Source organism: Macaca fascicularis, chromosome 6 (assembly GCF_037993035.2).
Source record: "Macaca fascicularis isolate 582-1 chromosome 6, T2T-MFA8v1.1".
Lineage (NCBI taxonomy): Eukaryota > Metazoa > Chordata > Mammalia > Primates > Cercopithecidae > Macaca > Macaca fascicularis.
This window is the reverse complement of record NC_088380.1, coordinates 151,818,869-151,963,047: the sequence shown is the minus strand read 5'-3', so window position 1 is coordinate 151,963,047 and position 144,179 is coordinate 151,818,869. Positions and strand designations below refer to the sequence as shown.

Genomic DNA, 144,179 nt, shown 5'->3' with positions numbered 1-144,179 from the left:
TTGATGTGTGTGTGTTTGTGTGTGGGTGTGTGTGTGTGTGTGTTGAGAAACACCTGTTCAGATCATTTGCCCATCTTTTAATTGGATTTTTTTTTTTTTTTTTTTTTTTTTGCTGTTGAATTGCTTGAGCACCTTATATAACCTGGATATTAATCCCCTGTTGGATAGTTTGCAAATATTTTCTTCCATTTTTGATATTGTCTTTTCACTCTGTTGATTGTTTTCTTTGCTGCACAGAGCTTTTTAATTGATAAAATTCCATTTGTTTATTCTTGTTTTTGTTCTCTGTGCTTTTGAGGTCTTATTCATAAAATCTGTCCAGATCCATATCCTGAAGCATTTTTCTTGTTTTCTTCCAGTAGTTTCATAGTTTCAGTTCTTATATATAGGTCTTTGATTCATTTTGAGTTGATTTTTGAATAGGGTGAGAGATGGGGGTATAGTTTTATTCTTCTGCATATCAATATCCAGTTTTCTCAGCACCATTTATTGAAGACTGTCCTTTACCCAGTGAGTGTTCTTGGCACCTTCACCAAAAATCAGTTGGCTGTGGATATTTGGATTCATTTCTGGGTTCTCTATTTTGTTCCATTAGTTTATGTGTCTGTTTTTATACCAGTGTCATGCTGTTTTGCTTACCACAAATTTGCAGTACACTTTGAAGGCTGGTAGTGTGATGCCTCCAGCTTTCTTCTTTTTGCTCAGGATTGCTTTGGCCTTTCACTGTCTTTTGTGGTTCCATACAAGTTTTAAGATCTTAAACATCTATTTCTGTGAAGAACGTCATTGGTATTTTAGAAGGGATTGTACTGAATCTATAGATTGCTTGGGTAATATGGTCATTTTCATAATATTAATTCTTTTATAATATTAATTTGCTTACTTACTTTCTGTGTTTCCCACCAGAATATAAGCTTCCTGAAAGTAGATTCTTTATTTCTTTAGTTAAACTTTGTATTTACATACATAATCTAATGCTTGGCATATTATAGGCACTTAATATGAAATGAGTGGATGAATGGGCACTCAGTGATAGGAATGATATAGTTAGACACTCAGGGAACATTCTCTCTCATTGTGTAGCTATATGTCATTAGCTAAATATCTGTGTATTTTTGAGTTTTATTCTCTTAGCTAGTCAAAAAAAGGGAGGGGGCTAATGGTAACCACTTTGCCCTCCTAAACCAGCAGGCTCACGAGTCTTCTAACTGGAAAGAGTGGTTGCAGTGCAAATATCCAGAGAAAATCATTAATTCATGACTCATGACTCAGGAGGCAGGCAATCAGAGCTATAGAAAAATGGCAAAAATGACACTGTGGGGACCAAAAAAAGAGCCCACTTATAACTGTTAGAGGGTAATTAGTATCACACAGAGCAAAACATCTAAATTTGTTGCAGAAATACACTTGGCCATGGGGAATTCTCTTCAAGCATGGGAATGAATGTTCAGAATCCAGTGCTCATGCTAATGTCTACCTTTCGAGTCCAGGGTTCACTGTTCAGGGGCTTTTTACTCAGCATAACTTTTGTGCCTGAAAAAATTAAATTCTTGGGCAGAATAATTACATGTAAATGCTGCTGGGCTATTAGTCTCAAGGGGCCAATTTTCTAGCCATTTGTTGCCATCTGAAATGTCAAATTTATTACACAGAGGGCATGGTAATACACACGACATCCTCTCCTAAATAGGGTATGAAAGGCACTAATCAGCACTGTGGCTGTGAATGTTGAAGTCAGTAAGATGTTGCTTTAGTTAATAAGGTGATCTAAATTAATTACATGGATTATTTTAAGGAAAATAAAACATCTCATAATAGATGTGCTACCTGAATACAGGTTCCTCAGTTCAAAGACTATTTGCTCTTAAGAGGGCTAATAATTTCCCACTCTGTCATATTTTCATAGATTCCCAGGGTCCAGGAAGAAAGACACTGGGCAAAAATAGGGGCTCCAACTTTAATTTCTGGCTCTGCTATTGTCTTACTATGTGAGCCTGCAAAAGTCACTTACCCTCTCTGATCTTCAGTTTTCTTACCTGTAAAGATAATGCTGTGGTTCCATATGAACTTTAAAGCAGTTTTTTCCAATTCTGTGAAAAAAAAAGAGCCCACATTGCCAAGACAATCCTAAGACAAAAGAGCAAAGCTGGAGGCATCACGCTACCTGACTTCAAACTATACTACAAGGCTACAGTAACCAAAACAGCATGGTACTGGTACCAAAACAGAGATATAGACCAATGGAACAGAACAGAGTCCTCAGAAATAATACCACACATCTTTGACAAACCTCAGAAAAACAAGAAATGGGGAAAGGATTCCCTATTTAATCAATGGTGCTGGGAAAATTGACTAGCCATAAGTAGAAAGCTGAAACTGGATCTTTTCCTTACTCCTTACATGAAAATTAATTCAAGATGGATTAGAGACTTAAATGTTAGACCTAATACCATAAAAACCCTAGAAGAAAACCTAGGTAATACCATTCAGGACATAGGCATGGGCAAGGACTTCATGTCTAAAACACCAAAAGCAACGGCAACAAAAGCCAAAATTGACAAATGGGATCTAATTAAACTAAAGAGCTTCTGCACAGAAAAAGAAACTACCATCAGAGTGAACAGGCAACCTACAGAATGGGAGAAAATTTTTGCAATCTACTCATCTGACAAAGGGCTAATATCCAGAACCTACAAAGAACTCAAACAAATTTATGAGAGAAAAACAAACAACTCCATCAAAAAGTAGGCAAAGGGTATGAACAGACATTTCTCAAAAGAAGACATGCATACAGCCAACAGACACATGAAAAAATGCTCATCATCACTGGCCATCAGAGAAATGCAAATCAAAACCACAATGAGATACCATCTCACACCAGTTAGAATGGCGATCATTAAAAAGTCAGGAAACAACAGGTGCTGGAGAGGATGTGGAGAAATAGGAACACTTTTACACTGTTGGTGGGATTGTAAACTAGTTCAACCATTGTGGAAGACACTGTGACGATTCCTCAAGGATCTGGAACTAGAAATACCATTTGACCCAGCCATCCCATTACTGGGTATATACCCAAAGGATTATAAATCATGCTGCTATAAAGACACATGCACACGTATGTTTATTGCGGCACTATTCACAATAGCAAAGACTTGGAATCAACCCAAATGTCCATCAGTGACAGACTGGATTAAGAAAATGTGGCACATATACACCATGGAATACTATGCAGCCATAAAAATGGATGAGTTTGTGTCCTTTGTAGGGACATGGATGCAGCTGGAAACCATCATTCTCAGCAAACTATCGCAAGAACAGAAAACCAAACACGGCATGTTCTCACTCATGGGTGGGAACTGAACAATGAGATCACTTGGACTTGGGAAGGGGAACATCACACACCGGGGCCTATCATGGGGAGGGGGGAGGGGGGAGGGGGGAGGGATTGCATTGGGAGTTATACCTGATGTAAATGACGAGTTGATGGGTGCTGACGAGTTGATGGGTGCAGCACACCAACATGGCACAGGTATGCATATGTAACAAATTTGCCCATTATGCACATGTACCCTAGAACCTAAAGTATAATAATAATAATAATAAATAAATAAAAATTAAAAAAATAAGTAAAATAAAATCAAAATGAATCATAGGGCCGGTGCGGTGGCTCATGCCTGTAATCTCAACACTTTCAGAGGCTGAGGCAGGTGCATCACCTGAGGTCAGGAGTTTAAGACCAGCCTGGCCAACATGGCAAAATCCTGTCTCTACTAAAAATACAAAAAATTAGCCGTGCATGGTGGCATGTGCCTGTAATCCCAGTTACTTGGGAGGCTGAAGCAGAAGAATCACTTAAACCCAGGAGGCGGAGGTTGCAGTGAGCCAAGATAGTGCCATTGCACTCCAGCCTGGGCAACAGAGCAAGACTCCATCTCAAGAAAAAAAAAAATGAATCATAGAACTAAATGTGAAAGGCAAAACAATAAAGATAAAATAAACAACAACAACAAAAAAGATAAGGCCGTGTTGTGCTGATGGCATTTTAGAGAGTTCAAAGGAGGGAATTTGTTTTCAAGCACTTTGGAATCCTGAAAATGCTATACAGAGGTGGAACTGTGCTCTACATTGTAGGCATTTTTTAACTTTGCATGCCCAATGTCATTTCTACTGCTTTTATTCTTAGCAGAGGACCCTAGGCTTCACTTTTAGAATGCTTCCTCCTTTATTTAAGTCAATACAGCTCAGTTGTCTTTTTCTAAAATTCCAGAAGTAGTCATATGACCCAGAGTTGGCCAATTGAGCCTTGTATCACGTTGGCCTCATTGATTGTTTCAGAGATAGGTATATGACTTGGGCCAAGACAATGAGACATATTTCTTGTATATATGGAGGAAGGTGATGGAAAAGGGAAGTATTTTGCCTTTGGGAATGTAACCTGTCAGGGAATAAAACATGATGCAGAGCAAAGAGATAGGGTGATGCTGAATTGTAATGACATCTTTTGAGCCCCTGGATCAAGCTTGCTAGCTGGATGCTTTATTAAATGCCTGATCTGTACCAGGCACAATTAAAGGCGTTCAGAATTTATCTTTGTGTGAGAGAAATAAGTCTTGCTCTCATACAACTCACATTTCAGTTGCATGAACCAACACATTTCCAGTTTCAGTCTTCATCGTTTGTTTGTGTTCTCTCTTGATCCTGAAAGTTCAGGATTGTATAAAATGGCCAAAAAATATCTATTTTGCTGAAATATTGTAAAGAGAATGTATATGAAGTCTTTGGGATATAGTAGGTGCTAAATAAATGCTATTAAAATAGACATCAATTATTATTCCTGGCCACCTTTTCTTTGTTGGAGAATCTCCTATCTTTTGAGTCAGAGTTCATTTTAAAGCCTGGCAATGCCATCTCCTGTGAAGCAAAGTTATAGACATTTAGCTAATAATTCACTAATTGGATGCAGCAGACTTTTGTCTGAATCATATTATACAATGAAGAACCAACCATGCAGACTTCTTTCTGGGGAGGTTGGTTCTAGTGGTGGCAGCTGCATGTGATTCTTAGAGTCAGCAGAGGCAGCGGTTCCAGCAGTAACATCTGAAGCACTGCTTCAGAATGCTAACAGGACAAACTGCAGAGGCAGTGTGTGGCGGTGGAGGCTGTGTGCCTTCACCATACATCCCTGAGAAGAAGGGATTCTTGGATGTGTAGCTTCTGAAATAGTTCTCTGGACTTCCTAGGGATTATGGAAATCAGCCCATATCCATTAAGTTCATTATTTCTGCTTTAATTAGCCAGAGTTTATATTTTTGCTTACAATTAAGACCTGACTTATGATAATTGTGATAATATAATTTCAATAATGACAATGGTGATGATAAGAACTCTATTGTAGGAAGGAAAACAATCACTCAGTTTGTAATGTGGAAAATAGATAAGAGATCAGTGAGATGGGAAACAGATAAGTGTGAGACTAATCATATTACAAATGATGTATGGTGACAAGAGGTGGCATGGCTGGTAGTTAGTCTCTAACTGTGTAGATGAACAGAAAGGAATAGATTCAAGAGAGACATTGTAGGTAAGGTAACCTTGAGTTTCTTCAGCTTTTGGACCATTCATAGTACAGAAACTTTGAGAGATGTTGGCCTTAGGTGCTAATGTTCTTTGTTCAACCAGAAATATTGGGGCTGCAGAGAGTACAGCTCAGCTTCACATCATTTAAACTGAGTCAAAGAACAACTAGGGGTCACGTTCAGATTGGGTTCCCTCATCTGGGTAGAAAGACTCATGCTTTTCCATTTTTGTCTTTGCAAGGAGGTGAGATTTCTCCTGGACTCCCATATGCTGATGACATCCGATATTTTGCAAATGGTAAATATGCAAGAAAGGTGCTCATTAATAGATAATGAACGCTGCTCATCACGATTTTCTGTGGAGCTTTCTCACTGTCCCAAGTGCTGTAAGGCCAGCCTAATGAGCCTCTTGTGACCACAGGAGGAACACAGTTCAGAGGGGGTAAGCGCTTTCTATTGAGATGTATAATTTTCCCCTTAAATTCATTAAAAGTTTCTGAAACAAATAAATAAAACATAATTGATACAGATTCAGCCTCCTTTTCTTCCATAGATCATTAAGAAGTTGTAATTGCTTCCCAGCACCCAGGAAGCTCTCATCTCTAAGAATAGAGCATTACTTGTGACTCCCTGGCAATTGTTATTATTCTGAGGAATTAATTTACTCTAATTAGTTTTAAGCCCATTAACAGAAATAGAAAGCTGAGCAAGGGAAGGGAGGTCTGAAAACAACATTTTCCTCAGCCCATTGTAAGAACTTTCCATGTGTTTAATAATTTGGCCAGTGGAATTCAAACCTTGTTAAAAACCAAAAAAAAAAAAAAAAACACACATATAAATTAAGATATAACTAGTATGACTCCTAAAAGGCACATTGGCTCTTATTCTGTTTTCTGAAAGTAAGAAATAAACTATAATTTTTCTGTCCCGCTGGAAATCTTCAAATTGAGTCCCAAGGATGCCAAATCAGAGAAATGATTGATAGTGAGGTTCACAAGGGGTTGGTTTCGCTCAGGCAAAATCGATTTCTGTTTGGGATGATTCAGGACGTTTGGGGAAGGCTGTATTCTCTCAGGAAGTAGCCTCCCCATCCTGAGTCACTGTGGCTGGAATCTGGTCATGACAGAAAAAAAAAGTGACTTATTTGAGTTATTTTCTCCAGTTCTTCTTTAAACAGTTCATCCACGCAGGAGGGAGAATGCGTTTTCCTAAGTCTCATGGAAGGGCTTGCATAGCTTAGAGCTCAGCCTCGGAGTGGACTAGCACACAGCTGTTTTGGAGACTGGAGGATAGCCTGCTGGGATAGAGATATCCCTGGAAGATACAGAGCTGGTAAGGCTATCAAGGTAAATTGGGCACAAGTGGTGGAGTCCATGGCGTTCAGAAAGGTTTTCAGGCAACAGGGAGACCTTGGAGTTTTTTGTTTTGTTTGTTTTGTTTTGGAACAGAGAAGTAACAGAATCAGATCTGTGCTCCTTGATAAAATGTAAAGAATGAATTTGAAGAGCAGAGACTAAAGGATAGAAGGCAGCTTAGGAGATCCAGGTAAGGAGTACAGAAGGCCAGAAAGCAGGGCAGTAGAAGTGGAAAGGAGGAGACAGAGTTTGAAAATGTGTTGGAGTGGAATGTGTAAGATTTAGTGAGGGGTAGGATGGAGCTAGAGAGACCCAGAGGCTTTAGGTCTGGGTACTTAGAACAGTGAGGCCAGCAGTAAAGATAGGGAGGGAACAAAAACATAGAACATTCCCAGAGTCTGAGACAATGGATTTGGTTTTAGACAAAATAGATTTTAAAGACGATAGGCTTTGGGGGAGAATAATCTGAATTTCCTGTAAAGCAGACACTGACTGGTCAGACTCATGAACTTTTGAACCAGGCAGAAGTATATGAAATTTATAATAAATAAATGAAGCGGACTGGAATTGAGGGCCACTAGATTTAGAGAACATGACCCATGTAAAGGCGACTTAGCTCCACTGAGTTGCTGATGGGCAAGAATGGGGGCCAGTACTGTCAAATCATCCAATTCCTAAAGAGAGGCCAGAAATCAGAAATGTGACCTAAAGTCTCCTGATTCTTAAATGTTGGCAACCAATTCTTTCTTTGTTGAACCTTGAAGTAAGCCAATCCCAGGCAATTGTGCAGAGCATCCCACCTGATCCCATACATTTGAGATTGGATGAACTAACCTGAAATATTACAGAGCAGCGGTGCAGAAGTGGGGATACAACTAAAGGAGGATCACCAAGGAAGTGTTTTTGAGCAACTGCAACATTGCTGACCCCATGCTAGGTGCTGTGGGAGATATAAACTATGGGTGCTGCTCCCAAGAAGCTGACAGCAACGCTGTATCAGAGAAAAAAGAAGCACATTATGTGATTATGGGTGGGAAGACTCAAGAAAGGGAGAAACCAGCATCAAACAGACAAGTGAAGAGAGGCGATATAAAAGCTCTGGATCTCAAATAGCTTTAAACAGGAGGCAGAAGGTGCACAAAGAGCTAGAGATTTTCCTCCAAATTCAATTTCCAAGTCAATAGCTGCAATTCAACAGGTTTTGTGATTTCTGCAGAAAGATAGGCATGAGGCTTCTGAGAGCAGGTGGAAATGAGTGAATTATAGGTGGAACCTGCTTTCATACTAATGATCACTAACAGAAAAGTTTGTGCTATTTATTTTATTATATTTTTTAAACAGTTTTCTCTGTTCCAATTGCTAGGCCCTTGGCATCTAACTTAAGAATTATCAATAAATAATAAAAGTCTTGATAGTTTATGTTAGGAGATGACACACCTCTGTAAAATAGTGAGATAATCCCCGAAGCTGGAGCACTTTATTCAAGGTTGGTTTATTTAGGATTGCCCATGGAGTATGAAAAGAGGTTAAGAGAACACGGAAATTCTCAGGATAGAGGAGAGTACTACAAAAGAGAAGATTTGTCGTGTTCTTTATAACCAGGCTTTGGGGATGCAGCAGAAAGTCAAATAGAGTTTGCGTAATAATATACTCTGTATTTGCTTCTTGAATTCTTGTCTTCCTTCTTTCTTTTCTATTTTTTCCCCAAACCTCTGATGTTAACAATGAGGACTGATTTATTTGTTGGGAGATAAAGAAAATAGTGTCTTTGTCCTGAGTTGGTATCAATCATTGTATTTAAATGAGCTTTTTTCTGATAGGCAGAATCAATTTGTGAACCACATTTGATCCCCTCAGTTCAATTACTGCAGAAGCTGCTTCCTGGCTCAGGTGAGGAAAAAATAAGAATATATTTTTGCATTTTCTCTTCTGCAAGGGAGGACATGAGAGTATAACAACCACTCAGAAAACAACAGCATGACATTTGTCTGACTGTTCTGCTTTGGGGATGGATGGCTCTTGGGGAAAGAAGCATTTTCAGAGCAAGAGGCACTGTTTTTCATAAATAGGTAAAGATCTACATCTCCTGCCTTTTTGACCAGTTTCAATTATGTTTGGGTGAAAATGCCAGACCGTATTTCTCTAATAGTAGCATGAGTTCTCACACCTGATGCAGTTTTGAGATTACTGGGTTCTTATCTCTAAAATCAGTGGGAGGGGGAAGGAATGAACCAAGGAGAGAAGGGCCTCCGTGCAAAACTCCAGAGGGCATCAGGCCTCCCAGATTTTTCTGGGACTGTCAGCTACACGAGGAGTCATGTGGTAAGTTGAACCCAAGGTTCTCATATGTGTCCTTTGAGCTAAAGTAAGATCCCTCCCACGAAATAGTGTCTTCTATTATAGTGGGGACGATTTTAGTTGTGCACAGACAGAGGCTACTTCAGAAAGGAGTTAGAGATCTCATTTTAGAGAAGGTTAATATAGTAAAGACATTTAATTGCTTTCTGGCTGACTTTGAAAACTCAGATTTCCAGCATTCTTTGGGAATTAGGTAAATTCTTTCTTTTCAATATCCTGTTTTGAAGGATTCTGTTTTCTCCTTCAGTGATTGGAGCATTTGGAGCAATAACAGGATTATTCCTTTGGGTTAGCATTAACAGCTAATGTCACACAAATCAAAACTGTGCTTATATGCATGCCTTGAGTTACAAACAACAGGTGACAACCATCGCTCACCAGAGATGGTAAAGTTTTCTTTCTTTTTCTTTTCCCTACACCTCCTCAGCAAGGCTGCTCTCTCTACACAGCCACTGAGATGTCCAAGTCAGAGACAGTTTATCAGTGACTGGTGTCTGGTCTAAAATGATTCACAGTTGAATTTATCAATCACATGGGGAATTTATTATGTGTAAGATATTGGTTTCTGTGGTTGGTGTGCAAAGATGAGTGAAGCACATTACTTGCTGTCAAGAAGCTAATAGTAAAAGAGAAGAATAGGCATGGAAACAAATTCCATATGATGTGTTAGGTGGTAAGGCTTAAGATAACGGGAGACCTTGATTCAGCCTGAATATCTAAGGAAGGCATGCTGCAGAACATGACATCAGACCTGAGTCTTGAAGTAACAGCAGGAAGTTAGTAGAGAAAAGTTAGGATGAAGGAGGGAATGCCAATGCGGACAGGAACACCTACAGTTAGTCTCACTGAGTGCTTTCTGTGAGCCAGCCTCTATGCCTTGCACACATTCAGGATTCTCACAGAAGACATAAACACAGCCAGCAAACATATGAAAAAATGCTCAGCATCACTAATTATTGGATAAATGCAAATCAAAACCACAATGAGATACAATCTCACACCAGCCAGAATGACTATTATTAAAAGATCAAAAAACCAACCAACAAACAAAAATACTGGCGAGGTAGAGGGGGAAAGGGAATTCTTACACACTGCTGGTGGGAATGTAAATTAATCCAGTCATCATGGAAAGCTGCTTAGCAATTTCTAAAGAACTTAGAACTACTGTTCTACCCTGCAATCCCATTTGGGGGACATATATCCAAAGGAATGTAAATTGTTCTACCATAAAGACATATGCATGCGTATGTTCATCACAGCACCATTCACAATAGTAAAGACATGGAATCAACCTAAAAGCCCATCAACAGTAGACTGCATAAAGAAAATGTGATACATATATACCATTGAATATTACACAGCCATAAATAACAATGAGATCATGTCTTCTGCAGCAACCTGAATGGAGCTGTAGGACATTATCCTAAACACAAGAACTGAAAACAAAATGCCAGATGTCACTTATAACTGGGAGCTAAAAATTGAGTGCACATGGACACAAAGAAGGAAAAAACAGACAATAGGGCTTACTTGAAGGTGGAGGTTGGGAGGAGGGTGAGGGTTGAAAAACTACCTATTAGGTTCTATACTTATTACATGAGTGACAAAATAATCTGTACACTAAACCCCTATGACACAGAATTTACCCATATAACAAACCTGCACATGTACTCTTGAATCTAAAATAAAAACAAAAAAATTTTAAATTCTGTTAGGTATCTTTCTGTCTATTCTATAGGTGAAAAAAAATGAAGGCTTAGAGAAGCTAATTAACTTGTGCAGATTAATATTGCTACTGTGTGGTAGACATAAGATTTAAACCAAGACCTGATTTCAAAACTCAGCTGCTTACCTATCATAGTACATGGCCACAAGACATAAATTTATGTGATTATTTCCACCAACTGGGAAAAATATTATAAAGTCCCTTTATATGAAACTTGTATGCCCCTATTTGGCAAAGAATGGGGAAGAGCACACAGAAAACAAAGTAGAAGTCCTAGAAAGTCATTGGCCATTGAAAATGAATAAGAAGTTATGCAACAAAAGGCGGAAATGATAAAGTAGGCTAATGAGAATAGGACAATTGATTTCATACAATGCTTAAAGCATGTACAAATACCAGCTGTGGAAAGTGTTGTTTCTTCAGAGTCAACTGGACCTCACTCTCGCCATCACTCCCTTGGGCCCAGCTACACTTGTTCCTTCTTTCTGTTCCTCAAAACACCAACTTGCTCTGGCTTGCGGGCCTTTGCACTCACTCCTCCCACTGTTTGGAATGTTCTCCACCTAGATCATCTCTTTTTCATTCCCTCATGAGTCAGCTCAAGTGTCACCTCCTCAAAGAGGCCCTCCCTGACCTCCTGACCAAATGAGTTCGACCACTCTTCGTCAAGTTACTCTATTTTTTCTATCACATTTATCACTCTCTGAAATGTCATCTTTATTTATAAGTTTATTTGTGTACTGCCTGCCTTCCTCTATGAGGGCATACACTCTTGCACGGTGAAAGTTTTATCTTGCCCACTGCTGTGTTCTCAGCTGCTCCAGTAGTGCTTAGCCCACATATTGGAAGAACAAGGATATTTGATTAAAATAACTTTGAAAGGAGAATGGACATTTGTTTTAATCTTCATTGAACAGAAAATAGAATGGGACTCTTTGTAGTAAAGTAATATGTCAAAAAGGAATAAGTGGAAGAGTCAGGGACTGAACCTGAGTTTTATTTCCCCGCTGCATGCCCCTCTCATCTAGCCCAGAAGAATGTTTGCTGGTTTCTTGCTTTTCTTTCACCAGGCCCCCATAGTCTGTGTACTCATAGGTTCAGTATCATTGGTGTCCGATTGATTTGATAGTAAAGGATGGGTTGTTGACTTCGTCTGTTAAATATAGGATGCGCAGGGATGGGAGGGCAATCAGGACTAGGATAATTGCGGGTAAGATGGTTCAGATAGTTTCTATTTCTTGAGCGTTTGTAATGTTAGTATTGGTTAGTTTTGTTGTAAGTGTTGAGGATAGGGCATATAAGACTAGGAAGCTGATTAAAAATATAGCTATAAAAGCATGATCATGAAAAGTAATTAATTCCTCTATAACAGGGGATGTGGCATCTTGTAAGGCTAGTTGAGTTGGATGAGCCATCTAAGATACATAGGACTTGACCTATAATTTAGCTTTGACAAGGCTACGAAATAGTTTTTCTAATATCTTGTTGAAAAAGTTATAGGGGCTATAACTTCTGACTTTCACATATAAAGATGGATTTCCTTAAGGTTAGAAACTTTCTGTAGTGACTAGGGTTGTATATTCTTCTATTCACTACCCAGTGCCCCTCACTTCTGTGTCTTCCTGGGATTCCCTAAGATAGAGATGCCAGGTTGACCAGGTGGCAGTGGGATGGGGCGAACTGTGCACAAGAAGCCAGTGTCATGGCCGTGACTCTTTCATTGCTTGCTATATGGCCTTGGGCCTATCTCCTGTTTTCTCTAGACCTTGTTAGTGAAAAGAATGAACTCAATAATCTGTGAACTAGTGATTCCTCGATGGCTGTTTCAATATGAGCCTAGCAATGCTGAGACTGAGCATGGTATGTCTGTGTCTCTGTATATGTGTATGTGTCAGGGGTTGTTATTAGGAGGACATCAGAAACTAATGATACAGTTATCTAGTTTATTAAAGCTTGAACATAAAGTACTCAGGTCACCTACAGTTTACTTCATTTGTCCCAAGTACTCTGCTCAAAGAACACATACAGAATGAAAGATGGAATGAACGAGGATGTTTGCTCAAGCCTTCCTGCTTAATGACATAGTAGCAGTGTGTGCTCTTAGACACAATTCACTGAAACTAATTTTAAGTAAACTAAGGAAGAGGAATGTTTGGATGGTTTTCATGGGCCTACAGAATTCAAAGGAGCATAGAGAATTGCATGAGGATGAGGGAAACTAAAAGAGGAGAGGAGGACTTGGAAAGAGGCAGCATGGCAATGGTTCTGTCATGGGAAAAACCTCAAGACCTTCTCTACACCATGTCCATTTTGTAACAAAAACATGCAACCTATGCCTCCCCTCCATATTAATACATGTAGGGCTCAACATGCTGAGGGTGTCTGCAGTGGTCAGAGGCTAGTGAGGAAAACAAAACCGTGGCAGTTATTTTAATGGAGAGACTTCAACATAGGGAAATGGTTGCACAGAAGTTGGAAATTGTAATCGTAAAAACGAACCTCAAGGCAACATAGACTTAGTACCGGCAGGAAGAAGCTACCATGCCTAGGGCTGGGAAACAGAGAAGTTGCTGATATCAGAATCCAAAAGCTTGGCAGAGATGCATGAAGGAGCTGAATCCTAAACCTTTGAGGGGAGGATGCTGGCCAACCTTTGCTGGTGTCTCGGGAGTTGGAAGAGGATTCTGCCAAGGCTGGGGCTCAGACCTCTGAGGGACTGAGGCAGGGATGATTCTAGGACTATGGAAAGAAGCTAGTAAAGGACCAGTTGTCGTTGGAAAGAACTGCCGCTGCTCTGGTAAACAGCAGCAGCTGCTGATGCTGAAGGGAGAGGAGCAAGTCACTTCTCTCCTCCTGCCTTCCAGTTTCCCTATTGACAGAATGAATCGGGAAGCCACCTGGCCCTGAGAAATACAATCTCCAAGGTCCCAGCTCCAGCAAGACAAAGGTGGGTAGTGAAGGTGAATTTTGAGCTGAGAGACAGTAGCTTAATCACCTGTAGCGTACCTCACCCTCACATACTCCCAGGCAGAGGTTGGGTCATGTGCTCACCCTCTGGCTGTACTGGGCAGGGATAGGGAGGATCTGATCTTTTCCTTTTGTCATTAAAAATGATCAGCTGGAATTGGTTTTCCAATACTATGCATCCTGGAGGAGAAATGAATTCTCAGTGTGGAAATACAGGTGACATTAGACAGAGGGAATGGATGTTGGGGAGGCAAAATGCCAAATATCTGCTGTGGCATCTTAGTAAGTAATGTTTTGGTGGAGTGCTGAATGTTGGTATCATTTTCCCTTCTGTATAAAGATATGGAGTTGACCCTTCTTGTCCATTTATTATAGCATTAAAGCTAGATATTTATGTCAGGCTACCAATTGCAGATGCCCTGTTTAGATGGGGATTATAAATCCCCTACTTTGAACTTTAATTGGGGACAAATAAAGAGAAAAAGTTTGAGGTTATTTTCCTCCATGGTTTGGAGATTTATGTAGGGCACTTAGAACCTGTTTATCTCAGTAGGCAGAAAGAGGTTTCTTAAATGGATTTTCATGCTTATGGCTTCAAAACACAAAGCCCTATGCAGCTTGGTGTTTGTTTTGCAAATCCTTTTCACACCAAAATTATTGTTTTGTGGAAGGAGGGAGGAAAACAGCTTACAGTAGTGCCCCCCTCCCTCTGCCATCTTCCCCAATTTCTCTATGTTATGCCTAAAGAGAGATACACACAAACGTGTAATAGATCAGCTTTTGGAGGAATTCAGTGCATGGTAATTAGTTCATGGCAGCTTTGAATTTCTTGAAATTAGGAACATTGATTCTTTACTGAAATGTAAGTTACTTGGAGATACTTTATTCCTTTTATTCTAGGTTTTTTGTTTGTTTTAAAAAACAACTTGAGCTTATTTGCTAAGTAAAGTTTTTCATTTATGCTTTATGCTGCTTAACTCAGAAGACTTAATCGGGAAGTTCCTTAAAATTAAAAGCTCTCATACATTTCTTCAAGGGTGGTTACAAAAAATTATTGACTGGCTAAACTACAACAGCCAAAAGGAAAGTCAATTGTCAATCTTGCATCAAAGTTTATTGCTTGAAAAATACTGAAAAATAAAAAGTTAAGATTCGTAATAGCCTACCTTGAAAGTTATATGTATGTCATATAAGAAGTGAAATTCTTTTATCCTCAGAAGTAATCTTTTTACTACTACAAGCTTTATATATATATATATGTATGCATTTATTAAAAATAGAACCATGATGTATGTATTAGTTTAAAATGTGTATTTTTCAGATAATAATATGTCAAATATTTTCTAGGTAATTACATGTGATTACTCTCTATTTTACACAGCATGATTTCTCATAATTTATCTCTTCCCCGTTGATGGATATTTAGATTGTATTCTTACTTTTCTTGCTACCAAAAACAATGCCATTGTGAACATCCTTGTGTATCTATCTTTGCATATATGTGCTATTGTTTCTCTAAGATAGATATGACATCATCGTCCTTTTGCAAAAAGATCCCGTTCAGAATCATGTGTTACATTTAGTTGTCTTGTCTCCTTAGTCCCTTTCAGTCTGAAACAGTTCTTCAGATTTTAATTTCATGACCTGGATACACTGGAAACTACAGTTATTTTGTAGAATGTTTCTTAATTTGTCTTTGTCTGAATTTTCCTCATGATTAGATTGAAGTTGTACATTTTTGGGAGAAATATTACAGAGCCGATGCTGTGTCTTTCTTGCTGCATCCTATCAGGTGGTGCATGATTTGTCTCTTTATTGATGATGATGTTCACTTTGATCACATGATTAAGGTGTTGTCAGCCAGACTTCTTCATTGTGCAGTTACGCTCTTTCCCTTTGAAATTCGTAAGTATTTGATGGGGAAAATCTTTGAAACTATGTTAATATACAGTTTATAATCAAACTTTCAGTTTATCCATTTATTTATTTAAATCAATATGGACTCAGAGTTTCCTAATTTATTCAAAATGTTATAATCCATTACTATATCTTTTAATTTTGATATTCAAATTGTCTATGCTGAAACACGTTTCTGGAATATTACTACTTAAAAATTGCTCACAATTATTTCATTTGGAAAGAAAGACTAGTGATTGGGAGTGGATAAAAAAGAAATTTTACCTTTTAAATACCTTTCTATTATCTTTGATTTTTAAAAAATTCTATTTCCCACCATATTTTGTTTTAAGAAAATGTCTGAAGAGGTTGCCTGGGCCATAACATTAGGGCTGTGATGCTCAACTCTGACAAAAGGTTATAATTTGTAAAAACAAACAAACAAACAAACAAACAAAAAAAACAACCACAACATTGCCAAGGCCTCATTCCCAGAGTTTGATGTAATTTGTTCTCAGGTGGTGCTTGGGTATCTATTCTTATTTTATTTTATTTTATTTTATTTTATTTTATTTTATTTTATTATTGAAACGGAGTCTCGCTCTGTCGCCCAAGCTGGAGTGCAGTGGCCGGATCTCAGCTCACTGCAAGCTCCGCCTCCTGGGTTTACACCATTCTCCTGCCTCAGCCTCTCGAGTAGCTGGGACTACAGGCGCCCGCCACTTCGCCCGGCTAGTTTTTTGTATTTTTTAGTAGAGACGGGGTTTCACCGTGTTAGCCAGGATGGTCTCGATCTCCTGACCTTGTGATTCACCCATCTCGGCCTCCCAAAGTGCTGGGATTACAGGCTTGAGCCACCGCGCCCGGCCAGGGTATCTATATTTTTAAAAATTCCTCCAGTGAGCACTCTGGGTTGAGAATTACTAGATTAGGTATGAACAAGATCAGCTATATAATTCGCCGGGTTCAGGACAAAGTGAAAATGAGAGGCTTCTTGTTGAAACTCATTAAGAATTTCAAAATGGTGATATCAAATTATTAAACTAAGTGAGGAGTTTTAAGCATGGGGGCCCTGTGAGACTGCACAGGATGCATGTTCATGAAAGGAGTCCCGGGCGAGGATATACCACATTCGGTATAAGAAAGAAAACTATGCAAATCAAAGGCATACAGGCATAAAGAAATAGTACCATGAGAAATGATGGCATAGACGCGGACAAGTATCCATGTGCTCCCCCTGATTTTCCAGTTCTCTTGCAGTTAGATGAGGACACATGACCAGGCCTAGACAATGGGCAGTGAGCAGAAGAGACGAAGAGCAGGTATGAGTTCTTCATGAGTTGTCTGAGGTCTAGATCTGAGACAGTGTTTCCAAGAAGGTGCTGCTTGCATCAGGGTGGTAGCCTGAGAGAATATGTGAAGCAGAACTCCCTGGCAATTCTCATCAGTCCTGTACCATGAGCAAGAAATAAATCTTTTTTTATACAAAGTCACAAAAATTTGTTATAGCAGCATAGTTTTAACCTATTCTGACAAATACCAAAAGATACAGATTAAATGCTATAGGGTGTCAGAGGAAAAACAACTGACTTATTGCTGTAAGTATCAGACAATACTTCATGGAGGATGGTATATTTGAAATGGAATGGGTAGAATTTGCACATGTAGGATTGGGAAGACAAAAGTCAGATTAATTAGCTGTTACTACATCGAAAACCACTCCGCATGTTAGTGACTGCAAACAACCACCATCTACTGTTTCTCATGAGACTAAGGACCCACTAGGTGGTGCTGCTCTTCTGGGCTGCGTTCAGGTAATACAGACTGGCCTTTCTCATGCATCTGTGTTCAGCTGCTGGGCTGGCTGAGGGCTGGCTGGTTTAGGTTGGCCTCACTCACATGTCTGGAGGTTGGCTGGCTGTCATCCTCCAGCAGGCTAACATATGTGGTGGTGGCAGGACCCTAAGAGACAGAATGGAAGCCTGCCAGGCCTTTTTAGGCTTAGGCCCAAAACGAGCACATTGTCACTTGTACTACATTCTATTGGTCAAAGCAAGTCATAACACCAGTCTAGAATCAAAGGGTGGGGAAAGAGTCTCCACTTCTTGATATCATATTTTTGGTACTTGGGAGGTATTCGGCATTTGTGAAATAAATACATAAGGAACTAGGTTGCCTGAATAATAGCTTTATGGATCTCAGTCCTTGGACTTCCACATTTCCCTGTGTACGTGGCCTACCTATGTAATCTCATCCTGTATTCCCAATTGTATGTATCTCTTCCCTGAAATCTCAATCTCCTTCCATAAAACCAACTGCCTACTCCATATCTCACTAACTCTGTAATAGTCAACTTTTGCTTAACATGTGCAAATCTATACTCTTCATATTCCTCTCCCCCAGATGATTTCCTCCCATAATTTCAATTTCAGTTCATGGTAGCTACATTGTTCTAGTTGCTCAGACCATAAACCTCGAAGTCATCTTGGTCTCGTCTCTTTCTTTCTCTCACACCCCATGTCCAATCCATTAGCCAATCTTGTTAACCCTACCTTCCTTACATGTCCAGGGTACAATTACTTTCACCCTCTCTACCACTGTCATCAGGTTCAAACCATCCTAATCTGTTTGCCTTCATTATTGCAATAGCCTTCTGTCCCACCTCTATCCTTGCTTCTGCTCTGACCTCTGCACTCAATGTTTTCACACAGTCTCCAAAGTGCCCTTTTAAATATCAAAGTCCTTTAATGTCACCCCCTGCTTAAGGGCTCCCATGAGTTTCCCATCTCATGGAAAGCAGAAGTCCATTTACAAAGGCTTCCAAGGCCCCACATGAACTGTTTTCCTATTCCCACTTTGCACTTCTTCCCTACTCCTCTTTTGACTTTGTTCACTCAGCCCCAGCCACATTGGCCTCCTTACTGCCCCTAGAACACAGTAACATGCACCTGCCTGGGGACTTCACTTTTGTTCTCTCCTCTGCCTGGAATGCTCTTCCTCCTGATTGCTGCATGTTCTTCCTTGCCTATTTCTTTCAAATTTCTACCCCAGTGACTTCTTCATACCAATAAGGACTTTCTAGACCTCTGTATTTCAATAGCCACCAACAAACTTCCTCTGCATCTTACTCTGTTTTTCTTTTCTCTGCCTTTTACCTATTCTATATTTACCTGTTGTTTGTTTGTTGTCTGATTCTTTGTACTAGAACATTAATTTCAGGCAGGCAGGAACATTTTTTTTTTCTATTTGCATATCTCCAGAGCCTAGAAAAGCTTAGAAATGTTTTATAAATGAATGAATAAATAGAAGTAGAGATTCTTACAATGGGTAAGAGACTAGGTGAGGTAATCTGGAAGATCATTCCAACTCAAATAGCCTGTGACACCAATAGAAGTAGAAATTGAATTGTTTGGCCGGGCACAGTGACTCAGGCCTGCAATCCCAGCACTTCGTGAGGCTGAGACGGGTGGATCACCTGAGGTCAAGAGTTTGAGACCAGCCTGACTGACACGGTGAAACCCCGTCTCTACTAAAAATATGAAAATTAGCTGGGTGTGGTGGAAGACACCTGTAACCCCAGCTACTTGGGAAGCTGAGGCAGGAAAATCACTTGAATGTGGGAGGCAGAGGTTGCAGTGATCCAGGATCGCACCATTGCATTCCAGCCTGGGTGACATGAGCGAAACTCCGTCTCAAAAAAAAAAAAAAAAAAAAAAAAAAAAAAAAAAAAAAAGCTGTTTTTGTACAAGATTTATTTGAGATCCACTGGCATCTATTATCACTATTGCCCTTCCAATCTCTTCTCTCCATTAGTGCCTAAATCTCCTGGTTTTCTGTCCCTCTTCTCATAATTAATACCTTCTAATCTAAACTTAATGATGACATCCCTGAACTTTCTGCCCAAATTCTCTTTGCACTATCTCGTGGCACCATTCACTATTTTGTTATACCATTTATCACAACAAAATTGTGTAATACATTTATTGGTGTGATTCTTTTCGTAGATTATAAACTCTGTGAGGGCAGGGACTATGGTTCGTTCTTTTTGTCAGTATATCAACAGCATCCTGCACAAGTACCTGGTTCATAGCAGGGACTAAATACCTCCCGGTGCCTGACTATGAGATTGAATAAGTGAATCTCTCTCACCCAGATGGTACTGTGCTCTGATCACAGATTCTGTGCCCTCCACTAGTTCATTCTAAGGGGGTATATTTAAAAATAGATGCCATCTTTCAAATCCAATTTTAGATTCTTGTCTGAATAAAAAAATATGAAGGCTGGGATACAGAGTTGAGGGGAGAGGAGGGTCTTAAATCTGATGAATAAGCGCACTGCGTCACAGGGGCCTTTTGGTGACACGCTACATTTGAGGGTTAAAATTCAGAGCCAGACCTCTGAAATGCTCTTAGTGTTCTTCTCTGGGGACTGTTTTTGAGGTTGTCTAAAACCAAGACTTAGGGATTTTCTTGCAAAAACAATATTGCACAGCAGCTCCAATCTTGGCAAATTCTGCCTGGGAGGCAGTGTCATCTGTTAACACTCCGGGAGCAATTAAATGTGTTTAACAAAAACAAAATGATATTTGTAAAGTAGCTTGAAAGAGTCTATGGGGTACATCAAAATTGATTCTAAAGTAGGTCAGATCCATTCTGTACCTTGTCCAATTATGATGTGTAGGCAAGTGAATTCAGTTACTCGGAGACTTGACTCAGTTAAAAACAAAAAAAAAGCCCAGAGGTGGGTAAACTGCTTGTCTTTGAAAGCCTCCATGCGTAGGATCCTACAAGACCATCTCAACCAGGATACTAGAATCCTGGGTAGGAAGGAAGTGCCAAATTTATTCTCTTCCCTCTCATTCTTCTCTTTCTGCATATTCTTTCTATTCAAGGTGGTACAGTGGACTTGTAGCTCTGGAATCAACAGGTCTGAGTTCACATCTCAGCTTATCTCAGCTTATTAGCTGTATGATCTTGGGTGTGCAACTTTATCTCTGTGAGCTGTTGTTTTCTCACCTGTAAAATAGCAATCCCAACAATAGGAAAAGCCACACAAGATTATGTAGAATTAAATAAAGCATGAATGCAAATGGCTTAGGAGTCTGCGTGACATATAGACAATGTACTGTAAATGTTGACTATTGTTATTATTTAGAATATTCCCTTTATATTATACTTGGTAAAGAAATGAATAACCCAGATCCTTCCTCATAGTTGGACATTTACGGGGAATTTTCCCCAAGAGTTAGATGTAGATTCTGTAGCTTTTTAGACATTTGATTCATGTCAGAGTCTTTGCCATTTAAGATGTAGCTGAAAGTCAGTTTTACTCCAGGAATTATTCTCCACATTCCCCACCCATCATTCCTTGTGTTTTCCTCACCAAGATGAAAATTTAATGTCTGAAGGAAATGTCAGTTATTTCTGTATTGATCTTGAGGGGACAACTTATTTCTGTTTTAGAGAATATAGATATTTGGGCTGGACATCACTGAGAAACATGAGGAAAGCAGCAAAAACCCTGCAGGCAAACCACAGGATCACTTTAAAGATGGATTTTATTTCTCTCCTCTCATCTGCCAGCTCTTATCTGGCAGAAGGGTCCTGACTGAGGCCCCTTCTTTTCCCAGTGGGATATTTGAGGAAAACAATCACCATGTTTAATTCAGAGAGGGAAGGGAGGAGGAGTAAGTGAGACTTGAACTGAGTTCAAAGTAAAATAATAATGATGATGAGGGGGCTCTCAGGCAGGTGCCTTGTGTTTCTACCTCTGATCTCTAAGGGAAGGCTTTGTGGGAGTGGGAAGGCATAGTTGCTTTTTTAAACTTTTGCTGAATTAATTTTTTTCTTCAACTTTTAAGTTCAGCCATATATGTGCAGGATGTGCAGGTTTGTTACATAGGTAAATGTGTGCCATTGTGGTTTGCTGCACAGATCTTCCCATCACCTAGGTATTAAGCCCAGTATCTATTAGCTACTCTTCCTGATGCTCTCCCTCCCCACAACACCCCGCAACAGGCCCCAGTGTGTATTGTTTCCCACCATGTGTCCATATGTTTTCATCATTCAGCTCCCACTTATAAGTAAGAATATGAGGTGGTTGGTTTTCTGTTCCCGAATTAGTTTGCTGAGGATAATGGCTTCCAGCTCCATCCACATCCCTACAAAGGATGTAATCTTGTTCTTTTATATGGCTGCATAGTATTCTATGGTGTATGTTTACCCCACTTTATGTATTCAGTCTATCATTAATGGACATTTAGGTCGATGCTATGTTTTTGCTATTGTGAATAATACTGCAATGAATGTATTCATGCATGTATCTTTATAATAGAATGATTTATATTCCTTTGGGTATATACCTAGTCATGGGATTGTTGGGTCAAATGATATTCCTGTCTCTAGCTCTTTGAGGAATCACCATACTGTCTTCTATAATAGTTGAATAAATTTACACTTCCACCAACAGTGTAAAAGGATTCATTTTTCTCCACAACCTCACCGGCATCTGTTATTTTTTGACTTTTTAGTAACAGCCATTTTGACTGGCATGAGATGGTATCTCTTTGTGGTTTTGATTTGCATTTCTCCAATGATCAGTGATGCTGAGCATTTTTTCATGTTTATTGGCCATATGTATATCTTCTTTTGAGAAGTGTCTTTCCATGTCTTTTTGCCTACTTTTTCATGGTTTTTTTTTTTTTTTCTTGTACATTTATTTAAGTTCCTTGTAGACTCTGGATATTAGACCTTTGTCAAATGGATAGATGGCAAAAGTTTTCTCTCATTCTGCAGGTTGTTCTTCAGGCTGATGATAGTTTCTTTTGCTGTGCAGAAGGTCTTTAGTTTAATTAGGTGCCATTTGCCAATTTTGGCTTCTGTTGCAATTGCTTTTGGCATTTTTATCATGAAATCTTTGCCCTTGCCTATGTTCTGAATGGTATTGCCTAGATTTTCTTCTAGGGTTTTTATAGTTTTGGGTTTTACATTTAACTCTTTAATCCATCTGGAGTTAATTTTTGTATATGGTGTAAGGAAGGGGTTCAGTTTCAATTTTCTGCATATGGCTAACCAGTTCTCCCAGCACCATTTATTGAATAGGGAATTCTTTCCCCGTTGGTTGTTTTCGTCAGGTTGTGGAAGATAAGATGGTTGTAGTTGTGCAGTATTATTTCTGAGTATTATTTTCCATTGGTCTATGCATCTATTCTTATACCACTACCATGCTGTTTTGGTTACTGTAGCCCTGTAGTATAGTTTGAAATTGGGTAACATGATGCCTCCAGTTTTATTTTTGCTTAGGATTATCTCGGCTCTCTGGGCTCTTTTTTGGTTCCATATGAATTTTAAAATAGTTTTTTCTCTAATTCTATGAAGAAATGGTAGTTCAATGAAAATAGTATTGAATCTACAAATTACTTTGTACAGTGTGGCCATTTTCATGATAATTGATTCTTCCTAACAATGAACATGGTTGGTTTTTCCATTTATTTATGTCCTTTCTTATTTCTTTGGAAAGTGGTTTATAGTTCTCCTTGAAGAGGTCCTTCACTTTCCTTGTTAGCTATATCCCTAGGTATTTTTTTTCTGTAGCAATTGTGAATGAGAGTTCATTCATGATCTGGCTCTTTCCTGTTGTTGGTGTATAAAAATGCTAGTAATTCCTGTACATTGACTTTATGTCCTGAGACTTTGCTGAAGTTGCTTTTATCAGCTTAAGAAAATTTTGAGCTGAGATGATGGGGTTTTCTAAATATAGAATGATGTCATTTGCAAAGATAATTTGACTCCCTCACCTCCTATTTGAATACCCTTTATTTCTTTCTCTTGCCTGATTTCACTGTACAGAACTTCCAAAACTATGTTTAATAGAAATGGTGAGAAAAGACATCCTCGCCTTACACTGTTTTTCAAGAGGAATGCCTCTAGCTTTTGCCCATTCATTATGATAATTGCTGTGGGCTTATCATATATGGCTCTTATTATTTTGAGGTATGTCCCTTCAATACCCAGTTTATTGAGAGTTTTTAACATGAAGGGATGTTGAATTTTGTAAAAGGCCTTTTCTGCATCTATTGATATAATCATGTGGTTTAGTCTTTAGTTCTGTTTATATGGTTAATCACATTTATTGATTTGCATATGTTGAACCAACCTTGTATCCTGGGAATGAAGCCAACTTGATCATGGTGGATAAGCTTTTTGATGTGCTGCTGGTTTGGTTTGCCAATATTTTATTGAGAAGTTTTGCATTGATGTTCATCAAGGATATTGGTCTGACATTTTTTTTTTCTTGTATGTCTGCCAGGTTTTGGTATCAGGATGATGCTGGCCTCACAGAATGAGTTACAGAGGAGTTCCTTCTTTTCAATTGTTTGGAATCATTTCAATAGAAATGGCACCAGCTCTTCTTTGTACCTTTGATAGAATTCAGTTGTGAATCAATCTGGTCTTGGGCTTTTTTTTCGGTTACTAGGCTATTTATTACTGCCTCCATTTCAGAACTCATTATCAATCTGTTTGAGGATTCAATTTCTTTCTGGTTCAGGCTTGGGAGGGTGTATGTGTCTAGGAATTTATCCACTTCTTCTAGATTTTCTAGTTTATGTGCTTAGTGGCATTTATAATATCCTCTGATGGTTGTATTTCTGTGGAGTCAGTGGTGATATCTCCCTTATCATTTCTGATTGTCTTTATTTAACTCTTCTCTTCTTTGTCCAGCTTACAGTCTATTTTATTAATTTTTTCAAAAAATTTTTTTGAAACTAATTTTTTCCAATCTCCCATTTGGAATGGATATATTTACCCAATACCTGTACCTCCATTGTATCTAGGATGTAACGAACTTGCTTTTGCTTTTATGGGCTCATAGGCAGAAGTGACTTTCTTTGACTCAGATGAGACTTTGGGCTTGGAATTTTGGGTTAAAGCTGGATTCATTGATTTTTCTGAATGATTTTTCATATCTTTTTCAGTTCAGCTCTTATGTTGGTTGTTTCTTGCCTTCTACGAGCTTTGGGGTTTGTTTGCTTTTCTAGTTCTTTTAGTTGTGATGTTAGGTTGCTAACTTGAGATCTTTCTAGCTTTTTGCTGTGGGCATTTAATGCTATAAATTTTCTTCTTAACGCTGCTTTAGCTGTGTCCCAGAGATTCAGGTACATTGTCTCTTTGTTCTCATTAGTTTCAAAGAACTTCCTGATTCCTGCCTTAATTTCATTATTTACCCAAGAGTCATTCAAGAACAGGTTGTTGAATTTCCATGTAGTTGTGCATTATGAGTGAATTTTTCAATCTTGAGTTCTAATTTGATTGTGCTCTGATCTGAGAGACTGTTATGATTTCAGTTCTTTTGCATTTGCTGAGGAGTGTTTTACTTCCAATTATGTGATCAGTTTTAGAGGAAGTGCTGTGTGGTGATAAGAATAATTATTCTGTTATTTTGGGGTGGAGAGTTCTATAGATATCTACCAGATCCATTTGATCTAGAGCTGAGTTCAGGTCTCAGGACCATTGCTTTTTTTCACTGCAGCCTAGAGTTATTGCTGATGGTGATTTTCCAAAACTATTTTGTGAGACATATAAATGGTAAAGAGAATCCTCCCATGTGGATCCTCCCGATGTGGACATATTCAAATGAAATCGTTCTGCCTAGGCCATTGAGACATTTGTGCTGCATATTATTTCGAGACTCAGGTATTGAGTACTGGGATGCCCAAGTAAATACTTACATGGTGGTTAAAATTGCACTCATTTGAGGGAATTCAGTTTAAAATAGAAGAATGCTACTCTGATTCACAGTTCTGCCTTTTCAGAGTTTTGGGTGCATAATGTATTTATTTTTTTCATTCATTAGTTCAACAAATATTTATTGAGGGCCCACTATATGTCTACCACTCTTCTAGTTACTTAAACATATTGGAAATAAGAATCTACCAGTTGCTTGACCAACTGGGGAGGAAGGGATATGATATATTGCTGATGTTTCAAGAGCATTCCTATATCCTGAAAAGGGTCAGATAACAGTAGGAGCAAAGACAAATTAGAAATGAGAGGCTTAATTCTACCTGTAAAAATAAGAAATGTTTTCTTCTACCTTTTCTCAGAGCAATTACTTTTTAGAAATTGATAATTTTATTCACAATAGCTAAGACATAGAACCAATGTAAGTGTTCATCAACAGATGTATAAAGAAGATGTGTTATATAGACACAATAAAATATGATTCAGTCTTAAAAAAATAAAATCCTGTTATTTGCAGCAACATGAAGGGAACTGGAGGTCATTAGGTTATATAAAACAGAAGTAAAACAGAAAGACAAACACTGCATGATCAATTTACATATGGAATCTAAAAAAGTTGAACTCATAGAAGCAGAGAATAGAAAGAATAGTGATTACCAGGGTCTGAGGGAAGGGGGGAAGGTGGTAGGGTATGAGTAAATGTGTTTCGCTATCTATTGACATAATAAATAATTGTGTGTGTGTGTGTGTGTGTGTGTGTGTGTGTGTATTTTCTTCATCCACTTGTTGGTTGGTGGGGATTTAGGCTGGTTCCATATTTTTGCAATTACAAGTTGCGCTGCTATAAACATTCATATGAAAGTATGTTTCTCATATAATGACTTCTTTTCCTTTGGGTAGATACTCAGAAGTGGTATTCTGGATCAAATGGTAGATCTACTTTTAGGTCTTCAAGGAATCTCCATACTGTTTTCCATACTGGTTGTACTAGGTTACATTCCCACCAGTAGTGTAAAAGTGTTCCCTTTTCACCACATTCATGCCAACATCTATTATATTTTATCTTTTAATCATGCCCATTCTTGCAAGAGTAAGGTGGTATCACATTTTGGTTTTGATTTGCATTTTCCTGATCATTAGCGATGCTGAGCATTTTTCATATTTTTTTTGTTGTTTGTACATCTTCTTTTGAGAATTGTCTATTTACGTTCTTTGCCCAGTTTTTGATGAGATTATTATTATTATTATTATTTGCTGATTTGTTTGAGTTCTTTGCAGTTTCTGGATATTAGTCTTTTGCTGGATGCACAGTGATATGGTTTGGCTATGTCCCCACCTAAAATCTCATCATGAATTGTAATAATCCCAACGTGTCAAGGGGGACCAGGTCAAGATAATTGAATCATGGAGGCACATTCCCCCACACTATTCTCATGATAGTGAGTGAGTTCTCATGAGATCTGATGGTTTTATAAGGGGATAAGGGTCTTTCCCCTTTGCTCAGCATTCATTCTCTCTCCTGCCACCCTGTGAAGAGGTGCCTTCTGCCATGATTATAAGTTTCCTGAGGCCTCCCCGGCCATACAGAACTGTGTGTCAATTAAACGTCTTTCCTTTATAAATAACTGGGTTTCAGATATTTCTTCATAGCAGTGTGAGGACAAACTAATACAGTAAATTGGTACCAGGAGTGGAGAGCTGCTATAAAGATACCTGAACATGTGTAAATAGTTTTAGAACTGGGTAACAGGCAGAGGTTGGAACAGGTTGGAGGGCTTAGAAGAAGACAGGAAAATGTGAGAAAGTTTGATACTTTCTAGAGACTTGAAGGAATTAGAAGGTAGGAAGATGTGGGAAAGTTTGGAATTTCTGAGAGACTTGTTAAATGACTGACCAAAATGCTATGGTGATGTGAACAATAAAGTCCAGGCTGAGGTGGTCAGATGGTGATGAAGGACTTGTTGGGAACTGGAATAAAGGCCACTCTTGCTATGCAAAGAGACTGGTGGCATTTTGTCCCTGCCGTAGAGATCTGTGGATCTGTGGAACTTTGAACTTGAGAGAAATGATTTAGGGTATCTGATGAAAGAAATTCCTAAGCAGCAAACTGTTTAAGAGGTGATACAGCATAAAAATTTGAAAAAATTGTGGCCTGGTGATGCAGAAGAAAAGAAAAACCCATTTTTGGGGGAGAAATTCAAGACAGCTGCAGAAAGTTGCATAATGAGGAACCAAATGTTAATCACCAAGACAATGGGTAAAATGTCTCCAGGGCATGTCACAGACCTTCACAGCAGACCCTCCTATCATAAGCCTAGCCTAGGATAGAAAAATGGTTTTCTGGGCTGGGCCCAGGGACCCCCTGCTGTGTGCAGCCTCAGGACTTGGTACCCTGCATCCCAGCTGCTCCAGCTATGTCTAAAAGGGGCCACAGTACAGCTCAGGACATTGCTTCAGAGGGTGCAAACCCCATACTTGGCAACTTCCATGTGGTGTTGAGCCTGCAGGTGTGCAGAAGACAAGAATTGAGGTTTGGAACCTCCACCTAGATTTCAGAGGATTATGGGAATGTCTGGATGTCCAGGGCAAAGTTTGATACAGGGATGGAGCTCTCGTGGAGAACCTCTTCTAGGGCACTACAGAAGGGAAATGTGGGATTGGAGCCCCCCACAGAGTCCCCACTGGAGCACTGCCTAGTAGAGCGTCAGAAGAAGGCCAGCATCCTCTAGACCCCAGAATGGTAGCTTGCACTCTGTGCCTGGAAAAGCTGCAGACACTCAATGTCAGCCCATGAAAGCAGCTGGTAGGGGGTTGTACTCACAGAACCACAGAGGCAGAGTTGTCCAAGGCTGTGGGAGCCTAGCTGTTGCATCAGTGTTCCTTGGATATAAAACATAGAGTCAAAGAAAATTATTATGGAACTTTAAGGTTTAATGACAGATATAGTTTGACTGTGTCCCCACCCAAATCTCATCTTGAATTCCCACATGTTGTGGGAGGGACCCAGTGGGAGGTAATTGAATCATGGGGGCATGTCTTTCCTGTGCTGTTCTCATGATAGTGAATATGTCTTATGAGATCTGATGGCTTTATGAGGCAGTTTCCTTGCAGAAGCTCTCTCTTTGCCTGCTGCCATCCATGCAAGATGTGACTTGCTCCTCCTTGCCTTCTGTCATGATTGTCAGGCTTCCCCAGCCACATGGAACTGTAAGTTTAATAAACCCTTTTTTTTTGTATAAATTACCCAATCTCGGGTATGTCTTTGTCACCAGCATGAAAACAGACTAATACAATGACTGACCTGTTGGAGTTCACACTTGCATGGAGCCTGTAGGCCCTTTATTTTGACCAATTTCTTGCATTTTGAATGGTTGTATTTACCCAATGCCTGTACTGCCATTGTATCTAGGATGTAACTAACTTGCTTTTGCTTTTATGGGCTCATAGATGGAAGGGAGTTGCTTTGACTCAGATAAGACTTTGGACTTGGGCTTTTGGGTTAAAGCTGAAATGAGTTAAGACTTTGAGAGATGGTTGAAAAGGTATGATTGAGTTTTGAAATGTAAGGGTATGCGATTTGGGAGTGCAGTGGCAGAAAGATATGGTTTGGCTGTGTCCCCACCCAAAATCTCAACTTGAATTGTGATAATTCCCATGTTTCAAGGTCAGGACCAGGTAGAGACAATTGAATCATGGGGGCAGTTTCCCCCATGCTGTTCTTGTGATAGTGAGTGAGTTCTCATGAGATCTGATGATTTTATAAAGGGCTTCCTCCTTCACTCAGAACTCATTCTTTCTCCTACCACTCTGTGAAGAAGAACTTTCTGCCATGATTGTAAGTTTCCTGAGGTCTCCCAAACCATGCAGAACTGTAAGTCCATTAAACATTTTTAAAAATAAATTATCCAGTCTCCAGTATTTCTCCATAACAGCATGATAATGGGCTAATACACATAGTTTGCAAAGATTTTCTTTCTCCCACTCTCTGGGTTGTCTTTAACACTGCTGGTTATTTCTTTTGCTGTGCAGAAGCTTTTTAGTTTAAGTCCCATTGATTTATTTTTGTTTTTGTTGCATTTGCTTTTGAATTATTGGTCATAAACTATTTGCATAAGCCAATATCTAGAAGAGATTTTCTCATGTTATTTTCTAGAATTTTTATGGTTTCAAGTCTTAAAGTCTTTGATCCATCTTGAGTTGATTTATGTATAAGGTGAGAGACGAGAATCCAGTTTCATTCTTCTACATGTGGCTTACCAAGTATCCCAGCACCATTTTTTGAATAGGGTATCTTTTTGCCACTTTATGTGTTTGCTTTGTCAGAGATCAGTTGGCTGTAAGTATTTGGCTTTATTTTTGGGTTCTGTATTCTATTCCATTGGTCTATGTGCCTATTTTTATACCAGTACCATGCTGTTTTGGTCACTATAGCCTTGTGGTATAGTTTGAAATCCAGTGATGTGATGCCTCCAGATTTGTTCTTTTTGCTTAGTCTTGCTTTGGCTATGCAGGCACTTTTTTGGTTCCATGTGATAGTTTCCTGTTGGATGAGTCTTTTAATCATTATATAATGTCTCTCTTTGTTGTTTTTTTTTTTTTTTTTTCTTTTCTTTTTTTTTTTTAGTAGTAGAGATAGGATTTCACCATGTTAGCTAGGATGGTCTTGATCTCCTGACTGTGTGATCCACCCACCTTGGCCTTCCAAAGTGCTGGGGTTACAGGCATGAGCTACCATGCCTGCCCTCTCTTTGTCTTTTTTAATTGTTATTGCTTTAAAGTCTCTGTAGTCTGATATAAGAATAGCTACTCTTGCTTGTGTTTTGTTTCCATTTTCATGGAATCTTTTTCCATCCCTTTACCTTAAGTTTATGTGAGGCCTATGTATTAGGTGAGTCTCTTGATGACAGCACTTACTTGGTTGGTGGAATTTTATCCATTCTGCAATTCTGTATCTTTTAAGTGGAGCAGTTAGGCCATTTACATTCAACATTAGTATTGATATGTGAGGTACTATTCTATTCATCATGCTAGTTGTTGCCTGAATACCTTGTTTTTTCCATTGTGTTATTGTTTTATAGGCCTTGTAAAATTTATGCTTTAAGGAGGTTCTATTTTGGTGAATTTTAAGGTTTGTTTCAAAATTTAGAACTCCTTTTTGCATTTCTTGTAGTGTTGACTTGGTAGTGGCATATTGTCTCAACATTTGTTTGTCTGAAAAAGAACTTATGTTTCCTTAATTTATGAAGCTTAGTTTTGCTGGATACAAAACTCCTGGCTGACAATTATTTTCTTTAAGGAGGCTAAGGATAGGACCCCAGTCCTTTCTGGCTTGTAGGGTTTCTGTTGAGAAATCTGCTGTTAATCTGATAGGTTTTCCTGTATAGGTTACTTGATGATTTATTCTCACAGTTCTTAAGATTATTTACTTTGTCTTGACTTTAGATAACCTGATGACTGTGTGCCTAGGTGAGGATCTTCATTTAATGAATTTTTGAGGTGTTCTTTGAGCTTCTTGTATTTGGATGTCTAACTCTCTAGCAAGACCAGGAAAGTTTTCCTCAATTTTTCCCTCAAGTATGTTTTCCAAAGTTCTAGATTTCTCTTCTTTCCCACAAAGGCCAATTATTCTTACATTTGGTCAGTAAACATAATCCCAAATTCTTGAGGCTTTGTTCATTTTTACAAATTCTTTTTTCTTTGTCTTTTTCTCACTGGGTTAATTTGAAAGCCTTGTCTTTAAGCTCTGAAGCTCTTTCTTCCACTTGGTCTATTCTATCTCATGTATTTTGCATTTCTCTAAGTTGTTCTTTAGTTCCAGAAGTTGTGATTGTCTTTTCTTTAATGTATCTATTTATCTGGAGACTTTTTCATTAATACCCTGTATATATATATATATTTCTTTAAATTGTTTTTCATCTTTCTCTGCTACCTCCTTGAGTAGCTTAATAGCCTTCTGAGTTATTTATCTGGCTATTCAGAGATTCTTCTTAGTTTGTACCCATTGCTAGAGAGCTAGTGTGATCTTTTAAGGGTGTTATGAAACCTTGTTTTGTCATATTACCAGAAATACTTTCCTGGTTCCTTCTCATTTGTGTAGACTGTTTCAGTGGAAAGATCTAAACCTCAAGGGCTACTGTTCAGATTTTTTTCTACCATGGGGTAATTCCTCAATGTGGTGTTCTCCTTCTTCCCCTAGAGATAGGGCTTCCTGAGAGCCAGACTGCAGTAATTGTTGTTGCCCTTCTGGGTCTAGCCACCCAATAGGGCTACTGGGCTCTTGGTTGGTGCTGGGGAATGTCTACAGAGTCCTGTGATGTGATTCATCTTCAGGTCTTCCAGCCATGGATACTAACACCTGTACTGGTATAGGTGGCAAAGGATTGAAGTGTACTCTGTGGGAGTCCTCGGCTGTAGTTTTGTTTAGTGGATTGGTTTTCTTGAATGTTGGTTATGGTAGCAGTGAAGTTGTCGTGTTGAGAGACTCAGGACCTCTGGTTATCCAGGTTATTGCTGGTGGTGGAATTAGTTGTTGTTTTCTCCTTTGTTGGAGCAGAGTTGTCCTGTTATGAGTTGCTGTAATGGCTTGAGTTCATTGGTCTACATCTAAGAGGTGGCTCTTTCAAGAGAGCAGCCGCTATAGGAGTTAAAGGGGGATTTAGGTTTGCCCTGTGTTGGTCAAGAAAAGTACTGGGGTTTTTCAGGCAATGGGTGGGAACATAGAGCTTCTAAGAGTTTATGTTTTTTGTATTCAGCTACCAGGGCAGGTAGAGAAAAACCACCAGTTAAGGGCAGGGTTAGGCATCTGAACTCAGATTCTCCTTAGGTGAGGCTTGCTGTGGCCACTGTGGGAAACAGAGGGTGGTTCTCATGTCAATGGAGTTATGTTCCTAGGGGGATTATGGCTGCCTCTGCCCCATCATATAAGTTGCCACAGAAGTGGGGATAAGCCAGAAGTGGCAGGCCTTATCCAGAGCCAGCAAGGCCAGTCTCCAGTCTCACTCCCACTGTGCCCCACAAATAGCACCAAGTTTATATCCAGGCAGCTGATGCACAGGGTTGAGTTCTTGCTCCAGGCTACAAGCCTTCCTGCTAAGAAAGCAAGAAGGGCTCTTCAGAGCTCACCCTTCCACACCTATCTGCACTGTCAGCTATAGCTTCTGTGCTCGTATCTGTACTTCCCATTTGCTCCACAATCCTGGCTTCAACTCAGGAAAATTTGTGCTCAGTCAAAATTATTACCAAGTTTAGATAGAAGCTTCCTTCAACCTGTGACCCCACCCTAATTCTGCTGGCTGCCTTCCTCAAGGAACCCCATGAGATAAGGCCAGGAATGGCTTCCCTGGGTTTGAGCTGGGGACTGGGAGTACCCACAGGGCTCTTCTCACTGCTTTTTCTACTTTTATATTTCACTCAGCTCCCTAAACCCATTTCAGCTCTTGGTATGGCTACATCTTTCTCCTGTGGTCTCGATTTTTAGGTTCTCCAGTGGGAATGTGTGTTCAGAGGCAGACTTTACCCACTCTCACACTTTACAAACTCACAGTTGTTCAGCTGTCTCATGGAGTTTGCAGCAGCAAACCACTTCTTTCAAAGGATCTGTGAATTCTTTTGGTTTTCCTGGTATGTTCCTGCAGTGGTTCTTGGAGTAAAAGTTCACAATGTGGGTCTCCACACGCTGTTCTGTCTGTCCAAGTGGGAGCCCCACATTAGTCCTGTCTCCAATCTGCCATTTTCCTCACAATGTATACATATTTTTCAACGTTGTTGTACACAAAAATATATGCAATTTTCATTAATTAACAAAACAAAACAAAAACTTGTAATTGTTAATTCTCTATCTGCCCTTTGAGATGTAAATCTTTCTAAAAGCCTCTTGATAGTTTTACAACCCAGTAATGTCTTTCTCAGAGACATGGGAACCATCCTTTTGAAATGTAAACATTATGTAAACATTAAGGAGGTAAAAACCTTATTTCCCAGTTTCTGTAGAAGGGTAAAAGACTAACTTCAAGGTACTCTGACAAATTGCAAAACTACCACCTGTTATACAAATATGAGAAGTTTATCTTTCCTTTATATGATGACAATTGATACAGTTTGGATCTGTGTCCCTGCCTGAATCTCATGTTGAATTTTAATCCACAGTGTTGGAGGTAGGGCCTGCTGGGAGGTGATCAGATAATAGGGTTAGATTGCTCATAAATGGTTTAACAGCAGCCCTATCGTGTTGTTCTTGTGATCCCGAGGGAGTTCTTGTAAGATCTAGTTGTTTAAAAGTGTGTGGTACCAGCTGGGTGCAGTGGCTCACACCTGTAATCCCAGAACTTTGGGAGGCTGAGGTGGGTGGATCACAAAATTAGGAGATCGAGACCATCCCGGCTAACATGGTGAAACCCTGTCTCTACTAAAAATACAAAAAATTAGCCGGGCGTGGTGGCAAGTGCCTGTAGTCCCAGCTACTCAGGAGGGTGAGGCAGGAGAATGGCATGAACCTGGGAGGCAGAGCTTGCAGTGAGCTGAGATCGCACCACTGCACTCCAGCCTCAGCAACAGAGCAAGACTCATCTCAAAAAAAAAAAAAAAAAAAAGGAAAAAGAAAAAAGGTATGTGGTACCTTCATTCTTGCTATCTCTTGCTTGTGCTTTCACCATGTGACATGCCTGCTCCTACTTCACTTTCTGCCATGATTGTAAGCTTCCTGAGACCTCCCCAGAAGCTAAGCAGATGTTGTCACCATGCTTCCTACAATTTGCAGCCACATGAAGGGAACTGGAGGTCATTATATTAGGTGAAACAGAAAGACAAATACTGCATGACCTCACTTATATGTGGACTCTAAAAAAGTTGAAGTAATAAATCCTGCAGAACCATGAGCCACTGAACCTCTTTTCTTTATAAATTACATAGTCTCAAGTATTTATAGTAATGTAAGAACAGCCTAACACAGCAATTAACTAACGTAGGTGGGGACTCAGATTACCAGGTGAGTGTAGGATAAACTGTGTGACAAAACAGTGCTGTTAAGTCCTTCTACTTATATGTAATAGGCTTTATCTACTTGGCTACATTTTCTCTTTTCTGACATTGTGGAAAAATTTTCTTTTTGGGGAATATTTTGTTTTTAATTATATTTTCCAACAATAGCAAAGATACCCCCCTTATTGGGAGTTCCCCAATCAGGATATTATCACACATTTTTGGAGTTTGGGATAGCGTGGCACTTGAAGTTTTTTTATTTTATATTTTTAAGATGTGGAACCCTTTTGTTTAAATGAAATCCTATTTGGAGCCCCAGTGTATAAAACCATGAAAATATGAGCTGAACATGTGCAGCGGGGCCTCCAGCCAGTTACCTGCCCACATCCTGCCTTCACTCCGTGTCCCCTACAGAGCCAATTCAGAGAAACCTGGGAGGTTAACATAACAGTGTCTAATCTCACCATGCAGACATCTGTCTTCCTTTTTTGCCTTGAGCCTCTTCTACGTTTCCATCCTGCTTCACTTTCATTCGGTTAAACTGGACCATAGACGGTCAAAACCACAATTTGTGTGACTCTTGCCAGATTATAGACGCCTTCCACCCAACATCAGTTAGTCTTCACCCCAGCCTTGTGAAATAGGTCTTCATTATTCTTTCCATTTCACAGATGAGGAGAGGTTTAAAGATGCTGAAAGATATGCAAGTGACATGCGTGGATCTTTCTTCCTGCACTCTCCACACTGTAACATAATTGTTGGTCTGTTTTGTCAGTCTCTCCCACTGCTCTGTGTGCTCCTTGAGAGCAGGGACATATTTCCTTCACCTTGGTGTTCACTCTGCCTAACATAGTGCTGGACACATACTAAATATTCGTAAAATGAATAAATGCAAATAATGTCCTACAGCAGGGGAAGAAGCAAAGCTGTTACGGGAATCCCTGTCTATTTGATCCCACAGTCTCTATTCCTTGTGTTGTCCTTCTGAAGGACAGCTCTGCAGCTGGTGCGTGAGCTAATGGAGGTGCACAGAGTGTGCGGAGAAAAAATAAGCCATCTTTCTTGCATAAGCTAAAGCTTCCAATATATCATACATTTTCACTGTTCTGTGTTTGCTCTATTACTCAGAGTGAACAAATACACCATTCGGTAGTGGTGAAGGATGGTACAGAGAATGTTACGCTTAATTTATCCTGCCAGCCTTCAGAGATCATAGAAGTCACAGGTGCTGTTGTTGATATTTAATCCGCTTCAAATCAGGGTGGCTGCCATCTACAAATGAGATGGTTTGGTACACACATTTCTCTTGGAGTTAGTGCTTTGGCAGTTTAAAAGACCAACCTTGTTCCCAGAAAAGATGCACTGTCCTAATAAAAAGGATCTAGATCGATTTGGCTTTCCTAGGAGCTAACATTGGCTGTTATGAACATACAGTCTCTTGAGGAGTTTCTCTTCAGGGTGAGACAGTGCTATATTGCATATAGATTTTGAGTCTGATAGACCTGGTTTTGCAGCTGGGATCCCCCAATTCTCATTTGAATGACACTGGAGATGTCCCCAATCCTGTTGACTTCAGTTTCCCAATCTGCAAATCAGGGATAATAACACTCATGACATAGGATTTGTGAGAGGATTAAATAAAATGGCACATGTTAAATGTTAGTATAGCTCCTGGTACACAGCAAACCCAATATAAAGCTTTCTTACTTTTACCCCGTAGGTCTGAGTGAAGGTGTTTTGAGCCTGGGAAGGGGAATTGAGTTCTGTTCTTCATGGGAGGAGGAACAGGCTTAGAAGGGATGGGGCCAGCATGCGGAGACCTGCAGACCAGGCCCCATTCTTCATATTGGCTGCTGTGCAAGGGGGAAGCAGGCACTCAAGCATTTGCCCCCATCTTCTGTTACAATTTTTTTTTTCTAAAATTTGTAGTTTAAGAAAGAAATGGGGTCTCACTATGTTGCCCAGGCTGGCCTTGAACTCCTGGGCTCAAGCCATCTTCCCACCTCAGTGTCCCAAAGAGCTGGGATTATAGATGTGAGCCACCACAGCCGGCACTGGTCCCTTTTAAAACTGCTTTCAAAGCTATGGACTTTTCCTTATAATCAGAAAAAGGAGATTGGACACTCTGGATCCATCTTAGAAGAGTTTGGTTCCCCAGTGACTCCTCACAGTGTTTGGACCTTTTGAGGTTTCTTCTAATTTGCAGTCCCCTAGGAAAGCTCTACCTTTTAAGGGAAGAAGTTTATATTAAAAGGAGCATGTGTGGGTCTAGTGGCTCAAGGAAGTGGGTCCAAATCCTAGCTCTACCACCTAATTCCAAGGCAAGCACTGAGGAGTTGGCCTCTGGACTCTAACTTCCCTTTGGCAAAACCCCTTCCTCAGTTTGTAGTATCTGGATGGCTCAGCATGGTCATTTTGAATCCTTTGCTGCTCATTCATATGTCCTTGAAAAGACTTACCTGAAAGAAACCGGGATCAAACATATGGCAACTATTCAGTCTGTTGTGCCTGCTCCTCCTCACATTGTGATCCTCACTATCAGGCATCTGACTTTCAGTGTCAATTCACACATGGCAGACACTATGCTAAATGCTTTAAATGCATTATTGCATATAATCCTATCTATAGGCTCCTCAAGTATACACTAATATATCTATTGTGAAGATAAGAAAACTTGAAGAGTTTGAAGAGGTTCAGAGAGGTTAAACATTTTTTCAAGGTCACACACCCAGTGAGAATTGGAAAAGGGATTCAAAACAAGCAGACCTGCTCTACAGCACAGATTTTGGTACAGTGAGCATTTTAGTTTTCCTTTACAATTTTTCATGGATCTGATTCAAACCAAATCTATAATGTCTCCCTGGCATAAATTCAGATTTTGCCCTAAATCCAAGGGCACATGTTTCATATATAAACAGTCCTAAAGTTTCAGAGGTATCTGGTTACCTTTGTAGTATGAGTGCTTAAGTATCTCTGCTTAAGATAAAATGTGCTAAGTCCTGATGAATCTACCAGGAGACCAAGGAGCATACAGCTTACCCTAGCTTTTTCCCACTCAAGAAAAGCCAGTTTTGCTTAGGACACTTGAGAAAACGTCTGTGCATCTTTGGGAAAACCACTTTACCTCTCTGAGACTTTGTCCAATTCTTCCAACAATGTGAATGGTCATATCTGTCCCATCCATGTGTTAAAATAAAACCTGTGAAAATGACTTGTAAACTCTTCTGTTTTTCACAAATTTTATGGATAAAAGGTGATGAATAAGGCACCTCATATGGAAGAAGCAGATAACTAAACAAATAATATGAATAATCAAGTATGGTTGTGGCTGTAACTTAGAAGCAACATGGTTGGGTGGGTGATGTTAAGAAAGATTTTCTGAGTAAGATCATACAACTGGTAGTAGTTACCCAGGCAAATAACATTCAAAATAGCGAGAGGGAAAGAGCTTCAGTTTCCTCCTCTGTCCATGAGAATAATAGCACTGTCTCACATTATTAAATTTATGAGAATGCCATGCATCGACTAGATGTTTGAGAGACAGTGGCAAAAATCAAACACAATACATAACATACATAACAAAAACACAAATTGCTACTTTAGATAAATGTTCACATCAAGTCCATAGTCTAACTGTTCATTTGACCAAAATGTCTCATCTGCAATGGTGGGATGGGCTGAGCAGGAGGCGGAGGATATATATGAGTAAAGAAGGCAAAGAGGGAGTCCTCACACAAGCTAACATTCTCCTGGGATGGTGGCTGCTGGGGGAAAGAGGTGAGCTTGTTATACTAAAGAGAAAATCTTCATCATGGAGCTGTTATAAGGATCTAATGCATTTCAAAGTCCATATCACAGCCTTGGCACATGGTAGGAGTTCACTAATTGAAATTATTATTTGAAAACCTGATTAATAGATGATTCTATGAAAATACTGCAGAGGCAGCTCTTCATTTATCTTAGGGAAAATTCCATACTCTCCCTCTTAACTTGATTAATTTTATTTTATTGTGGTAAGAACACTTGACATGAGATCTACCCTCTTTATTCATATTTTACCAAAGCTAATGGGCTACGAGTCTAAATGAAAAAACAAAAAGAAACCCTGGATTCTAGAACTTGCAAAATCTCAGTTCAAAAATTCACATTATTTACATCCTTGAAATTTCAACTGTGTTATTTAAGTTTCTAGTTCTTGGCTCCATCCCTTTAGGCACGTGACAGCAGCAGTAGGGCCTCTGTCTGGGCATGGATAACTGAGAAGTGATCCTTGAATATCTGTATTTTCTGGCTCTTTTCAGAGTCTAAGTGGTGGGAAGGAGACTGTCTAGTGGTAACTACACCCACCAGACAGTGGTGAGGTCCTGAGAGGCATCCTTTACTGCTGCCTTTCCTATTATTGAGAAAAATGGCACTGGCTTTAGACATGGCCTCGTTAGGTTCCTCATAGTCCTAATGTTTTATTTGATTATCTCAGGAAGGAATGCTTTGAAATTTTGTCCCAGGTCATGGTTGATGGTAGGATAGTGAGTTTCAGAGTCTCAACATGTTTCCTTCCTTTGGGAGAGAAAGGCTTGGAAAATATACCTCTTCTCTATGTGTCAGATGCTCCAAAGAAACAAAACCAGACACCCTCCTTCCCACAGAGTGGGGGATAAAACCAAATGTGTGTGCTGAGGAGAAAAATGAAAAATGCCCGTTATTTTCTGCAGGCTGGAAAATGATGTATGTTCCTGGGGGTAACCTGCTACCTCGGAATTAGTCATTCGACATCGTGTTCTCTCTGCTGCTTGAAGTGCCTCATTTTAAAAATGTTAGATTTTTTTCCCCTCTCACTTAACTGTAGGAACATTAAATGCACAACTTTATCAAAATGACACAAGATATATGTTTCTGCCAACAGCAACAGGAGAGGATTAACAATTCAAATGGGAATGAGGAAAAGTTTCTCTGAGACGATGGGAAGAAGAAAAGTTTGATTGGGGATCCTGAACTTTCCTCAGCCTGAAGCACACTGTTACACACTTGGCGTCTCTGAGGTCTGGATGGGAGAAACATTTTAAGAGGAAGAGGGTTTATTTTATATTATTTTGGTCTGTCTCTCTGAGATCAGGACTAGTTGTACACATTTGTAGAGTGTACAACTATGTATGGATATCTCAAAAAATAATCATCACTTGCATAATGACTGATGCCTGAATTTGGTCAGGGCTAACACTTCTAGTCGTTATGCAATAAAGGGCCAGAAAGCCAGTATTAAATAAAATTGGAGAAAGGAAGGACAGTGTGAGGGTGTGGAGCTAATATGGGTTGGCTGTGTCCCCACCCAAATCTCATTTTGAATTCCCACGTGTTATCAGGGGTACCCAGTGGGAGGTAATTGAATAATGGGGGCAGGTCTTTCCTGTGCTGTTCTTGTGATAGTGAAAAAGTCTCATGAAATACATTGGTTCTACAAGGGGGAATTTCCCTGCACAATCTCTCTCTCTTTGCCTGCCGCCATCCACGTAAGATGTGACTTACTCCTCCTTGCCTTCTGTCATGATTGTGAGACCTCACCAGCCATGTGCAACTGTAAGTCCAATAAACCTCTTTCTTTTGTAAATGACCCAGTCTTGGGTATGTCTTTCTCAGCAGCATGAAAATGGACTAATGCAGGAGCCCTGGGAGATGAGGGGATGAGAGGGAAATGATCTCTGTGGGATTAGTTATTGCAAATAAGAAATAGAATTCTATATCTATATAGAGGATAAATGGTCCATTGTGCCATTTTGCTGATAAAATGAGGTATTTATGTTAGATTCAGTTGGAATTTTTGAGAAAGTTAAGATTCTGGATGGAGTAACAGAATTTCCTTGTTCTTAAGAAGAAGAGCATATCATTTTGCATGAGCTCTGGTATCATTTTAGCAGGATATAGAAATGAACCCTTGAACTTCTCAGAATCTTTTTCTGATATGTGAATTATATATATTAATTTATTTTCTATGACTCTTTTCTGTGTACCACCTTCTTAACCAGGAGTGGCTTTGAGGCTGGATTTTCCAACCTTCATGTAATCAACCCCATCTCATTTTCTATCACTACAGAGCATGAGATTGTAGCCAAGCCACTGACATTGAGGAAACTCATAGTGAGGGCTCCACAGACTATCCTCTAGATAACGAGTAAGAAGAAAACTCCTCCCAGAGGAAGAGTACAGAAATGATAAACTTGACCCAGTAAGAATATATGGGAGATTTGAGAGGAGGAGTAATTCTGGGTACAGTCTGGTGTTGGCCACTTGGGTTAGCCCTCCACTTCTCCAATTTCAGGACATGTGAATCTCTCACTTGCTAAATGGATCCCAGGCACATCTCTGAAATATATCAAGTTTTTTCTTCACTCAAAGCTTCCATAATTACTGCTTCTTTTCCCTGGAACATTTTTCTATATGATCCTCTCAAGGCTAATTCTTGAAGTTTAGGGTGGAACTCAAATGTCCCCTCTTGAGGAAAGACTTCTTTCCTTTACCATCTAAAAAGCCATGCTCCTCTCACTCATTCTTCTCCCTATCACATTCACATGTTTTGTTTTCTTCTTGGTTTCATCATTCTTTGAAATGACCTTGTTTATTATTTTATTTGCTTACTATTTGTCTCTCCCACTTGGATGCAAGCTCCACGTAAACAGGAACATTGTTTGTTGCTATGTCCCTACCACCTAGAAAAGGGCCAGGTGCGGAGTAGAAACAGAGCAAGTATATGTTGAATTAATAAATAAACTAAGAGTCCTGTGGATCACAACTCCAAAATGGCCCCTGTCTTATCCTCTCATGCTTACCCTGAAGGCAGAGACTGAGGGAAAACTGGTATACAGAGGGTTTAGGGATGTGAGCATAGAAGGCAGGCATGAGAAACAGGAGTGAAAACAGGGGAGGTAGGGGAGGCCTTTAAAAAGGTATGTTACTGATTTGGCTACTGCTACAAACAACTGGTAATTGACTCTGAAAGATTTTCTGAGGAGCTGGATAAAATGGAACTCAGAAATGTTCATCCAAAAGAGGCAAGGGGAAATAATGATACTTGGGCAATTGTGATCCATTATTTGGCCAACAGTTGCCCCAGGGGACATGAACTCTTCTGTATTTTGCATGGCATGTGAGTGAGTGCCCAGTGGTTCCCTGCGGGATCCCAGGGAGTAGAAGGTGGGCAGTACACACTGAGGTGAAGCACTGCCAGGTGACACTGTTTGAAGCTGGTTGAGGCTTGCCTGATTCTGGTCCCTGCCATGGCTGGAGAAAAGATGAGGCCATGGGGATTTAAGTAATGCACAAGAGGTATGCAAAGTTCATTTCAAACTCTATTGACTCATTAAATTATTTCAACAGCCATCACCTCAAACCATTGCATTCTTGCACACCTGAAGGGATCAGGCATGATGTGTCCTTCAGTTTCATTCCCTAATATACTCCCGCCACAACTCCATTTGGTGGTTCTCAGACAGCTTTGAGACTTTGGCTCCCACAGGACATGGAAACTCAGTTTTCTCTTCTCTGACCATTTTAACCAATGGCAGGCACAATTCATAACTTTGGACCTACTATTTCTTGGCATCTGGTACCAGAATCCAGGCTCATTATTTCCTAAAGGCTTTCACAAAAGTGCAGGTGGGTGTCTTCTTGTCTCTCTCTTTTCCTATCTTCTCTTCCAGGGTCCCTGCAGAGCTTTGCATATGACCAGTTAGCTCTCAGAGCAGAATGATGCATTTTGCAGAGGAGTTTGCAGGAGAATTGTCAAAACAGGTGTTTATTTTACAATCTGGAAGAAAATTGCAAGAGGCAATAGATTTTGACCCTGCAGTTTGTTGAGTAAAGTTTTGTTTTTAATTTCCCCCTACCTAGACACATGATAAATGAGATAACTTATTTCTTCTGGTCCCTCAGTGGACAATATGATAACCATTCCTTGACAGCAAGCAACATGCTATTTCTTTTGGCATGTGTTTTGTCAAAATATGTTTCCCTGGGAGATTCTCCCGAGTCTCAGATTTTTATTTTCAGAGTACTTTTTCTGATATCCCTAATTCTACCTGAAATGTCTGAAGTCATCTGGGGGACTTCAGAACATGTAGAGGGAAATGGATGCTTTATAGATCTTAGAATTCTTGTGGACCTGAGATCCAATAACATCCCCTGTTCTCCACTCAATAACTCCCTTATAGTCTCACATTCAGGATAGTATCTGACTCATTTGTCTAGAGGATGCTCTGGGCTTAGTGATAAGTATTAAGGATAGCAGTGGACTATCATTGCAGTTGCTCCCCAGTGCCCTCAGTATAATATCTAGATATTTTTCTGTGTATAAGTTATTTCATTTCTAACCTTTATTTACTTATGTAGCCTTAATTTTTCTTATTACTCACTTTGTACTCTGACCTTTAGCTGGACCATGTGGATTTTTTCAAATTCCCCATGTTCCCTCTTCTGAGCATTTTCTTCTGCTTCTCTTCACCCAAGTAATTAGTCTTCATCCTCCACCTGTGTTATTGAGTCTCCAATCTGAGTTCTCCTATTGTGTCTTGCTTCCATAGCTTTTATTCCTTTTTGGTTTCAAGACAGAATCTCAGGGAACTTTACCTTAAGAGGGATATTTTAGTTATTTTCTCGGAAATTAGGGTAAAGTATAAAAGAAGTCCCTAGCTTTTTATTATATAAGGTTTAAGTAATGGAAGTCTCATATTTAGTCTAGTTCAAGGCTTGGCAAACTTTTATTGCAAAGTACCAGAGAGTAAATATTTTAGGCTTTATAGGACCAATGCCATCTCTGTCACATTATCTTTTTTTTTTTTTTTTTTTTTTTTTTTTTACAATCTGTGAGTAATGTAAATATCATTCTTACATTTTGGGCTTTGGGACACCTTTGGTTTACAGGCAAACTAAGCCTAAAAGCTAAGAGTTAGTCCCCTTACTGTTAGGACTCTAGTTACTAGTACTGTAGATAATAAAACATCAAAATATCGCCAAGGCTCCCATAAGACTATGAAGAACAAATAGCTCTGATGAACAAGGAACCTGCATTTTCAGGCTCAATTATCTTCACATCTAATAATGTCCCAGTAGCTTATTACAGGATGTTGGTTGTTATTACAATGCTGAGGAAAATTGGATGAAAGTGTGCTTAATTATATATAAACCTTTGTAAACGATTGTTCCTTTGAACTAGTATTAAGCAGTCTCATGAGATCTACCTGTAATGCTGGTGGACATCACGTGGTTGATATACTTAACCAAGTTTCTATTTTCCAGAATCATTTCTGCTTTTGTTTCTTATTCTGGCTCCCAAGAAGGCACAACAATTCAGGCAAGTGAAGAAAAGGTAGTACTTTGAAGCCCAGAAGGTAGTAAGGGAGACCATTCTTATTGTATGACTGTGGCAAAGATTGATAAGCTAGTCATTGAATGTTAGCACCAGAAGGTAACTTAGTGACTATCTGGTTGGAGGAAATGAAGCTCAAATTTTAAAATGAGTGGCTGGCTGAGCTGGAACTGGGGTCCAGCTCCATGACTCCCAACTGTGGGTTCTTTACACCTCAGTGCATTGCCTCTCTTGACTGTCTTAAGTATTTTAGACACTATGATTAAATCTGGTGGTTTTTAATGTATGTCTGCAAATGTTTTAGCCTGGTTCACCAACAAACACAATGTACAGAATTTCACTTTTTCCTCATGCAGTCTCCCCAAGACAGACTTAACCCTGTCACATTGAATTAAATTTGGCCTAAAATTGTCTCCATACATATTTTAAGTTTAAACATTTCTCTCTACACAGTGAACTGTAACCTAACTTGACGTGTAAATAGATTGTAATATACTTTGTATAAGTAGTTGAGTCTCAGCCAATCACAGCAGCTGAGTTTCAATTACAGGCAGCCAACTGTTCAAACCAGGTTCAAATAAGGCAAACGCCAGCTGTCAGCAATCCAGCTGTTTCTGCAATTCACTTCCATTTTCTGTACTTTGCTTTCCCTTTTCTGTCCATAAATGTTACCGGACCATGTGTCAGCCCTGCAGCCTCTCTGAACCTATTCTTGTTCTGGAGGCTGCCCAATGCTTGACTCATTCTTTGCTCAATTAAACTCTGCTAAATTTAATTTGCCTAAAGTTTTTTCTTTTAACAACCTAAAGCCAGACTACTCAGTTCTCACTCAGAGGTGCTCCACTGACACTTGTCCTGACAGAGTGGACCCCACCAAGTTACATTTCCCCTGAGGAGTGTGACAATTAGGCTTTAGTTCTGAAATCAAAGGATTTACAGATGGCTACTCATGGTGTTGGCCTTTACTCTATGTGCCTGCTCCATCTTATTCTGACTTAATGGATAATGTCATTCTCTATTATGCATTCATTAAGGGAAGGCCAGCATCTGATTGTGTGATGGATTATACCAGATTCACACAACTCTACACATTAATCTGGCATATTAGTAGAAATCAAATAACTGAAGCTCCTCTTGGTGAGAAGTTTGGTGCTTCTCCAGATAAAATAGCAAGGTGCAATGGGGAGAAGGGGATGGATCAGGAGATTAAAGCCCTCAAGTGGACAAATGAGCTTTGATACCGAAACAAAGTGTTTGAGGACAAAATAGAGTCAGACTATGTCACTAGACAATGTGGGTTCATGCCATTGGCTGTATTAGAATGAAGGACAAGATGGAAAGGAGAATATTTAAATAGTTTACTTGGAAAAATGTTCTTGTTCATTTTTTCTGGATACTGTTATTTGATTGGCTAGAGAGCATGTAGACCGACTGACCTTCCTTTCTTCCTTCCTTCCTTCCTTCCTTCCTTCCTTCCTGCCTTCCTGCCTTCCTGCCTTCCTGCCTTCCTGCCTTCCTTCTCTCTCCTTCTTCCTCTCTCTTTCTTTCTCTTTCATGATATGATGTCTATTTTTGGTATGTCCTATTAAAGCTAGTTTCAATTACAGAACAAATTGTGACTGTTTTCAGAGTGCATTGTGTCCTCTGCAATTCTGTTTTATTATTTATTTAAATGTCCTTTTTACTAGATAGTCTTTCTGTGTCCAGGTGATATGGTTTGTCTGTATCCTCACCTAAATCTCATCTTGATTTGTAGTTCCCATAATCCTCACATTTCCTGAGAGAGACCGGGTGGGAGGTAATTGAATCATGGAGGTGGTTACTCATCCTGTTCTCTTCATAGTGAGTTCTCCCAAGATCTGATGGTTTTATAAGTGGCTTCTCTCCTTCACTCAGCACTTCTCTCTTCTGCTGCCTCATGAAGAAAGACACGTTTGCTTCCCCTTCTGCCATGATTGTAAGTTTCCTGAGGCTTCCCCAACCATGCTGAACTGTGAATCAATTAAACCTTTTTTCTTTATAAATTACCCAGTCTCAGGTCTATTTCTATTGGCAGCATGAAAATGGACTAATACAGTAAATTGGTACCATAGAGAGTGGGGTGCTGCTATAAAGATACCTGAAAACATGGAAGCAACTTTGGAGCTGGGTAACAGGCAGAGGTTGGAACAGAAAATATGGGAAATTTTGGAACCTCTAGAGACTTGTTGAACGGCTGTGCCAAAGTGCTGATAGTAATACGGACAATGAAGTCCAGGCTACGGTGGTCTCAGATGGAGATTAGGAACTTCTTGGGAACTGGAGCAAAGATGAGATTGCTATGTTTTAGCAAAGAGACTGGGGGCATTTTGCCCCTGCCCTAGAGATCTGTGGAACTTTGAATTTGAGAGAGATGATTTAGGGTATCTGGTGGAAAAAAATTGTAAGTGGCAGTGTTCAAGAGGAAGCAGAGGGTAAAGGTTTGAAAAATTTGCAGCCTGATGATGCAATAGGAAAAAAAAATTTCTAGGGAGAAATGTAAGTCTGCTACAGAAATTTGTATAAGTAATGAGGAGTTGAATGTTAATCACCAAGACAATGGGGAAAATGTCTCCAGGGCATGTCAGAGACCTTCACAGCAGCCCCTTCCATCATAGAACTGGAAGCCTAGGTGGAAAAAGTGGTTTCCAGGGCCAGGCCAAGGGATCCCTCTGCTCTATGCAGCCTTGGGATATGGCCAGGCCACAGGCCCCTCTGCTCTATGCAGCCCTGAGTCCCAGCTGCTTGAGCTCTAGCAGTGGCTAAAAGGAGCCAACATACAGCTCAGGCCATCGCTTCAGAGGGTGTAAACCCCAAGTTGGAGACTTCCATGTTATATTCAGCTTGTGGGCGCACAGAAGTCAATAATTGAGGTTTGGGAACCTCCATTCAGATTTCAGAGAATGTATGGAAATGCCTGGATGTCCAAGCAAAAGTCTGCTGCAGACGTAGAGTCATGATGGAGAAGCTCTGTTAGGGCAGTGCAGAAAGGAAATGTGGTGTTGAAATACCCACACAGAGTCCTCACTGGGCACTGCTCACTAGACCTTTGAGAAGAGGGCCACCATCCTCCAGACCACAGAATGGTAGATTCACTTACAGCTTGCGTTGTGCACCTAGAAAAGGCAAAGACACTCAACGTCAGCCCATGAAAGTAGGCAGGAAGGGGGAGGTACCCTGCAAAGCCACAGGGGTGGCACTTCCCAAGGCCATGGGAGCCCATTTCTTGCATCAGTGTGATGTGGATGTGAGATATGGAGTCAATGGAGATTATTTTGGGACTTTAAGGTTTAAGGCTGCCCTAATGGATTTTGGACTTGCATGGGGCCAGTAGCCCTCTTGTTTTGGCTAATTTCTGTCATTTGGAATGGATGAATTTACGCAATGTCTGTAGTCCCATTGTATCTGGAAGTAACTAACTTGCTTTTGATTTTATAGGCTCATAGATGGAAGGGAATTGCCTGGTCTCAGATGAGACTTGGACGTGGACTTCTGGGTTAATGCTGGAATGAACTAAGACTTTGGGAGACTATTAGAAAGGGATGACTGTGTTTTGAAATGTGAAGACATGAAATTTGAGAGGGGCCAGAGGCAGAATGATATGATTTGTCTCTGTCCCCACCCAAATCTCATCCTGAATTGTAGTTCCTATAACCCTCACCTGTGGGGGGAGGATCTCTGTAAGAGGTAATTGAATCATGGGGGCAGTTACCTTTATGCTGTTCTCAAATTCTCACAAGACCTAATTGTTTTATAAGGGGCTTCCCTGCTTCACTTGGCACTTCTCTCTTCTGCCACCTTGTGAAGAGAGGTATGTTTGCTTCCTCATCCACCATGATTGTGAGTTTTCTGAAGCCTCTGTTTTCTAGGCCGCTGAACTGTGAGTCAATTAAACCTCTTTCCTTTATAAATTACCTAGTCTTGGGTATGTCTTTATTAGAAGAGTGAGAATGGACTAGTACACTAGGCCTATGTAAATTTTGTTCTTTGGGTCTGAAACTTCTGTTAATCTTGCAGAGTTCTTCCAATCCTTCATGCTTCAACTGAGATACTATATCCTTGAAGAGCCTTTTCTGATCTTCTAGAACAGGATTACGTGTTCTTCCTAGGTACTCCCACTGTTCTTACCTCCATCAGAATTCTGTTTACTGTATTGCAGATACTTTTTTTATGCAGCTATCTCCATAGTCAAACTGTGAAGGCAGATTTGTTTCAAGATTTCATGGTTATAGCCTGGCATTTACATAGTAGGTGTTCAATAAATGTTTGTTGAATATTTGAATAAACTATGTAACTTCTTCCCACAAAATTACTAGCATTGTTTACTTGGGTAATTTTAAGAAAGTATCTTTCACTTTGGTCTGATATAAGTTTTTGTCTTTCTCAGTAGAGTAAGTGTGAATCCCTGTGGCAGAAATGAAGGCATTGTTCGTATACCACCTCAGCCTCTCCTCTGGACTACTGAGAATTTAAATTTCAGAGACAAAGTGAGCAACCTAACTTTCATTTCCAATAACTGTATCCTCTTTTCTTTCTTCCAAATTTGTATGCTGTGCTGCCAAGAGAGATTTTTAGAACAACTCCCACGAGTTTTAATTTCAATTCATTTGGACTGTGTGAGATGTATACTGTATTTTATGTTAAATAGAGTTGTTACCACTTATTTGAGCTCCTTGGAAGAAAGATGTTCCCTAAATGCAAAGCAGCCAGAATAGCAAAATTTACATTTTAATGCATTACTTTATCCCTTTAGTAAAAACTCTCTGGAGAACTATGCAACCTCAGATATTAACTGGTATTGACATTTGGGCTTTTGTGGGTACTGCAGAGGAAAGGTGGTTACTGCCACTGCATCAGGTGATGAGTTGCCTCGTTACCAATTCTAGACATGTGAAGGCAGTTAAATTACAGCATTCACAAGCCCCTCTAAGATCATCTGTTTGTATTTCTCTTCCATCTACTATCTTGTGTAACAACCATAATCTCAATCAATCAATGAGTCATTTTTGAGTGCATATCTGCACAGATCTTTGCTACAAGCAGTAGGGGAGGCAGGCAGAATATGTAGCATGATTCTTAGCCATAGGAAAGTTATAATTTAGTTTGGGAGATAAGGAATGAAATAATCAGCAAGTAGTACAAGGCAGAATGTAATTCAGGATATTCATTTGGTAAATATTTATCAAGCATCTATTATGTGCTGGCCATAATATTAGGAGCTAGCACTACAGTGGTGAATAAGATACATCACGCTTATAGTACATCATGCTTATAGTAAAAAAAAAAAAAAGAAAAACATTAAATAAGTACATGTAGATGTTATAAAGATAATTTAAAGTAGTAAGTCCTAAAAGGAAAATAAAACAGGGAAATAGTATATTGATGAAAAAATCTTGATGGAGAATGATGGGAGAAATGTTACTTTAAATTGGGTGGTCCAGATAGTCTTGCCAAAGTGGTGATATTTGAGCTTTGCCCTGATTCAAGAAGGAGCCAGCCACATGGAGATGTGGAAGGACAGATTTAACACAGAGAGAAAATTAAGGACCAATCCCTGAGATGGAAATGAGCCATGTTCATTTGAAAAACAGAAAAATGCCAATGTGCTTAAAACAGAATGAAGAAAAAGAAATGATGTTTGAGTGTAGCAGGGAGCCAGTTGTATATGGTGCACACTTCAAGGCCTATTGGAGTTTAGAGAAATAAGTTTTAATGAGAACTGGAGGAATCATCAAAGACATGAATGTGGTGAAGACTAAACTAGGGTTTGTAAAGTGGGCCCAATTGATGGGAGTGGGAAAAAGAAAAGCATTAATGAACAAAAGAATATCATTATCAAATGCCTAGATACTTGTTAGTTGTGTTAGATACAGGGTTTCCATGTTTTCACTTGCTACCTAACCCAGACCAAGATGCAATTAACTATTGTAGCTTTTCAGGTACAAGTTATGCATACATTCATTTAAAAAAATACTTAAAATGCCAATTAATTTTGATTTTTATGTTTAAATAGGTAATACTAGCATACAAAATTCGAGGTAGAAAAGAAACACAGTGAGAGATCTTATTTTTACCCCATTATTCAAAAACTCAATTCCCTAATTTACTGGTAATTACTGCTAAGTGATAGGTCCTTGTAATGTTTCTACCATCCTCATCATTTATCTCTTAAATGTTCTTTTCTGATTTTTATTAACTGTTTGGAATTCTGTTTTATCTGCATATTAATGATACGCCTCTTTAAATATTTTTCAACAGAGTACTTTGCCACTTTAAGCTTGTAATTTTAGTGTCTTTGTTTGTTTGTTTTTGAGACAGGGTCTTTCTCTCTTGCCTAGGCTGGAGTGCACTGGTGCAATCTGGGCTTATTACAGCCTCCTAGACTCAAGCAATCCTCCCACCTCAGCCTCCAGAATAGCTGCAACTACAGGTGTGCTCCACTGTGCCCAGTTAATTTTTGTATTTTTGAACAGACAGGGTTTCCTTATGTTGCTCAGGCAGGTCTGAAATTCCTGGGCTGAAACAGTCCTCACACCTTGGCTTTCCAAAGTGCTGGAATTACAGATGTGAGCCACCATGCTCAGCCTAGATTGTCTTTCAAGCAATGTCCAGGTGATTAGGAGCCATGTATGGTCAAAAGAGTACAATCATAAGTAAAACAACTTCAGTTTTTAAGTGCATAGACATTTCACTAGTTAATTGATAGTAAGTATAAATTCCTTATAAAGAAACAGCATGTGAATAAGTTCAAACATCCCTGTGTCAGGTGTCAAAGATATAAGTTCTAGACGAGGCTCTTTTCTTCACGAATGTAATGACATTGCCCACATTACCCTCACTTCTTCTGGCATTACTTTTCACATATGTTAAATGGAAGAGGTCATCCCTTCCATTGCTAAGATCCTCACTTTAGCTGAAACCAAAGTTTTGCTCCTTGAATACTCTACTATGCATATGTAATTTCACTAGCCCAACATAGCCATGCATCTGCATTCCCATTTAAAAAAAAAGGCTTTTTGACATATCTAACAGCAACATTTAGGTTATATTTGTTCAGGTTTGATGGTATCACAAATTTAGCCATTTAGTAAGTATACTTGGTCATGCACATTACCTGAGTGTTATTTGCAAAGTGAATGCTATGTAAATATCTATTGATTTATTGACTATTATTAATTTTAGTAAAATGAACTTTTTTAGAAAAGCATACATAATAAAACTATGTCACTGATATTTAGAAACAGAAGAGGGCTTATCACTTAGGATAAAGTGGCTTGTTGAGTTCAGTAAGGAAAATAACCAGCCATTCAGTTTTATTTTGGCTGCTCCCAGGAGAATTAATATTATAAAGTGATGTAGAACAAGTAATTCCTTGAAATGCAACATTGTGATTCCAGAGATGAAGCTCCTCTATTAAAATGACCATATCAAGTGCTCATTTATCATTTCAACAAGTATTAAGAATTTATTGTATGAGATATTTGTGTAAGAGAGATATTATTGAACTATAGTTTTTGTCCTGTAGTAGGATATGTAAACTATACAAATAATGCCAATAAAAGACAGAAAATAATAAGGGCCATGTATTAGTCTGTTTTCACCCTTCTATAAAGACATACCTGAGAGTGGTTAATTTATAAAGTAAAGAAGTTTAATTGACTCACAGTACTGCATGGCTGGGGACGCCTCAGGAAACTTACAGTCATGATGGAAGGAGAAGGGACATGTCTTACATAATGGCAGACAAGAGAAAGTGGGCAAGAGTAGGGAAAACTGCCTATGAAACCATCAGATCTCATGAGACCTCATTCACTATCATGAGAACAGCATGGGAGAAACTGCCCCTGATATGATTTGGCTGTGTCTTCACTGAAATCTCATCTTGTACTGTAGTTCTCATAATCCCCGTGTGTCATGGGAGGGACCTGGTGGAAGGTAATTGAATCATGGGGGTGGTTGCCTCTACCTCCATCCTGGTATCATGAGAGTGAGTAAGTTCTCATGAGATCTGATAGTTTTATAAGGGTTATTTTCCCTCTTCACTCTGCACTTCTCCTTACCTCCACCATCTGAAGAAGAATGTGTTTGCTTCCCCTTCTGCCATGATTGTAAGTTTCCTGAGGCCTCCCCAGCCATGCTGAACTGTTGGTCAATTAAACCTCTTTCCTTTATAAATTACCTTGTCTTGGGTATGTCTTTATAGCAGCCTAGGTATGGACTAATACAGCCCCCCATGATCCAGTCACATCCCATCTTGTCCCTCCCTTGACACATAGGGATTATGGGGATTACAATTCAAGATGAGATCTGGGTAGGGACATAGAGCCAACCCTATGAGGGCACAAAACAGAGGTGTTCAGTGAAAGAAAATATGTTTTCAGTTTGTTAAGGTACTGGAAAGGCTTTATGAAGAATTCATAAAGGTGTCATTTGAGTTGGACCTTGAAGGATGCAATGTCATTTATGATCTAAATATAAATAGTTCCACTTCTTAAGAACATCTCAATTGGATGAATTTCCATGAATGGAAATATAAAATGCAATAGTTCTCTGGTGCTATCTGTACTTATAGGCCAAAAGTTCTTGATAAAAGAGGAAACAGTCCTACATTATTTACTACCATGTGTTACAGTAGTGAAAAATGTATGAGTTGCAAAAATTTGATGGTTAGGATTTCTCACTACTGAAGTTAAATTGGTTTCCAAACTAGATCCTATCAGACAGAGTGGTCACTTTGTGTTTTTCCTCCATGCAGTGTTGCCCAGGCAACTATCACTTCTGATGGAAGACACCCTCTGAGCAGCACTTCCAAAAGCATTTTCTGCAGAATATTTGTACTTCAAGATGCTATGGAAGAACAAAAAATTTTGTAGACAAATAACTCAGGGCAATGATAAAGACTAGATTTTTTTCACGGACACTTAACCATGCTTATTTGTCTTTTTAAGGTACTGAAAAGTCCTTCAGCAAAGGAACATGCTTCACTTTGGAAGATCTGGCATTTTCAATTCCAATTTTTATAAAAGATACATTTAAAAATTTTAAATACTTTTATGGAAGTACATTTTACATGAAGTATAACACACAAACTATAAGTGTATAATTTAGTAAGTTTTGATAAATATATACACTTGTGTAATCACCACCCAAATCAAGATGTAACACATTCCTATCAACCCTCTAAAATTCACTCTTACACTGTACCTACCAGTAATCAGAAACTACTCTTCTGGTTTCTATTACTGATATAGTTTGTGTATTTGTCCCCATCTCGTGTTGAAATGTCATTACCAGTATTGGAGGTGGGGCCTGGTGGGAGGTGAATGGATCATGAAGATGGATTTCTCATGAATGGTTTAGCACCATACCATTGGTGCTTTCCTCGTGACAGAGTGACTTCTTGTGAGAGCCTGCTGTTTAAAAGTGTATGGCACCTCCCTCTCTTTCTCTGCCTCCTACTTTTGCCATATGACACGCAAAATCCTACTTCACCTTCCGCAGTGATTGTAAACTTCTAGGGGCATGCCCAAAAGCTAATGCTGGAGCTATGCTTTCTGTACAGCCTGCAAAACTGAGAGCCAATTAAACCTCTTTTCTTACAAATTACCCAGTCTTATGTACTTCGTTATAGTAATGCAAGAACAGCCTAATACGATTACCACAGATTATTTTGCCTGTTCTTATATTTTATGTAAATGGAATCATACAGTATGAAAACTTTCATTTCTGTTTTCTTTTATTTAATATATGTTTTAAATATTCATTTATATTGTTGCATGTATTTATATATCATTCATTTATGTTCCTAGAAAAACCTTCCATTATATGATTATATTAGAGTTTGTATCCATTCTCCTGTTGATGAACACTTGCATTGTTTTCAGTTTTGGATATTATGAATAAAGTCATTTTGAATACTATTGTGAAACTATTTTTGTGGATTTAGGCTGTCATTAATCTTTGATAAATGCCTATGTGAAATAGGTTGGTAAGTGTTGACCAATTTTACATTCTCTCTTTAGCAAAGTATGAAATGCCTATGTGAAATGCCTATGTGAAATAGGTTGGTAAGTGTATGACCAATTTTACATTCTCTCTTTAGCAAAGTATGAAATGCCCAGTTCTTCCACACTCTCATTCACATTTGGTATTGTCATTCTCGTGAAGCTTGAGTTTAAAATGGTGCATCATTTGGTTTTCACTTTCACTTACTCAAAAGTTAATGATCTTGAGTATGTTCTTGTGGGCATACTGGCCATTTGTATAGGTATATACATATTCAAATATATATATGTATATACATACACAAATATGTATATGTGTATACTGGCTTTCTTTTATGAAATGTGTTCAGAGTTTTAAATTGAATTGTTCTTTTATTAATGATTTGTAAAAGTTTATTATATATCCTATACTCATATATATACACACACACATACATATATGTACATACGCACATATATACACACATACATAGTTAAATATACGCACTCAAATGTGTGTGTGTGTGTGTGTGCGCGTGCCAGTCTTTGGTCCTCTTTTGGTCTTCTCTTTAAGAAATGTTTGCTTACCCTAAGATCAAAAGGATTTTTCTAATTTTTCTCCACATTTTCTTCTAGAAGCTTTTTACACTTAACTTTTATGTGTAGGTCTACAGTCCACCTAAAATTAATTTTTGTGTGTGGTATGACTTAAAAATTGAGGTTCATTTTTTTTTCTATGCTGACATTTTGTTATTTCACATCATTTGTTAAAAAGATTTTTTCCCTATTGAAGTGCATTGGCTTCTTTAATGAAAATCATCTGACTATAGTTTTTGTATGTGTCCATTTCTGCATTCTCTATTTTATTACATTTATCTATTTGATTATTAGTTTACTAGTTTTACACTAGATCTTAGAAAAGGTAATGTGAGTATTTCAGCTTTTTCATGTATACACACACACACATAATACACATCCATATATGTGTGTGTGTATGTATATATGGACGTGTGTGTGTGTGTGTATAAATGAAAGAGCTGTATATCCATACATATATGTGTGTGTATATATACATATATGAATGCATATATAGTCATTTGAGTGTATATGTATTTGAGTATAGGATATATACACACACATATATATGGACGTGTGCGTGTATTTCTGTGCTAGGTTTTGGGTTTTTCCCCCACATGTTTTAGAATCAGTGTACATTTTTTATTTTTAAAAAAATTTATTGGGAAGTTGATTGAGATTGCATTGAGTATACAGATCAATCTGGAGGAAATGATATCTTAACAATGTTGAGTCTTTCAATCCATAAATATAGTATACCTCTTCATTTGTTTAGGTGTTTTATAATTCTCTCAGTAGTGTTTCAGAGGTTTTAATATAGATCGTTGTTATATATTTTGGTAAAGTTTACACTAAGTATTTCATTTTTCATATTATTTTATTTTTAAAATTTCAATTTTTTATTTTAGATTCTGGGGGTACATGTCCAGGATTGTTACATGGGTATATTGAGTGATGCTGAGGTTTGAAGGAGAAATAAAATATTTTCCAGACAAGTAAAAGCTAAGGGAATGTGTTACTACTAGACCAGCCTTATAAGAGTTCCTTAAGAGACAGGAGTTTTCATAGTATGGGTCTGCTGGTAATGAATTCTCTGGTTTTGTGTACTAGAAAATATCTTTGTCTTATCTTTCATTTTCAAAAGACATTGTTGCTAGAAAATATGCTGGATGGATATTTAATATTCACACTTTTACCTAAAAGACCATTTTATTGCCTTCTGGACTATTGTTTTTGACAAAAAGTTATCTGCTATTTTTATTATTATCTTGTATATAATGTATTATTCTCTGGCTTCTGTCAAGATTTTCTTATTATCTTTTTCAGAAATTTTACTATAAAATGTTTATCATTTGCTGGGATTTTTGAACCTCAAAATTAATATTTTTCCAACAAATTTGGAAACATTTGATCTATTAATTGATTAACTATTTTTGTTCTATTATCACTTTTATTTTTTTGGAACTTCAATTATATGTATGCTAGACTCCTTGACATTATTCACACAGGTTACTGAAGATGTGTTAATCTTTTTTCAGTCTTTTACTATCTGTTCTGTAGCTTGTATACTTTATATTGCTCTGTCTTCAAGTTAATTTAACCTTTCTGTGCTGTGTCTCATTTGTTGATAATTCCTCCAGTGATGTTTAAATTTCTGGTACAGTTTTTAAGTTTTAGAATTTCTAGTTTTTAAGGGTCTCAATTTCTCTTCTGAGATTTCCCATTCATCCTTTTGTTTTAATTATGACTACCCCCCACTTTAAAGTTATTCAACATATTTAAAGTCATTTTCCTGCTAAATTAAAAAACAAAACAAAACTAAGTAATCTCAGGGTCTATTTCAGTAGATTTTTTTTCCTCTTGATTATGCATTCCAGTTTTCTGGGTTTCAAAAGCTGTGTCTTAAAATTTTAATGAACACAGTAGATTATTCTTTGCAGAGATAATATATTCTGTTATGCTCCTCTGTAGAATGATTTTTGTTATGGCAGGTTGATTATCTTGAACTTGTGGTATTCTTATCTTACTCTTATAAGAATGTCTTGTTTTGTTCGTAGAAGAATCTCTCAGTTCTGGATCATAGCATTTACTTCTGAGGTATGGCCATTTTTGAGTTTCAATGGAAGACTCTGAAGCTTCAAATACCAAGGCTCTTTACGTTGTTGGGACTCAATTTGTTCTCCTCTATGGTGAGTAGCAGCTAAAATACCCTCTAAATTTTTCAAGTTTTTGGTTGTTGATTTCCACTGAACTTCATTTAATGTCATCCACACATACACAATGCAGATATCAACTGAGGATTAAAGTTTGTTTTAGGTTGGTGAAAAAGTAATTGTGGTTTTTGCCATTGAAAATAATAACAAAAAAACACATTTACTTTTGCACCAACCCAATATGTAGATTTTTGGGGCTCCCCACTCTGTGCCATTCTCTTTTTCAGGATTTCCATCCTCATTTTCAAGACTCTCTGACAGTTCTGAACTTTTTTATCTCACAATTTAATTCAGAAAGACTGCATTTTTTTGCTTGAGTTTCAGATGTTTTGATGGAAAGTGACCTGCATGGGATAGATGCATAAACATGGACCTGACTCTGGTTTCAGTCTTTTAAGGGTTGAATTTATTTAACTTTGCCTGTATTTAATCACTCTTAGGGCCTTTAAATTATTGTTTTTTTAGGGACAACTTGTTCAGAATTTGTAGTTTTTGGTTGAAAATGTGAATTCTATGCAAAATACACGGCTATGATGAACCAGAATTTCCAGTGGATCATTCTTTAAAAAATTAATAACTATTTTATTATGTTCCATGGAACTAATAATAGTTTTGTTGTTCTAGAACATGCATAAAAACTGTGTCCCATAGTTTTTAGGTCACTGATTGGATTTATTTTATTTATATAACACTTATCAAGACCCTTTGTTATGAATGACAATATTTTAGGCATTTGTGGGGGCAAAGAAAAAGAAAGGCTCATGAAAGCCTTCAAGGATCTCATATTCATCCATTCATTCATCCTTTCTTTCATTTAACTGAAACGTATTTAATGCCATTATAGTGAGAGAATCCAAAAATAGCTCTACTGTAAAACTGGAAGAAGTCTAAAGAGCAAATCCATAATTACTAAAATAAAAACGATATTCTGTAAAAAAATGAAAAAATATGTAACATGTAATAAAACATACTAGCTATGAGTGTGTAAAATCGGAAGTACTGATTTAGAGTGGAAACTACAGAAGACTTTGTTGAGAAGTTGTATTTGAGCTGAAACTTTAAGTTAATCAGGCCATATGGTGGCATTAAGAAAATAACTTTTGGAGGAGGACAATATGGCCAATTAGAGCAGCCAGGTGAAATGGCTCCCATCAAGGGACCGTGAGAGCTGGCGTGCTCCTAACGGATCTTCAGAGGGAAGGCACCAAGAGTGGAAAAATGGAAGACACAAAAGCTGGGCTGAAGGGGGAGAAAGGTGGGAACCCTACATGGGGCTACCAAGTACTGGGACTTATTTCTGGCCCCGAGTGGCTCTGGCAGAATAGTTGAATTGAACTGGCAAGGAGCAATCCGCTGTTGCCATGGGCTTCTGGAACCCTGGTAGGAGGAGACCCCTCAACCACCATGGACACTTAAATTAGCAGGGAGAGCAGCCTAGAGAAATAGTAGGGGCAGCAAGGCAGCTGATGTGGAGTGCAGAGGGTTTGGTGCAGAAGCATCTGTAGCAGACCATGGCCAGAAATGGCCACTCCCCTAGCATTGACTTGCTCCCATAGGCTTTAGCCCTAGAGGAACTGTTAGACCTTAACTCTGTAGTATAGTCTTGCCCATCACACATGACTGGTCTGATCTGACCACCTGTTGGTCTGCTGGTCTCTCCTGGGGCCCTAGTCTGGACATGATTGCTTGAAGGGCAGTCTTGAGTGCTCTCGGGCCCTACACCATAGCTTCTGCATTCATACAACATGCCTGACTTGCAGAGCTCCTGTGGGTTGGCTCCTGTGGCCATGTACCAGCCTTCATGCTCCCTCCTTATGCCACAGCTTCCCTTTAGCCCACAGCAACTCCCCAGATTGCTTTGCTGTCTGTATATCTGTGTGGTATGTATGTATGCCTGCACTCCATCCCTGCTCCCTGCTCCAAATTGCATTGCAGGTGAAGCCTTGGTGAGCACAGAGCCAGCAATCTCTGCCACCACCAGCACCATACCCTTGTGTTAACATAACACAGAGAACAGTGGATCATCCCTCACCCTGAGTGAGCACTCTTGCTTGCTGGGAACAGAGAAGCCATCTAGAACTGTGCCCACAAGCACCCTACCTCCAAGCCAACACTACCTCCAAGCCAACACTACCTCCAGTACAACTATGCACATAGTCACCAGAAGGAGTCCCTCACATCCTACTCCAGCTGCATTGCCTCTGCCATTGTGGTGAACACTGACAGGGAGTCAGGCAGCCCAGCACCTGCTAGGACTCTGCCACAGCTGCTACTATGAGACTAGATCCACTGTCACTGCACTATGAAACACTTTGGCTGACACCACCCATTGGAGTACAGTGACCAGCAGTCTGGGAGCACCTTCTTGGCCCCTTCCCCAGTGAAGTGGATTCCTATCATTAAAAAACTAGAAAACAAAGTTTGGACCCAGTACAAATCTTCCAGAATTAAAGCATGCAGTCCAGGATTTGGGGGCTGTGCATTGGCCCCCTAAAATCTTCCAGAAATAAATCCAGTTGGCTGAATCAACCTTATACCACAATCAAACCCTCAAATTCATCTAATAGAAAAAAAAAGAAAAAAATCCAAAGGTAGACACTCTCAAAGATTGAAGGTAGATAAGCCACAAAGATGAAAAAGAATCAGCAAAGGAACCCTGACAACTTAAAAAGCCAGAACGTCTTCTTTTCTTCAAATAAGCACATCACCTCTCTAGCAAGGCTTCTGAACCAGGCTGAGATGGCTGAAATGACAGAAATATAACTCAAAATATGAATAGAAATGAAGATCATTGAACTACGGGAGTACCTTGGAACCCAATCCAAGGAAGCTAAAAAGTATAATAAAACAATGCAGAAACTGACAAAATAGCCAGTACAGAAAATAATGTAACTGACCCAATAGAGCCAAAAAACACTACAAGAATTTCATAATGCAATTACAAGTATTAGTAGCAGAACAGACCAAGCAAAGAAAAGAATGTCAGAGTTTGAATACTGGCTTTCTGAAATAAGAGTCAGACAAGAATAGAGAAAAAAGAATGACAAGAAATGAACAAAACCTCTGAGAAATGTGAGATTATGTAAAGATACCAAATCTATGATTCATTGGTGTCTCTGAAAGAGATAGGGAGAATGAAACCAACTTGGAAAACATATTTCAGGTTATCATCCATGAGAAATTCCCCAACCTAGATAGAGAGTCCAACATTCAAATTCAGGAAATTCAGAGAACTCTGTAAGATACTTCCAAAAAGATCCTCCCCAAGGCACACAATCGGCAAATTTTCTAAGGCTGAAATGAAAGAAAAAAATGTTAAAGGCAGCTAGAGAGAAAGGTCAGGTCATTTGCAAAGGGAAGCTCATCAGACTAACAGCAGACCACTCAGCTGAAACTGTGGAAGCCAGAAGAGATTGGGAGCCTATAGCCAACATTCTTAAAAGAAATTCCAATCCAGATTTTATATCTGGTCAAACTAAGATTCATAAATAAAGGAGAAATAACATCCTTTTCAGACAAGCAAATGCTGAGGGAATTTGTTATCACCAGAACTGCCTTACAAGAATTCTTGAAGAAAGACCAGTGATACTATAAAGCAACCACATAAACAAGTCTGCAAAATAACCAGCCAACATCATGATGATAGGATCAAATCCACACGTATTAATACTAGTCTTGAATGTAAATGGGCTAAATTTCCCAATTAAAAGACACAGAGTGGCAAGCAGAATAAAGAACCAAGACCCATTGGTATGCTGCTTTCAACAGACCCATTGCTTGATGGGTGAAATGACACACATAGGCTCAAAATAAAGGGATGGAGAAAAACTTACCAAGCAAACAGAAAACAGAAAAAAGCAGGGGTTGCAATCCTAGTTTCTGATAAATCAGGCTTTAAGTGAACAAAGATTTAAAAAAGACAAAGAAGGACATTGCATAACAGTAAAGTGTATAACACAACAAGAAGATTTAACTATCATAAATATATATGCAACCAACACAGGAGCACCCAGATTCATAAAGCAAGTCTTAGAGACCTTCAAAAAGACTTAGACTCGCACACAGTAGTAGTGGGAGACTTTAATTCCCCACTGACAGTAGTAAACAGATCACAAAGATATTCAGGACCTGAACTCAGCACTGGATCAGATGGACCTGGTAAACGTCTACAGAACTCTTCACCAAAAGCCAACAGAACATACATTCTTCTTATCTGAACAGACTCTAAAATTGATCACATAATTGGAAGTAAAACATTTCAGAGCCAATGCAAAAGAATTGAAATCATAACAATCAATCTGTCAGACCACGTGCAATCAAGTTAGAAATCAAGAATAATAAATTTACTTAAAACTATGCAATTACATGGAAATTGAATAACCTTCTCTCGAATGACTTTTAGGTAAATAATGAAATTAAAGCAGAAATCAAGAAGTTCTTTCAAACTAATGAAAACAAAGGTACATCATACCAGAATCTCTGGGACACATCTAAGGCAGAGTGTTAAGAGGGAAATTTGTAGCACTAAATGCCCACGTCAAAAGTTAGAAAGATCTCATGTTAACAACCTAATATCACAATTAAAAGAACTAGAGAACCAAGAGCAAACACAACCAAAACCAGCAGAAACAAGAAATAACCAAAATCAGAAATGAACTAAAAGAGATTAAGGGAGAAAAAAAAATTAAAAAAATCCACAAACCCAGATGCCTGTCTTTCAAAACAATTATAAATAGATAGACTGCTAGCTAGACTAATAAAGAAGAAAAGAGAAGATTCAAATAAACACAATCAGAAACAAGGGAGATATTACCATTGATCCTACAGAAATATAAACAACCTCATCAGAGAATATTAACATCTATGCACACAAAATAAAAAATCTGGAAGAAATGGATAAATTCCTGGACACTTACAACAAAAATTTGATCCAGTGCTGAGTTCAGGTCCTGAATATCTTTGTGATCTGCCTACTACTGTCAGTGCGGAATTAAAGTCTCCCACTAGTATTGTGTGCGAGTCTAAGTCTTTTTGAAGGTCTCTAAGAACTTGCTTTATGAATCTGGGTGCTCCTGTGTTGGTTGCATATATATTTACGATAGTTAAATCTTCTTGTTGTTCAGTCTTAAGATTGAACTAGGAAGAATTGAATCCCTAAACAGACCAATAACTAGCTCTGAAATTGAGTCAGTACTAGCCTATCAACTAAAAAAAGCCCAGGAACAGATGGATTCACAGCTGAATTCAACCAGATGTACAAAGAAGAGCTGGTACAATTCTTGCTGAAACTATTCCAAAAAAATTGAGGAGGAGAGACTCCTCCCCATCTCATTCTATGAGGTCAGTATGATTCTGGTATCAAAACTTGGGAAAGACACAACAAAAAAAGAGAAAACTTTAGGCCAATATTCTTGACGAACTTTGATGCAAAAATCCTCAATGAAGTACTGGCAAACTAAATCCAACAACACATCAAAGAGCTTATCCATCATGATCAAGTAGGCTTTATCCCTGGAATCCAAGGATAGTTCAACGTACACAAATCAATAAATGTGATTCATCACATAAACAGAACTAAGGACAAAAAACACATGATTATCACAATACATGCAGGAAAGCCTTTTGATAAATTTTAACACTACTGCATGTTAAAAACTCTTAATAACTAGGTATTAAAGGCAAATACCTCAAAACAATAAGAGCCATCAGTGACAAACCCACAGCCCATATCATACTGAGTGGCAAAAGCTGGAAGCATTTCACTGAAAACTGGAACAAGAAAAGAATGCCCTCTTTCACCACTTCTATTCAACATAGCAGCCAGCACTGGGACTCACAACTGCCTAACACACTTAGCTCCCTGGGTTGGGGAAGACGGGCATGCATCTCTATAGCTGCAGGCTGTGCTTTTCCCCTGCTGGAGCCAGGGTGCTGGATGGCTTGGTCCCAAGACGTGTCACCAACAGCCCACCAAACCAGCTGTGGCAGATTGCAGCCAGAGTGCATCTTCAGGCCTGACCATAACTCATCCTCACTGCACAGGCCTTCCCAGCAGGAACTCCAGTAACTCTAGCTAGACACTCAGGGACAGAACCCAGATCTCCCTGGGCATGAGCCCCTAGGGAGACGGCTGGCCCTAGTCTCTGCAGATCAGCAGACTTAGTCTTTCCTCCTTCTAGTTCTGAGGAATCTGGGAAGCCCAGATGAGTGGGTTTCTCCCCAGCAAAGCACACCCTCTCCACCAAGGGACAGTCAAAGTGCTTCGTTAAATGGGTCCTATTCCCCTGGACACCCAACTGTGCGAGACCCTCCAACAAGGATTGTCAGACACCCTATACAGGAATGATCCTACTGGCATCAGATTGGTGCCCCTTGAGGTCAGAGATCCCAGAAGAAGGAGCAGGCACTCATCTTTGCTATTATCCAGCCTCCTTGAGTGACATCTCCAGGTGCAGATGCAAACCAGATGAAGAGGTCCTGAAGTGAACCCCCAGCAAACCACAACAGTCCTACAGAAGTGGGACCTGACTATTGAAAGAAAAACAAACAAGCAGAAAGTGACAACAATAATAAAATAAAAGCCCCCACAAAAACTCCATTCAAGGGTCAGCAGACTCAAAGATTGAAACTAGACAAACTCACAAAGATGAGAAAGAACAAAAATATGCTGAAAACCCAAAAGGCCAGAGTGCCTCTTCTCCTCCAAATGATCACAGTGTCTCTCCAGCAAGGGGCAGAACTGGATGGAGGATGAAATGAATGAATTGAATGAAGTAGGCTTCAGAAGATGAGTAATAAAAAATAACGCTGAGCTAAAGTAGCATGTTATAACCCAGTGCAAAGAAGCTAAGAACCTTAGTAATAGGATAGAGGAGATGCTAACTAGAATAACCAGTTTAGAAAGGAACATAAATGACCCGATGGAGCCGAGAAACACAGAAGAAGAACTTCATGAAGCATATATAAGTATCAAAAGCCAAATTGGCTAAGTGGAAGAAAGGATATCAGAGTTTGAAGGCCACCTTGCTGAAATAACGCATGCAGACAAGATTAGAGAAAAAAGAATGAAAAGGAACAAACAAAGTCTCCAAGAAATATGAGACTTCATAAAAAGACCAAACCTGTGATTGATTGGAGTACCTGAAGGAGATGGAGAGAATGGAAACAAATGGAAAATACACTTCAGGATATTACCAAGGAGAACTTCCCCAACCTAGCAAGACAAGCCAACCTGAAAATTCAAGAAATACAGAGAAAACCACTAAGATACTCTATAAGAAGATCAACTCAAGACCCATAATTATCAAATTCTCTAATGTCAAAATGAAGGAAAAACTGTTAAGGATAGCCAGAGAGAAAGGCCAGGTGACCTCCAAAGGGAAGCCCATCAGACTAACAGCAGACCTCTCAGCAGAAACTCTACAAGCCAGAAGAGATTGGAAACCAATATTCAACATTCTTAAAAAAGAATTTTCAACCCAGAATTTCATATCCAGCCAAACTGAGCTTCATAAGTGATGGAAAAATAAAATCCTTCCCAGACAAGCAAGTGCTGTGGGATTTTGTTACCACCAGGCCTGCCTTGCAAGAGCTCCTGGAAGAAGCACTAAATATGGAAAGGAAAAACCAGCACCAGCCATTGCAAAACCACACCAAAATCAATGACACGATGAAGAAACTGCATCAACTAGTGTGAAAAATAACCAGATGGCATCATGATGACAGGATCAAATTCACACATAATGATACTAACTTTATTAATATAAGGTTATTATATTTATATATGTTATAATACATAAATATATATTAATATAATAATAATATATAATCTTATGTAAATGAACTAAATGCCCCAATTAAAAGGTACAGACTGGCAAATTAAGAGTCAAGACCCATTGGTATGCTGTATTCAGGAGACTCATCCCACATGCAAAGCCATACCTAGGCTCAAAATAAAGGGATGGAGGAGAATTTACCAAGCAAATGAAAAGCAAAAGAAAGCAGGTGTTGCAATCCTACTGTCTGACAAAACAGACTCTAAACCAACAAAGATCAAGAAAGACAAAGAAGGGCATTACATAATGGTAAAGGGAACAATTCACCAAGAAGAGCTAATTATTCTAAATATATATGCACGCAATACAGGAGCACCCAGATACATAAAATAATGTCTTAGAGACCTACAAAGAGACTTAGACTCCCACACAAAAATAGTGGGAGATTTTAACACCCCACTGCAATATTAGACAGAAAATGAACAAGGATATTCTCAATGTGACATGGCACTTGTTCTAAAATTGACCACATAATTGGAAGTAAAACACTCCTCAGCAAATGCAAAAGAACTGAAACTATAACAAACAGTCTCTTAGACTACAGTGCAATAAAATTAGAACCCAGGATTAAGAAACTCACTCAAAACCAATTACATGGAAATTGAAAAACTTGCTCCTGAATGACTCCTGGGTAAATTATGAAATTAAGGCAGAAATCGGTAAGTTCTTTGATACCAATGAGAACAAAGAGACAACATTCCAGAATATCTGGGACACAGCTAAAACAGTGTTAAGAGGGAAATTTATAGCACTAAATGCCCAAATGAGAAACTAGAAAGATCTCTAATTGGCACACTAACATCACAATTAAAAGAGCTAGAGAGGCAAGAACAAACTAATCCAAAAGCTAGCAGAAGACAAGAAATAACTAAGAGCAGAATTGAAGGAGACAGAGACAAAAAAAGGTCTTCAAAAATCAATGAATCCAGGAGCTGTTTAAAAAAAAAAAAATAACAAAATAGACCACTAGCTAGACTAATAAAGAAGAAAAGAGAGAAGAATAAAATAGACACAATAAAAAATGATAACAGGGCTATCACCACTGACCCCACAAATATACAAACTACCACCAGAGAGGCTATAACCATCTCTATGCAAAGATAGATTCACAGCTGAATTCTATCAGAGGTACAAGGAGGAGCTGATACCATTCCTTCTGAAACTATTCCAAACAGTTGAAAAGAAGGGACTCCTCCCTAACTCATTTTATGAAGCCAGCATCATCCTGATACCAAAACCAGGAAGAGACACAACAAAAAAAGAAAAGTTTAGCCCAATATTCCTGATGAACACTGGTATGAAAATCCTCAATAAAATACTGGCAACCAAATCCAGCAGCACATCAAAAATGTAATCCACCATGATAAGTCAGCTTCATTCCTGGGATGCAAGACTGGTTCAACATACAGTAGTCAATAAACGTAATCCATCACGTAAATAGAACCAAGACACAAATCACATGATTATCTCAATAGATGCAGAAAAGACCTTTCATAAAATTCAATATCCCTTCATGTTAAAAACTCTCAATAAACTAGGTATTGATGGAAGATATTTTAAAATAATAAGAGCTATTTATGACAAACACACAGCCAATATCATATTGAATGGACAAAAACTGGAAGCATTGCCTTTGAAAACCAGCCCAAGACAAGGCCGCCCTCTCTCACCACTCCTATTCAACACAGTGTTAGAAGTTCTGACCAGAGCAATCGGGCAAGAAAAAGAAATAAAGGGTATTTGGATAGTCAGAGAGGATGTCAAATTGTCTCTGTTTGCAGATGACATGATTGTATATTTAGAAAACCCTATCTCAGTTCTAAAATTCCTTAAACTGATAAGCAACTTCAGCAAAGTCTAACGATTCAAAATCAATGTGCAAAAATCACAAGCATTCCTTTATACCAACAATAGACAAGCAGATAGCCAAATCATGAATAAACTCCCATTCACAATTGCTACAAAGAGAATAAAATACTTAGGAATACATCTAACAAGGATCTGAAGGACCTCTTGAAGGAGAACTACAAACCACTGCTCAAGGAGATAAGAGAGGAAACAAATGAGAAAACATTCCATCCTCATGGATAGGAAGAATCAATATTATGTAAATGGTCATATTTCCCAAACTAATTTATAGATTCAATGCTATTCCCATTAAACTACCATTGACATTCTTCACAGAATTAGGAAAAACTACTTTAAATTTCATATGGAATCAAAGAAGACCCCGTATAGCCAAGACAATTCTAAGAAAAAAGAACAAAGCTGGAGGCATCACGCTACCTGACTTCAAACTGTACTGCAAGGATGCAGTAACCAAAACGGCATGGTACAGACATATAGACCAATGAAACAGAACAGAGACCTCAGAAATATTACCACACTTCTACAACCATCTGATCTTTGACAAAGCTGACAAAAACAAGCAATGGGGAAGGATCTCCTATTCAATAAATGGTGCTGGGAAAACGGGCTAGCCATATGCAGAAAACTAAAACTAGACCCCTTCCTTACACCCTATGCAAAAATTAACTCAAGATGGATAAAGACTTAATGTAAAACCCCAAACTAGAAAAACTCTAGAAGGAAACCTTGGCAATACCATTCAGGACATAGGCATGGGCAAAGACTTCATGGCTAAAACTCCAATAGCAATTGCAACAAAAGTCAAAATTGACAAATGGGATCTAAATAAACTAAAGAGTTTCTGTTTAGCAAAAGAAACCAGCATCAGAGTGAACAGACAGCCACAGAATGGGAGAAAAGTTTTGCAATTTATCTATCTGACAAAGGTCTTATATTCAGAATTTACAAGAAAAAAATTACAAGAAAACAAATTCACACACACACAAAAACCCCATTAAAATGTGGGCAAAGGATATGAACAGACATTTCTCAAAAGAAGACATGCGGCCAACAAACATGTGAAGAAAAGCTCAACATCACTGGTTATTAGAGGAATGCAAATCAAAACCATGATAAGATACTATCTCATGCCAGACAGAATGGCAATTATTAAAAAGCCAAGAAATGATAGATACTGGTGAAGCTGTGGAGAGATAGGAACACTTTTATCACTTTTACACTGTTGGTGGGAATGTAAATTAGTTCAACCGTTGTGGAAGACAGTATGGCGATTCCTCAAGGATCTAGAATCAGAAATATTGTTTGACCCAGCAATCTCATTACTGGGTATATATCCAAAGTAATATACATCATTATACTATAAAGACACATTCACACATATGTTTAGTGCAGCGCTATTTACAATAGCAAAGTCATGGGACCAACTGAAATGCTCAACAATGATAAACTGGATAAAGAAAATGTGGTACATATACACCATGGAATACTACACAGCCATGAAAAGGAATGAGATCATGCCCTTTGCGGGAATATGGATGAAGCTGGAAGCCATCATTCTCAGCAAACTAACACAAACAGGAAACCAAACACCACATGGTCTCACTCGTAAGTGGGATTTAAGCAATGAGAACACTTGGACACAGTGAGGGAAACAACACGCACCAGGGCCTGTTGGGTGTTGGGGGGCCAGGGAAGGGAACTTAGAAGATGGATCAATAGGTGCAGCAAACTACTGTGTCACATGTATGCCTATGTAACAAACCTGCACATTCTACATATGTATTCCAGAACTTAAAATAAATTTTTTTTTAAAGAACAAAATCATGTTCATTACAGGAACATGGATGGAGCTAAATGCCGTTAACTTTAGCAAATTAACACAGGAACAGAAACCCCAAATACTGTATGTTCTCACTTATAAGTGGGAGCTCAATGATGAGAATACATGGACACATAGAGGGGAACAACACACACTGGGGCCTATTGGAGGGTTGAGGGTGAGAAGAGGGAGATGATCAGGAAAAATAACTAATGGGTACTAGGCTTAATACTTGGGTGATGAGATGATCTATACAACAACCCCTCCATGACACCAGCTTCCCTATAAAACAAACCTGCACATGTACCCCTGAACTTAAAATAAAAATTAAATAATTTTAAAAAAGAAAGACTGCATTAAAACCTTACCATTGAAAGAATAAGCTTAGCCAGAAAAGAAAGCCTATTATTGAGAAATAAAAATCTGTTATGGGTGACCGCATATTTTCAATGGGAATAAAAGATAAATAAAAATTGGAAGAAAATGAAATCCAAAAAGAAAATAACTTTTATATGAGAGGGAACCGTATGTGTAAAGGCCATGAGAGATCAGGAGTAAATGATCTTTCAGACATACGAAGTATATATTAGGGGGAGGAGAAAGTTAAGGATGATGTTCAGGGTTTGGCATTTCCAAGGCATTAGGTGCGGTGCCATTTACAATGACGTGGGGTATGGGCTTAAATGCATCAGTTTGGTTTGGACATGGTGACTTTGAGATGTCTTGAAGATGCCAAACTGAAAACATTAACTGAAGTTAGGTGTACCATTTTGGAGCTAAAAACTGGCATTTTGCCATTCTCCCTCCCTATTTTTCAACCAACTGAAAAGTTGGTGACTTTAGAGCTCTAACACTATTTTGAGCATCCATCATTTAAAACATTCAATCATTTAATATTTGTTAATAGTACCATGTACATTCTAGGCATTGGACTAGTTGTTGAAAACATAGATTTGGATAAGACAGACAAAGTTATTATCCTCAAGAAAGTCACGTTCCAGTTGGGGAAGACAGGCAATAAATATATAAACAAATAAAACAAATAACCAAGTAATAAAATTTCAGACAACGTCGACAGCTTTGAATGACAGTTAGAATGTGGAGCAACAGGAACTCTTGTTAATTTATGGTAGTGGCTTCTTACAAAACCAAACATAATTATATCATATGATTAAGCAATGTGGCTCCTTATTATTTTACCCAAAGAAGCTGAAAACTTATTTCACGTGAAAACTTACAAGAGAATGTTTATAGTAGCTTCATTCATAAAGCAATCAAGATGTATGTTGCAGGTGAGTGGACAGATAAAATGTGGTTCATCCAGACAATGAAATATTATTCAGTGCTAAAAAGAAATGAGCTACCAAGCCATGAAAAGATATGGAGAAGACATAAATGTATATTACTAAGTCAAAGAAGTCAATCTGAAAAAGCTACATACTGTATTATTCCAATTACTTGACATTACAGAAAAGGCAAAACTGTGAAGACAGTAAAAAGATCAGTGGTTGCCGGGGATTAGCAGAAAGGGAGGATGCATTGGCTGAACACAGAGGATTTTTAGTGCAGTAAAACTACTCTGTATGATACTATAATGGTGGATACATGTCATTATGAATTTGTGCAAACCCATAGAATGTACAACCCCAAGAATGAATCCTAGTGTCAACTGTAGACTCTGGGTAATTATGATGTATCAATGTAGGTTCATCAATGATAACAAATGAATAGCTGTTGTGGGGAATGTTGAAAATAGAAGAAACTGTACATTTGTGCAGACAGGGAGTATATTAGAAATCTGGGTACCTTCTGCTCAGTTTTACTGTGAACTGAAAACTGCTCTAAAAAATAAAGTCTATTTAAAAATTCAGACTATTAGTGCTTTGGGGAAAACTAAACTAGAAAAATAGTATTTTGGGTTGAAAGGATGTGAAACTTTATAGAGTGGTCAAAGAAGGCTTTTCTGGAGAGTCAGCATTTCATCAGAAACCTAAAAGATGAGAGAAAGGAATAACATGACCATTTTTGGGGAAAAGTCCAGACAGGAAACATCTGGAGGAAAGCCTTGAGGTAAGAAGCAGCTAATTATCCTGTGTGACTGGATTTTACCAGATGAGGGAAAGAATGCTAGAAACCTGATTACGTATGGCCTTCTGGATAAAATATCCTAATCAGACCAGCGTACCTATTGATGGCTTTTAGAAGCCTTTTAACTCCTTATTCCTACTCCAATATGATAAATCAGAAAAACATTTCAGAAGAGCAAACAATGGCAGGAGTATCACTTTCTAAGTATTTCCTTGAGACGGTAGAAAATTTAGAAAATGGAGCATCTATGGGTATCTTTCATCCTGCGTCATCCACTTGTTTTTGTTTGAGGAAACAGAAGACAGGATTGGTGGCGTAAAGCATGGTGTGATGCTGTGTGAAGCACAGAGATATGCTTTGGTTTGTGAGAACACAGACAATTTCAACAGGAATAGTCAAAGTATTTCAACAGTAAAAGCTATGTGGAAAAAAAAAAGATGAGAAAATAAATTGTAATATAACGTTATCTGTCCTGTTACTTTAACTTGATGTGATTTAAAAGGGCAGTCTTACTACCAGGAGCTGTCTAATCTTCTAAACAATGCTTGGTGACAATTGAAATACCCTGTATCCTTCTGGACTGTCATTTAGCTTATTTGGGGGGATTTGACAAATCACATGTTTGCAAAATAAGCGATACTCCAAATTCCTGTTATTTTCTCTTTTCATTCAAATGTTTCCAAGTGTCAGAATCTTCCATGGGAAATAATCGGCCCTTTTTGGAAGGTATAAATGTGCATGCAAATCAGAGTCGCAGAGACATGAACATGGAGCTATTAGTGTCATGCTGGAACTGCTCAGGTTATTTATGCTCAGATTACTCCTTGAAAACAAGAATAAACTGAGAGAATTTGTGGATGGAGAACATCACCAAAACCTTGTCTAATAATTGTGAAACATATGTCCTCTATGGCTTTCATTTAAATCCTTTTCTCCTCATTCTGTCCCCAACATATCCACTTAAGTTAATTTAAGTAAAGTCTGCACAGGCAGATTGAGGTAGGGAGGTGAACTAAATCATACAGATATCTATTTTAGAAATAGAAAATTGCTATTTAGAAAAAAGACCCATTTTTGCCAGGATGTCTAGAAAGCCTTTTTTATACCACTTATATTTATCAGAGAACCACTTACTCACTTTCTACTTTGTCAGTCTTATTTTTTGTATCTTATTTATTCTAGAGACTAGGGATGCCTCACGAAATCAGTTCTGCCCTGTGGATTTTTAGGGACCCCAGAAAATTAACCCTAGAAAGATTCAGAAAGATCATCTTGTCCTACAATCTTGTTAAGACCCAAACACTGAAACATTTGATCGAGGCCACTCCATCAGTTAGTGGGTGAGGGAGGCATATTATTTATAGACTATGATCTGTTTCTCTGCCAGACCAGAATAACTCCATGGAATGTTTCTATCCGGTCCAATTGGTTCAGTTATTTCAATACATTATTGCTGCTGTACACTGAGCCCAAGCACAGTGAATGCTCTTTGTGGCAGGTACATAGGCCAAAATTAGGTTAAATTTTTCCCTTCAGGACTTTCTTTTTAAATACCCACACATGAACAAATGGACAGTTGGCTCCATGTGTAAGTCACAATCTTTTAAATAGATTAAATTAAATTTATAAAATTTTATTTTTCATTGACAAGCAGCATTCATATTTACCATATATTTATGAGGTACAATGTGATGTTTTGATATATGTTTGCATCGTAGGATGACGAAATCGAGCTAAGAAGTCTATTACCTCAAATACTTATCTTCTTTGTGGTGAAAACGTTTAAAATCCAATCCTTCAGTCATTTTAAAATACATAATGCATTATTATTTATTATGGTTACCACTGTGCAATAGGCCATTAAAGCCTATTTTTCATTTCTAACTGAAATTTTGTACCCTTGGATCAACATCTCCATGTCCCCATTCACTTGCATCCCCCAGTTTCTGGTAGCTACCATTCTCCTCTCTACTTCTATGAGTTCCTATAAGACATCATTATATAGAGAAGTCTCAATTCAGTTTTCTCTAGAAAGAGAACAAGAGTCAGTCAATAAAAATCCTTTCTGACTACTTTGTGTAGTCCAGCACTTTTACATTAAATTTCCTATAGTTATTTACCACTGGCAGGTCTTAGATTAATATTCCCTTTTGGGAAATTTCAGAAATTCTTTTCAATAGGACTCTGAGTTTGAGTGGGCTGCAGCAAGAGGGTCAGGATATGCAGTGAATCAAAGAGAGGGTAGTGCTTTTTACCACTCAGCAATCAGTATGTATAAGATACTATGTAATTTGGTGAAATCCAAGTGTTGATTGCATATACCATAAAATTTCATTTTTAGGTAAATACCTGAAATGCTTAAATTTACTCTCCAGGAGCTACTCCTCTCCCCTTATCTAATGTCTTTCTGTTGTAGTAACCTGTTCATTTAATCCACTGCATCCCACTTCATTTATTTGATATCTAACAAACATTTGTTAAGTACTACTGTGTATTTGACAGTAGTTTTAAAAGTTTTAAAAGCTGAGGATCTAGGAGTATATAAAACAATTTTTTTTCACCTTAGGGAGCTTACACTCTAATGGAGGAACAGGACAATAAAGCAGGAAAATATGATAAATGATTTAAAGGTAAATTAATTGAACAAATATGTAACTTATTTAGTATGTATCCTGGCATGGAGGAGGTTAGAGTGTGGCAAATTTTCTATTTTCTAGAAATTAGAATCAAATAGTTGTAACGCATCCCCCAGATGCCAAAAATGTAATCAAATTGTCACCAGAATCCAGAAACTTAAAGGCACTGTGGACAGAGAAAGCATTTCAATTTAGATATCGACAGAATACTTCTCTCTGCATTTGTTTTAAGCCAAATAGCTTTTCTTCCAATTTTGTTTACCTTTGGTATTTGTATCAAGCTCTTATTTTCTTCTGATAACCCATTAATTTAAAAGTAGCTCTTATGAAGCAATAGTGACTTTTCCATTATTGAGTATCTGTTTCAAAGTCATTTAATCTTCCAAGCAGAATTTGTTGTGTGAAGTTTTATGCATCCAAGAATAATTTATTTGCAAATATAGCAATAGCATACAATCAGCCAAACAAGATTTTTTTTTCTCCAAATAATATTCTACTGAAAATTTAAATGTTTCTAGTCTATGTTTCATTAGAATTTGAATAGGTATGTGCAGCTACTCCAAATGTCCACTGATAGTGAAATATTATTTGGGAAACAGAACCCTGTAAACATAACTCCTTTCAGAGTACCAACACATTCAAATTTCTACTCAAGGCAAATATGATTTGGAAGGCAACATTGTTTGAATGAAATAATATAATTCAGATGATGATTATAGTCATGAACTAAAGAACTAATTAATTTGGCAAATATATTGTAGGTGTAAAGATACATGTACAATTTCTTACCATGGTTATTAAGAATTTTATCTTTGCTTTAATGGTATCGTTATAAAAGGTTGTAATAAACATTAAACATTTAAGGAATATTTTTAAATGATCTATGAGGGGATATTCCCTCTCACAACACTTGCACAATTAGCCTAAATGAGACTTATGGGCTTTCTTATTAATGAGTTAGAGGACTTAAGAGTTTGACTATTTTTAATGGCTGCTCTCTCAGTACCTGTCACAGGGTTGTCTTTGTCTTTGATTTTACTTACTTTAGAATATAGAGAGGCTATCACAATAATCCCAGAGCAAGACAAAAACTGCAAGCAACGGTTTCCCTAATTTGGATGCCAATACGTTTATTTGGGGCCCTTAAGAGTTGTTTAGTATTTAACATTTTGATGTGTACACATCTTATGTGTATTGACAATGATAACCAGCTATCAATATTAGCTAGGTAACATATTCACTATTCTTTCTCATGAGGGTGATATGTTTGTGTTGAGCTAGCCACATCATTTTCTCTGTTTTTTTTTTTTTTTCTTATAGCCATGATATGTGGCTAGAATCAAGAATGCAGGCCTTGTTTATTTGAAAAACTAGTTAATCTGTATGGTGGAGAAGAAAAAAGAAACAGATTCACATCTTTCGAAATTGCAAGCATAAGGTCTAAAGATTTAAATTAAGAGAGGAAGAAGTTGAGGTAGGGTGACCCATGGTGTGGTGCCAAAACAGATACGAATAAATTTAACTTATTTATCTACCATATATATGAGTGTTGATTTCCAGCCATCAAGCACCGTCTGTATGTCTTAGAAATATCTATTCCTTTCATGGCAGCCAAAACACCATGTGAATATGAGCACTTCTCAAAATTTTTTGGCCAGAATTTACTACTGGTATGTCATTGGCATAAGCATGGCTATGTCTATTCTCATGATCTTCCTGATGTTGTATTTGTAAGCCTAAAACTCATCATATAACTATTTTTTCTCCCTTGGTCCAAGGTCCCTGACCTATAGATATAAGATTTGTTTTATTTTCATCAGATCAGTGAAATGTTATTCATTCATCCAGCCATTTAGAAAATATTTATTTAGTGCACACTATATACCAGGTTCTGGGCCATGATCTAGCAACACAAAAATGAGTGAAATTAGAAACTTGCTTTAAGGAATTCAGGAGAAACAAATAAGGAAGTGAATCGTGACAGCAGCGTGATAAGGCTGTGAGAGTGGTATGAACATGGGTCGATGGAAACATGTTGCAGAAAGTGCTTGACCTTGTCTAAAGATATGAGTGAATATGAAGCCTTCCCAATTATGCGAGATGAAACCTGAAGATGAGGTATGAGGACCCTGAAGATAATCAGATTCCTTAGTTTCTTTATCCTCCAACCCATATTTTTCTTTTGAAAGGCTTCAAATACCAACATTTAAACACACTCTCTTGACTAGGAGGTAATTCCCAGCTTGGCTTTCCTTCCTTTCTTTATTTAGCATGTATTAGGTCCCCAAGATATGCACAGCACTAAACAAGGCACTGAAGATGGTAATGAATGAGATAGACGTGGACCTTATGCTTGTAAAATGTGCATTCTAGTAATGCTGCCATAAACGTATCATCGTCCAAATACTTGTTGAATCATGATTGTGTTGAGAGCTGTGCAGAAGAGCTATAAGGTGTTTGAGTCCATGTCACAGGGAACCTGGCATAATTGAGGGCTAAATAATTTTCTGGGGTGGCTAAGCTTTCAGCTGAAATCTGGGACATGGTTTCAGACTTTCCAGAGAAAAACTGGGGAAATTGCCTCCCAGGTAGGAGGACAGCTTGAGTGAAGGCTCTGGAAATGAAAAGAAGGCCAGTGAGTGTAAACCAGACCTCACAGAAGGCTAGGTGTGGTTCAGAAACTCAGAACAATGCCAGGTCATGAGGAGACTTGCTGGATGCTTTAAATGCTGGACAAAGAAAAGACACCGAAGATGTTCATGGTGAGGTAGGAGTTGGGAGACTCCAACAGGCATTTAAAAAATAGCCCTCTGCAGAGCTGTGGTGTCCAGATTTGGTCAAAGAACAACTCGTTTGTGGCTCTTTACATACCAGTCTGTCTCTTAAGAAATGCTGAATATAAGATTAAATGGATACATTCTCAACAGGGACCAGAGGTGTATTGGTGACATCTGGCTCCTGCCAGTTGTTTGAAGGGACTCAGCAGTCAGCAGAAGATACCATAGAGGCAGGCATCTTTTGGGGAGCATCATGAAAATTGTGTTATTTGGTCATTGGTTTTACTCTGCCACTCGGTCTTCAGCCTTGCTATTATCTGCCTTCATTTAGAAAGCACTTAGCAGGGTTAAACAATATGTGATTTTGAGCTAAGGTGTTAAGGGCTGAATATAATTTATAATGCCTCTTTAAAATGCAGAAAACACTTGCATTTTTAAACACCAGCTTTTAGTTTACAGTCTTTGCACAGCCTTGAGTTTTATGGCAAATAGCGAGTCCTATGACAGGAATGTAAGAAAGACAACTCAAAAGAGAAAAAATTTTCCAGATGTTTTTCATAAAAGAGCACCATTTAACATTTGGGCAGTGTTTTTTAAGGATCACAACATATTTTTACATAGGCTTTAATCCTTTTAACAACCTAGTAGGTGGTTAAGTGAGAGGACTGAGGTAGAATCATCTGCTTGATTCCGTCTACAGCACACAGTAGGATACTGTATCTTGATGGAATTTAGGCTGCCATAAGTATTATATATGCAGTAAGGATATCATATTTATTTACTTATATGCCAACTTTTAAAACAAAAAGACACATGGAACAAAATTAGTATAATAGTATCATAAAGAGAAATTATGAACTAGAAAGAGAAGTAGAGATCTGCTAATTCAAAGGATTGGGATTATTATAACTCCATATCAAATGGAGTTATTGGCTTCCTGGAATCCAAGTCAAAAAGGAAATCTAATGAATCCCTTGGTTTTGTAGTCAAGAAGAATAGGTGGTGGTAAGGAGTATCAACATTTTTTTATATTGTTGGCACTAAATTTTGAAAAGTCTTTTTTCACACATTTTATAGAATGGATACTGAATAGTGAAATGCACAATAGGCTCAGGGGCTGTTATTTTCCAAAGAAAACCTACCTGAATTGCAGGCCTCTCTGTTCTGATTTCCAGGTCGGGACACTGTAAGGGTTTGTTCCTATGTCATCATGCTGGACCTTCGTCTTTCCTTCCTTGCATCTCTGTGGGAGATCTCAGCTGCAGTTCTCTATTGGCTACATTCCTGCCTCCTGACTGCTCATGCTTACTTTTACCTTTTCTGTCTTCTCTGTTGTCTGTTTCACGCTGCTCAGTGCCTTAGAAATGTCAGGACTGCCTTCTTCCTGCCACTCTTTGGGCGCTGCCCACGTGATGGTGCCGACCTACCCTTGAATCCAAAGTACTCTTGGCAGTGAGTCTCCCCATTTGGAGTCACATTGCCCTCTTTCTTTCCATCCTGGCCAATATTGCATGTTCTTCTGGCCTACTTTTGGAGGAGGAGGACCCACAGGAGTGTGACTGGTTCCCTAGTGATACAGTCTCTTTAGCTTTACTGATACTTATGGCACTGGCCCAAGCCTTGGGCTTCATATACCTCAGCAGGTCTGACACATTTCTCGAATGTAGCCATTGTCTCAGGAATTCTATTTTCTTTAGCTTGTGCCTCACAGTCAATCCAATATGTCTGTACAAAATTGAACCTCACTGTGAACATGCTTAAAGTTTATTCCCATGAGGCTCTTTTGAACTAATGAGAAGAGGGGGTGCAGCTTGATAGTAGAATGTTTATAACTTAACATGCAAGCATACTTGAGACTCAGCTCTGAGCCAGCTGGGATCTCATTGCAAAAGGATGAAGAGGTGGATTTCAAATACTATTTCATGTAACAGCCTCTGATAATAGTCTTTAAAGAGCAATTCAATGAAGGGTGTTCTATGAGGCTAATGTGGTACCAGTACATAGCCTTCCAGCCTTTTAACTTGCTCCAAGGAATGGCTTTCGAGAGTAGAGGAGCAAATGGATAGTTCTGTAACCATGCTTACTTATCTGAGACTGGAAAAATCGATTCTGCATCTTACTTCTACCATGTGGTCATAATTGACGTTGTGACAAATATGGAAGAAGAAAGGAAACTTTCTGTTTTCTAGTTGAAATTCCTAATGGTCATTTTCTTGAGAAATTCTAAGCAGTCTTCTTAAACAGCCAATCTCATTTCCTGCAGCCCTACTCCTGATTGAGAACAGGGAGAGATTAATGTGGGATGGCCATGGTTCAGTCTTAGTGGGCAGCTGTGATAGATTGAATGCCACCAGCTGCATTGCACTAGGTATTCTGGCAAATCCTGTTTCTGAAAATATACTGTCCAGAGTATTGATTATGCTAACCTTTAGTTGTAAATTCATGTCTGGAGTGAATACTTGCAATAAAGCCCATTTGTCAAGCACAGGCTTAATCAAAGATTATAATTGGCATTAATGAGTCCTCAGTAAAAGAACAGGTTTGGAGTACCAGTTAAAGATTGGTCCATGTCAGTGCATCCATCAGTAATCACCATCTGGAATGGAAGCTGACAGCTGTGCAGGGAATTAGGGGAGTTGCTGCTGGGATACTTTCCTTTTTGATGGGCAGGTGCCCAGAGTCCTCATTATAAATTATGTTTGGATTGAGTGGATGACCTTTTTGGCAAAGCTAGCACTATCATCCTTTAATGTTTTCTTGTGAGAAATCCATTCTGAAGAAAATTTTAAAAGCTTACAAAGAAGAAGCAGAGGGTCAGTTTAAACTCAATTCCAGAACCTTGAATTTGCCAATCAGGATTTTGCAGATATTTTGCATGCACATTTGGAAAGCAAAATCAAGACTTCTTTCTACTTCTTTATCCAAGGATTAATGTCAAAAACATTGAAGGGACCATTTTCCCTTTCATTGGATTTTATCTTTTGGGTATCATCTGTGTCTTAATTCCATTACATTAAAGAGATGACCTTTTTCTTCTTTGACTTTCATCTTTTCTCCCTTTGGTCACACTTTTATCCATGAGACTAGAGTTAAAGTGGGCCAGCAACTGTTTTCATCTTGGAAAAGACTCTATCCTGTCTTTCTCTGTTGCTCTGGCCCAGCAGTCCCATTTCTGTGTGAACTCAGTGGAGAGTGTAACCTCCTGATATACTGGAAAACATCTGGATGGAAGGGTGGGTGACCCCAGCCACCCCGACTACTGGCAGCAAGGTAGGGCAATGGCTACAGAGCTTCCAGCCTAGAGATCCTACTTCTGCCTGAATATGCTGAGGGGCACAGCTTTCTGTCGTACCAGAAACAGCCAGATGGCAAGGCAAACAACTCCACCCAGCCCCTACCTCTCATAGGCAGAAGGGCCACACTTGCTAGAAATTCCAGCCCAGTGATCCTGCCTCTGCCTGAATCCTGTGGGCAGGCACAACCCTGTGTTCCCCTGAGAAGCACTGAGACAGCAGATAAGGGCTGTCTGCCTTATCTGCAGCAAGGATATGGCCTGTCTGCCAACTACAGCCCTTGCCTGAGGGAGTCCCATGGACCAGAACACCCAACAAAAGAAATGCAGACATGGAGACAGTAATCAGAGAGAGCTTGTCCAAGACCCAGCAGCAGACTAGAATTAAAACTAGTCGACTAAACCCACCTTATGCCACAACCGAACTACCAGCAGCACCAAAGAATATTAATGCAAAAAAAAAAAATTCAAAGGACAGAAACTTCACAGATTGAAGGAATGTCAGCACACACAGATGAGAAAGAACTAGCAAGGGAACTCTGGCAACTCAAAAAGGCAGAGTGTCTTCTTACCTCCAAACAACCACAGTAGGTCCTCAGCAATGGTTCTTAGCCAGGATAAAATGGCTGAAATGTCAGAAATATAATTCAGAATATGGATAGGAACAAAGATCACTGACATTTAGGAGGAAGTCAAAACCTAATCCAAGGAATCTAAGAAATATGGTGAAACAATGTAGAAGATAAAAGATGAAATGGCTGTTTTAATAAAGAATGAAACTGAATAGACAGAGCTGGGAAACTCAACTCGCTTCAAGAATTTCATAGTACCATTGCAAGTGTTAATAGCAGAATTGACCAAGCTGAGGAAATATCTCAGAATTTGAAGACCAGTTCTCCAAAATAACTCAGGTAGACAAAAATAACAAAAAAATATACAGAAGAATGAAAAAAACCTCTGAAAAATATGGGATTATGTAAAGAAACCAAATCTATGACTCATTGGCATTCCTGAAAAAGAGGGAGAAAAATCAAGCAAATTGGAAAACATATTTCAAGATATCATCCACAAAAATTTCTTTATCCTCAAGGAGAGGACAACTCTCAAATCCAGGAAATGCAGAGAACCTCTGTGAGATACTATATAAGAAACCATCCCCAAAACACATCATTATTAGATTCTTCAAGGTCAAAATGGAAAAAAAATTGTTAAAGGTAGCTAGAGAGAAGGGGCAGGTCACCTACAAAGGGGACCCAATCAGGTAAACAGAAGGCCTCTCAGCAGAAACTCTGTAAGCCAGAAGATATTGGGGGTCTATATCCAACATTCTTAAAGAAAGGAAATTTCAACCAAGAATTTTACTTATAGCCAAACTAAACTTCATAAGTGAATGAGAAATAAGATTTTTTTCAGACAAGTGGTTGCTAAGGAAATTCACTACCACAGGACCTGCCTCACAAAAGGTCCTTAAGGGAGGGATAAATATGGAAAGAAAAGACCTTTACCAGCCACCACAAAAACATACTTAAGTATATAGACCATTGACAATCTAAAACAACCACATAATCAAGTATGCACAATAATCAGTTCACAACCAGATGACAGGGTCAAACCCAACATATCAATATTAGCCTTGAATGTAAATAAATGACCCAATTAAAAGGCACAGAGTGGCAAAGAAGCAAGACACAACTGTATGCTGTCTACAGCATACGCATCTCATGTGCAGTGATACCCATAGGCTCAAAGTAAGGGGATGGAGAAAAATCTACCAAGCAAACAGAAAAAAGAAAAAGCAATGGTGGCCATTCTCATTTCAGACAAAACAGACTTTAAATCAACAGTGATCAAAAAAAGACAAATAAAGTTATTACATAATAAAAAGATGTTCAATTAAACAAGAAGACTGAACCATCCTAAACAGATATACACCCAACACAGGAGCACCTAGATTCATAAAGCAAATTCTTAAAGACCTATAAAGAGACTTAAATAACCACATAATAATAGTGGGATATTATTTTATTAATAATTACTTATTTATATTAAAAATAAGTACTTATTAATAAAGCTCTGGACTCTAAGGAGACCGCACATCATTGCTCATTTTGTCACATGTCAGCCTTAAGTACAGTGTTACTCTATACTGTGGAATGCTTTATAAACCCAACCTGAAATACTTGAGTATGTTCATAAAATGTTTTCTTAAATTCAAATGTGTTAAATCACATAACTATTTCTGTTTGAATGAGGCCAGTGTTAGGTCAATATAAGGTAATGATAGGACTACTTGGTGGTGCTGTTTGTTGAGGAATATTCTGTTAACTTTGGAGAGTTTTAGTAAGACATTGAAATAATTCAATACTATAGTACTCTTATTGCATGGAAATTACTCTTTTCAAGTTAAAGATTGTATCAGCTCTTTTCATGAGTGGAGTAGACATGGCCTTAATAATTATTAATTATTTATTAATAATAATTGCTACATTTATATGCCTAATATGTAGCCTTGTGCTACATAAAGTACATACATGCTCATGTAACTTTTAAAACAATTCTGTAAGGGCAGATGTTACTATCCAGATTTCGCAGATGAGATTCTAAGAGGTTAGCTGTTTATTTTCAGTAACACTGTTAGTAAATGGTAGAAATTGAATTTGAACCAATGATTGCCAGACTCCAAAGCTCATGCTTTTTTTTGCTCTGCCTTTATGCTGAACTCAATTTTCTCAGTGTCTTAGCAGTCATCTCCTTGGTAAGATGTCTTGGTAGGTCCTTTGAACATAGGTAAACATAGGTATGGGTATATGCATGGTTTGTTGCCTTCGTCTTCACACAGTAAACTGTAAATTTCTAAGATCCTTTTTATATTCTAAACTGATATTTTAAAAACATAGTTAATAAGAGATATCATCAGCAGGGTCATATTATTATGAGAGGAAATAAAATATAGCTCTTTTCTTCAATCTCTACACACATATACACACAAATATATGGAGAGAAAAAATTCTTAAAAATACTTTTGAATACATTATTTAACCTTTAATATTTACATTAACTAAATTACATATGAGCTTACTGTAATATGTTAGAAGATTGGCTCAAAATTCATCCCATTTATGTTGCAGTTAATTCTATGGTATTTTTACCCATTGTATTTTTAAGTTTCCACTTGCTTATATAAGAAAGTATTTGTTTAGAAAAACAATTTATAGACTTTTTAAAAGAAAAATACCATTAAATGTTATTGTCATAATTTACAACACAATACTGCAGCTAAGTAGTTCATCTTAAAATATTACCAATTATTATAAATCAAGAATATTAAACACTGTTTTTAATGAAAAGACTCATTACATACTAGTTAGCGGTTCTAGCCACGGAACCAGTTTTCATTTCATCATCAATTTTGTTTGGTCTTTAATAGCATCAGTTGAGATATACTTCATGTTTAAGATTAAATAAAAAGAGAGCTTATTCCATCATTTGAGCAGCTCAAATGAACAATGTAGACATTGTGTGATAATTTAATTTGCCCAGTTGATTAGGTCCCACTAATCTCTCCCTGCCCAAAGTGGCATAATGAAAAAGTTCAAGATGATTCATTATTTCATTAAAAATTATATAGATTCACCTATCTACTCCTCTTTCTGACATACCTTGGGACAAGTTTATTCAGGAAACCTACCATTATTGTTATATTAGCTCATATATGTGGTGGATTTTGTTATTGTTGTTGGGATTTTAAAAGTTAAATATGGAAGTAATTCTGCACAGGAGGTGAGAAAGGAAGCAAATGGGTATTTCTCTTGAGGTTGGAAATTAGTGGTGGTTATCTGCCATAATAAATTATACAGATGGGCTGTGGAAATATTTGTTAATGAAAGGAATCAGTGAATTAGCAAAAACAATTATATGAAAGTAGGGAGGTTGTTTTCAACCAGGAATCCTCTTCTTTTCCCATCTTCTATGGATCCTGAGTATTGTTACCTCATAGCCCCTCTGTCAAGAATGGAAAATAAAAAAATTGTACACCACCAAAATAAAATGTAAACATAGAATGGGGCAACCTTTCTAAATTTTACAAAATATGATTCATATTATGAAAAACACAGTGGACTAGGAATCTGAATCTTGGTTAAGAGGCCTGTTTCTGCTGTATCCTGGCTGTGCCTTCTCAAGGAAAGTCATCGAATAATGTGGGACCTCTGTTATTTCTAAAGGTAAGATGGTAATTACAGCCTCTTAGCAACCGTGTTTGCTAAGATCAAGTGAGTGTTTGGAAAACAGTCTGAAACCACAAAGTACCATCTAAATGAGATGGGTTATGGTGCTGAAGCCAGATTACTTGGCTGCTTTTCCAGGGACTCTAACTTCTGAGTGTTCTTCCTTCCTAACTCTTGGTCAAGAGAAGTACAGATGTTAAATTTTACTGTAACCACTGGAGATGGTAAGAACAAATTAGCAAAGTTAGTGAAAAATCTAGAAAGTTGGAGAAAGACGTCATAAAATCTTTTATGATCATAATTGAGGTGCTTTTCCCCCTTGATATGGTTTGCCTGTGTCCCCACTCAAATATCATCTTGTATTGTAGTTCCCATAATCCCCATGTGTTGTAGGAGGGACACAGTGGGAGTTAACTGAATCATGAGGGCAGTTACCTCCATGCTGTTCTTGTGGTAATGAGTGAGTTCTCATGAGATCTGATAGTTTTATAAGGTGCTTTTCCCCTTTTGCTTGATATTTCTCTTTCCTAACATCATGTGAAGAAGGATATGTTTGCTTCCCCTTCCACTATGATTGTAAGTTCCCTGAGGCCTCCTCAGTCATGCAGTACTGTGAGTCAATTAAACCTGTTTCCTTTACAAATTACCCAGTCTCGGGTGCTCTTTTCTTTTTCTTTTCTTTTTTTTTTTCTTTTCTTGAGATGGATTCTAGCTGTCACCCAAGCTGGAGTACTGTGGCACAATCTCAGCTCACTACAACCTCTGACTTTTGGGTTCAAGTGATTCTCCTGCCTCAGCCTCCTAAGTATTTGGGACTACAGGTGCGCATCACCACATCGAGCTGATTTGTTTTGTATTTTTAGTAGAAAAAGGATTTTGCCATGTTGGCCAGGCTGTTCTCAAACTCCTGGCCTCAAGTAATCCACTCACCTTGGCCTCCCAAAATGCTGGGATTATAAGCATAAGCCACCATGCCCATCCTCAGGTATTTCTTCATAGCAGCATGAGAATGGACTAATACAGTAAATTGATACCACAGAGAGTGGGGTGCTACTATAAAGATACCTGAAAATGTGGAAGTGACTTTGGAGCTGGGTAGCAGGCAGAGGTTAGAATAGTTTGGAGGGCTCAGAATAAGATAGGAAAATGTGGGAAAGTTTGGAACTTCCTAAAGTCTTGTTGAATAACTTTGACCAAAATGTTGATAGTGATATGAACAATAAAGTCCAAGCTGAGGTAGTCTCAGATGGAGATGAGAAACTTTCTGGTAACTGGAATAAAGGTGACTCTTGTTATGCTTTAGCAATGAGACTGGCAGAATTTTGTCCCTTCACTAGAGATCTGTGGAACTAGGAACTTGAGAGAGATGATTTAGAGTTTCTGGCCGAAGAATTTCTAAGCAGCAAAACATTCAAGAGGAAGCAGAGCATAAAAGTTTGGAAAAGTTGCAGCCTGAAGATAGGATAGAAAAGAAAAACCTATTTTCTGGAAAGAAATTCAAGCCTGCTGCAGACATTTGCATAAGTAAAGAGAGGCCATATATTAATCAACAAGGCAGTGGGAAAATATCTCCAGGCCATGTCAGAAACCTTCACAGCAGCCCCTCCCATCACAGGCCTAAAGGCCTAGGAGGGAGAAATGGTTTCCTGTACTGGGCTCAGGGGCTGCCTGCTCTATGCAGCCTTGGGACATGGTGTCCTGTGTCCCAGCTGCTTCAACTTCAGTGATGGCTAAAAGGGGCCAATGCACAGTTCAGGCTGTTGCTTTAGAAAGTGCAAGCCCCAAGCCTTTGTGACTTACATGTTGTGTTGGGCATGAGAGTATACAGAAGTCAAGAACTGAGGTTTGGTAACATCTGCCTAGATTTCAGAGGATGCATGGAAATGCCTGGATGTCCAGGCATCAGTTTCCTGCAGGGGTGGGGCCCTCATGGAGAACCTCTGCTAGGGCAGTGCAGAAGGGAAAGGTGGAGTTGGAGCCTCCACATATCATCCGCACTGTGGCATTGCCTAGTGGAGGTGTGAGAAGAAGGTCACCACCCTCCAGACCCCAGAATGGTAAATCCACTGATGGCTTACACCATGCACCTGGAAAAGCCACAGACATTCAATTTCAGCCCATGAAAGCACCTGGGAGGGGGATTGTACCCTGCAAAGCCACAGGGGTGGAGCTGCCCAAGGCCATGAGAGCCCACCTCTTGCACCAGCATGACCTCGATGTGAGACATGGAGTCAAAGGAGATCATTTTGGACCTTTAAGATTTAATGACTGCCCTAATGGATTTTGGACTTGCATGGGGCATGTAACCCCTTTGTTTTGGCCAATTTCCCCTATTTGGAATGGGTACACTAACCCAATGCCTCTACCCATATTTTATCTAGGAAGTAGCTAACTTGCTTTCAATTTTACAGGCTCAAAGGTACAAGGGACCTGTTTTGCCTCAGATGAGACCTGGGACTTGGACTTTTGGGTTAATGCTAGAATGAGCTAGACTTTGGAGGACTGTTGAAAAGGCATGATTGTAGTTTGAAATGTGAGGACATGAGATTTGGGAGGGGAAAAGGGTAGAATAATATGGTTTGGCTGTATCCCCACCCAAATCTCATCTTGAATTATAGTTCCCATATTTGCCGCATATTGTGGGAGGGACCTAGTGGGAAGTAATTGAATCATGGGGGTTGTTCCCTCCAAGCTGTTCTTGTGATAATGAGTGAGTTCTCACGAGATCTGATGGCTTTATAAGGGGCTTCTCCTTCTTTGCCTGGCAATTCTCCTGCCTGTCACCATGTGAAGAAGGATGTGTTTGCTTCCCCTTCTGCCATGATTGTAAGTTTCTTGAGGCCTCCTCAACCATGTGGAACTGTGAGTCAAGTAAACCTCTTTCCTTTATAAATTACCCAGTCTTGGGTATTTCTTCCTAGCAGTAACAAACTAATACACCCCTCCCAGAGAATCTGAGTGAATGAAACTTTTGGCTCTGAAATCAGACAGGCCAGCGTTTGAATCCTAGCTCTGCCGCTTACTGGCTTTGTGAGCTTGGGAAATTCACTTTATCTTTTGGCTTCAATTTCCTCTTTTGTAAATTGTGGTATATTCCACCTACTCTCTGTGTTGTTAGAGTTAAATTACCTAAATATCCCAAATATTTACCCCATTGACTGGTTTGTATCAAGTGCTCAATAATTTTCTGCTACTATCATTACACAGAATATGTCCTTATCATGATCAATAAGTATATTCTAGGACCAAATCTCACAAGCCAGGATGCTCCCTTTCAGGAAATTCTCAACCTAGACCTGGAAGCCTGCAGGCTTCTCCTAGTCTGAGCTGCTGCCACATATTCAAATTTTTGCCTGCCTTCCTGGAGCACAGGAATCTCACATATAGGAGTCCAGCCCCAGAATCATCTCAACTCTGTGCTAGTGGTCCCCTCAACTCTGATTCATTGTGAGTATGGCAGTTTGCCATAAATTGTGTGTGCTGTATATATATGTGTGTGGACATGTATATTTATGTAAGAGAAATCATATATGAAAAATTAGGGTGAATCATGAGTGGAGGCTCCTCAAAAGAAGAAGAAATGAGTGAATACACTTATTTTCCATTCTCTGTGGCTGGGCTTCATAGTACCCTCAATCAACTTTCAACCTGTCTTTTTGATCTCACCACAGGCTAGCTATCTTCCTGTTCACTATCACACTGACACTACCTCCTAGTTTTCCCTAAATTTTGTGTGATTTTGAAACTTGGAGCCCTATGCCTTTCTTGCCTCTTACCTGCCTAATGAATTCCCACTCATCCTTTAAGACCCAGGCCAAATACCACTCTTTGGTGAAATCTTTTCTCATTTCATCTAGACTGATAGTCTATGCCTCATTTATGTTTTCTGGCATTGAATAAATAACAAAATAAAATTAAGTGTTAAAGACTATCATGATTGAGAAACTACCACATGCTAAGGAGTCTTCAGGCTTTATCTTATCTGATGCACTTATAAACATGTCCATTTTACAGATGACAAAAGTAAAATTCAGAAGATTTAAATAATTTGTCCAAGGTTACAAAAATAGTAAGCAGAGTTTAATGTATGTCTAAAGCTTGTGCTTTTACCTACCAGGGCACTATTTATTTTATGGCATGGTTAACCCTCCAATAAGCTGAAATTCCTCATTTTTATTCCTCTTGTGAGCTCTCTTTGGCACATCATAGGAGCTTAATAATTGTTTACTGAATAAATATTGATGTAAATCCTAAATAACTATTTATCAAGTGAATGAAGGCTAAGCAGTAGTTTTTAAATTTAGATGATTTGATATGCAGTATTCCTTATTACTGTGGTACATTAATGGCCCTGTGATTTCACGTTAGATTATTCTTTCTTCATGTGTTTACTTATCAGAAAGAACATATTCAGAAATTGTTATAGGTCCCATGGATTTTAGTCTTCAATGTATGCTATTATATAATGCATAATATAAAGTTAACTATAGAGAATTCTTTTTCATTTCTCTACTTCTTTAATTGAAGGTGGTTGTATATGTGGAATGGGAAGATAATATGTTTTTGTCCTTTGAGATTTGTTGTATGAGTGTCTCTTCATGGTTTCAAGAAGCAATTATCCTGCTAGGCACAGGATTTGTAAAAAAAAAAAAAATGAAGTCATATAATTATGAGTGATTTCTGCCTCTGTGTACCTCCACTAGGAGGTATACTTGGGATTTGATTGTCGAATTTGGACTTTAAAGTTTACTTCAAATGGGAACCAATCATAATCCCAAAAGACACAATTCTCGCAGCCATAATGGCAAATACTGAAATCTCAAAAGAACAAAGTCCCAAAAATATAATTCTGAAAAAAACTATTAAAAATTCTTTAGAAGACATTTACTTACATTTCTAAAAGGGAGTTTATTTGAGAAACATATAAAAACAGAACTGAACACTTCATAGGGTATTTGCACATAAAATAGGCAATAATAGCTTATGTACTTTTGCAAGCACTCAAGTATGCTAACAACAGTTGCATGGGTATAAGAATTATGAGCAGATAAACCAAATTCACAAAGAAATAGGTCAAAAAAGGACATGTATAAATACATATATCACTATGTTTGGTAATTGTGTGTACCCAGATTTACAACTGCAGTCATCTGAAATTCTATGACAAAAACCCTAAACCTTTTGAGATCTATCAAAAATTGCAGTGGATCAACACTGCATATATAGTCACCCAAAAAGCCAAGATCTCAAGAAATTTTATCTTTTATAAATGCAGATGTACAATGACATCTCTCCATTTGTTGAAAAATTTCAATATTTTAACATATACATACAAGGCTTACACACAAAATCAACATTATGATAATGCCTTTTCAGGGAGTCAAATTTTCTAGAAATGCATGAACAAATTATAACTCTCTAAATGTCTCTACACAATTATACCATTATTGGAAAGGATGCAAAGATAAACTATGTAGAATAGTGAATTGTAAAAAAAAAAAGTCTGAAATTTATAAGAGAAAAACATCCAATACCCTCTTGCCTTAACATATTTGTACAATTAAGAATTTATTGCATTAATTTAAGTGAGAGACAATGGTAGTTAGGTATAGAATGGATCTGTTGTTGATGACTGTAATGCTACTGGGGGTGGGAGAAATTGAAGGATTTGATCATTATATTTAAGAGGTAAATGGACAGGTTTGGTTATAGCATAGAAAAAGGGACTATAAGGTTGGCTCCAATATTCCTTGCTTGCTACTTGGATTGGTCATGATTCTATTCTCTCAGACTGGGAACAAAGGAAGAGTCCAGAGTTAGAGGCGAATATTGTGGTTTTATTCTTAGACTCACTGATTATGTTTTGATGGGCTTCTGCATAAGGGAAATAGTAGGGCAATGGCAAAATGTGATGGGAAGATTTCAGTCACATTCAGTAATCTGTTTATCATTATTGACAATGTTTTTATTTCTCTTGTTTGTTGCCACTTAACTTTTCTGATGTCTTTAACTGATCATGGATTCCTTGCTGACATAGAGGACCTCAGGATAAATTGCCTGTTTACTGCCTCTTAATGTTCTAAGACCTTGCTCTTTAGAAGATGTTACTGCCTGCCTGTTCAGGTTCTTTTTTTTTTTTTTTTTTTCTGCTAAAAATACACAGTGACTCTGACCTAAAACATGGGAAGCATTTGAATCAAAATAGTAAAACGTCTTTCCCTCAATAGTTCTGCTAGGAGTAAACTTTGTCTTTTTAAAAAATAGACTTTCAGTTTTAGAAATTTTAGATTTTCAAAAATACTGAAGAGAGTGCAGAGAGTTTCAATGTATCCCAACAAATAGTTACCCCTATTATTGACATCTTATATTATCTACCACTACAGTATCATATAGAATATTTTCTAGAATCCTTTCAAACAGAGGTGGTATTATCTACTCAAAGGGGGTAAAAACTGCTAGTAAGAGGCAGGAAAGAATGAACCCTCAACCAACTCACTGCTCTGAAACTCCAAAACTCAAAAACTGTAACACAAATAGCTAAAAATGGAAAAAAGAAAACTCCATGGATAATAAAATAGCCACCACAAACCCTTATTAAAACTCCAGAATCTTTGTGAGATACAGTGAAATTTGAATAAAATCCAAAGAGGAAGCCCAAGTTGATAGTATCTGCCCTATTTTTGAGAAAACAGCAATTTTCAAGAATAGTCTCTGAAAGGGCCATATAAATGCTGCACTCGAGATGACTACTAATGTGAGTGAACTGGAAAGACGTGTTCCCCTTGAGGCTCATTACCTCACTACAAAGCTTTCAAAGAGGTGGGAATAAAAGATCATATGGCAGTACCATTTTTATTTTTTCCAACTCAGCTTTCTAAATTGAAGTGGCAGCTTGAAGGCCAGGCTTGGCTATAGACACAGATCTAGCTTCGCCACCACTGGGCGATATTAGCTGAGCAGAAATAAACAAGCACTGACCTTCTGAGCAGAAGTTTCTTATATGTAGAACTTTGTGGTCTTACCCCATGTCTACCCAGGGAGATCTGTTGTTTAAAAAGGAAAAGAAGGAAAACTTCTCTTTTCCCCACAGGACTGGCTATTTCCCCTTCTGGTACATACATAGAAGCTTTAACACTCTAAAATCAGATGAAGGGGGAACACTGATCATATCCACTTCAAAGAATGTAGACATATTACTTTATCCAGATCAAGCAGTGTTTAAGACCATAGTCTAGGATGCTCACAATTAATTTGTTTGCTTTTAATTTCATCTCTGTTAGGCCTAAAATGGATGTTCTTCCTTTCTGGCATGTAAAGATAAGCAGAGTTCACACATAGGAAGTGCAAGTCCAGAGGAATTATCAATGCTTTGAGGCTAAAATCAGCTTCTTTCTCCCTTGACAAACTAAAACATATCACCTGTCCAGAATTGAGAGTATAGTGTTCTCTTGAAAAGGACCAGATGGTTTTGTCAATAATTTACTCTGACAGTGTAGAAATAGCTGGGCTCTAGGAAGAGATCCAGGTTTCTGATGCTCATTTTGCAATTATAGCCCTTCTAAATCTTATTCTTAGCTGCTATTAGTTTTAAAGCCCCTAAAATGGAACAGGCCTGTTAGGCTATCTTTAGTCAATAATTCCTTTCCCATTCTAAAACAATTTAGTGCATTATCTTGGGCCAAGAATAGGAGAAGGGATAGTATTTTCCTTAAATGATGTTGCTAATGCAATGGGCAATGTTAGTGAACCTGCTCCTCAAACTGTCTCTTGAGAAGAAGCTATCAGTGCTGTCAATCTTACACATCTTAGCAACCAAATAGATATGAGATTAAGATCACCAAATGCTGACTGTTTGCAATTCAAATGTGAGCTTTACTTTCTCTGAGTCTTTTGTGGAATCCTGAGTTTTTATATTTAGAGGAATTATTAATATTAACACTGTAAAATTAACTAATAGAATGTTAGTGCTGGGGGTACTTTAAGAATACCTAACTCAATCCCTTTGCTTCACAGATGAATAAACAGAATTTCAGAGGCTGAGTAATTTGCCCTAGGTCACAGAATGGTGAGAAGCAGAAAGGAGACTAGAGTGAGAACTTTTAGAGAAACGATCTTTAACTTTCTCTGTTTTGTTACTGTTTACACAAGCCTAGGACGAGCAGACTCTTAGCTATTCTGCAATTTGCCGTAATGCTCATTTGTGGCTGGGACTCAGTTTATGTATCTGAAAGTTCGGATAAAAATGCCTGCCCCCACAGTGTATTTGTGATGCAAGTGAGAAGTGTGTAAAATGGCTAAATGTGTACATGTTTGTGTATGTGTGGGGTGGGGTTGGGGCGGTGCAGGGTGGTGGTGGTTGCAATTTTGCAGCTGCATCAATCTTGAAGTTTCACAAGTCAAATACTCTAATAGCCCAGCATTCAGCAATTATTTTCAGATTATGTTAATGTGTTTTTTTCCTTCAAAGCACTTCACTTGTAGATATTGCAATCTGTTTACATGTGATGCTGAAATGAAAAGGTTATTATTAGCTTGGAAGTAAGCAATGCCAACTATAGAGTGTTTTCTTTTACTTGGATATTATAAGTTAAGATGATGAGAAAGACTTGCTGTGGGAGCACAGAATTTTCCGTCTTTCTGCCATCCTGAGTTTATTCTCAGCTTGTTCATTCTTCTTGCAGGATTTCTAGAGAGGGAGGAACATTTTGAGTTTGTGGGCTTCAAGAGTTTGATTCCAATTATAGGTCAGTTTGGAGTCTCTTGTGTCAAGGCATCAGGTGCCTCAATAAATGAGTCTGTGGTCATGAATCAGTAGACTAGCAAACAGAAAGACAAGAGCATGTCTTTATCTACTTCCTTGAGCTTGAAGAGAGGGGCTGTCCTATTCCCCTTTATATCTCCAGGGCTTAGTGAGAATGGAATAAGTACATTTTGAAATACAAAGACTGATATTTCTTTGCTTATACCTGAAAGTGGAATTAATTCCAGATGGATAAGCAAAAATTTAAATGTCAAAACAAAACAAAAGTGCTGGAGTAAAATATTGGTGAGTATTTGTTTAAATTTGAAGTAACATCATAGGCAGAAACCACATGTAAAATTTCGATAGTTTTCATCAGTTAAAAATAAACACTTTTTGTATAAAAAGTCCAATGTGAAGTTTAAAAGGAGACTCTAACTTGAGAATGAGATTTGGAATTGCACAGCACAGGTAAATCCTCATTATCAAGAATTCTTAAAAATCAGTAAAAGGTAATGATTATTCATCCCCATAGAAAAAGAATGAAATAAGGACAAACAGGCAATTCACTAAGGAGGAAGTATAAGTGCTTAATAAATATGAAAACATGTTAAATATTATCAGTAAGAAAACTTGCATATTGGAGAACAACGATGAAGTACTATTTGTAACTATTTAACTGGCATAGATTTTGAGAACATGGTAATACTCAGCTTGGCAGGAGCATCACTCTCATGCACTACAAGTAGGACTCTGTATGGGTAAGAACATTTTACATTATGTATACAGTCTCATAAAATTCCTCCTGGTATTGATTTATAGCTTTATTCCATTGTGTTCTGAGAAAATACTTGATGTAATATTGGTTTTTAAAAATTTGTTGAGACTTGTTTTGTGGCCTATAACACGTGGTCTATCTTGGAGAACGTTCAATGTGCCAATAAAAAGAGTATATACTCTGCAGTCATTGGATAGAATGTTCTGTATATGTCTTGTAAGTTCATTTGGTCTGAATTACAGTTTAATTCCAACATTTCGTTATTAATTTTTTGTCTAGATGATCTGTCTAACGTTGAAAGTAGGCTGTTAAAATCCCCCACTATGATTGTATTGCAGTCTATCTAGTGCTTTAAATATATTAATATTTGTTTTATAAATCTGGGTATTCTAGTGTTGGATGCATATATATTAAAAATTGTTTTATTCTTTTTCTGGATTGATCCCTTTATCATTATAGTACTTTCTTTGTCTTTTTCTACTGTTTTTGACTTAAAGTTGGTTTTATCTGATACAAATATAGCTACTCTTGCTCACTTTTGGTATTCATTTGCATGGAGTATCTTTTTCTGTTTCTTTACTTTCAGTCTATATGTATCTTTACTGATAAAATAAGTTTCTTGTAAGCAGCATATAGCTAAATCTTGTTTTTAAAAAATTTATCCAACCACGTTTTATATATATTCAGTGGCTAATTTAATCTATTTACATTCAAGATTATTATTGACATATGAGACTGTGTTTTGTTACATTTTTAATTGTTTACTGGTTGTTTCATATATTCTTTGTTTCTCTCCTTTCTCTTGTTTATAACTGGTTTGGTGGATTTCTGTAGTGTTATCATTTGAATCAATTCTCTTCTTCCTTTGTGTGATTGCTTCACCAGAGTGTTACATTTTCATGTGTTTTCATGATAGTAAATGTCATCCTTTTGCTTCTAGGCTTAGGTCTCTTTTGAACATTTCTTGTCGGGAAGATCTAGTGGTAATGAATTTCCTCAAGATGTGTCTATCTTGAAAGATTATTTCTTCTGCATTTATGAAGGATAATTTTGCTGAATGTAGTATTCTTGGCTGGTAGTTTATTCTTTCAGCACTTTGAATATATTATCTCATTCTCTTCAGGCTTATTCTGCTGAGAAATCTCCTATTAATCAGAATGGAATTTCCTTTGTAGGTGACTAGACACTTTTCTCTTGCTGTTTTTAGGATTCACTCTTTATCTTTGACCTTAGAGAGTCTGACTACAATGTGCTGTAGAGAAGATCTTTTGGCATTTTATCTGCGTGGGGATTGCTGAGCCTCCTGTATGGAAAAGTCTAAATCTCTTGCTAGACTTGGGAAATTTTTATCAAATAATTTGTTAAATAAATGTTCTAATCTTTTCATTTTCTCTTTGACCACAGCAATACTGACAATGCAAATATTTGGTTGCATTATGTTGTCCCAAATGTCACAAATGCTTTGCTCATTCTTTTTTTTTTTCTAAAAATTTGTCTAAATTGTGTTTTTCAAAAAAGCTGTCTTCAAGTTCTTTCTTAGCTTGATTTTATGTATTGTTGAAGCCTTTACATTTATTTTGCACTTCCCTCAATGTTATCCAGTGTCAATTTCTACCTGGTTGTTTTAAAAAATCTCTCTCTCTCTCTTTTTTGAGATGGAGTCTCATTCTGTTGCCCAGGTTGGAGTGCAGTGGCTCAATCTTAGCTCACTGCAATCTAGGTTCAGGCAATTCTCATCCCTCAGCCTCCTGAGTAGCTGATATTACAGAAAAAAAATCCATCTCTTTAGTAAATTTCTCATTCATGTATTGAATTGTTTTTCTGACTTTTTTGTATTTTTTTTCAGAATGCTCTTGTATCTCACCAAGCTTCTTTAAAATTAATATTTTGAAGTATTAATCTGAGATTTCAAAAATTTCTTTTTGATTGAGATATATTGCTAGAGAATTATTGTATTTCTCTGGGGATGTAATTTTTTTTGCCTTTTCTTGTTTTCTGTGTCCTTATACTGATATTTGCACATCTGGTATAACAGTCACTTCTTCCAATTTTTTGGATTTCTTTTCATAGTGGAGTACTTTTCCCTGAAGATGTATATATATTGTTGGTTAGGTAGGGTGCTTTTGTTTTGATTTTAGCTGCCTGCAGTAGTGTGATCTCTGTATGATTTCTTTAGCTGTCAGCAGCCTCAGTGTTATCTGTGATTTCCTTTGTGATTTAGGATGCTGTTATTAGGGGAGGCTGTGATGAAGTTTTGCTGGGGACTAGGATGCTGGTAGGCCAGTCTTTGAGCCCTAGTGGTGGCAGTGTTAGACACAGCATGCCTGTTCTTGGGCCCCAGCTTACACTGGCACCGGTGTGAGTAGATATAGGAAGGATATATATATATATTTAGGCAGGGTCTCATTCTGTCACCCAGGCTGGAGTGCAATGATGAAAGCTCACTGCGTCATCTGCATCCCAGGCTCAAGTGATCCTCCTACCTCTGCCTCCTGGGTAGCTGGAATACAGGCACATGCCACCACACCCAGCTAATTTTTGTACGTTTTGTAGAGATGGGGTTTCACCATGTTGTTTAGACTGATCTTGAACTCCTGGGCTCAAGTGATCTGCCCACCACAGCCTCCCAAAGTGCTGGGATTACAGGCATGAGCCACTACGCCCAGCCTGAAAGCCTGATTCCTAGGCCTTCAGGTGGCTTGCATGGGTGCTGGTCATGGCAGTGGTGGGCTGGGCATGTGGACATGTCCTTGAGCCACTGGGCAGCTGGTGTGATGTGGGTGATGGCAGTGGGAGTCTTGGCACAACCTACTGGAACCCATGCAGTCCATGCTATGTTGGTGATGACTATGACAGGTTGGGCAGGCCAGTGCTTATGGGTTTTAGCTGTGGTGGGAGTGGCAGGTTGAGTCAGCCAGACCTCAGACCACAACAGGAGGGATCAGGTGCCAATGGTGGTAGACTTAGCTGGGTAATTTTAGGTTCATGGGTTGGATGCTTGAGTATTTGGGGGATGGGACTAGGCTGATAAACTTGTCCTCAGGCCCCTTAGTAGCGCATTCACGTGCTGGCTGTTGTAGGAAGAGGTGGAGTGGTCCCAAGGTCACTGGTGGAATGCTCAGGTGTGAGCTCCTCTCAGCTAGATCAACATAGGCAGGTAGTTGTGGGGAGTGAAGTTTGCTCACACTGTGGTCTCAGAGCAGTACACAGCAGCAGCAGTAAGATTTGTCCTTGCATATGTGGGAGTGTCTAGCCTCATTTCTTCCTTTATGACCCTGTGGCAACAGCAACAGTTTTAGCCATGCCTCGGGGCAGCATACAGATCTTTGGAGGCTAGGCTCTCAGAATGGTGCCAGTTGAGGGCTTGCCTTTGGGTAGGGTAAAACCCCTCTCAGCTGGAGCAGCATGAGCAGACAGTTGTGGGAAGTGCAGTTTTCTGGTGCTTTGGTCCCATAGAGCCTACACTGGCAGCAGTGGGATTTTTTTTCTTAGAGTGCTTGGGAATGCCCAGCTTCTTATCTTCCTTCTTGGCCCTACAGGAACAATGTCATTCCAGGCCCAGGGCAGAAGACACATGTTTGCAGACTAGGCTTTTGGGATGCCACTAAGATGCAGCTGCTCTGGGCTCAGATACCTGTGGGGCTGTGTGTTAGTTCCGTATCTGGAGCAATGTCTCTGTGCAACCTCTAGGCAGCTTCATATGTTAGTCTTGAGGCTTGTGTGGGTCAAGGGGTTCTCTCATAGCTAAGATTATAAAAAACCATGGTGGGAATGTGAAGCCCTAGAGATTCCTCTCTTACCCTTTTCTCATGTCTGGAAGCCTCTCCAAGCTCCCAGCCAATCCTGGCTGAGCAAGCTGTCTCACTTCTCTTTCCTTACTTGCTTTCAGTGCTGTCACTTCTCTGTTGAATCCCACTGTTCTCTCTTAGAAAATTTCCTTGCAGTGTGAATATCTACTTACTACTTTGATTTGGCTATGTGTCAGAGGCATGTACTGGCTGCATCTAGTCAGCCATCTTGCCTCCAGTCTGCTGGTCAATTCTTAAGTTCTGTAGTTCACTTTAAATTGCCTCTTCTACTCCATACACATTTTAGGGGATAATGAGCAGCTATAATCCAACCTGTTTAAAACCTTATAAAAATTGGACTATTTTAATAATATGAACCACTCACTTGAAATATGTAGGTAATTATGACTAAAATTAGTATCTACTTCAATTCCATGCAGTAAGGCTTGATTTAGTTGATTATTTACATCAACACCTTGATTCACATATACTGCCATTAAAAGATGAACACAATGGCATAGAGAATAGTATGTAGGCATTGGAGCCAGACAAGTGTGAGTTAAAATCCCATAACCATGGATTAATTGCTGTGTGATGTTGGGCTAGTGTTTCAACTATTTTGAGAATAATTCTTACTATGATTGAAAATCAAATAGCATGTGGTAGGAATTGTAACTGTCACAGAATAAAGACTCAAAAAGTGGTAGCAACTGTTTACTCAATATATACAGGGTGAGATCTTTAAAAAAATATATCTACCTATGACAGGTGATGCCATATTAAATATCAAAGTGTCTCAGGCAAATTTACTTCAAGCTTATGTCAAATGTTATTAACTTCCTAATAGGTAAAACAGTAATTTGTCAGAAATGGGTCACAGGAGTATAAAAACCAATAGATCATATGTCTAATGAACTTGCATGCATCTATGTGCATGTGATTGTGTGTGCATGCAGAAGTGTGATTTATTTTCTTTTAAAAATGTTTCATTTCACAAGGTCAATAAAAATATAATATCTCTACAAGTACCTACAAGGAAGTATGTTGCAAGATGGTCCAAGTGCACACACTGCAAGTCAGAGATGCAAACATTACATCCAGGAAGCAAATAAGAGTGTATCTGTGCCTGAAACAAGGATACTAAGGTCATCCACAACAGTGGTGTCTAATGGGGTACGCTAATATGAAAGAGTGAAGTAGCATCAACAGAGAGTAAAACAGACTGACTGCAGCATGTTCTTCATATTTGTCACTATTTTTTAATATGTTACTTCAGATTTCAATGTAAAATTTTGAATAAAAGGAATAATTATATACATGTTTTATTTATTTTTGAAACAGATGTTCTCCCTTTTTGAAGAATAAATTACATTTTATTTTCCTCCAGTCTTATTGAGATATAATTGACAAATAAAATTAAATAAATCTAAAGTGTATAATATTTTGATTTGTGTATACTATATGAGGACAGGATTTTAGAAGCTTCCATGTTGGTGAACAAGAACACATCCATGTGTTGGGAGGGTGGCACATCTTAACTTCATAGGGACAGAAGCTCGTGTGCTTGATACCCTTCCAGACCTTGCCATTATACACACACACACATACACACACACTCCATGCATCTATTCCCTCTGGCTGTTCATCTGTATCCTTTGAAGTAGCCTTTATAATAAGCTAGTGAATGTGTTTACCTGACTTCTATGAGCCACTCTAGCAAATCAAATGGACCTAAGGAGCAAGTCTTGGGAACCACAATTTATAGCTGGTAGGTCAGAAGCACAAGTTATAACCTGAAACTTGTGAGTGGAATCTGAAGTAGGGGAAGTCTAGTGGGATTGAGTCCTTAACCTGTAGGATCTGACACTATCTTCAGGTAGATAGTGTCAGAATTGAATTTAATTATTACAGGACACCCAGCTGGTGTTTGCTGAAAAATTGGTTGGTTTGTGTGTGTGGAGGTGTCTTCTTTTTTTCTTGGTTAGTCTAGCTAGAGGTTTGACAATATTGCCTACCTTTTCAAAAACCATCTCAGTTTTGTTGATCTTTTCTATTGTGTTTTGTCTTAATGTCATTTATTTCTGCTCTAATCTTTACTATTTTCTTCATTCTGCTTCTTTTTAGCTTAGTTTGTTATTCTTTTTTAGTTTCTTAAGGTGTTATGCTAGGTTATTTGAGCTCTTTCTTCCTTACATAGGCATTGGTTGGTTTAAACTTGCATCTTAGAACTGCTTTTGCTATATCCCATAGGTTTTGGTAGTTGGGTCTCCATTTATGTTTGTCTCAAGGTATTTTTAAATTTTTCCCTTTTTGTTTCTTCTATGACTCAAATAGTCATTCAAGAATGTGTTGTTGAATTTTCACATTTTTGAATTTTTCTGTTTCAAGGAAATAAGTTTTCAGTAACTGATAAACACAATACTTTTTTAGTAACTGACATTAAAGGAATGGATATCTATGAAGTGCCTGACAAAGACTTTCAAAATAATTATTTTAAATAAACAATCAGCTGAAAGAGAGCACAACTAGACAACTCAATAATACCAGGAAAAACAATACATAAAAAATTAGAAGTTAAAGAGATATAAATGATTAAAAAGAACTAAACAGAAGAAACTGAATAATGCAATGAGTGACATAAAAATGCAAGAGAAAGCTTCAACATCAGACTCAAGCAGAGGAAAGAAAAAAATCTGTTAACTCAAAAATAAGTCATTTGAAATTATTCAGTGAGAGGAGAAAAAAGAAAAGAATGAAGGAAAGTGAAGAAAATTCATGGAATTTATAGGGCACCATCATGTGGATCGATACACAATTAGAAACTCATGGTATAAGAAAGAAAGATAAAGGAGATAAAAGCTTATTTAAAAAATAATAGACAAAATCTTCACAAATATTGGGAAGGATAGAATGTCCAGGTTTACATAGCTCAAAAGTCCCCAACCCACGAACATAACACCAAGATACATTATAACCAAAATTTCAAAAGACAAAGAGAATTTTGAAAGCAGGAAGAGTAAAGCAACTTATGACACATGAGGACATTTTTATGACATTATCAGCATATTTCTTAGTAGAAACTGCACTCCAATAAAGAGTGAACTGATATAACCAAGGTGGTGAAAAAAAACCTGACAAACAAGAATACTATGCTTGACAAACTGTTCTTCAGAAATGGAGGAAAGATAAAGATTTCCTCAAAAAGAAATGCTGAGGAAGTTTGACATCACTAGACCTTCCTTACAAAAAATGCTGAGGAAGTTCTTCAAGTTGTAATAAAAGATGCTAATTATTGTAAAAACCTATGAGAGTTAAGTTCACTGCTAGAAATATATAGTCATACTCAGAATAATCATCAGGATATTGTAATTGTGTAATGATATTCCAAGGATGGTGTGTAAACCACTTTATAGTATACAAGTTAAAAGACAAATGTATTTTTAAAAGATTATAGCAACAATAATATATTGATACACAGTATAAATAGATGTAAATTGTGACATTAATAACAAAATGTTTGGGAGGGGGAGAATTAAAAGTGTAGAGTGTTTTATGTGATGAAAAAGAAGCTTATTTTCTACTTAAAACAGATATATATATATATATATATATATATACACGTTTTATGTAAGCCTCACGGTAACCAAAAAATAATTTTTTAGTAGCTGGTAAGATGGTCAAATAGGAACAGCTCCTGTCTGCAGCTCCCAGCAAGATCAACACGGAAGTAGGTGATTTCTGCATTTCCAACTGAGGTGCCCAGCTCTTCTCATTGGTACTGGTTAGATAGTGGATGCAGCCCATAGAGGGTGAGCCGAAGCAGGGTAGGGTGTTGGTTCACCCAGGAAGCACAAGAGGTTGGGGAACTCCCTCCCCTAGCCAAGGGAAGTCATGAAGGACTGTGCTATGAGGAAGGGTGCATTCCAGCCCAGATACTACACTTTTCCCATGGTGCTTGCAACCCATAGACCAGGAGATTCCCTTGGATGCCTACACCACCAGGGCCCTGGGTTTCAAGTACAAAACTGGGCAGCCGTTTGGGCAGACACTGAGCTAGCTGCAGGAGTTTTTTGGTTTTTTTTTTAATACTCCAGGGGCACCTGGAACATCAGCGAGACAGAACTGATCACTCTCCTAAAAAGGGGACTGAAGCCAGGGAGCCAAGTCGTCTAGCTCAGCGGATCCCAACACCATGGAGATCAGCAAGCTAAGATCTACTGACTTGAAATTCTCGCTGCTAGCAAAAAAGTCTGAAGTAGACCTGGGATGCTCGAGCTTGGTGGGAAAAGTGTTGTCCACCATTACTGAGGCTTGAGTAGGCCGTTTTCCCCTCTCAGTGTAAACAAAGCCACTGGGAAGTTTGAACTGGGAGGAGCCCACTGCAGGATGGCAAAGCTGTTGTAGCCAGATGGCCTCTCTAGATTCCTCCTCTCTTGGCAGGGAATCTCTGAAAGAAAGGCAACAGCCGCAGTCAGGGGCTTACAGATAAAACTCCCATCTCTCAGGGACAGAGCACCTGGGGGAGGGGGTAGCTGTGGGCACAGCTTCAGCAGACTTAAACATTCCTGCCTGCTGGCTCTGAAGAGAGCAGTGGATCTCCCAGCATAGCACTCATGCTCTGCTAAGGGACAGACTGCCTCCTCAAGTAGGTCCCTGACCTCCATGCCTCCTGACTGGGAGACACCTCCCAGCAGGAGTTGACAGATACCTCATACAGGAGAGCTCCAGCTGGCATCTGGCAGGTGCCCCTCTGGGATGAAGTTTCGAGAGGAAGGAACAGGCAGCAATCTTTGCTGTTCTACAGCCTCTCCTGGTGATACCCAGGCAAACAGTGTCTGAAGTGGACCTCCAGCAAACTCCAGCAGACCTGCAGCAGATGGGGCTTGACTGTTAGAAGGAAAACTAACAAACAGAAAGGAATAGCATCAAATCAACAAAAAGGATATCCATACAAAAACCTCATCTGAAGATCACCAACATCAAAGACCAAAGGTAGATAAATCCATGAAGATGAGGATAAACCAGTGCAAAAAGGCTGAAAATGCCAAAACCAGATTGACTCTTCTCCTTCAAAGGATTACAACTCCTTGCCAGCAAGGGAACAAAACTGGATGGAGAATGAGTTTGATGAATTGGCAGAAGTAGGCTTCAGAATGTGGGTAATAACAAACATCTCTGAGCTAAAAAAGCATGTTCTAACCCAATGCAAGGAAGCTAAGAGCCTTGCAAAAAGGTTAGAAGAATTGCTAACTAGAATAACCAGTTTAGAGAAGAACATAAATGACCTGATGTAGCTGAGTAACATAGCACAAGAAGTTCGTGAAGCATACACAAGTATAAATAGCTGAATCAATCAAGCAGAAGAAAAGATATCAGAGATTGAAGATCAACTTAATGAAATAAAGTGTGAAGACAAGATTAGAGAAAAAAGAATGAAAAGGAATGAACAAAACCTCCTGGAAATATGGGACTATGGGAAAAGACCAAACTAACGTTTGATTGGTGTACCTGAAAGTGACGGGAAGAATGGAAACAATTTGGAAAATGCTCTTCAGCATATTATCCAGGAGAACTTTCCCAACCTAGCCAGACAGACCAACATTCAAATTCAGGAAATACACAGAACACCACAAAGATATTCCTTGAGAAGAGCAACCCCAAGACACATAATCATCAGATTCACTAAGTTTGAAATGAAGGAAAAAATGTTAAGGCAAGCCAGAGAGAAAGGCAAGGTTACCCACAAAGAGAAGCCAATCAGAATAGCAGCAGATCTTCCTGCAGAAACCCTGTAAGCCAGAATAGAGTGGGGGCCAATTTCAACATTCTCAAAGAAAAGAATTTTCAACCAAGAATTTCATATCTAGCCAAACTAAGCTTCATAAGTGAAACAGAAGTAAAATCCTTTACAGACAAGCAAATGCTGAGAGATTTTGTCACCACCAGACCTACCCTAAAAGAGCTCCTGAAGGAAGCACTAAATATGGAAAAGAAAAACCAGTTTCAGCCATTGCAAAAACATACTAAATTGTAAAGACCATTGACACTATGAAGAAACTGCATAAACTAAGGGGCAAAATAACCAGCTAGCATCATAACGACAGGATCAAATTCACACATAACAATATTAACCTTAAATGTAAACAGGTTAAGTGCCCCAATTAAAAGACACAAACTGGCAAATTGGATTAAGAGTCAAGACCCATCAGTGTGCTGTATTCAGGAGACCCATCTCACATGCAAAGACACACAAAGGCTCAAAATAAAGGGATGGAGGAAGACTTACCAAGCAAATGAAAAACAAAAAACAGGAGGGTGTTCCAATCCTAGTCTCTGATAAAACAGACTTTAAACCAACAAACATAAAAAAAGACAAAGAAGGGCATTACATAATCGTAAAGGGATCAATGCAACAAGAAGAGCTAACTATACTATATATATATGCCCCCAATACAGGAGCACCTAGATTCATGAAGCAAGTCCTTAGAGACTTAAAAAGAGACTTAGACTCCCACACAATAATAGTGGGAGACTTTAACATCCCACTGTAAATAGCAGACAGATCAATGAGACAGAAAATTTACAAGCATATTCAGGACTTGAACTCAGCTCTGGACCAAGTGGACCTAATAGACATCTACAGAACTCTGCACCCCAAATCAACAGAATATACATTTTTCTCAGCACCACATCACACTTATTGTAAAATTGACCATGTAATTGGAAGTAAAACACTCCTCTGCAAATGCAAAATAACAGAAGTCATAACAAACAGTCTCTTAGACCACAGTGCAATCAAATTAGAACTCAGGATTAAGAAAGTCGTTCAAAAGATACTTAGACACTAAGCAACCTGGTCCTGAATGACTACTGGGTAAATAACAAAATTAAGGCAGAAATAAATAAGCTCTTTGAAACCCATAAGAACAAAATAACAACGTACCAGAATCTCTGGGACAAAGCTAAAGCAGTGTTTAGAGGGAAATTTATAGCACTAAATGCCCACAGGAGAAAGTGGGAAAGATCTAAAATCGACATCATAACATCACAATTAAAAGAACTAGAGAAGCAAGAGCAAACAAATTCATAAGCTAGCAGAAGACAAGAAATAACTAAGATCAGAGCAGAACTGAAGGAGATAGAGACATGAAAAACTTTTCAAAAAAAATCAATGAATCCAGGAGCTGTTTTTTTGAAAAGATTAACAAAATAGATAGACAACTAGCCAGCCTAATAAAGAAGAAAAGAGAGAAGAATCAAATTGACAAAAAATGAAAAGGGAAAGGACCGCTGATTTCACAGAAATACAAACTACCATCAGAAAATATTTTAAACATCTCTACGCAAATAAACTAGAAAATCTTGAAGAAATGGATAAATTCCTGGAGGCATACACTCTCCCAAGACTAAACCAGGAAGAAGTCAAATCCCTGAACAGACCAATAACAAGTTCTGAAATTGAGGCAGTAATTAATAGTCTACCAACCAAATATAGCTCAGAACCAGACAGATTCACAGCCGAATTCTACTAGAGGTACAAAGAGGAGCTGGTACCATTCATTCTGAAACTCTTCCAAACAATAGAAAAAGAGAAACTCCTCCCTAACTCATTTTATGAGGCCAACATCATCCTGATACCAAAACCTGGCAGAGATACAACAAAAAAAAGGAAATTTCAGGCCAGTATCCATGATGAACATCAATTCAAAAATCCTCAATAAAATATTGGCAAACTGAATCCAGCAGCACATCAAAAAACTTATCCACCATGATCAAGTGGGCTTCATTCCTGTGATGCAAGGCTGGTTCAACATACACAATCAATAAACATAATCCATCATATAAACAGAACCAATGACAAAAGCCACATGATTATCTCAATAGATGCAGAAAAGGCCTTTGATAAAATTCAACACCCCTTCATACTAAAAACTCTCAATAAACTATGTATTAATGGAATGTATCCCAATGTAATAAGAGCTATTGATGACAAACCCACAGCCAATATCATACTGAATGGGCAAAAACTGGAAGCATTCCCTTTGAAAACTGGCACAAGACAAGAATGCTGTTTCTCACCACTCCTGTTCAACATAGTATTGGAAGTTCTGGCCAAGGCAATGAGGCAAGAGAAGGAAATAAATGTTATTCAAATAGGAAGAGAGGAAGTCAAATTGTCTCTGTTTGCAGATGACATGATTGTATATTTAGAAAACCCTATCATCTAAGCCCAAAATCTCCTTAAGTGGACAAGCAACTTCAGTGGTCTCTGGATACAAAATCAATGTGCAAAAATCACAAGCATTCCTATACATCAATAGTAGACAGAGAGCCAAATCATGAGTGAACTCCCATTCACAATTGCTACAAAGAGAATAAAATACCTAGGAATACAACTTACAAGGGACGTGAAGGATCTCTTCAAGGAGAACTACAAACCAATGCTTAAGGAAATAAGAGAAGACACAAACACTCTATGGTCAAGGATAGGAGGAATCAGTATTATAAAAATGGCCATACTGCCCAAAGTAATTTATAGATTCAATGCTATCCCCATCAAGTGACCACTGACTTTCTTCATAGAATTAGAAAAAGCTACTTTAAATTTAATATGGAACCAAAGAAGACCACTTATAGCCAAGATAATCCTAAGCAAAAAGAAAGAACAAAGCTGGAGGCATCACGCTACCTGACTTCAAACCATACTACAAGGCTACAGTAACAAAAACACCATGGTACTGGCAACAAAACAGATATATAGGCCAGAACAGAACAGAGGCCTCAGAAATAATGCTACACATCTACAACCATCTGATCTTTGACAAACCTGACAAAAACAAGGAATGGGGAAAGGATTCCCTATTTAATAAGTGCTGTTGGGAAAATTGACTAGCCATATGCAGAAAACTGAAACTGGACCCCTTCCTTACACCTTATACAAAAATTAACTCAAGATTGATTAAAGGCTTAAATGTAAGACCTAAAATCATAAAATCCCTGGAATAAAACCTAGGCAATACCATTCAGGACGTAGGCATGGGCAAAGTCTTCATGACTAAAACACCAAAAGCAATGGCAACAAAAGCCAAAATTGACAATAGAATCTAATTAAACTAAAGAGCTTCTGCAAAGAAAAAGAAACTGTCTTCAGAGTGAACAGGCAACCTACAGAATGGGAGAAAATGTTTGCAATCTATCCATCTGACAAAGGGCTAATATTGAGAATCTACAAGGAACTTAAATAAATTTACAAGAAAAAAACAACTCCATCGAAAAGTGGGTGAAGGATATAAACAGACACTTCTCAAAAGAAGACATTTATGTGGCCAAGAAACATGAAAAAAAGCTCATCATCACTGATCATTAGAGAAATGCAAATCAAAACCACAATTAGATACTATCTTATGCCAGTCAGATTGGCAACCATTAAAAAGTCAGGAAACAACAGATGCTGGACGTGATGTGGAGAAACAGGAACAGTTTTACACTGTTGGTGGGAATGTAAATTAGCTCAACTGTTTTAGAAGACTATGTGGCGATTCCTTAAGGATCTAGAACTAGAATTATCATTTGACCCAGCAATCCCATTACTGGGTATATACCAAAGGGATTATAAATCATTCTACTATAAAGACACATGCACATGTATGTTTATTGCAGCACTATTCACAATAGCAAAAGCTTGGAACCAACCCAAATGCCCATCAATGATAGACTGGATAAAGAAAATGTGGCACATATACACCGTGGAATACTATGCAGCCATAAAAAGGATGAGTTCATGTCCTTTGGAGGGATGTGGATGAAGCTGGAAACCATCATTCTCAACAAACTAGCAAAGGGACAGAAAACCAAAGACCACATATTCTCACTCATAAGTAGGAGTTAATGAGAATACAGGGACACAGGGAAGGGAACATCACACACCAGGGCCTGTCAGGGAATGGGTGCCTAGGGGAGGGATAGCATTAGGAGTAATACCTAAGGTAGATGACGGGTTGATGGGTGCAGCAAACCACCATGGCATGTGTATATTTATGTAACAAACCTGCACATTCTGCACATGTATCCCAGAACGTAAACTATAAAAAATAATCTTTTAAAACCTCCAGTAGATACACAAAAGATAAAGACAAAGGCATCAAAGCATATCAATATAAAAAATTATCAAGTCACAAAGGAAGACAGCAAAAGAGAAATAAAGGAAGAAAAGAACTGTAGAACAATCAGAAAACAAGGAAATAGCAATAGTAAATCCTTGCCTATCAATAATTAATTGAAAATGGTTTACATTCTCCAATCAAAAGACAGAATGAATTAAAAAACAAGATCCAATAATATACTTCCTACAAGATACTTCATGTAGCTTTAAGGACACACATAGGCTGAAAGTGAAGGTATGAAAAGAGATATTTTATGCAAATAGCAGCCAAAAGGGAGCAGAAGTGGCTTTAATTATATCATAGAAAATTGACTTTAAGAACTGTCACAAGAGAAAAAACAGGTCATTATATAACAATAAAATGGTCAATTCATCAAGCTGATGTAACAAGTGTAAATAAATATGTACTCAACATCAAGATATCTTAATGTACAAAGAAAATATTCACATAATTAAAGAGGGAAATTATCAGCAATACAATAATAATGGGAGAATTCAATACCCTATTTTCAACAATGAATGTGTCCTTTGTAGGGGCATGGATGCAGCTGGAAACCATCATTCTCAGAAACTATCGCAAGAACAGAAAACCAAACACCGCATGTTCTCACTCATACATAGGAATTGAACAATGAGATCACTTAGACACGGGAAGCGGAACATCACACACCAGGGCCTATTATGGGGAGGGGGAAGGGGGGAGGGGGGAGGGGGGAGAGGGGAGGGATGGTATTGGGAGTTATACCTGATGTAAATGACGAGTTGATGGGTGCTGACGAGTTGATGGGTGCAGCACACCAACATGGCACAAGTATACATATGTAACAAACCTGCACGTTGTGCACATGTACCCTAGAACTTAAAGTATTAAAAAAAAAAAGCACACAAGAGAGAAAAATAATAATACAAAATGTCAGTGGAGAAACAGTGGACCTGAATAACAATATAGACCAAATAGACCTAAAGACACATACAGAATGTTTCTTCCAACAATAGCAGAATAGCCCTGTGATTTTTAGGATTTTAGGCCTTAAGAGATTTTGAGATTTTAGAATTTCAACATTTGAGATTATGGTGTTTGTGACTGTGTCTTTTGGGATTATGGCCCAACTCATACTGCAAATGTTTTCTCCTGGTTCTTGGCTTACATTTGCAGTCTCTTATTTATGCTCTTAGAAAAAGAGCTGCTTTAATTTTTAAAACTCTAATGCATCAGTTTCTATTTTTTTCTTCTATAGTTAATGCTTTTTTTCTGATCTTCTCTAATAAATCATTGCCTATGGGTCTATGACCCATTTTGACAGTGTGTGGTAGGAGGTTGAGGTTACTATTTTTTCATATGGATACCTAATTGTTCTTTCACCACATGTTAAAAGCTGATTCTTTCCCTACCAATTAATTTTGATACCACTGTCAAGAATCAATCAACTCTGTATGTGCAGGACTTCTTCTATACCCACTATTATGTTCAGTTAATCTATACCAACTCTAATGCCACATTTATTACTATAAAATGCAAAACTATAAACACATATAAGACAAAACAATAGCTTTATAGTAATTCTTGAAATGAGGTAGTATAATTATCCAACTTTGTTCTTTGTCTTCAAAATTATCTTGGATACTATAGGTTCTTTGCCTTTTCATATGAATTCTAGTATCAACTTGTTTATTTATACAAACAAACCTGCTGGCTTTTTAATTGAAATCGTGTTGATCATTTTAGGGGCAAATTGACACTTTAATAATACGGTGGCTGAGTGCAGTGGCTTGCACCTGTAATCTCAGCACTTTGGGAAGCTGAGGTATGACCATCACTTGAGTTCAGGAGTTGGAGACCAGCCTGGGCAACATACCAAGACCTCTTCTTTACTAAAAATTAAAAAAATTAGCCAGGTATGATGACACATGCCTGTAGTCCTAGGTACTTGGTAGGCTGAGATGGGAGAATCGCTTGAGCTCAAAGATCGAGGCTGCAGTGAGCTATGATCACATCACTGCACTCCAACCTGGGCAACAGAGTAAGACCCTGTCTCAAAAAAAAATTTGAGTCTTCCAATTGTGTGCTGTTGTCCAATGTCTGTAAATATATTTTCATATATTTTTGGAACGTTCATGTGGTGTCAGTTTCCCTGTCATGACAGGACTGGAAAGCTGACAATTCTAATTTTAAACAGAATTCTGAACAGGCCATTGCCAGTAATTTTTCTCTAACTGCAAATAAAGTTTTCATAGTTTTTGTTTTAATACTTCCCCCCCATCCCTTTGACACAGAAAGGTAAAAAAAAAAAAAAAAAAAAAAAAAGACCAAAAAAACCTAATTAACATAGATTGCCAAAGTTCATCACTGTAGAGGCAGGCAAGGTAAAGGAGAGGGAATAAGGTTACCAGACCGAGGTTTGAGTTTTGGTTCTATGTTAAACTGGTATGGTCTTGGGTAAACTATTTAATGTCTTTTAACTTTCTTATTAGAAAAAATGGGGCTAATCCTCCTCTAATTTTTCCACAGGGCTATTTTAAGTCTCTTGTAAAATAGTGCATAGGTATGAAAATATTCTGTAAACTCTAAGGCACTGAACACAACTAAAAATTACTTTTGTTATTCTTGAATAAAATAAAATTCTGTCCTCTCAGACAACTCTCATTTTCTCTCTACCTCCCCAGTTATCTGGATATTTGGCTCAGGATTCGTTCATGCCTCTTTTTTTTCTCTTATAGTTTGCAGTAAGAGAGGGAGGATGTTGTAGCACTTAGTTGAAAAGAAACATTCTCCAAAACATTTGCCCTGTAGGGAAAATTTTCTTCCTTTCTTTGGAATTATGCCTGAGAAATAATATACTTTGGGCTTTTAGCCAATCAAGAAAGCAACAGCAAGAAAACATGTTTACTTGCACTTAGAAAGGAAAAAGATGGCTTTGATTTTATAAGATTTCCTTATTTAAAAACTATTTGTGCATGTTTTTAAAAAGTTTAAAATTAAACTTTAATTATTGCTTATAAGAAACTTTAATTATTGCTTTTAGGAAAGTGTCATGACTAAATTTGTCGATTACAGAAATTATTCTGGTTTTGGTATTATCATCTCCAGGACACTTGAACCCCATGACTTTTCAGAAATGCTTACTCATGCAATAAGCGGTAGCCTTGTCTCAGTGTATTGAATGAAACAGAACCTACAAATACTTCGCTTTCCCTAATTATTCCTTTATATTATGAAGTTTGGAAGCCAGACACACTTTTTTTCTAATCTTAGCTTCTTCTTTTATTAGTTATGGGCCCTCAGGATGTTATTCAACCACTCTAGGCATCAGTTTCCTCATCTATGGAATGGGCTGATATAAATACCAACACACAAGGTTGATTTAGGATTTAGTAAATTAATAGTATAAAGCATTTAGAACAATGCCTTATATGTGGTAAGTTCTCCATAAATGGTAGGTTCAGAGTAGGCATTCAATAAGCATTATTAGAAAAATACTTCATGTTATTTTTAATGCTGTTCTTTTAGTGTACATGGTACAAGACTTATTTGGCAAGAATTATTCTAAGTTTTGAGGACCTGAACTGGGTGGGCAGGAATCTTGATATTTACAAATAAGTTTTGTTCCAGAATCAAGGGACTCCTAAAACTCACCCTAGACAAATTTGAACATGTCAGTTGTCTGGGAGAATAGAATAGTTAAGTTTATGTGATTTGCAACTTGAACCCTGGCTCCTAAGAGTTGAAAGTCCCTTCATAATCCTTTGGGTATATACCCAGTAATGGGATGGCTGGGTCATATGGTACATCTAGTTCTAGATCCTTGAGGAATCGCCATACTGTTTTCCATAATGGTTGAACTAGTTTACAATCCCACCAACAGTGTAAAAGTGTTCCTATTTCTCCACATCCTCTCCAGCACCAGTTGTTTCCTGACTTTTTAATGATCGCCATTCTAACTGGTGTGAGATGGTATCTCATTGTGGTTTTGATTTGCATTTCTCTGATGGCCAGTGATGATGAGCATTTTTTCATGTGTCTGTTGGCTGTATGAATGTCTTCTTTTGAGAAATGTCTGTTCATATTCTTTGCCCACTTTTTGATGGGATTGTTTGTTTTTTTCTTGTAAATTTGTTTGAGTTCTTTGTAGGTTCTGGATATTAGCCCTTTGTCAGATGAGTAGATTGCAAAAATTTTCTCCCATTCTGTAGGTTGCCTGTTCACTCTGATGGTAGTTTCTTTTGCTGTGCAGAAGCTCTTTAGTTTAATGAGATCCCATTTGTCAATTTTGGCTTTTGCTGCCGTTGCTTTTGGTGTTTTAGACATGAAGTCTCTGCCCATGCCTATGTCCTGAATGGTACTACCTAGGTTTTCCTCTAGGGTTTTTATGGTATTAGGTCTAACATTTAAGTCTCTAATCTATCTTGAATTAATTTTCATATAAGGAGTAAGGAAAGGATCCTGTTTCAGCTTTCTACTTATGGCTAGCCAATTTTCCCAGCACCATTTATCAAATAGGGAATCCTTTCCCCATTTCTTGTTTCTCTCAGGTTTGTCAAAGATCAGATGGCTGTAGATGTGTGGTATTATTTCTGAGGACTCTGTTCTGTTCCATTGGTCTATATCTCTGTTTTGGTACCAGTACCATGCTGTTTTGGTTACTGTAGCCTTGTAGTATAGTTTGAAGTCATAAATCATGCTGCTATAAAGACACATGCACACGTATGTTTATTGTGGCACTATTCACAATAGCAAAGACTTGGAATCAACCCAAATGTCCATCAGTGACAGACTGGATTAAGAAAATGTGGCACCTATACACCATGGAATACTATGCAGCCATAAAAAAGGATGAGTTTGTGTCCTTTGTAGGGACATGGATGCAGCTGGAAACCATCATTCTTAGCAAACTATCACAAGAACAGAAAACCAAACACCGCATGTTCTCACTCACAGATGGAAACTGAACAATGAGATCACTTGGACTCGGGAAGGGGAACATCACACACCGGGGCCTATCATGGAGAGGGGGGAGGGGGGAGGGGGGAGGGATTGCATTGGGAGTTATACCTGATGTAAATGACGAGTTGATGGGTGCCGACGAGTTGATGGGTGCAGCACAGCAACATGGCACAAGTATACGTATGTAACAAACCTGCACGTTATGCACATGTACCCTAGAACTTAAAGTATAATAATAATAATAGTAATAAAAAGTTAAAAAAAAAAAAAAAAAGAAAGTCCCTTCATTAGTTTTAAACATTCCATTGTCTTTGTAGGTGGGGAAACAGGAATGCCTCTGCATTTTTGGACATGTCTTTTGGACATGTCCCAGGCTAGTCTGAGAGTTGTGAAAGGAAAGGAATGGGATTCCTTCCCCCCAAAATGACATCCACAGTGTCCACAGTGATTTCCTGTCACCTTATACATACCGTAAACAAGTGTAACTCTCTCTGTTGCAATTGCTTATTTTACTAGGTCTGATTTCTCTGTTAGTCCAAATTCTTTGTGGAGAAAAGCATATTCACCACTGGTGGGAATGTAAATTAATTCAGCCATTGTAGAAAGCAGTTTGGTGATTTCTCAAAGAAGTTCAAATAGAATTACCATTTGACCCGGGATTCCCATTATTGGGTGTATACCCAAAGGAATGAAAATCATTATACCATAAAGACACATGCACGTGTATGTTCATGACAGCACTATTCACAATAGCAAAGACATGAAATCAACCTAAATGCCCATCAATGGTAGACTGGACAAAGAAAATGTGATACATATCTACCATGGAGTACTATGCAGCCATAAAAAAGAATAAGATTATGTTTCTTGCAGCAACACAGATGGAGCTGGAGGCCATTATTCTAAGCAAACTAATACAGGATCAGAAAACAAAATACCGTATGTTCTCATACGGTATGTTCAAATACAAACTTTGTTAATTTTGTATTTATTTATTCATTTATCCATTCATTTATTTAGAGATGGAGTCTCACTCTGTCACCAGGCTGGAGTGCAGTGGAGCAATCTTAGCTCACTGCAACCTCCGCCTTCCGGGTTAAAACAATTCTGCTACCTCAGCCTCCCAAGTAGCTGAGACTACAGGCCCAGCTTTCTACTTTCTTGACCTCGTGATCCACCCACCTTGGCCTCCCAAAGTTCTGGGATTATAGGCATGAGCCACCACGCCCGGCCAATTTTGTATTTATTAATGAGCTCTTTTTGGTTTGTTTTCTTGCTACTAGCATGTAAGTTTTATGAGGTAAAGAACATGTTTATCTCTATTATATTCCCAGGGCCAAAGACCATGCTATTTCTAGTAAGTATGTATTGAAATAATTATAAATCAGTTGAAGTTTTCAAATTTAGTTTGCATTTTTTTTCTGTCTTGCTAGGCAGGGAAACAAGCATTTGGAGGTAACATACACTAACATAGAAGTGTGTTAGTAGATGTGAGTGGCTAGATTTTGGCTAAACCAAAATTGAAAAGTCCTCTCAATACTACATGTTCAGATGTAAAGACACTGTATTGAGTGTACTTCTCAATTTTGGTTTAGCCATGAGGGCTTTATGTCTTTCAAGAAGGAATGCATCAGATCAAAAAGAAGTTATAAACAAACAAGTTAACCAAGTTTTCAGTGTGGAGAGCTGAAGCCCTGTTCTCCTGGTCCTAACAGGTCCTTATATGTATGGAAAAAATAGCCTAGTATCTCGATATAAGAGGGATATTTGAGATAATGCAATATAAACTCTTGTGACAAGTGCTTTCAAATGGACTGCAGAAGGGTAAGGAGATGTATTATGGTTAACCTTATTCTCAGATAATTTTTTGATCATGTGGACATTTTCTAGCCACTTTTGAATTATCTCAGCATTTCACAGACAGGAGCCAAGAGCTATTAGTATTTATTTGGAGTGAAAAAGAGCATGCTAAGAAATTAGAATAAGTATCTTTTCTCAGCAGACCCCAGACCATAAATGATCTGTATACAAACAAAGATCCATCAAAGTAAATCTCAAACTCAGTGTACGCACATCTCCTGTTGAGGATGGTGAGCTCCAGTGCCACATCATGGTGGCCTCTCCAAATTGGATGGGGCCACCTGCATGTTATATCCTTATTGGACACAGCAATGCTTTCTAGATTACATTTTAGTGTTTTAATTTATTTGTATGAGGAAGGGAGGGCAGCACAAATCATCTCATACCATCGAGAGAACTTCTCAGCACAAAGATAGTTTTGTATTTCTCCCTTCAGACAAAAACTTGGCAAATTATAACTTTGAAAGGCTTAGTTTTACCGAAGGGACAATTGCTATGGCTTGATGAGTTTAAATCAATATCCAAACGTCAGTGCTTTCATCCTCTTATGTCTAATAAAACAAAATAGGGTCCTTGGGGGTAAGTGAAGAAGAAATCAAAGTATTTTTAAGAGGCATCCGCCGGTGGAGTAGCCAAATGTCTCTCTGTTCTCAACTGCTATTGTTGTGGGCAACAAAAATAATCTGGGCCCAGTATTTACATAGCATAAGCTATGTACTAAAGTTTACTGGGACACATGTCCAGAGTCTTTCAGAAGGTGGAACAGGCAGTTTCAGTTGGCTTCTATAGTGTAATCAGCTATCCAGGAAGAAATCGCAAGAAAGAGTGCTACCTAAATTAGTTTCTCTAGAAATGGAATTTATGTTGCCTATAAAACTGTTTTCTTATTAATAGGTAACTTCCTCCTTAGTAAATTTGGTTAAAAAGTGTATATAATAGGCTTTGGTTTTCCTAAATTTTATAATAATCATTAATGGGTTTCTTCCTAGTCAATGTCAATTACTAACACAGCTACTTTGCTGTATTGACTTATTAAAGGGAGATAATAATGGTATGGAACCTGGGGCTTGGAAGCAAAAGGCCTTGTTTTTCATTTCAGTTCTTGGACTAAATAGTAGTGAGATCTAGACCAACATATTTTGAGCCTCAATTTTTGCGTATGTAAAATGGGGCAAATAATAATTTTAGAGATGGAGTAAAAATTAACTGTGATAATGCATTAAAGTGTTTAGTACTATGCTGAGCATGTAGAAAGTGCTCAACAGACAGTAGTTAATAATTCCAGTGACAATGACAGTGGTTGCCTTAACTGAGTTAACTTTTTAAGTCAGATGTCTAATTGGATTGCACATATAAATATAATCTTAAAACCAAACACAATAACAATAAACAACAGAAAGTCAGCACACATTTTTTCATTTTTCAGTCTTTTCTGCTTATGGTGCAAATATCCTAAATTATAATATCTCCTTGTTTTCTATTAACAGTGACCAAAAAAAAGCATATTGTTCCCAGCATTATTCTTTCAGTGTTATAGCAATACAGGCAAAATCAAGTGGAGAATAACATTATGATGCGTGTTGGGAAATGTGTATCTTTTGGTGTGGCTTATCCAGAGGGCCACTTTGTGCTAACGTAACTTCTGGGTCATTGTTCGACACTTAGCTTCAAAAGCTGTTGAGTGCTGATGGGTTTTGATATGTGGCAACTGCAGGCAGAAAATGTCAAGTGCAAGTAGTTTAAGGAGCACTCAGGAAACTATTTCCTGACTAAAAATACAATGAGACATTGCATCTTAAATCCAATCTAGCGTGTAGCCAGACTAAATGGAACAGAAGAATAAAATGTATTCCATTCATAATGAACTGAGACTGCACATAAAAGGATCTTTAAAATATCCAAATGGTTAAAATGGATTATATTTCCCTTTGGGAAAGGAAGTAGTCAAAGGGATAGGTCTGATGAACTGAGCTTATTAAATTGGCTTTTGGTGGTGATGAAAATTGTATTGACAAAAGGCAGTGGTATATATTTCACACACATTTGCAGAGGTAATAAACATGAAGTACTGCTCTGGTAAAAAGTTGAGATGCTTTATATTGTGACACCTAGACTCTGGTGGCATGCTTATCATCCAGAGTTGTGCTCAGCTTCGAGAAACTAAGATGATTTTATCAGTAAGCACCTTTATTGGTGGGGTTACTTTTCTTCCCTCCCTCCCTCCCTCCCTCCCTCCCTCCCTCCCTCCTTTCTTTCCTTCCTTCCTTCCTTCCTTCCTTCCTTCCTTTTCTTTTTTCTCTTTCTTTCTTTCTTTCTTTTTCTTTCTTTCTCTCTCTCTCTCTTTCTTTCTCTCTCTCTCTTTCTTTCTTTCTTTCTTTCTTTCTTTCTTTCTTTCTTTCTTTCTTTCTTTCTTTCTGTCTTTCTGTCTTTCTCTCTCTCTCTCTCTCTTTCTTTCTTTCTCTCTTTTTTTTTTTTTTTGACGGAGTCTCACTCTATCACCCAGGCGGAAGTGCTAGAGTGCAGTGGCGTGATCTCTGCTCACTGCAACCTCTGCCTCCCAGGTTCAAGGGATTCTCCTGCCTCAGCCTCCTGAATAGCTGGGCCTACAGGTGCCCACCACCACACCTGGCTAATTTTTTTGTATATTTAGTAGAGATGGGGTTTCACTATGTTGGCCAGGCTGGTCTCAAACTCCTGACCTCAGGCAATCCACCTGCCTCGGTCTCCCAAAGTGCTGGGATTACATGCGTGAGCCACCATATCCGGCCTGGTGGGATTACTTTTTAACTTCACGCAACTATGCATTACTTGAGATAATATTTGGGAATGGGAGGGGTAGACATCAATTTTTTCAGTTGACATTATCAGGGAAATTCCCATCCTTTTAGTGATATGGACGGGAGGCAGGGAGATATTGGGTGGAAGAGGGTGGTTCCCCAGCAAAGGCCCCACCCTCAAGCCTGGAAACCTGTGGCCCTAAATGGGAACAGGCATTTCTTTTTTTCACACCCAAATGTTGCCTTTTGATCCACAATGCCCTCCTATGCCATACCCATATACACCCCAAACCTCCATGAGCAGAAGAGCAGAGGAACAGAAGAGCAGTGCCGCAGGGAAGCAGAGAAGATAAGGAATGTCTGAATGTTGAGGAGTTTGGCTGGGGACAGTCAGAGAGGAGATCAGCCGTGGGACCACCAAACTCCAGGGGAAGATCGTCTTCCTACTCAATCCCCTTTCTGGTTCCCTATCCATCCCCCTGAGAGCCACCTCCATCCAGCAATGAAATCCCCTGCAATCACCATCCTTCAATTTGTCCGTGTGACCTGATTTTTCCTGGATGCCAGACAGGAACCTGGGTACCAAGAGGGCACTGAGCTAGTTAACACTTAAGCCTTCTGTGGATGGCAGAGCTAAAAGAGCACTGTAACATATCCACTGAGACTTCGGGAGTCGCAGGCACCTACCCCTAGACGCTACCATGGGACTGGAGCCCAAAAGCACTTGTCCCGGTTCCTGCACCTGCCCATTTGCATGCTCCCCCTCCTGTAAGGGGTTTGAGTGCACTGCAGCCAAACAGACAAGCCACACCCCTGTTGCACATCTTGCAAGGGGGGCCAGGGAACTATCCTGTTTTATTAGTACAATACCAAAGAATATATGAGTACTGTGAGTGCATATGAAGGCATGTTATTAACCTTGCTCTGGGAAACCCTCCTTTCCTAGTCTAGATTGTGAGTTATTTTATGATTCTTTACATATCCCAATTGATGTAGACATAATACATTTCATATTTCTGCCTTCATTAGCAAAATAAAACTCAGGTCCTCAGAGTTTTAGTACAGGAAGGCAATTCAGTGTGTGGAAAAGGGTGACTGACGTGGACAACAGTGGCTTGGTCTCTGAGATTTGAATGCCTTTGATTTATCTTCTTTAATATAGAAGGCACCATTATGTTGGCCTTTTGAGAACATCGCTATTTCTATAATGCTTTGTAGAAACATTGAAAAATAACCCTTCCCTTGCTTCCCAGTGGCCCAATTGAGACTTGACTGGAACTCTAAATAAAACTTACTATAAATTTGAGGATAATATAAGATAAATATACAGTGCCGCAGTCTCTTCATCTGTAAAGTGGAGTAACAATAATGCCTACCCTGAGAATCTCCAGTCTTCAGAATAGCATGTGACACCTGATGGAGTTTCAGAAAATGTTAGCTGCTATTATTGTTAACTTCTATTATTGTTACAGTGAGATCTATGGCTCTAGAATTTTGATGATCTCCATATTAGGATCTAAATAATAACACAGAAATCTCATCAAACAGTTCACAGTGAGGTTACCTAGAGATGAGCACTAGCAGGAAAGTAATACCATTCCTCGGCTGGAAAGACATAGGGAACAGGTGTTCCTGGAGCACAGAGACAAGGTCACCTGATAGAAGTGTGAACCTTGGAAGAGCTTTCTGGAGTGAGCTGGAGTCACAGAAGAGATTTAGCCATGCTGGAGAAGATATTCATGACGCAGAGAGGAGAGAAATACTCTGGATTCTCCTTTTTCTCCACCCCCCAGTCTTGTACCAGTTTCTCTGTTATTCAAATCCAGTAAGAAGCCTAATGAGCTGGCAGCCTGGTAAGCAAAGATTTCAAGGGTCAGTCCTCCCTCACCCTTTGTTACAGAGTATGTCAGAAAAAGGGTAACAGAAGGATCTGAGGGCCAACAGGCTCAGGAACAGCACAAGCTCATCTACAAGATAGGGCTTGCTCTCTGGGGCCACAGGCAGTTCTTATTCAACAGCTTTCTAGCTGCCCGACTTCCTGCATGTGCAAAGCCATTTTAAGTGCACTGCTCAGGAGCACCCTTTTCTGTATGATGGCAATGTCTTATCCAATTTTGTGTGTTCAACTTCTAGAGTAACCCCTGGTTCGGTGGTTCTTAATAAATGTTGCTGAACTGACATTCTCAAAGGACCATTGTAGGACCCAATGTGGTGATGTGCATGAAAGCACCTATTAAACTGGACAAACACAAGAAATTGCTCTGAGTCCACACTAGCCTTCCAACTGTCTGTAAAGAACTCTGACGTCGTGTCTCCTGCCACCTGACAATTAAAGCACTTGTCTTCCAACTAGAAACCATTTTCTTCTATCACTCCTGACCCAGGTGGATTACAGAAGTGTAGGAAATATCCTGGTGGAATCTGATTTCTTCTTGAATTAAATGATCTTTTAGAACTGTGATGATTTGTGAGAGCAAGACTAAATTCTTCAGAGTTAAACGGAATTGAGGTAAATGAGGGAGAAAGGATGAAATGAGACATCATTTGCATAAACACACATTAACAAAGAGGAGCAAACATTGTTGGTGGATTTTGCAGAACTCTGTTTATATGAAATGGCTTTAGAAACTGAAAAAATGGAGTTTATTCAAACAAGCTGGGAAACATGGCATTTTCTTAGGTATACTTTTCTAGTAGAAATGCGCCCTGCTCTGTGGAGTAGCCCTAACTCTTAGATCTAGGCCTAAGTTCAGTAAATATGGAATTCACCGTTTCAAAAACTGCAGACAGTGGTATCTTAACAGGAACTGTCTTAGTCCTTTTGTTTTCACCTTTTTTTCTATCACTGTGTAGTAACCTTCTTGAAGTAGTTCTGCATCAGGTTTCTTTTTTTTTTATACTTTTTTTTTAAAAAAATTTATTTATTATTATTATACTTTAAGTTGTAGGGTACATGTGCATAACGTGCAGGTTTGTTACATATGTATACTTGTGCCATGTTGGTGTGCTGCACCCATCAACTCGTCATTTACATCAGGTATAACTCCCAATGCAATCCCTACCCCCGCCCCCCTCCCCATGATAGGCCCCTGTGTGTGATGTTCCCCTTCCTGAGTCCAAGTGATCTCATTGTTCAGTTCCCACCTATGAGTGAGAACATGCGGTGTTTGGTTTTCTGTTCTTGTGATAGTTTGCTAAGAATGATGGTTTCCAGCTGCATCCATGTCCCTACAAAGGACACAAACTCATCCTTTTTGATGGCTGCATAGTATTCCATGGTGTATAGGTGCCACATTTTCTTAATCCAATCTGTCACTGATGGACATTTGGGTTGATTCCAAGTCTTTGCTATTGTGAATAGTGCTGCAATAAACATACGTGTGCATGTGTCTTTATAGCAGCATAATTTATAATCCTTTGGGTATATACCCAGTAATGGGATGGCTGGGTCATATGGTACTTCTAGTTCTAGATCCTTGAGGAATTGCCATACTGTTTTCCATAATGGTTGAACTAGTTTACAATCCCACCAACAGTGTAAAAGTGTTCCTATTTCTCCACATCCTCTCCAGCACCAGTTGTTTCCTGACTTTTTAATGATCGCCATTCTAACTGGTGTGAGATGGTATCTCATTGTGGTTTTGATTTGCATTTCTCTGATGGCCAGTGATGATGAGCATTTTTTCATGTGTCTGTTGGCTGTATGAATGTCTTCTTTTGAGAAATGTCTGTTCATATCCTTTGCCCACTTTTTGATGGGGTTGTTTGTTTTTTTCTTGTAAATTTGTTTGAGTTCTTTGTGGGTTCTGGATATTAGCCCTTTGTCAGATGAGTAGATTGCAAAAATTTTCTCCCATTCTGTAGGTTGCCTGTTCACTCTGATGGTAGTTTCTTTTGCTGTGCAGAAGCTCTTTAGTTTAATGAGATCCCATTTGTCAATTTTGGCTTTTGCTGCCGTTGCTTTTGGTGTTTTAGACATGAAGTCTTTGCCCATGCTTATGTCCTGAATGGTACTACCTAGGTTTTCCTCTAGGATTTTTATGGTATTAGGTCTAACATTTAAGTCTCTAATCCATCTTGAATTAATTTTCGTATAAGGAGTAAGGAAAGGATCCAGTTTCAGCTTTCTACTTATGGCTAGCCAATTTTCCCAGCACCATTTATTAAATAGGGAATCCTTTCCCCATTTCTTGTTTCTCTCAGGTTTGTCAAAGATCAGATGGCTGTAGATGTGTGGTATTATTTCTGAGGACTCTGTTCTGTTCCATTGGTCTATATCTCTGTTTTGGTACCAGTACCATGCTGTTTTGGTTACTGTAGCCTTGTAGTATAGTTTGAAGTCAGGTAGCGTGATGCCTCCAGCTTTGTTCTTTTGACTTAGGATTGTCTTGGAGATGCGGGCTCTTTTTTGGTTCCATATGAACTTTAAAGCAGTTTTTTCCAATTCTGTGAAGAAACTCATTGGTAGCTTCATGGGGATGGCATTGAATCTATAAATTACCTTGGGCAGTATGGCCATTTTCACGATATTGATTCTTCCTATCCATGAGCATGGTATGTTCTTCCATTTGTTTGTGTCCTCTTTTATTTCACTGAGCAGTGGTTTGTAGTTCTCCTTGAAGAGGTCCTTTACATCCCTTGTAAGTTGGATTCCTAGGTATTTTATTCTCTTTGAAGCAATTGTGAATGGAAGTTCATTCCTGATTTGGCTCTCTGTTTGTCTGTTACTGATGTATAAGAATGCTTGTGATTTTTGCACATTAATTTTGTATCCTGAGACTTTGCTGAAGTTGCTTATCAGCTTAAGGAGATTTTGGGCTGAGACAATGGGGTTTTCTAAATACACAATCATGTCATCTGCAAACAGGGACAGTTTGACTTCTTCTTTTCCTAACTGAATACCCTTGATTTCTTTCTCTTGCCTAATTGCCCTAGCCAGAACTTCCAGCACTATGTTGAATAGGAGTGGTGAGAGAGGGCATCCCTGTCTTGTGCCAGTTTTCAAAGGGAATTTTTCCAGTTTTTGCCCATTCAGTATGATATTGGCTGTGGGTTTGTCATAAATAGCTCTTATTATTTTGAGGTACGTTCCATCAATACCGAATTTATTGAGCGTTTTTAGCATGAAGGGCTGTTGAATTTTGTCAAAAGCCTTTTCTGCATCTATTGAGATAATCATGTGGTTCTTGTCTTTGGTTCTGTTTATATGCTGGATTATGTTTATTGATTTGCGAATGTTGAACCAGCCTTGCATCCCAGGGATGAAGCCCACTTGATCATGGTGGATAAGCTTTTTGATGTGTTGCTGAATCCGGTTTGCCAGTATTTTATTGAGGATTTTTGCATCGATGTTCATCAGGGATATTGGTCTAAAATTCTCTTTTTTTGTTGTGTCTCTGCCAGGCTTTGGTATCAGGATGATGTTGGCCTCCTAAAATGAGTTAGGGAGGATTCCCTCTTTTTCTATTGATTGGAATAGTTTCAGAAGGAATGGTACCAACTCCTCCTTGTACCTCTGGTAGAATTCAGCTTTGAATCCATCTGGTCCTGGACTTTTTTTGGTTGGTAGGCTATTAATTATTGCCTCAATTTCAGAGCCTACTATTGGTCTATTCAGGGATTCAACTTCTTCCTGGTTTAGTCTTGGAAGAGTGTAAGTGTCCAGGAAATTATTCATTTCTTCTAGATTTTCCAGTTTATTTGCGTAGAGGTGTTTATAGTATTCTCTGATGGTAGTTTGTATTTCTGTGGGGTCGGTGGTGATATCCCCTTTATCATTTTTAATTGCATCGATTTGATTCTTCTCTCTTTTCTTCTTTATTAGTCTGGCTAGTGGTCTGTCAATTTTGTTGATCTTTTCAAAAAACCAACTCCTGGATTCATTGATTTTTTGGAGAGTTTTTTGTGTCTCTATCTCCTTCAGTTCTGCTCTGATCTTAGTTATTTCTTGCCTTCTGCTAGCTTTCGAATGTGTTTGCTCTTGCTTCTCTAGTTCTTTTAATTGCGATGTTAGAGTGTCAATTTTAGATCTTTCCTGCTTTCTCTGTGGGCATTTAGTGCTATAAATTTCCCTCTACACACTGCTTTAAATGTGTCCCAGAGATTCTGGTATGTTGTATCTTTGTTCTCATTGGTTTCAAAGAACATCTTTATTTCTGCCTTCATTTCGTTATGTACCCAGTAGTCATTCAGGAGCAGGTTGTTCAGTTTCCATGTAGTTGAGCGGTTTTGATTGAGTTTCTTAGTCCTCAGTTCTAGTTTGATTGCACTGTGGTCTGAGAGACAGTTTGTTATAATTTCTGTTCTTGTACATTTGCTGAGGAGTGCTTTACTTCCAATTACGTGGTCGATTTTGGAGTAAGTACGATGTGGTGCTGAGAAGAATGTATATTCTATTGATTTGGGGTGGAGAGTTCTATAGATGTCTATTAGGTCTGCTTGCTGCAGAGATGAGTTCAATTCCTGGATATCCTTGTTAACTTTCTGTCTCATTGATCTGTCTAATGTTGACAGTGGAGTGTTGAAGTCTCCCATTATTATTGTATGGGAGTCTAAGTCTCTTTGTAAGTCTCTAAGGACTTGCTTTATGAATCTAGGTGCTCCTGTATTGGGTGCATATATATTTAGGATAGTTAGCTCTTCCTGTTGAATTGATCCCTTTACCATTATGTAATGGCCTTCTTTGTCTCTTTTGATCTTTGATGGTTTAAAGTCTGTTTTATCAGAGACTAGTATTGCAACCCCTGCTTTTTTTTGTTCTCCATTTGCTTGGTAAATCTTCCTCCATCCCTTTATTTTGAGCCTATGTATGTCTCTGCGTGTGAGATGGGTCTCCTGAATACAGCAGACTGATGGGTCTTGACTCTTTATCCAGTTTGCCAGTCTGTGTCTTTTAATTGGATCATTTAGTCCATTTACATTTAAGGTTAAGATTGTTATGTGTGAACTTGAGCCTGCCATTATGATATTAACTGGTTATTTTGCTCATTAGTTGATGCAGTTTCTTCCTAGCCTCGATGGTCTTTACATTTTGGCATGTTTTTGCAATGGCTGGTACCGGTTGTTCCTTTCCATGTTTAGTGCTTCCTTCAGGGTCTCTTGTAAGGCAGGCCTAGTGGTGACAAAATCTCTAAGCATTTGCTTATCTGGAAAGGATTTTATTTCTCCTTCACTTATGAAACTTAGTTTGGCTGGATATGAAATTCTGGGTTGAAAATTCTTTTCTTTAAGAATGTTGAATATTGGCCCCCACTCTCTTCTGGCTTGGAGAGTTTCTGCTGAGAGATCTGCTGTTAGTCTGATGGGCTTCCCTTTGTGGGTAACCCAACCTTTCTCTCTGGCTGCCCTTAACATTTTTTCCTTCATTTCAACTTTGGTGAATCTGGCAATTATGTGTCTTGGAGTTGCTCTTCTCGAGGAGTATCTTTGTGGCGTTCTCTGTATTTCCTGGATTTGAATGTTGGCCTGCCCTACTAGGTTGGGGAAGTTCTCCTGGATGATATCCTGAAGAGTGTTTTCCAACTTGGTTCCATTTTCCCCCTCACTTTCAGGCACCCCAATCAGACGTAGATTTGGTCTTTTTACATAATCCCATACTTCTTGCAGGCTTTGTTCATTTCTTTTTCTTCTTTTTTCTTTTGGTTTCTCTTCTCGCTTCATTTCATTCATTTGATCCTCAATCGCAGATACTCTTTCTTCCAGTTGATCGAGTCGGTTACTGAAGCTTGTGCATTTGTCACGTATTTCTCGTGTCATGGTTTTCATCTCTTTCATTTCGTTTATGACCTTCTCTGCATTAATTACTCTAGCCATCAATTCTTCCACTTTTTTTTCAAGATTTTTAGTTTCTTTGCGCTGGGTACGTAATTCCTCCTTTAGCTCTGAGAAATTTGATGGACTGAAGCCTTCTTCTCTCATCTCATCAAAGTCATTCTCTGTCCAGCTTTGATCCGTTGCTGGCGATGAGCTGCGCTCCTTTGCCGGGAGAGATGCGCTCTTATTTTTTGAATTTCCAGCTTTTCTGCCCTGCTTTTTCCCCATCTTTGTGGTTTTATCTGCCTCTGGTCTTGATGATGGTGATGTACTGATGGGGTTTTGGTGTAGGTGTCCTTCCTGTTTGATAGTTTTCCTTCTAAGTCAGGACCCTCAGCTGTAGGTCTGTTGGAGATTGCTTGAGGTCCACTCCAGACCCTGTTTGCCTGGGTATCAGCAGCAGAGGCTGCAGAAGATAGAATATTTCTGAACAGCGAGTGTACCTGTCTGATTCTTGCTTTGGAAGCTTCCTCTCAGGGGTGTACTCCACCCTGTGAGGTGTGGGGTGTCCGACTGCCCCTAGTGGGGGATGTCTCCCAGTTAGGCTACTCAGGGGTCAGGGACCCACTTGAGCAGGGAGTCTGTCCCTTCTCAGATCTCAACCTCCATGTTGGGGGATCCACTGCTCTCTTCAAAGCTGTCAGACAGAGTCCTTTGCGTCTGCAGAGGTTTCGGCTGTGTTTGTTATTGCCCTGTCCCCAGAGGTGGAGTCTACAGAGACAGGCAGGTTTCCTTGAGCTGCTGTGAGCTCCACCCAGTTCGAGCTTCCCAGCAGCTTTGTTTACCTACTTAAGCCTCAGCAATGGCGGGCGCCCCTCCCCCAGCCTCGCTGCTGCCTTGCTGGTAGATCACAGACTGCTGTGCTAGCAATGAGGGAGGCTCCGTGGGTGTGGGACCCTCCCGGCCAGGTGTGGGATATGATCTCCTGGTGTGCCTGTTTGCTTAAAGTGCAGTATTGGGGTGGGAGTTACCCGATTTTCCAGGTGTTGTGTGTCTCAGTTCCCCTGGCTAGGAAAAGGGATTCCCTTCCCCCTTGCGCTTCCCAGGTGAGGCAATGCCTCGCCCTGCTTCAGCTCTCGCTGGTCGGGCTGCAGCAGCTGACCAGCACCGATCGTCCGGCACTCCCCAGTGAGATGAACCCAGTACCTCAGTTGAAAATGCAGAAATCACCGGTCTTCTGTGTCGCTCGCGCTGGGAGTTGGAGACTGGAGCTGTTCCTATTCGGCCATCTTGCTCCGCCCCCTTTTTTTTTTTATACTTTAAGTTGTAGGGTACATGAGCATGATGTGCAGGTGTGTTACATGTGTATACATGTGCCATGTTGGTGTGCTGCACCCTTTAACTCGTCATTTACATTAGGTGTATCTCCTAATGCTATCCCTCGCCCCTCCCTCCACCCCACAACTGGCCCCGGTGTGTGATGTTCCCTTCCCGTGTCTAAGTGTTCTCATTGTTCAATTCCCACCTATGAGTGAGAACATGCGGTGTTTGGTTTTCTGTTCTTGAGATAGTTTGCTGAGAATGATGGTTTCCAGCAGCATCCATGTCCCTACAAAGGACATGAACTCATCCTTTTTATAGCTGCTATCTCCTTGAAGAGGTCCTTCACATCCCTTTTAAGTTGTATTCCATGGTGTATATGTGCCACATTTTCTTAATTCAGTCTGTCAGTGATGGACGTTTGGGTTGGTTCCAAGTCTCTGCTATTGTGAATAGTACTGCAATAAACATACATGTGCATGTGTCTTAATAGCAGCATGATTTATAATCCCTTGGGTTTATACCCATTAATGGGATGGCTGGGTCAAATGGTATTTCTAGTTCTAGATCCTTGAGGAATCGCCACACTCTTTTCCAAAATGGTTGAACTAGTTTACAGTCCCATCAACAGTGAAAAAGTGTTCCTATTTCCCCACAGCCTCTCCAGCACCTGTTGTTTCCTGACTTTGTAATGATCGCCATTCTAACTGGTGTGAGATGGTATCTCATTGTGGTTTTGATTTGCATTTCTCTGATGGCCAGTGATGATGAGCATTTTATCATGTGTCTGTTGGCTGCATAACTGTCTTCTTTTGAGACGTGTCTGTTCATATCCTTCGCCCACTTTTGTTGGGGTTGCTTGTTTTTTTCTTGTAAATTTGTTTGAGTTCTTTGTAGGTTCTGGATATTAGACCTTTGTCAGATGAGCAGATTGCAAAATTTTCTCCCATTCTGTAGGTTGCCTATTCACTCTGATGGTAGTTTCTTTTGCTGTGCCGAAGCTCTTTGGTTTAATTAGATCCCATTTGTCAATTTTAGCTTTTGTTGTCATTGCTTTTGGTGTTTTAGACATGAAGTCCTTGCCCATGCCTATGTCCTGAATGGTATTGCCTAGGTTTTCCTCCAGGGTTTTTATGGTTTTAGGTCTAACATTTAAGTCTCTAATCCATCTTGAATTAATTTTTGTATAAGGTGTAAGGAAGGGATCCAGTTTCAACTTTCTACATATGGCTAGCCAGTTTTCCCAGCACCATTTGTTAAATAGGGAATCCTTTCCCCATTCTTGCTTTTGTCAGGTTTGTCAAAGATCAGATGGTTGTAGATGTGTGGTATTATTTCTGAGGGCTCTGTTCTGTTCCATTGGTCTGTATCTCTGTTTTGGTACCAGTACTATGCTGTTTTGGTTACTGTAGCCTTTTAGTATAGTTTGAAGGCAGGTAGCATGTTGCCTCCAGCTTTGTTCTTTTGGCTCAGGATTGTCTTGGCAATGTGGGCTCTTTTTTGGTTCCATATGAACTTTAAAGTAGTTTTTTCCAATTCTGTAAAGAAAGTCACTGGTAGCTTAATGGGGATGGCATTGAATCTATAAATTACCTTGGACAGTATGCCCATTTTCACGATATTGATTCTTCCTATCCGTGAGCATGGAATGTTCTTCCGTTTGTTTGTGTCCTCTTTTATTTCGTGTTTGCTCTTGCTTCTCTAGTTCTTTTAATTGTGATGTTAGGGTGTCAATTTTAGATCTTTCCTGCTTTCTCTTGTTGGCATTTAGTGCTATAAATTTCCCTCTATACACTGCTTTAAATGTGTCCCAGAGATTCTGGTATGTTGTATCTTTGCTCCCATTGGCTTCAAAGATCATCTTTATTTCTGCCTTCATTTCGTTGTCTACCCAACAGTCATTCAGGAGCAGGTTGTTCAGTTTCCATGTAGTTGAGTGAGTTTCATAATCCTGAGTTCTAGTTTGATTGCACTGTGGTCTTAGAGACAGTTTGTTGTAATTTCTGTTCTTTTACATTTGCTAAGGAGTGCTTTAATTCCAACTATGTGGTCAATTTTGGAATAAGTGTGATGTGGTGCTGAGAAGAATGTATATTCTGTTGATTTGCGGTGGAGAGTTCTGTAGATTTCTACTAGGTCTGCTTGGCGCAGAGCTGAGTTCAATTCCTGGATATCCTTGTTAACTTTCTGTCTCATTGATCTGTCTAATGTTGACAGTGGAGTGTTAAAGGAGGAGGAGGAGGCAGTGTGTCCGTTCTCAGATCTCAAACTCCATGCTGGGAGAACCACTACTCTCTTCAAAGCTGTCAGACAGGGACATTTAAATCTGCAGAGGTTTTTGCTGCCTTTTGTTTGGCTATGCCCTGTCCTGAGAGGTGGAGTCTGCTGAGGTAGTTAGGCCTCCTTGAGCTGCGGTGGGCTCCATGCAGTTCGAGCTTCCCAGCTGCTTTGTTTATCTACTCAAGTCTCAGCAATGGCAGGCACCCCTTCCCCAGCCTCGCTGCTGCCTTGCAGTTAGATCTCAGACTACTGTGCTAGCAATGAAGAAGGCCCTGTGGGTGTGGGACCCTCTGACCCAGGCATGGGATATAATATCCTAGTGTGCCTGCCTTTTTCTAAGACCCTTGGAAAAGCACATTATTAGGGTGGAAGTAACCTGATTTTCCAGGTGTTGTGTGTCATGGTTTCCCTTGGCTAGGAAAGGGAATTCCCTTCCCCCTTGTGCTTCCCTGGTGAGTCGATGCCTCACCTTGCTTTGGCTCTCACTCAGTGGGCTGCACCCACTGTCCTGCACCCACTGTCCGACACACCCCAGTGAGATGAACCTGGTACCTGAGAAGAAATCATCTGTCTTCTGTGTCGCTCACACTAGGAGCTGTAGCCTGGAGCTGTTCCTATTTGGCCTTCTTGGAACCGCCCCAACTCTGCATCAGGTTTCTATTTCCTTGCACACTGAGTGTGAAGAAAAAGTAATTTTTAGCTGCATGGTGTATGACTGAGGGATTGTTTATGATGTGTTGGTAAATGTTTAACAGTTTAGTCCCCAGGTGCAATTCCAACATGAATGTGGGTTGATCTTTTCATTCATGTGAATGAGGATAGTGAAATTGAAACAAGAAATACATATGTCAGAATATCACTGGTTTATCAATGGCTTCTTTACTGAATACTAAAAGGCTATTTTCTCTTTTGTGCTCTGCATAGTTAACTGTTACAAAACATTTTAAAGTTTATCCTACATTACTAATGTTTCCTTCACTTCATTAAGTTTAAACAATAAAGACCCAAAATACCAAGAAACCAACAGCAATATACAGACCCTTATTTGTAGTGTTTGCTGGCTCCTGTGGTGTAAATATTCTTACCATGGCCAATTTCAAGCTACATATCTGACATTGCTGAATATGGAGATAGAAAGAGAAAGCAGCAGTCCACCATTTACCTCTCTTGTATCTATATGTATTTCCATCATATAGATACAAGAGAGGTAAATAACCTCAAGAGTATAGATAATAGTAAATGTAGTAAAATAATTAAGAAATTATGAGTTTTGGGTATATTTTAACAACTTAATTCAAGTATGACAATATATAAAATTGTGTATATTTAAGATGTACAACTTAATGTTTTGATATACATTGTAAAATTATCACCACAATCAAGCTAATTAACATACATGTTACATCCACATAGTTGCCATTTTCATTGCTCTCTATTCCATATGTAGATTCAGCCTCACATTCCACTGTATGGATGTGCCATACTTTACTATTTTTGATTAGTGTCTTCATTGTTTCCAAAATTTCTCTCTTGTCAGCTACATTAAAAAATGCCACTTGGTAGATATGTGTGAGGATGGGCTATTTCCAATAAAAAGATCCAACTGGCATGATTGCTACACACACACACGCACACACACACACACACACCCTGAAAGAGCAAGCAAACTAGGACATCCAGGTAAACTAGTCATGAATAAGAAAAATCTGGAGAGAGCGAAACTAAAGTGTTCATAATTCTTCATTTTATATGAAAGGGAACTGGAAGTTATTCTTTCAGATTAGATATGTCCATATATAAGTATTAATTTAAGAATTATTGTAGAGGTAGGCCACGGTGGCTCATGCCTGTAATCCCAGCACTTTGGGAAGCTGAGGCAGGTGGATCATGAGGTCAAGAGGTCAAAAATATCCTGGCCAAAATGGTGAAACCCGTCTCTACTAAAAAATACAAAAATTAGCTGGGCGTGGTGGTACGTGCCTGTGGTCCCAGCTATTCGGGAGGTTGAGGCAGGAGAATCACATGAGCCCGGGAGGAGGAGGTTGCAGTGAGCTGAGATCATGCCATTGCACTCCAGCCTGGGTGACAGAGCCAGGCTCCATCTCAAAAAAAAAAAAAAAAAAAAAAAAAAAAAAAAAAAAGAATTGTAGAGTATATTAATTAGCTAACAATTTAATATGCAGCTACAACCTTCCAAATTTAGTTTCCTTTTAAGATCAAAAAGCAAAAGAAATCATAAGCCATACAATAAAAATTAGAATTAAACAATAACAATAGATAAATATAAAATTCAGACCCAAATAGTAAGGTGAGACATGATAAAAGACAACTGAAAAGCAGTATGAGTGAATTATATAAATTTATCCTATTGAAAGTCAGAATCTCAGATATGAATAAAAAGAAATGTCAAATGTTAATTATTTTAGGTACCGTAACAATTTTATATAGGAAACTTGACCTTAATTTATAGTGCCCAGGGATGAGCTGGCAACTTACTTTGAAATGATACAGAAAAATAATGAAAACTACTATGGCAAGGTCTTAATAATTATTGAATATACATGGTACATGTAAGGATATTATATTCTTTATATTGTTCTGTATTTTAAAAAATTTAGTGATAAAAAATTTGGAAAAATATAAAAGTTCCTTCAAAACCCCATGTAAATCACTTACTTTTAAAAAAAATTTCTACACTATTATAAATTTTATAATTTATAGCATTTATAGTATTTCTAAAGTGAATAAATAACTGTAAGATTTCTAGTACAATTGAAACAGATTTTGCTCTTTCTGATATCCCCTCTTGTAAAATAGAAAAATAAAAATTAGTGGCTTATTTAAATGTATTAAGCTAAACAAGACAGATTTAACAATGCTGCTTATGTAACACACATAAACTGAAAGTGAGATTAAAAATGAAAGGCTAAACATGCACTTTAATTCTTAAAAAACACTGGGATTAGGAATCATACCTGGACTTCATTTCCAGCACCATTGCTTTGTAGAGCTGTGCCCATGGCTAAGTAACTATCTTGGCATCTCTGTTTCTTCATCCATGATGAAGGTCTCATGGTTCCTGCCTTCTTCAAATGTCTTCCTGACTATAAAGTGATATGACATAATTTAAAATGCTTTGGTAAACTGTACAATGTCTTATAGCATAACACAAGTACATATGGCCAGGGTATTAAAATTTCCAATTGGAAAATAGGCACTTTGAAATGGCCATCAGAACAAGAGTGTAGATATTGTTGGCTTTTGATGTTCATAGATTCTTCTCTCTGCTTAAAAATAGAGGCTTCCTGGGAGAATTTCTAGAATTCTTTCCATTTTATTTCCTTATGCTATTATGCTACACCCTGCTATTGAGACAAATTATTTGACTTTTCTCAGGTTTGTAAACCATAAAGCTAGTTAGGTAATGTAATGCTGCAACTCTTTGGGAAGTGAGGGATGGGAGAGAAAGAAGAGAAACATTCCTCAGAATACCCTGGCTGTTGCATAGCCTCCGAATTGTGCCACCTCCTATGAATGTGATATCTGTCCTCTCTCTTGCAGTTCCAGATGAGCACACCTTTCAGTCCATTTGCTGCCAACACCACCTACAGGGATCCCACAGTAGCCATTTTCATTGGGCTAAACAGCACAAAGAGGCTATTGTCGGAGAGCAGATGCAGGAGAAGATTTTGCCAAATGGCATATTCTAAGGTGAGCAGGTTTTCACAAACGAAGCGTTAATCACAGTCTTCTGACACTACCAATTATGGAAGAAAACCAAGAATAAACCTGCAAATGAGAAGAGCCCTTTCTTCCCTTCTCAAATTAAGAAGGCAAACATATTGGAAATGCAAAAGGAAAACAGATTTGCTGAAAGATAGACATCTTAAGCAGAAAAAGCTTCACTTTTTTAAAAGTAATAAGAACAAACATTTTCTTCTTTTTTTTTTTACCTGGATGAATTGTCAGCAGAAATGCCTTTGAAAGTATAATTGCACTAATTTGTTACCTTATATATATTTATTTTATGGCATTATGTAGAACCTTGCTACCTAAAGTCCAGTTCTATGAACTAGTAACATCAGAATTACCTGAGAGCTTGTTAAAAATGCAGAATTGCTAAAGATTCACTTGGCTTTTTTTTTTTTGGGGGGGGTTCCATATGAATTTTAGAATTTTTTTTTTCTATTTCTGTAAAAATGTTATTTGAATTTTGATAGAGATTGCATTGAATTTATAGATTGCTTTAGCTAAAATGGACATTTTAATAATATTTATTCTTAAAAAATAAAATAGAACTATCATACGGTCCAGCAATTCCACTTCTGTATATATAGCTAGAGGAAATAGAATCAATATGTTGAAAAAATATCTGCACTCTCATGTTATTGCAACATTATTCATAATAACCAAAATATGGAATCAAACTAAATGTCCATCAATAGATGAATGGATAAAGAAAATGTGGTATATATACACAATGGAATACTATTCAGCCTTAAAAAAAGAAAAAAAAAATCCAGTCATTTGTGGCACATAGATGAGCCTGAGGGGCATTATGTTAAGTGAAGTAAGCCAGGCATAGAAAGACATGTTGTATGATCTCCCTTATATGTAGAATCTTAAAAAGTTGATCTCATAGAAGTAGAGAATAGACCGATGGTTACCAAGGGCTGAGAGTGAGAGTAAAGGAGATAGAGAGTGGGGAGATATTGGCTGAAGGGATCAAAGTTTCACTTCAATAGGAGAAATAAGCTCTGGAAATTGACTGTACAGCATGGTGACTACAGTTAATACTAATGTATTATATAGCTGAAATTGCTAAGAGTAGATTTTTTTTGTTTGTTTTTTGAGACAGGGTTTCACTCTGTCACCTAGGCTGGGGTGCAGTGGCGTGATCTTGGCTCCCTGCGGCCTCGACCTCCAGGGCTCAAGTGATCCCCCCTCAGCCTCTCTAGTAGCTAGAACTACAGGCACATGCCACCATGCCCAGTTATTATTATTATTATTTTTGTATTTTTAGTAGAGACAGAGTTTCATCATGTGTCCAGGCTGGTCTCAAATTCCCGGGATCAAGGAACCCACCCACCTTCGCCTCCCAAAATGCTGGGATTACAGACATCAGTCAATACACCTGGTACTAAGAGTAGATTTTAAATGTTCTCATCATAAAAAATGATATGTATGTGAAGTGATGAGTATATTAACCAGCTTGATTAAACATTTCACAATGTATACATATATATCAAAATATGTTGCCCACCATGAATATATAATTTTTCATTTCAATTGAAAGTAATAGTAAAAGTGCAGAACCACAGGCCCCTTCTCGTATCTGTTATCAGAATCTGCATTTTACTTAGAAGATTTGTATTAGTGTGAAATGCACTATTCTAGAATATCAGCTTCTAGAGGGCAGGCATGTCACATCTTTCTGTGTTCATCCATATCATGTAGCACCTGCTGGTCTAATGGGAATCACTCAACATGCTGCGCGTATGAGGAATGTTTGTTTACGATGCTATTTAACTTTAAGCATAGTACTTTTGCATGGAATTGGTGTTATTGCTTAGGGAATTTCATGTGGAAGAAAACACACTATGTGTTCACCAGAAAATAGTGCATAAAAAACTAAATTTCTCAGCTACCCTTGCAAAAATCAAGGCCATGCCCTGAGTCTAACCAGCCAACAGGGTCCGGATAGAATTCATGGTCACATGATTTCCAGTGCAATCCTTAGGACTGATTACACAATTCGTGAGACCTAGTGTAAGATAAAATGTGATGCTTCTTTGTCCAAAACTAATAACTTCAAGATGGTGACAGAAGAGCAACAAACCAAAAAAGGCTCTTCTCAGCAATAAATGAGTGGGTGGGGGCTGTGCTACAGTGTTCTGGTGTCATGCATATCAACTAGTGCCAGCCGCATTCTACTGCCTCTCTTCCCTGGCCCTGGCAACTCCTGAAACCATGTGTGAGATGGTAGCATGGCAAGGCGCTAGAGTCTTGGTCAGTCTATGTCCCTGAGTGACCATGGGGAGCAGAGCCCCTGCTAACACTCTTTATATAGGGAATGAGAAATACTTTAGTTTCTGCAAACCACTGAGATTTCAGAGTTCATTTGTCACCTTTTTGCCATCTGGCCTGATTTTACTTATACATCAGAGTTGCTGCCAATCATACATGAATCAAATCGAGAGGAAGAGATTGAAACACAACTGGGAGACTGAGGAAGCAAATATGAAGAGTTGGTATGGAGAACAGAACTGAAATATCCAGACTTGTAACAGAAAAATATTTAAGGGAAGATTGGAATTTTTATTTAGAGAGAGTTTGAAAAAAAAAAAGGAAGATGAAAGAAACTTCCACCTGATGTCTGTCTTTTTTCTTAGTTAATGTGAAATAACCAAAACACCTGATAATCATGGAAAGTGAGCTTAAGAGTTTATGAAGATGCATTTTGAAATAACTACTGTGGAAAACCTTCTAAGAGACCACCAGGAGATGAATAAGAGGATATGTGCAGAAAAGGTCAAGATAAATTAACCTTTGGGTGAAGTCGAATAACCCAACTGATGGAGCCAGAGAGGATGGAAGGAAGATGTGGTCCAATATCATGAACTAAAAAGGTAGTTTGAGTTAAATTTTAAAGAATATCTATCATTTTGTAATTAAGAACTGATTTTTCTATTAATGTAAATCATGACCATTTTGACAGTTTCAAGTAGGTTTAAAAAGTCACGCATGGTGATTGTCACTTGGGAAAGGGCATCTGGCCACTTAGAAAGGTCTCCAAAGGTGGCATTTCATTTTCTTTGGTAAAATTACCACAATGCAAATAATGATTGTTATCCCTGAAAACTCAAAAGTCTGATATTGTAAGGAAAAATCGAAATGTCTAGCTGACTAAGATAGAGTAATCACATTCTCTCCCTCTATCCAAACTACATAGGAAGCTAATTTAAAACTGTATTGCTAATTGACTGTATTTCCCCCAAAGAAATGAAGATAATTGCGGACACTTATTAAGTGCTCACTGTGTGCCTAATACCCTTCTAAATGCTTACATGTATTTCTTGAAATCTCACAACAACCATGAAAGCAGGATTCTTGTTATCTTCATTTTCTCAGATAAGAATAGTTAGAGAGAGACTAACTTGTCTGAGGCTGCATAAGTAATAAATAGTCTATGATTTCAAATGTTTATGATTTCAAATGTTTGTCCTTTCTGTGACATTGGGGTTAAGAGAAGTAGTCTGATATACCATTAGAAAAAACAGACTACTCCGGTTGGTCCAGTCAGCTTAGCCTGTCGCTTTAGGTAAGCTACAAGGGAAGCTGTTTTCTTATAAGGCTGCTTGGAGAGGCAGACTAGCTTCATGGTTAAGGTGTGGATGTTGGAGTCATAATTCTTGGGATCACACTTTTGCTCCACCAGTGTCATCTTCCATAATTTGTTCAAATTACTGAACCTTTTGTTTGTTCCCTAAACTGTAAAACATGGAGCCTATAGAGTAGTTATAAAGATAAGTGAGATAGGAAGACTGAACACAGCACTTGGAATATTAAGAACTCAATCAATGTTAGCTACTGTTGTTAGTGGGAGTAGAAACAAATAAAAGGTAATTTTTGATTATTTTATTAGGTCCATCTTATAATATTTTCAGCAAATACTTTCTTTAAATATTCGGTATAACTGGCTCCCAAAGTTACAAGGAATCCTTTCTGTCAGCAGGGCAAAGTGCTCTCTCTTTAGCTTAGCTGTTCTGCAATCCTGTATCAGTTTTCTTTCTCTCCCTATCTTTCACTACTATCCAACATGAACACTTCAATCCAGCCCCTCAAACAAACCCCAGTGCCTTTGCTCACCTCATTTCTCTTTTTCATTCTTCAGATCCAGCCCAGATCTCACCGTTTTAACAACTCTCCTTGGAACACTGTGTTCTCCAGTAATGTCCTTCTCTTCTGAGCTTGAAGAACACCAATCTCTGCTAATATTTCTTGTGTTGATTACTTCCTGTACTATTTTCTCAATGTTTGCTTACAAATACATAGGCGAGATAAAGACCTCAGGCATCAAACAGCACTCTTTAAATTAGCCGATTAAGCTCTATTATTTGACTTGACCGCTTTGAAGAAAAGATATTTTAATGTGTCAAAATGTAAGAATAATTTTTAATGATCCGGTTTTACATACAAAAGAGACCTCAGACTCTTACTTCACCCCTGCTGTCCAATACATTCCTGAATTCTACTCTGTCTTCTGAGTGGAGTCGGGGATGGAGTGGGGCCAAGGAATACAGTAAATGTCTGCTCTGCCCATTAATTTACAATAAAGAAAAAAACGTTGATGGCATCAAGCTCCCTGCAGTCAACATAGCTTTGCAAAAGCAGGTTTGTCAAAATAACAAGTGCCTTTCAGGAAGCATTCACATCCTATATGAATTCTTTGTTGCCATTCGTTGTTTTTGTTCTTTCTAGAAAATATATTTCATTACCTACTATGTGTTAAGGCTCAACTAGAGTTCCTCAAACTATTAAATGCTTAATAAATATTTGCTGAAAGAAGAATGCATTGTATTAGGCAAAACAAACAAACAAACAAACAAACAAAAAACCCAAAACATTCTAACCTCTAAATTAAAAATATCTGCACCTACATGCCCGTAGATAGATAGATAGACCTATATGGTGACAGAGTAATTAAATTCACATTAATTTCTTAGAATAGACTCTTGAATCGATGCACCTACAGTACTCTGCAGTATAGTCAGAAGAAATTCAACTAGGAATTATAATGTGTAAAAACCGAAAAGTAAGCATAGGCAATAAAAAATGTATTTTAAAATATCATGTTACAGAAAAGGAAGGCAAAGTGATTGTTACAGCAGAGAAGATTGATGATTCTTTCCTCAGCTTAAATCTTTGTCGATTAGTACATCTATTTTTCTCCTAGAGATATGTTTGTTAGCATTAAATCACGAACCCATCCATATGGACAGGATATATATGCATATATCCTGAGACTGCTGGGCATTTGGGTTCTATGCTTGTCTCGAAGAATAATGGCTAAGATAGGTAGGAGACCATCAGTCACCTTGAGGCATCTGGTGCCCTCTCAGTCTGATAATGGCTCATACATTCTCACTAGAGTAGTTAGTGGTGGCTTTTAAGAGAGTGTGTTACTGCTTCCTCCCTTCAAATGATTCGTTATTTCACTGTGCTGCTCTCTCACTTTAATTCGACTGACCACACACAGAGACTGCTAGAGCAATGAAGAGTTCAGGGAAACTGTATGTCAAACAGGCCTGAGAATGTGGGACTTGGAGCACCTCTGCCAGGTGGCCTGGTAAATGACCGTACATAGATGTCCAGGTCAAGGTTCTTTCCTGTAGTTTTGGAAAGAAATGACAAAAGCAAATGAGCTCTGAGCAAATCTTTTTTATTTTTTCCTTCTCCAATGGTCTTGCTTTTATGACGCAGGTGCTTAGCCCTCGTGCTAAGGAAACATGGCTGCTGTTGGGTACAGCTCTCAGCTCAGCTCTCTCCTGCCACGGCCAAACTGGAGGGCTCCATGCTGAACTGAAATGACCTGAGTACTTGACCTCAAATGACTAAGTGCCACATGGAGCTAATGTACACTTTTGTTGGGTGTGAGTGGGGGATAGTTGAGTAGACATGTGGCACACAGAGGATTGGGAGGCAGCTATTATATTCTATTTCCCAGGGCCTTTGGATTAAGTAGAGGTGGGTTAGGATTGACATGTTGAGGGTGATGTGGTATTCTTAATTTTTCACTGAGTAACAAGGTCTTTACCAAGTATAATCGGACCCAGTTTATATTTCTTCCTGGATTCACTTGGCTCTGTCCAACCATAGGTCTTAGCTGCTTGTGCCATGGAGAGATTCTGGCCACTTGCTGTGTGAACCTCCCTCAGGTTGAGGACTGAGCTTCGGTGGTACCTGCTGCACAGGGAGCTCTGGAAGCTCCAGCATCCATGACTGCCCCAACTATACCTATTAAACTATGACTCTTCACATTGCTTCCTCCTGAAATGAAACGGCATGCCTTAGGTCATGAGGTCTGACTTCCTCTGCAGCTTCCTGGAAGGACTTGGCAATAGAAGCAAGTAATAGAAGAAAATTAATGCCCTGTGTGACAATTTTTGACCAGGTCCATTGTGAAAAATTACAGAGTCTGGCAAGACTATAAAGATCATGTATAGAAATATTAACAAGTTATGCCAAATTAACCAACTACAAATTAAAAATAGTTGTATCTCCTATTTTGACAAGTATGCATTCAAAATAAGACGTAAAGAGATGAATCAAGCTACATTATTTATATGAATAAACATTGGTAAAATACTAAAGATGACTACATTTAGTAACTTAGGAAGCATGTGTAGATATTCTGTTGATGGACTAGTGATGTTTCAATAAGTATTAAAAATAAACATATATACACAATTCACAAATTAGTATAATCGTTATTTTTGCCTACTTCTGGAAAATCACTAGTTATATTATTATAATCAAGATTTTCATATAATTTAGGCTGAACTGATAATAATACTGTAAAAGATTGGAATATGAAATATGATTTACTCAACTGTGTGAGAATCCAGTGTATTTTCATCCAAGAAGTAATTTAAAATAAATGTAACAAAATGAAAAGTAAAATTATTTTTACTGATATTTTCAAAAATGTTTTTATTTTAAATTACTAATATAAAATTAGTTTTATATTTTTCTATTAAACTGAAAAAGCAAATATGAATTAATGCCATTGTAATTAAGGGGATTCTTAAATCAAATTGACTTAAGTAAAATTTAAAATATTTATTTCATTTTTAAAAAATATAATCAACTCATTAAACATTGTTATTAAAAAAACTATTCTGAAGGCAAGTGTTCAAACTTCATCTAGTTACCAATGTAAACAATTGACATTACACTTCACGTAAGTTATATTCAGACTGACATAATATTCATACAAACCTAAGAGTAATATATTTATTGCTTAATACTGTAAAATGTCCTTCAAACTCCATAAGTCATTATTGTAAGTACTGTATTAACTAGTGTTCCATTATTGGAATGCTAAGCATGTGGGCACTTCCAGTACGTAGAATAGGTACCCAAAGGAAATGGACACTCAGTACTTCATGAAATAATAGTTTGTCATGCAAGAGTCTGCTGTACTTCTGCTATCTGAGAAGAAGGCTTTAACAAGTTCGCTATTTGTCTTTTCTCTGACTTAAGTGTTCCCACTGGTGGAATCATGTCATACCCTACAGCATATTCATCTTTGCATTAGCAGTGGCCCTCCATGGGCATCTGCAAAAAAATCATACACAGGGTAAGAGATGTGGGGAAGCATTTCCCTGGGGCCTGTGTAGTATTTGTCATGAGACTAACTGTTTGGAGTTAAGGGTTGCTTTGTGCCAGGGTGTGCTAGATCCTGAGTGACAGAGGTGTCCCTGTATTTTGTAATAAATATGTGTGTGTGTGCGTGTGTGTGTGTGTGTGTGTGTATAAGTTCCGCAGGGCCTTTAAAAAAACTAGACCCAGGTCAGGGGTCTCTCTAGTCCTGACCAATGAAAGGCTGGACAGGAATGAGGCCACAGACAAATTCCTTTCCTCCTTCTCACTGATAGACTATGCTGGTGAGTGACCCATGGCCTGCCCTCAAGTGACCAGTTGTGTGTTCATTATGGCACATCATAATGTGCCTTGCATCCTCCAGTCTCAAGACAGTCTCTTTTTCCTTCTATGGAAAATTGACCTGCAATTTTCTCCTTAGGGTAGGAAGGGCAGTCATGTGGAAATACAGAGTTGGGTCTTTCAAGCAATCTTTCTCTCTATAGCAGAATCTTAATTTCTACTTGCCAAGGTACCTGCTACTACTGATTTCTGAATCCCTGGTGGGTTCTGCATTGAAAATTGGTTTGATTTTCTATTTGTTTTTCACTTCTAGCTTACAATTTTACATGGTCATATCTACTAACTCAGTGACTACTCATCCTTTTGCTTTCCAACTTTCAAAAATTTGCTCCTATCCTGTCCTATCCTATTCTCTCTATCCTTTGTGCCTATGTTTATGCTTTAAAATTCCCATGACTTGAATTTTCAGTGAAGTTTCAGGAGATAGTGGAAATAGTTTTATGCATTCAATCTGCCATCATTCATGGACAGTATGGTTTTTAATAGATATAAATTTTTAAAAAATCTACATATCCACAATAGGAGATGGATTAATTATTAGTACTTTCTTACTCATGTATTCATTCAACAAATATTTTCCAAATCTCTACTATGTTCCTACTCTATCAGGTGCTATGCTATATATATATATGTGTGTGTGTGTGTGTGTGTGTGTGTGTGTGTTTATAACTTAAATGCATTGAAACTTTGTTTACAAAATTTTGATGTCTTTTCTATACTATGTAGGGATAATTGTGTCCAACAGAATATGAATCTTTAAGTGGGAGGGTGGGCCAATGAACAGAATATAGTCTTGGTGTCTGAAGTCTAAGGCCTAAATCTCAGCACTGATATAATTTTAATATTGTTGAAACAAATGGGGCAGCAATATATATTTGATAGGCTATATTCCTTGCAGTCAGAAGTACTTGGGTTGTAATCTAGGCTCTCACACTTAATAGTTGTATGACATTGAGCAAATTAATCACCTTGAATTATTTCAGTTTCATTATCTCTGTAATAGGAATGATTAACCTCACCTCAAAATTTTGTCATAAAGATAAACAGAAATGAAGTGTTTAACTTGCCTAGCATAGTCATGATACAAACAATATGTATGCATGGAGAAAAAAACTATTAAAATATTAAAAATGCATGTCTCTCAAGAGTGAGATTATAAATAAATTTTGTTTTTAGCTGCATGATTTTGGAACCTCAATTTCCTTTACCATACAAATGAATAACAACAATAGTAATAATCAAAATAATGCTTTCATAGAATTGCTGTGAACATTTGATTTATAAGATTTTGAAAATAAAGCATTAGGACATTGCTTGTATATACTAAGTGTTTAATATAGATATTACCTATTATGGTTTATTTTTATTTATTTTGCTGTATTTTGCCAATTTTCTATAAGTGGCCTGTTTTGTTTTCTTAATCATAAAAAATAAATAATCCACTTTATTGTTTTTAAAAGAAAGTGCCCCTTCGCCTGCATATTTCCAAGTGGGAGATTGATTAAGAAGGTGAAAATAAAGCAGGATATCATTTTTACCAATTCTATCACACTCTGATAATAGTCGCTGAGTGTAATTACAAAGCTTCAACAGAGGCATCATAAGTGCTAGGGAATGAATAAAAGGACATACAACAAAGATGGTCATTTCCAACAGATTCACTTGTCCCTGAATATATCCTTGGGGTTTTAGAGGACAAGCACCATCATGAAATGGAAGATTTATAATTGCAACATTAAAGTAGTCCTTTCAACTTGGTGCTGTTATACTTTTCGTAATCAGTGGAAATTCAATTAATCCAGTTAATTAAATGTTGGTGAACCCAGAGTGAATCCTATTAATTAATGTTTCTGTATAAAGACATACCAGACCACACAGTGCTTTCCATCAAAGCTCACAGATGGCTGCCCATTCATAGCTGTCACATTTCCATGTTGCTGTTGCTAGAGAGACACACAGAGAATAAGACACAGCAAACCTGTGATTCCCAGCCTGGAGCCTACAGATGTGATCCCAGGGGACCATAAGTTCTCTATAAGAGTTTAAAAATGATTAGTTTCTATCTAGTTGGTAATATAAAAGCAATATAAGCTTCTAAATCTTCTGGGTGACAGTCTGAAGTAGAACATTGTCACACAGGTTTAGTGTCCATATAACTGGAGGTCTTACAATCATATTCAGGTAATATAATGAACTTAAGGTAGCAGTATTGACTTCACTGTTTTTACTGTCAGTGGTGAGAAGGTAAGTATCAGAAACAACCTTCCAGCACTACCTCTAAACCAAAGCGTATCTAACATTTTATCACTCCTACTTTTTTGGGGTACTTTACAAATGTTATTGAATTCTGACATTATAAGTAGTTATGATACTGTCGTTGTCAGGTTCTGAAGTTCAGAGAAGTAGAGTAACTCTTCCAGTTCACACAGCTAGTCAGTGGTAGAGCTGATATTTGAAGTTTGATTTGAATCTACAACTTCAAGGGTGAGCTATCTCTAATATTACCTGTGATTATCGAGCTTAAAAGATCAGGTAGAGGAGATATGTGTTGTGCTCTCTAAATCCCACGACAGTAATACTGTTGAAGCCTGTTTCCATCAATAGCTTTACAAACAAGCTACTGATCAGCTTGAACAAATAACTACTTGATTAGCTGACCTTATTATTAGAACCTTTACCACTATTACTACTAGGTAAAAAAATGCAATTTTGCCTTAAATGAAATGAAGCACATATTTACAAGTTAATTATATGGAAGACTTGTATGCACTTACATACTATTTTAAAAAGAGGAAATTGAGACCAAATATATTAATACTTTTTTCCAGCTTCTGTGCTTTTTATTTTTATTTATTTCTTTTTTTTAAGGCTTTTAATGTCTGTTTTTAAATATACTTTATGTTCTAGGGTACATGTGCACAACATGCAGTTTTGTTATATATGTATACATGCGCTATGTTGGTGTGCTGCACCCTTTAACTCATCATTTACATTAGTTATATCTCCTAATGCTATCCCTCCTCCCTCCCCCCACCCCACAACAGGCCCCAGTGTGTGATATTCCCCACCCTGTGTCCAAGTGTTCTCATTGTTCAATTCCCACCTATGAGTGAGAACATGCAGTATTTGGTTCTCTATTCTTGTGATAGCTTGCTGAGAATGATGGTTTCCAGCTGCATCCATGTCCCTACAAAGGACATGAACTCATCCTTTTTTATGGCTTCATAGTATTCCATGGTGTATATGTGCCACATTTTCTTAATCCAGTCTGTCATTGATGGACATTTGAGTGGGTTCCAAGTCTTTGCTATTGTGAATAGTGCCGCAATAAACATACATGTGCGTGTGTCTTTATAGCATCATGATTTATAATCCTTTGGGTATAACCCCAGTAATGGGATAGCTGGGTCAAATGATATTTCTAGTTCAGGATCCTTGAAGAATCGCCACACTGTCTTCCACAATGGTTGACCTAGTTTACAATCCCACCAACAGTGTAAAGGAGTTCCTATTTCTCCACATCCTCTCCAGCACCTGTTGTTTCCTGACTTTTTAATGATCACCATTGTAACCGGTGTGAGATGGTATCTCATTGTGGTTTTGATTTGCATTTGTCTGATGACCAGTGATGATGAGCATTTTTTCATGTGTCCGTTGGCTGCATAATTGTCTTCTTTTGAGAAGTGTATGTTCATATCCTTCGCCCACTTTTGTTGGGGTTGTTTGATTTTTTCTTGTAAATTTGTTTGAGTTCTTTGTAAGTTCTGGATATTAGCGCTTTGTCAGATGAGTAGACTGTGAAAATTTTCTCCCTTTCTGTAGGTTGCCTGTTCACTCTGATGGTAGTTTCTTTTGCTGTGCAGAAGCTCTTTAGTTTAATTAGATCCCATTTATCAATTTTGGCTTTTGTTGCCATTGCTTTTGGTGTTTTAGACATGAAGTCCTTACCCATGCCTATGTCTTGAATGGTATTGCCTAGGTTTTCTTCTGGGGTTTTTATGGTTTTAGGTCTAACATTTAAGTGTCTAATCCATCTTGAATTAATTTTTGTATAAGGTGTAAGGAAGGGATCCAGTTTCAGCTTTCTGCATATGTCTAGCCAGTTTTCCCAGCACCATTTATTAAATAGGGAATCCTTTCCTCATTTCTGGTTTTTGTCAGGTTTGTCAAAGATCAGATGGTTGTAGATGTGTGGTATTATTTCCGAGGGCTCTGTTCTGTTCCACTGGTCTATATTTCTGTTTTGGTACCAGTACCATGCTGTTTTGGTTACTGTAGCCTTTTAGTATAGTTTGAAGTCAGGTAGTGTGATGCCTCCAGCTTTCTTCTTTTGGCTTAGGACTGTCTTGGTAATGCAGGCTCTTTTTTGGTTCCATATGAACTGTAAGGTAGTTTTTTCCAATTCTGTAAAGAAAGTCATTGGTAGCTTAATGGGGATGGCTTTGAATCTATAAATTACCTTGAGCAGTATGGCTATTTTCACAATATTGATTCTTCCTATCCATAAGCATGGAATGTTCTTCCATTTGTTTGTGTCCTCTTTTATTTCATTGAGCAGTGGTTTGTAGTTCTCCTTGAAGAGGTCCTTCACATGCCTTGTAAGTTGGATTCCTAGGTATTTTATTCTCTTTGAAGCAATTGTAAATGGGAGTTCACTCATGATTTGGCTCTCTGTTTGTCTGTTATAGGTGTATAAGAATGCTTGTGATTTTTGCACACTGATTTTGTATCCTGAGACTTTGCTGAAGTTGCTTATCAGCTTCAGGAGATTT

General features: G+C 38.4%; 1 long non-coding RNA gene across 1 annotated transcript; it reads left to right on the top strand.

Annotated features, from left to right (window-relative positions):
• Nucleotides 1-56,580: 56,580 nt before the first annotated feature.
• Nucleotides 56,581-134,303, top strand: LOC123574050 (uncharacterized). The gene is made up of 3 exons (XR_006698882.2): nucleotides 56,581-56,715; nucleotides 131,242-131,391; nucleotides 134,073-134,303. It is a non-coding gene; the product is annotated as an uncharacterized lncRNA (long non-coding RNA).
• The last annotated feature ends 9,876 nt before the right edge of the window (nucleotides 134,304-144,179 follow it).